We start from the raw sequence: 144,179 nt of genomic DNA on the forward strand, positions 1-144,179 counted from the left end.
AGCCTTTTGATATTACACAAGTGTTAGTGACAGATGATAGATTTTTATTTTCAAAGCACTTTGACAGGTTAGTAAGCTCAGTCGCCGCACAGTGGCGCCAGTCAGAACAAAACTGAGACAAAACTAATAAAATTGGTAAAGTAGCATGGAACTTACATATTTTGTATATAACTGTGAACCAAATTGGCTACTAAAACATAATTTTCAAATATTTAAAATCAATATATTAGGGGGTCTCTAAAAAAATTTTCTATGAAAAGTTTTATAACTACTTGCACTATTATTTTTATTTCGTGTTTTTTGTATTGGGACAATTAGGAGAAGTAGTAATGACCTTGTAACACTCAGCGATCCATAACATTGAGCCATTTTTAAAAGTAAATTTTGGATTTTAAAAATAGCACTTTCTCCAGTCAAGAATCACGTTTATGCACTAAAATTTGAATATCAAAGTGTCTTTTCTGCTCTGCTGACCTGGTACTAACCTTTAGCGTCTAAATGCTCAAAGATTTACTTTAAAAATATCTATAATAGTATTGCTAGAAGTAATTACAAAACGGAATTGCCCAAAAACAAATGGTTCTATAAAATTCAATATTTTTAGTTTTTGCGCAAATCTGCGCAAAATGCGGGTATAATTTTTGGAAAGTAGACTAAATTCTACATAAAATATGAAAAAATGACGGTTACCTTCCCTTCCCAAAAAAAGATGCTCAACTTTGAAAATGCGAAGTCACATGTGTGTTACTATTTTGAGATTTGAAGTAAATATATTTTAGAGTATACTTGATTTTCGTCATTCTGCAAAATAAGGTGCTAATCGATAACCATTTTAATACCAAATCACGTTTTCTTTATATGCGAATACCTAACAGGATACGATTAAAAGCAGTTTTTCGAAATTTGCATTGAAAGAAAAATATGGGAAGTTGTCACACAAACCTCAGATTCAAAAAATTCTCCAAAAAGCTGTATCATAGACTAATCTCAAGTTTTTAGTCTTGAAATTCGGTCATACATATATATTAATATTTTTTGAAACGATAGTTCTACAATTGATGAAGGGACGGTAGGGGAAAGAAATGAAAATTTTTGGTGAAGGAGGGGAAGAGCGGAAAGGAGAGGGGGGGATATTGGTAGCTACGCTTGACAAGTAGTCGTTTTGTCTCCTACCTTTTGTCCAACGCTGGAAGGTGCATTAAGTTACTCTACAAACAACCCCTATATATGCTGCATGTAGCATGTATCCACGAAGAATCGTATTTATACATGCATGTATACATGCTATTTTCGCTCATAGAGACTTACGTAGTCTTGCGTCACCTATGCAGGCGTATCTTGTACACAACCCCTCTGATTTTTTAGATAATTTAGTGAAATTTTTGAAACTTCTTTGAATCATATTGATTTTTTCAGACAAATCATCGACTATGGTCATATTAGTTATTTTTTTAGTTATTTAGTTATTTATTTATTTATTTATCTGATAGCGTAAGGTAAACCGTTTTTTGTTTGTTACCTCCGAAGGTCACAATGGTAAACCATTTTTAAGCAAAGCAAAGCAAAGCTTAGGTGCTACATTCCGTTTTCGAAAATTGACGTTCTGTTTTTTACGATCGACTTCGCAGCCAGCTTTTAGAGTGCAGGACAATTGCAGGGCCAGTTGCTACGATCCTATCTAACAGCCTCCCCAAGTTAAGATTCGAACATACGACGACTGGCTTATTAGGCCAGCATCATATCTCGAGGCCAACTGGAGGCCTAACTGGGAGAGGGTAAATCATTTTTTAAATTCTAAATTTATTACATACCTACTAACATTACCCGCTCAGTTCGTTTCGAGATACGATGCTGGTCTAACAAACCAGTCGTCGTATGTTCGAATCTCGGCTAGGCGGTGCTGCTAGATGGAGTCAGTAGGATTGTTGCACTAGCCCCGTAATTGTACTGTACTCTAATAGCCTGCTGTTAAGTCTGTCGATAAAGAAGAGTTAAGTCTTAGAAAGACGTAACCCTTTATAAGGCCGTGGCAATTATTTTGCCACCAACGAAAAATATTTGTATTGCGTCTATAATGACATCAATATAATTATAGAAGCAAAATAAAGTTTTGTTGGTGGCAATATAGTTGCCACTGCCTTATAAAGGGTTAAACCCAAGGCTTTGCTTTTTACATACTAACATTAACTTTAATGACGGTTCAAAAACTCTAGGCAGCCCCTCTTAAAAACATCTTCCGTTGTTGATTGTTTGACCACAGTGGGTAAAGAATTCCGAATTACAACACCTCGTACGAATAGTAAATTGGAGTAGCTGTTCGTGTTATTGCGTGAAATAATCATGCTGCGGTTACGAGCCATGGTATGCTCCATCCGTATCCGGGGGATACTATACATACGAAACTGGCTCCCCGGTCAATCTGGAATATCTACGGTTTCCACTGACTACTGCATAACTTGAACGTTTTAAAGGAATTTCCTCGTCGAATGCAAATGGTTTTTTTTTAAATATCTTATTTTGTACAAGTTATGGCCGTTTCAGTTTTGTCAAAATTTCGCCTTTCCCGATCATTTTGTTCAAACCCTGTATTCCATTACTTTTGCAGATTTTGGTTATCAAACTTGTACCAAAATTTGCGAAAATAGTGGTATAATTCGAGTTTTCACCAATATCAGTAGCTGCTCAAGTCTCGAGTCAAGCAGACGCGTTAACACAGTATCCAAGCTTAGCAAATCGATCAAAGCTTTGTTCTTTCGTTTTGCCGCGTTTATCATCGCGGAGTGTGTCCACGGGCATACTAAAGCTCTAGCGATGGCGCGCCGCGAAAATACTTTCCGCATAGATTATGCGGTAATGTCCAAAAAGCCAGACTTTGTAAAAGTCCAAACCTTCATAAAAAGTGTGCTGGGCTTGAAGCAAGGTGAAGTGACGAGAATACAGTGTAGCCGAAGCCTTGGTTGTGCCTTTGTGAAGGTTGTCGATCTGGCACTCGCACAAAAAATATGTGAAGAACACGACGGGAAACACGAAGTGGTAGTGGAAGGTGGTCAGAAGATTCCCCTGAGAATAACCATGGAAGATGGGGCAGTAGAGGTCAAATTATTCGACCTCTCTGAAGACGTATCTGATGAAGCAATAACTAAATTCTTATCCACGTACGGTGATGTAATCTCAGTACGTGAGCAGATGTGCGGTACTGATCCGAAATACGAATTTCCAAACATCTCAACCGGAGTTCGGGTTGCAAAAATGATTGTGCGATATAATATCGAGTCATGGGTGCATATTGATGGTGAATGGACTTATCTGTCTTACTTTGGTCAGCGTCAAACCTGCCGGCATTGTCGAGAATTCGTTCATATTGGCGTGTCCTGCGTGCAAAACAAGAAGTTGCTTGTGCAAAAATCTTACGCCGACGCTACAAAGCAACCAGCCGCAGTATCCGTAAAACCACTAGCTAAGCCGCAAGTTGCAAAACCAACACTATCGAGTCAATCGGATACACAGTATCCGCCCTCGAAGAAGCAAAAGCAACAACAGCATCAACCTCAACAAAAGAAACCTCCAGCATCTACAACAATATCGATCGACACACAATCGGAAAAAGAGTTTCCTTTACTCTCTGCAGCTATAAAACCTATATCAGGACAAAAATCATCATCCAGTAACAGCTGTTTCTCCAATATTTCCAGTCAACAATACACCGATAGCGCCGAAATGTTCCTCACAGTTCCTACTGTAGCAGCCACTAGTAAATCTGATGGCAATGAGACAGACCAATCAGTAATGTCAACTAGTAGCACACGCTCTCGTACACGCCGACAAACGAGAAAACGACGAGATGGCAGTGACGGTGAGGGTGATCAGGATTAACTCATGGATCAGACTGCCAGTTACAACATAGCCACTATTAATATAAACAACATCGCCAACGAAACAAAACTCAATGCTCTCCGAACTTTTTGTAGAACGATGGAACTCGACGTCATATTTCTGCAAGAAGTGGAAGATGCACAACTCTCTATTCCCGGCTACAACCTCGTCACAAACGTTGATATATCAAAGAGAGGGACGGCAATAGCCCTCAAGCAATACATTCATTTTTCCCATGTAGAAAAGAGCCTCGATAGCCGCCTTATTGCTCTCCGAGTGGGAAATACAACATTAGCGAATATATACGCACCGTCAGGCTCAGCAATGCGTGCTGAAAGAGAGCGTTTTTTCAAAAACACTATAGCCTTCTATCTTCGACACAACACCGAGAATATGCTACTAGCTGGCGACTTCAATTGTGTTATACGACTGTGTGACGCGTCAGGCAATAATAACAGCCCTGCTCTACAAGCCACCGTACATCAGTTGCAACTCAGCGATGTATGGGTAAAATTGCACCCCACAACTCCCGCACCCACATATATCACGCACAACTCCGTCTCCAGGCTTGATCGAATGTACATCAGCAACGGACTCTGCGCCCAACTGCGAAATGCAACAACCCATGTCTGCTCTTTTACAAATCACAAAGCATTGACTGTGCGAGTATGCCTTCCTAACCTCGGTCGTGAGCCTGGTCGTGGTTATTGGTCATTACGACCACAGCTTCTGACAGCAGAAAATATCGAGGAATTCCAAATTAGATGGCAATATGTGACCCGACAAAGACAATATTTTCCAAACTGGATGACGTGGTGGATATCCTACGCTAAACCAAAAATACAGTCTTTCTTCCGATGGAAATCTCGCGAGGCATATAGTACCTTTCATGCAGAACACCAACGACTATATAGTCAGCTTCAGCAGGCATACGATGGATACTTCCAAAATCCGGCGATGCTCGTCACCATTAACCGAGTAAAGGCACAAATGCTCACTCACCAGCGCCTATTCTCGCATAATTTTATGCGGATCAACGACACGTATATTGCAGGTGAAAGTATAAGTACTTTTCAGTTAGGCGAACGGCAGAAAAAGAAAAACGTTATCACAGAGCTGCGTGATGATAACAACGAGACTCTAAACACTTCTGAAGCAATCGAAAATCATCTCCTTCGATACTTCAGAGATCTATACTCAGCGACAGAGCAAAGCGACGAAGCACAGCATTCGTTCCAATGCGAGAGAGCTGTCCCCGAAAATGATGTGGCAAACTTAGCTTGTATGGATGAAATAACAACAACCGAAATACTAAGATCCATCCGCACATCGGCAAAGAGAAAGGCAGCAGGCTGCGATGGACTACCGATCGAGTTCTACCAACGTACATTCGACGTCATACACCGAGAGTTGAACCTAGTATTTAATGAGGCTTTGACATCGGATCTCCCCTCTGATTTCGCTAACGGAGTGATCGTGTTAGTGCGGAAGAGAGGAACAGAAAATACCGCACGGGGATATCGCCCGATCAGCCTTCTAAATGCTGATTTCAAAATTCTCAGCAGAATCCTTAAAGCGCGACTTGAACTTGTAATGCAGACTCATCGAGTGCTAAGTGATACGCAAAAATGTTCAAACGAAGGTCACTCAATTTTTGAAGCCACTCTTTCTCTGAAAGATCGGGTTGCACAGATGATAGCGAGGAAGCAAAAAGGGAAGCTCATAAGCTACGATCTTGATCACGCTTTCGATCGAGTGTCCCTTTCTTTCCTTCACCGAACCATGCTACAATTAGGGATAAACCCGGCTTTCGTTGGACTGCTCGGACGAATTGCAGAGCAATCGCGTTCTCGGCTGATGGTCAACGGACATCTCTCACAACATTTCTCTATCGAACGATCGGTCCGTCAGGGAGACCCTCTCTCGATGCTCCTCTTTGTGATCTACCTTCATCCGCTCCTGCAACAGTTGGAGCGACATATCGGCTCCGACCTGGTGGTAGCCTACGCAGACGATATATCAGTGGTAGCTACCAATACACAGGTAATTGAACGCATCAATGAACTTTTTGGGAATTTCGAACGGGCTGCAGGCGCTAAACTAAATCTACATAAAACGATTGCTGTAGACGTCGGTCTCATAGACGGAGACCCGTTAAACGTGCCATGGTTGCAAACAGCTCAAAATGTTAAGATTTTGGGAGTTGTTTTTACAAATTCAGTACGCGATATGGTGAAAATCAACTGGGATGCTCTGGTAACAAAATTTGCTCAACAAGTGTGGCTGCATTCACTTAGAAATCTTAACTTGCAACAAAAAGTAGTGCTTTTGAATACTTTTATCACATCCAAGATTTGGTACGTTGCATCAATTCTTCCGCCGTACGGCGTTCACACGGCAAAAATAACATCTACCATGGGCTCCTTCCTATGGCGCGGACAACCAGCGCGTGTTCCAATGGAACAAATGTCACGCAACAAAGACTCCGGCGGATTAAAACTGCAATTACCGGCGCTAAAGTGTAAAGCGTTACTAATTAATCGACACTTGCAAACTAGAAACTTCCTTCCCTATTACCAATCCTTACTAAATCAACCCTCTCCGCCCCCTACAGAACTGCCCTGTTTAAAATTACTTTCCCAACAAATTCCCCTTCTGCCTCAACTGATGCGAGAACATCCATCCAGTGATCTGATTCACCGCTTCTTTCTTGAACGGACAGAAACTCCGCGAGTTGAAAGGAAAACCCCTGGTCTGAATTGGAAACGCATTTGGACAAATATTACAACAACAAAACTATCATCGATTCATCGAAGCAACCTGTATATGCTGGTTAACGAGAAGACGGAGCACCGAAGGTTAATGAGGGTCATTCAACGATCGGGTGGAGAAAATTGTTTACACTGCAATGCTGCGACTGAAACACTTAAACATAAATTCTCGGAATGCCCTCGCACAGCACCTGCATGGGCATTCGTACAGCAGAAAATAACCACAATACTCGGCGGATGGCGAAGATTGTCCTTTGAAGAACTGCTGCGACCTACACTTGAGAATATAGGACTATCAAATCGAATTAAAATATTGAAACTATTTATTTTATATATTTCACTTGTAAAAGAAGTAAGCAATAGAATTGATATTGATGCCATTTCCTTCTATTTAAGCTGTGAATACTAAAAATTTGTAAATATTCTTTTATGTAAATAAAACCACACTAAATATTAAAAAAAAAAAAAAAAATACTGGTACTACCACAACTACTGGAACCCTAGTAAAGTAATATTGCGTTACGATAAAAATTTCATCTTTTTAACTGACTAAAGATTGTACCATTTTCGAAAACGCGATTCCAATAGAGACAACTTCTTGGATAGCATATTCCACCATTTTGGGAAGATATTTCATCTAATAAATAAATGCGAACATTGTTTTTGTCCCTAAGCAATCGTAAAACTATGTCCTTTGTCAAGTGCCGAAATCAAATTGTATTTAGGAGAAAAAGTAAATTTTCAACGCCTGTTCCGTTCTCATCCATTGTGAAAGAACAGCGTTGCAAAAATGGTTTAGTAGCAGAAATACTTCGACTGAGCCAAGGGAAAAGGTGTTTAACGCGGCGCATGAAAGCAGCAAAACCAATTGGTGAGGAAGTTCTTTTTCAGTGCTCTTGCTTTCTTTTCCGTAACCTCTTTATCATAGTCGAACCCGCCATTGCATTAAGCATGAGGTTAAGATGAAAAACAAATAACAGGCGAAGAAGCGGCAGGCTCACGAGAAAGGAAGACGACATTCAACCAAACGGTAAAACTCTGAGAATATCTAGCAATTTTCATGAGTTATCCTACGCGAGCAGCAGAGCAGCTAGTCAGGCGGATGATGAAACCATGCCGGGCTGTGCATTCCCATACATCATCACGGCATTTTGCTACAGCAGAGGACTTTTTGCTTTCTTATTAGTTGGAGAGTATAAACTCGACTCAATCTTAGAACGCAAGAGGTGGAAGTATCAGAAGTGCTATGTTTTCCAGCTGAATTTCGTTCCCGTTTATATTTTTTGCACATGAAACGCTTCACTTTGACGCTTGACGATCTCTGCCGTAGACTTTAGCATAATAAATTCACGTCCGGGAAATTGGTTGCGGGACAATCTCAAATGGAATTGGTGATGGATATTTTTCGCTAACGAACGAGAAAAAGATCGGAACGGAAGAGCAGAAATGAAAAATTATGAAGCAATTTCAAACTTTGCGGAAAATGATATACAACTTGATGGAAATTCGGTATGGTTGTTTATTGTGAGTTTCATTGAAAATTATCCACCGCACAACTCAAAAATGAAATGCTCTTTCATAGTTGCCGGGTCGATTTTGAAATTCTTGGAAGAAATTACACAGAAATCATAAAGTTTTAGTTACTTTTGACGACCCAGTTAGGTGAACAACATGCCTGTTTACAGCATTCTGGCAACAGTTCTAGCGCGGTGTTTGCTTCAAGCGCGGTGTTTCCCTTAGACCGCGTTTAACTTTGGGCAAAGCACCCAATATTATTCGCTGTTCTTCTCCGGTATTTTCTCTGCTGGCTTAACCGGCTTACAATAGGTGGGCGTGCGACGAAAGAGAAGGACATGATGTTTTTTTTTGATTTTCATTCATAATTTTAGGTCGACGAATTAGAGCTGTGGAATTTTGATGGCCCTGACGGACAGCAAAGGTTTGTTAGAGTAATTAGACATGATTCATACTTTATTTAGAGTTTCAAAGAAATTTTATCTGCAGCTTCTCGATTTTTGGCACGAGATGAATTCTACACTTCTTACCTATAGCGGTAAAGCATCTACTATCTACTTTTTCCAAAAAAATTTTTTTTCATTACAGCTACCAACGAAAAAGTTTGTCCATTTGGAAGGTATTCCTGAAAGGTGTTTGCTGTCTCACTGTTGACTACTTTCCCGTACTTGTACACCCATAAATAAATAAAATATTTTGAAGCTTATGAAACAATTTTTCAAATTCCAGGAAACAACGCCTCTTTATACATACCGTCATCCGGGGATACTTGCAACACCGGAGTTACTTGCAACACATCTGTGCATCGCGCTTTTGACAGCTGTAACGCATTTGTTTGGTAACATAACCATTTGTAATCAATGCCGTTTTAAAGGGTGTTTACCTATTGTTTAGTTAAGTTTAATCTATTATATTATTGTTTTGCTTGTTTTTATAGGATTGGAAAGTAATTTCACTTTCAGAGTAGGAAAAATGGGTTTGCAAAGTTGCGTCAGTTCATTGACATGCAATTATTTTTTATCGTTTGGTTCCTGTACACAGTTAGTGCATCTTATAAGCTAACAAATAGCAACTTTGAGCTTTGTTTATATTTTGAACATGGCGAAGAAACAAGGAATTCGTGCTGTTACTTCCAATATGTTTTTGAACTATTTATTATTGTTTGAGCTATTAGCTTTTTACAATTTTTAGAGTTATTTTGAAATAATGAACATCTTCTTCGATTTTGAAATGGAAAATTAGGTCTGGTATCGTTACCAACTATGTTAAAAGGATTTGTCTTATATCGAGGTAAAAATTGTTTTATATCGAATTATCTTACATCGAGGTTGTTTTATAACGAGGTTGGCCTCGAGGTTGTCTTGAATCCTATTATATCGTAAAAAATAATGCGATATGATAATAGGGTAATGGCACCACTTTTCGCCACCCAAGGGGTTCAAAAGTGTTTTATTGATATTTAATTTGGAATGCCATAATTAGCATAACGTATTCAACAAACATACTTATGTACTGAATTAACCCAGGTAACCAATAAGCATTTCCAATGCAATTTAAATGCGAGCCAATAAGCATTTAAGTTGCCTTAAATGCTACTTAAATGCTATTTTGGCAAAATATGCGGCTACTTTACTGCTAGCCCTCTTATAGTGCTGACAATGCTTATTTGCAGCTAGTTACCGATAAGAAGAATTTAAATAGAATTGTGGATGCCAATTTACAACAGTTGTGCAGTCAAAAGGCTGATAAACAGCAACCTGCAGTATAAAACGCCAGGGATGCTAATAAACGATTGATTTACTGCTTATATTAATGCTTATTGGTTACCTGGGCATGACCGTCAATGGTTATATAATTCAAATTGGCACTATATTTAGTTTTCTGCGACATTGCTTGTTTCTCAACGGAAATCCATTCTATTTTCACAATTCAACTGAAAATTAATTCTATTTTTCGGAAAAAATATATATATTAATGACTTTTCAGACTAGAACAAAATACAAACGATGCCTATGGGGGTGGCGAAAACTGGAGCATATAAATGGCGAAAATTGGGACTATAAGGTCGACAACTGGTGCCTCAACATGAATTACAAATTTTATAACAAAGGTATAAAGGTATATAACAAAGATTTAGAAATTGGTCGAAAAACACCAAGTTGATCCAAGGCCCGGAGGGCCGAGTCACATATAGCAATCGATAGAGCTCGAGGAAATGAACAATGTCTGTGTGTGTGTATGTGTGTGTGTGTGTGTGTGTGTGTGTGTGTGTGTGTGTGTGTGTGTGTGTGTGTGTGTGTGTGTGTGTGTGTGTGTGTGTGTGTGTGTGTGTGTGTGTGTGTGTGTGTGTGTGTGTGTGTGTGTGTGTGTGTGTGTGTGTGTGTGTGTGTGTGTGTGTGTGTGTGTGTGTGTGTGTGTGTGTGTGTGTGTGTGTGTGTGTGTGTGTGTGTGTGTGTGTGTGTGTGTGTGTGTGTGTGTGTGTGTGTGTGTGTGTGTGTGTGTGTGTGTGTGTGTGTGTGTGTGTGCGTGTGTGTGTGTGTGTGTGCGTGTGTGTGCGTGAGTGTGTGTGTGTGTGTGTGTGTGTGTGTGTGTGTGTGTGTATGCAGCTCGTTTTCTATCGCCTGTTTCTTATGCGCTATTAGTCTCATTTGAAAGGTATTGTTGCCTAGTATATCGCTATTGAATTGTTTCGTGTTTCGATGTTTCGTTTAAAAGTTATAAGCATAAAGGTGAAAACTACGTGACACGGTTTTCTCCGGAACCACACAACCGAATTCAATGATCTTAGTACCAAATGAAAGCTTTTGCTATCATAAAAAAGGAAGTTTTATTGAAAACAAACAAGTAGTTTAGAGGTTATGCTTAAAAACGTGTTTTGACAAGTTTTGGTAATAATTATCGCCTGTTTCTCAGATATGGCCAAGCCGATTTATGCGTTATCAGTCTCATTTAAAAGGTAATATAGCCGGATAGATCACTATTGAAGTGTTTTTGATTGGACTTTGAGTTTGAAAGTTATGAGCAATTGAAGTTACACAGTAAAATTTACAATATGTACTTTATAGCGATTTTAACCAAGATAATTTATCTAGTTTCAATTTTTTTTAGTATTAAACGAGAAGTCTTAACACTGAAAATGTATTTGCCAAATTTCATAAGGATTGGTTATACTGCTCAAAATATATTTAAAAATGATTGATGAAATTTATTCAAGAAAACTTTCATGACCAAACCTTTAATGGGACCAAACCTCAAAAACAGAATAATATAGGTAGTAAAATGTGTAATTTTTCAACGGGTGTTTCTTTGGAGCAGTTAATTAATAAAATATAGCACATTTTCTTACACTTTTAGGGTGACCGTGAATCCGCCTAATAGGGTGACACAAATTTTTGTTTTTTAAACGCGTCCAAAAAAATAGCGTCTTCACAAAAATTGTAGAACACACTAAAATAAGCAACTTTGCTACATATAGTAACTATCTATCTCTTACTGGTTGCGAAATTTAATGATTTGTGTAAAGAAACCACATTAAAATCAAGCAAAGCAAAGCCATGGGTGTAAACGTCCTTCAGAATTTGACCCTTCTTTATCGACAGACTTCGCAGTCGGTTATTAGAGTACAGGAAAATTACGGGGCTATTACAAAAATCCTATTAACTCTGTAGCGGCACCGATCAGTCGAGATTCGAACATACGACGACTGGCTTGTTAGACTAGCATTGTACCCCGAAGCTAACAGCTACTTTAAAATCAGTTCTGCTGAAAAGTGCTGTATACGATGTTTTCATTGCTTTCCTATGTTCTATAAAGTTATTTAGTAGCTTAAAATATACTCTGAGGATTGTTTATCGCTAGGATGCATATGGATGATAACTAGCACAGCGTTAACAAACAGTTGAATTAAGTTCCGAAGACGTGTCGATTTCTGTATGGTCATTTCCAGCTCAAAACGCTAAAAAAAGCCATTTTTTACTCGACGATTTTCGATTGGAATTGGAATTTGAAAATATTTTCTTTATAAACCTAATATTTCCAGGGTTATCTATAAGTAAATGAGTATGAAAAGTTTTGACAAAACGGGTCTTTCCTTTCAAAAAGGAGGTACTATCACTAATCGTGGGGGGTATCAATCGGCACCAAATTTAAGATTTTTTCGTTCTGACCTAAAATGCACAATTTGAACAATTTGAAGATCGATTACACGGTTATCGGATACTTGGCATGAGAGTGGCCAATACATGGCTATCAGAGTCACGATGGATAATTCTTAGATTTCACATCGAATAATTTGAGAACGGCAGGGCCTAAGAAACAGTTTATATAAGAATTTAGTTCAAAGTGATGCGAGCAGAAAAGAACAGCATCACAAATTCGTGCAAAATTGGAACTTCCGGTCACTACACGTCGAATACAACATGTTCTCTCAAGTAATGAGACCTTGGAGAGGTGTAAACGACTTGGAAATCACAAGCAGAATAGTTTCAAATTCGCAAAAAAAGCTACGAAAGATAATTCAATAGAAATAAAAAAAATGCTTGCATTCCGATGAAGCGCGACGTGCTTTTCATAATGGATGACGAAGCCGTCTTGACGCTAAAGGGTGTCCCACATCAAATTGCACCACGGAAGAAACGCTGAAGAAAATTACCCATTGGGTATTTTCTCTTAAAAATTTGAGTAGAAGTAGTTTAGAATGTATTGTTTACATTTTATTTTTATCGCGGTCAGTTTTTCGAAAATTGAAAAAAATGGCGTCACCCGAAAAGTAACGTCGCGAATTTATTTAGTGCAAGCACCTGGAAAATCCTCAACACTCTCATCATGAATGATGAGATTAGCGTCAAGTCGGCCTTCAAGGGCTACTGAACTTCACCGCCCAGCACAAGTTTGATGTTCCGGAGAAAGTAAGAAAGCAGACACTTTCATAGTTTGCCAAGAAATACATGATTTGGCCAAGAAATTCATCATGTGGAAAACGACAGAAATTCCGAGTTTCTCCATCCGATTCAACAGTATCGCATGATCAACACGATCGAAGACAGCTTTTAAATCTGTATATATAACATCTAATTGCGCATTTTCCGAGTCAAGCGTAAGGTGCGAGCATACGGTTATGGTATTGTAGTTGAATGAAACAAATATGCCAAAAGCTTACTAATGGGTTATATTTTGCTGTCTGAAAGTATGAAAGGGTCAGTCAATTAGGTAATTTTCTACAGCGTTTCTTCTGTGGTGCAATTTGATGTTGGACACCCTTATAGACGATAGCCATAAATTCGGTAGCCATCCGGACGTTTGCCAAATGTACGGATGCCTCAAAATCGATTGCCATAATGTACGTTTGCCATACTTTTTATATTCATCCAAAGAGGTTATAAAAAGTACAAATAGTGAAGTGGAACCGAAGTGGTTCGTCGGCTTATAAGGAAAATATCGTAAACACTTTTTAGATGATTCAGAGCGAGACGGCGCAATCCCCCCGCAGAACTCTCGTTAGTCCTAGTCCTCGCAATAATTTTCCCTATAGATTTTTTTAAATCTGAGTCGATTAGACCTCTTGCAAGCTGCCTGCAACGGGTAAACTCAGAGAACCTGGTCACGCTAGTTCTTCAAGCTATGAATTGATCGATTTGTAGTTCTGGGTGTAGTTCTTCGTGTCCAAAAAAATCGAATTATGGCAAACGTACATTGAAGTTATAGTACGTTATGACTTTCGTCCATTATGGCTATCGTACATTATGGCTCCCGTCTCTTATGGTAAAAATACATTATGGCATTTGTCTTTATCTATCCATCCATACGTATTTGTTGTTGTTGTTGTTATTAGTTTATTAGGACTTTTTAGGTCCATACGTATTGTAATGTTAATGTAACGTTGTGCCGAAAAAAAAATTATTTCTGTTTTAATTAAGTTAGTTCATAAATTAGATAGATAGTATTTAATTTTATAGCAAACACGTATAAAAGGTTCATGTCTTGGTTGAGTATGAGAATACTACGGTTTGAGTCCCGGCTACTATATAAGGCGGCAAAGATATATTCCTGCACTAAACGTACAAAATCTCGTGATTTAGATTGGTAGATTTAAGCGGCCATATTTTTAATTTATTTCATTTTTAAAAGATTATCCGCAAACAATTAAAAGGCAAGCCGCTTAAAAGCAAGCGAATGAGCTTGAAGCGGACATTTTAGTAACAGATCGGCTGGAATAAAGAAGTTGAATCGGTGAAAAGATTCACATTATTAATAATTGAATTGTTCACAAGAATTGAACTATTGCTTTTACAGTTAAACAAAAAGGTGTGTAAAGTGTGAATTTACTTAATTGTTTATTATATAGCTAATTGTAGTGTTTTATAGCTTTATGGTTCGGTCCGGGCAGCATTTCTGTTTGCGTTTGCCGTATTGTGAATACGGTTTTATAGTAGAAAAAGGTAATTTTTGTTTTTCTTGTTTAAATATTTATTTTGATTTTAATATACGTTCGTGTTGAACCACAGCGCTCGTCCAATGGCAATGGGCGTTTTATTCTACGTTCTACGTTTGGCTGACATTTTCTATGTTTAAGGTCGTGTGCTACGTTAAGGTCCGCCCTACGGGGTAGTCAAACAGAGGCGTTGGCAAGTTCGCTAATCTGTTGCGAAACATTCACGGCGGTCGTCAATTGCCGCCCGTGTTTTCCCGGCCCAATTTATATACGTTACAACCTTTTTTGTGGGTCGAAGTCCGTGAGTCGGTCCTTGTCTAGCGCGTCGCCAATTGCGCACCGAGGTACCGAGTCTGTAGTAAGGGTTCATTTCATTCGCGGCGGTCGGCAGCGGAATCTTAGTACGCGAGGGCCGTCAGCGAGTACGTCCAGCCCTCGCGGAGGACTGTCCCGTGAATCACACGACAATTGCGTCGTCGTGCAAACTCTCGTCGAGTAAAACAAATCGGAAGCTATCCGTCCAGCCGCGCCACCCTCCGTAACTATAATTCGACCGTTAGCACACCAACAGAAACAACGTACGCGGAGGCCCAGCAGTCGCCTGCCTCGACGAGCATCGCTACCGGCAACCGAATTCAACACCACTGAAGGTCGCGGTCGACCAATCCGTCATCAGGCCGCCAGCTTCGTTAAAAACCCTGCGCGTAGGTAGGTGGAAACGTTTTTCATGGCCATGAGTTTAGTGTACCACCCTTAAGAGTGTACAGTGCAATGCGAATGATTATAATAAAATAACGTAGATTACAATTGGAAATTGCATTCCTACTTAAATTGTCTTTCGCTACTATATCTACAGTTTCTGTTTTGCTATCAGACGGACGATAAAGTGTGATGCGGATTTCCTAACAAGCGAATAAATTAACACACACTCGATTTAACATCTTTTGAATTCAAACATTGATAAAGCCCCTTTGTGCGTTTCCGTTCGAAAATTCGTCCGTTGAGCCGTGCGAGTCGTTCCTGGAGAGTTCTCAAATTAACAGTCGGACAAACACACGAGAGGTGGTCTCCCTTTTTCGGAAGTGGCGCAAAAGCCACCGTGTTAACCAAAAACCTTTCTCCCTATCTCGTCGCGATTACAAAGTTGAAACAAATACATTCAGCTGGAAAATTTATGTAATCGTGTATTAAGGTGCGTCTAAATAAATTTGTTATGTACTACAGATCCAGTTTGGCAGATAAGCCACTTAACAGTCGGTATGAATAAAACTTTGCTTTACTTTTTTCTTGAGTTTCACGCCGAAAGAGAAAAGCAAACTACAGCCTAATATGTCTCGCATTCATCCATTCTGGTCACTTTAACATAGATTCAAAAAGAATTTTTAACAGTACTTTCAGCGAGTTAATAACTTTTATACGGGATCACAATCTAGACAGTTGCTCAAGCATATTGCGCCTGTCCTTATTTCTGGCGTAGAAACTTATTGATACTTACCTTGCACTTTTTCAATCTGAAAATTTCCAATTTAAGCATCTAGTGAATATATATATCTTTATCGCTTAAAAACTAATCACCGTGAATTATGCCCAAGTCTAACAATCTGAACCAGTAATACGGAATTGTGGTGGACTGCAAACCGTTATGTTTAAAAGTGGCCGTCATCAATCGCAAATAAAGCAAACCAGAGTTTAAAATAAGTTTAAAGTTTACTTTACATTTTTAACTGATATGGAAGAAATTATACCTAGCGATACGGTCTTTCACTTCAAAAGCAAAACTTCGCTTACGTTCCATAAAATCCTGTTTTGCACACATATTGGAAGGTGCTTGCGCGCCGGTTGATTATTGCGAATTAGTCGATATCTACTTTCCTTTGTAGTGCGCGATTAGGCACAACTAGAATTCGTTAATAAAAATGGTTATGATATGGCACTTTTCTTAACTGATTATTTCCGCCCCTTTAACTTTTTTGATTACGATTTCCGACAACAATTGAATGGCATGTTTACGATGAATTAAATCAACGAGATTCTAAAATAAGATAATATAGAACATTTAGGGAAAATATGTAATCCTACTCTCGCTCGATCTAGGGACAAAGTTTTATCATTTCAAGAGCGACGCTGAGTGACGAATAAATCTGTTTTTGACATAATCTCAGACGACCAAATTGACATTCATCTATGTATCATTCACTACTCGGCTTTCTCTTTCGCTCGGTTTTCACTACTTAGCAATAGTCTAGAATACGGTATTACACTGTTAAGTTGTCATTTACTGCGTCCAAGGAAGGATTTAAACCGTGTGACAGTAAATGTCACCGGCACTTGCATTAAACTGGAGATGTATTGCCCCTCTCCCCTTTCGTTTTCACCCAGATTACGTCAAAAAACCTTTTGCTTAAATCCACCCGAGCGGGACGAGTGATTTCATTGCATTTCGCCGAAGCTTAATATTGTCAATGATATAAATTTGTGGTGTCATTTTCACGTGGCGTCGCGTTTCGTGTGCACCAAAATTGGGGAAATTCTTCTGCTTGTCATGCCGTCACCGGGTTTCGCTGTTGCTGATGTAGTTTTTATTTTATAATATTACGTGTACCTTCTGAAAGGGGACATAAGAACGGGACCTCTAGACGAATATATACGCTGCCTCGACAGAAGAACATTTTTTCAATTGCTTGGTCGTCACACGCATCCATTTGCCTCGACACGACGGAAGAGCTAGACTGCTAAAGCGAGTAGTCCGCCCGGTGACGCCCTCACCTCGGCAGCGAAACTTTGGCTTCTTCTCCATACTCTTCTGCTCGCCAGCATCATCTTCCTGGATTGAGTTGTTGGAGATTTCGGAATCGTGCGACGAAGATGCCGATTTGTCCTCATGCAGTGCCTCCAAATCGCAGCGAACTATTACCCGGTCTCCTTCGGCCAGAGCACTGTATGTTTTGTCCTTATGACACGCCTTGGTTGCCTTGATTACCTCGAACTCTATACAATACCTGGTTGAGAGAAAAGGCAGACAGTAAGAGTCGTTAGGGTGTTGCTTAGGATAAAGTTAACTCGCGAAATGTAGTTGAAAGTGCCAGTGCAGTGATGAACCTCTACAAGAAATCCAGAAGCACCCTGATGGACGTGCAACAAACCAGATCCGCATCGTGCATATTAGTTAATGTAAGAGGAAGTTAATTAAAAAGGCTCCCAGAGGCGTCAGGGGCACGAGAAATAAAAAGTAAGGTTTTCTAAAGAAATTGCTGCGGGAAAGTGACAGGTACTCGGGGTTACAATTTATGCTTCATCGTGGCACAATCTTTGGAAATATTTTCTTTTTTCTTTTTCTGCAGCATCCAGGGTAAATGGACATAGAAATTAAAAAGGATAATGAATTATGCAGTAGCGAAAGGAAGAAAGAAACAAACAAAGAAAGAGCTAGCTGTACGGGATTGTAAAGTTTCCGTTGATAAGTGAAGCAGAAAAAGCATCTTGAATGGAAACTAACCAGGTTTCGCTTAATAAAGAAAACTATTTAATGAAAGTAAAGTATTTATGCCGGAACATCGGAAACAGGTAAAAAGCGGGAAACTATTTTAATAAAATTTTGCACTTACTCATTGCCCCGGTTGTGTTTGTACGCGTTTTTGTAACGCAACCGTAGATTCCGTCGGATATCACTTGTGTCGTTCTCATGTCTGCTCTTTGAAAGGACTGCCGGTAGCAAGAGGGCCGTTTCTGGATGGGACGAAAATTAATGAAGAATAGCGTTATTGTATTAGAAAATACTTTCATTAAAGACAAGTTGATTGAAGAGAATTCCTGCGCAAAAGCATATTCCAGCATTGCGGGACACAATGAGTAATCATTTTTGCCGTGCGAATTGCCAATTTAAGCATGTTGCTGTTTCCTATTCGTATTCCTGTTTTATTAAATTTTTGGCAAATAGCTAAACAAATATGCGACTGAAGATCAGCCACGTAGCCAGTTGGAGTGCGTGGGCCCAATTTTGGTCCCAATGGTCTTTTATGTATATTTTTTTGTTTAGAACTACAATATATTAAATGTATTGTAATATATTGTAGTTCTATGCGGCGAAATATGTATATAAAGCAATTGGAGTCGAAATAGATGTCCTTTATAGATGATAAGCTTTCCCAAGCGTGGGTTCATTAGTGGACTTGAAACTAGATTTCAAATTGGATTTGAATGTCCCATTAAATTGCACTTAAAATGGGATTTAAAATTGAACTGAAATTGGAATTGAAAGAGAACCCAATATTAGTGTTAAAATTTGACGCTAAGATAAAAAGTCAAAAACACAAAAGTCAAAAGCCTAAATCCGAAAATTAAAAGTTAAGTTTTAAAAAGAAATGAACGTTGAGACCCAAAATTACAAGTCTAATATTAAAAATCAAAAGTCAAAAACAAAATTCCAAGAGTTTAAAGTCAAGTATCCAAGAGTAAAATGCTAAAAGCCAAATTCAACAGTCAAAATTTCAAAATTAACAGTCAGAGACAAAGTTTGAAACACAAAATCCAAAAGTTTACAATTAATTACTATTAGTTGACCAATAACCAAGAGCTAGCCAAAGACTAAAAGTGAAAATTCAAGAGTCGAAAGCAAAATTGAAACTAAAATTAAACTTATAACTCAAAATTAAAACCAAGTCAAAATCTAAATGCTAAAAGTCGAAAGCCAAAAGTCATGAATCGCATAAAAAATTAAATCAAACTTTTATGTCGAAAGACATAAATATGGAAACCAAAACGTGAAAGTCAAAAGTAGAGGTCGAAGTAGAAAAAACAATAGTCAAAAGTTATAAGTCAAACCAAAAGTTCATTCAAACTTAACTCAAACGTCAACTGGAAGGTGAAAGTCGAAAGACTAAAATTAAAAATTGATGGTAAAAATTCGAAGGTCAACAGACAAAAGTAAGAAATCAAAAAAGTTGAACGACAAACATTGAAGTCAAGTCAAAAGTCAAAATTTAAAGTTCAAAGCTCCACATTTAAAAGTTAAAGTATTTAAGTTCAAAACTCGGTAGGTAACGGTTAGAGGTCAAAACTCAAAAGGCAAAAGTCAAAGCTCAGACGTTTAAAGTCTAAATTTTATTCTCAAAAGATAAAAATGGTCAATCGAAAGGTGAAAGTCAAAAGCCGAAAACTTTAAGACTTTTCAAAGTCAAATGTCAAAATTTTTAAAAGTTGAACGTCTGACTTCAAATGCCAAATTTAAAGTTTTGTTCAAAAGTCAATTGAAAATTGGAATAAAATTCAACTTGAAATGGGACTTAGGCCGGACTTGGAATAACACGAAAGTTTTCTGGAAAATAGACATGAAGTCGGTATTAAAATAAAATTTGAACGTTTACTTGAAACTGAACTTTAAATGGGATTTAAAATGAACTTCAAATTTGACTCGAAAGCGAACTTGAAATTGGTCATGAAATTGGACATGAAATCGATATAAATTGGACTTGAATTTAGATTAATTTCAGTGTGAAGTTTAAATTTCAATTTGAACTGGAAATTGGGTTTATGAGTTTAAAGTTGCAATTGTCTGAATTTGAAATTGAAATTAAGTTAGGCTTGAAATTAAAATGTAAATTGAATTAAAAATGGGCGTTAGCTCTTACTGGAATTTATACCTAAATTAGATTTAAATACCAATTGAAATTGGGCAAATTGGACTTGAATTGAATTTCGAAGCGGAGTTGCAATAAACTTAATTAACTTAAAATTTTGCTTGAAATTGAACTAAACTTGAACTAGACTTGAAATTGTACGAAATTCGATTTGAACAGGAAATTAAACACCATTAAAGTTTACTTGAAATTAGATCTAAATGATAAAATTATGAAAACGGACCTAAAATAAAATTTTATTTTTTCAGTAATTTAAAGGGAGTTATTCCATCATTTAGATTCAAATTAGGGTAAAGAACTAGTTTTAAGCAGTCTAAGCGGGTCACTGATTGTTTTACCTTATTACAAGCGATGGGTTGACTAAGTGGGGGATATCAGCATACCAATCTTCTTGCTATCTTTAGTTCTTCAAGCTGTTACCATTGGAAGACACTATTGTTGAGCTAAACTTTTGATTTTTCGCTTTAAAAGTTGGAGCGGCGGAACTAATTTTGAACAGACCGAACCCATTTTCATCCGCAAGGTGCTTTTTTAAGCAATGCTGAAATCTGAATTTTTTTACGTCTCCTTAAAAAATCCCTCGAACTTTTCCCCCTATTCAGTAAGTTCGCGTTCCTATCCGCGACCTACTAATCGGCATCTGATGCGTAATCGGCATAGCGTATCGGCATAGATGCGTAAAATGCCAACTGTCTAAATTGTTTATCGGGGCATACACTCACCGCACCGTTCGGCAAACGGTATTCGTCGTCTCTTTCATTCTCTAGAGTTCTTATGGGAAACTGCGAGTTTGACCTCTCACTCGCTGTTCATAAGGATGGTGGGAGAACAAAAGAGGCAAACATAGAAGTGCACACGGTCTAACTTTAGAACAGTGTTGTCAAAGCAAATAACATTGAAACACATCGTTGCTTTTTCCACATCACTGAGAAAATCTTCGAAAATTATTGAAAAAACTGTCTTTTGTGTTGTTTTTAATAAAGAAAAATTAATTATGAACATACATTTCTCTTGAAAGTATTGAACCACGTTTTCACCATAGGAGGTTTTAGTTAATTTCAAACTTAAAATTCTTATTTCCAGAACCGAAACAGTGTCCTGGCAATACGATAGTTCATCAGTTGTGCTGCAGCTGCTGCTAGTGGTGAACAGGTTCCGTCAATTCAGAATTTGTTTTCAGTTTTGTTAGAAAATAATAAAACTTTTGGCTAATGACAAAGCCTTAGATAATAGAAAAAAAGAGACTGAATAATATGGTATGTGACAATTGAGTGCTTGACTTTCAGAGTGGTTGTAATCAGTGCTGAAAATTTGATGAATTCGTCAAATTCGTGAATTCGCGAGGTGGCGATTGCTGAAGAGCAGCTGAAAAATGTACGTTTTTGGACAACAATTTTTAATTCATCATATTTCTTGTCGGAAACCCAGTAAATTGTGTTTGTGTGAATCAAATGTATGGTTAAGTGATTTGTGAAGATGATCCTATCAAAAGATTTTGAAAATATGAATAAAAAAGTGCATTTTCGGATCATTTATGTTCAACTGATTAAAATAGGTAACACTGCTTAACTCGTTCCTTACCCTACCATCACGAAAATATGAAAGATTTTGAACAGCTCCGCCAATTATGAACGAATTTTTAATGGATTAGATACCGATCGTCTCATAACAGATGTTGCAATTATGTGATTTCTGTTTTAATTTTCTTTTTGAATTACAAATGAGTGCAAATTAACTAAAACATTTTCTTCGTGATCTTCCTGTTTCACAGGCAGGGACGATAGTTAAACACGTTCATGTTTACACTAATTTGATATCTGAAATTTCATAGCTTGGAAAGTACACCAGAAAAAGTGATAAAATTCTCTCGTCCTAACAAAATTTCTTAGGACCACTATGAACCTAAATCAATTTAATGTCTGTGTTGAGACAGTGAGCCACAAAAAATGATAATTCTCCTCCAGTGCTCGAAAAAATTGACAGCTTAACTTAGCTTAGCTTAGCTTAGCTTAGGTAGACTGCCCGTAGTTGCACTCCGTGATTGGTCAAACCAGTAAGATTGCTCGGAGAACCAACTGAATGGTGCTTGGGAGTAGCATGACATTCTCATTGTGCAACTTCTCCTGGTTCAATACTTTGGGGATTGACCAATAACGACGCCGGCCACGACCAAAAGGCTGTACTACTGGGAACGGGAAGGAATTAGTCCGATACTTGTTGTTGCTAGAGACCGTGGGTACCACTGCGCCGCCCAGTTAGCTTCGAGGTACGATGCTGGTCTAACAAGCCAGTCGTCTTATGTTCGAATCTCGGCTAGGCGGTGCTTGCTAGTTAGAGTCAGTAGGATTGTTGCACTGGCCCCGTAATTTTCCTGTACTCTAACAGCCGGCTGCGAAGTCTGTCGATAAAGAAGGGTAATGTCTAAAGACGGTATAAACCCATGGCTTTGCTTTTGGGTACTACTGCATCTTCACAAGTATCACGGGATAAGATTTATGTTAGTAGGGAAAGGTAAGGATCAGGGTTCATCTTGGTAGATATATGATATGATCCACCGGAAAAACGCGCGCGTTTAATTATATTTTGTCCGTCACGAAAACTTTCGCGCGAGCTCCAACATAAATTCTCCTCTAGCAATCACCTGCGACGTAACTGGTCCTGAACACAGCCTGCATAAAGGCGAACATAAAACCTATTCAGCGCATACGGTTTTACCCCTGGTAGTATTTTTTTATTTGTCAGCCCATGTACATGACTACTAAGTTGCTGCCAGTGTTTATTTTTCTCAGTTGTTAACCCTTCAATACAATTCATACACGAATTACAGAGCTGACAATAGTAGCATCTCTGTCTGTACTAGAAACAGCAATAAATGAGCAGATTTCTAAGCACTGGTCTCTTCATCCTAACAAGATTTCTTAGGATCGCGATAAACCTAGTCCTGATGTCCTGAAAGTAAACAATTATAACCAAGATAAGTTTAAATTTCCTATATGCCCGTGCTCTGTATATCTGTTTCTTAGAGTTTGTAGTTCCACTAAGAGTTTCATCAAGCCACAATCAGCTACTAGTGGTAGTGGTAGTGGTAGTGGTAGTGGTAGTGGTAGTGGTAGTGGTAGTGGTAGTGGTAGTGGTAGTGGTAGTGGTAGTGGTAGTGGTAGTGGTAGTGGTAGTGGTAGTGGTAGTGGTAGTGGTAGTGGTAGTGGTAGTGGTAGTGGTAGTGGTAGTGGTAGTGGTAGTGGTAGTGGTAGTGGTAGTGGTAGTGGTAGTGGTAGTGGTAGTGGTAGTGGTAGTGGTAGTGGTAGTGGTAGTGGTAGTGGTAGTGGTAGTGGTAGTGGTAGTGGTAGTGGTAGTGGTAGTGGTAGTGGTAGTGGTAGTGGTAGTGGTAGTGGTAGTGGTAGTGGTAGTGGTAGTGGTAGTGGTAGTGGTAGTGGTAGTGGTAGTGGTAGTGGTAGTGGTAGTGGTAGTGTGGTAGTGGTAGTGGTAGTGGTAGTGGTAGTGGTAGTGGTAGTGGTAGTGGTAGTGGTAGTGGTAGTGGTAGTGGTAGTGGTAGTGGTAGTGGTAGTGGTAGTGGTAGTGGTAGTGGTAGTGGTAGTGGTAGTGGTAGTGGTAGTGGTAGTGGTAGTGGTAGTGGTAGTGGTAGTGGTAGTGGTAGTGGTAGTGGTAGTGGTAGTGGTAGTGGAGTAATCCGCCTAAAGGCCATTTAAAAAGTTGTTTCTTCCAAACAAAAATTTGTGCTAAATTTTGCAAAATAAATGTTGAAACAGTTTGCATTAGCAGTCTCCAATTTCGTCCTGTGTTATGTCTCCTTTTTTTTTTAACTATTTATTATTGTTTAAGGTAGGTATTAGTTTTTAGAATTATTTTGAAATAATATACATCGCCGCTTTTGGAATGGAGGTTAGCTCTGGTGTCGTTGAAAATTATATAAAAGGAATTTGTTTTATAACAAGGTAAAAAGTGTCTTATATCGAGTTGTTTTATATCGAGGTTGACTGATACCGAGGTATCCCTGTAATAAGTTCTCTATTGCACCTCAATATTAAAAATTTACAACATATCCTATAAAAATCAATTGATCCACAATCCGACAATTCCATCATTAGCTTATAGAAAAAGAAATTACACAATACGATAGCCAAGGTTGATTTAGATGTCGCTTTTTATTTACGTTTAATAATCAACAGCGATGAAACGCGAGAATCCGTTGCTGTAAAGAACATCAAAAGGTCACTTTTATCACGGGCCTTCACTATCTATAAACTACCACTAGCACTTAGGCTACCGCATTTCAAGAGGTCTTCTGGGTCTGATTGTTGCTGGAAATGAACCAAAACATACTAGTCCTTCAATTCTACAATAACACTTCATTGTGTGTTCCAAAACCTCAAATCGAGGACTACAAGTGCATCGCTGCGCCGGGGACGAACAGGCAGTGAACATCATCACTCATTCCTTTCAATGGTTTTCGTTTTTTTTATTCGTTTCCTCTGCATACTCGGTGGGGCTCATAATCTACTGCCTTTTCATAACAATCAGGACAGGTTTATGAATCATCAACATTCTTCTCTATTCAGAGTCGTTCAGTTTGAAACTCATTTAAATATGTAGTCCCGGTTGTCTGAAACGAAGGATTATGCATTTTTAACATTCCTTTTCTGGTTCGGATTCCCTCTGTCTGTGATGGCGCTGGCTGGTCCTGTCTGTCTGGTGGTTGACTGAGCTCAACCCTCGAATTTTGTCCATTTGTATAGTAGGTATTACTGTTTTGCACCGCTTGCAGCATTCCGGCAAATTTTAACTTTAGCACTGCTATACAAAGCCCTTTTAAATATTTTTTCATTTACTCAGGTCTGAATGTCGTTGACCTAGCTAAAGTACTTCCCAATAACAATAACTCTACAATTATTTGTTATAAAAGCACTTTTTCATAGGGCTGTAAGTAGATGATTTTGATTCATCATTTACTTAGAGTTGCTACAATTGTGTCGTAATGATCCTTTTAACAATATTAGGTACAGTATCACTTCGCTAATCCAAAGATAATTTACTCGATAATTTGGCAGTCCATTTAACATCAGTGTTGATTTGAATTTGGTCTTATTTACATGTTAATTTTCGAAAAGATTTGCAGCAAATTCGCAGCAAATTTGTTTCATAATCAATTATGCTCAATTTAATCGATAAAATACGATTGAATTCTTGGTCTGTTTCGAAATAAACGCAAGCACGTCAGTGTACTGAGAAGAGCGATGAAAAATTCAGATCCTACCAAAATTAAACGTTGTTAGAAGGAGCATCGATTTACGATTTCCATTTACTTGGAAGAAGTACCATCCTTATTCAAACGGAGATGCCCAACAGGCATTCGAAGGTGTTCGATTGAAAGAAGCTAAGTATAATGCTTTTTAATTCTGAATTTTCTGAATGAGCAAGATCCGGATTATTGCGCGTCGGATTGGCAGTAAAATACTGTACCTAGGTAAAAGGTTATCTTGTGGATTGCGAACAAAAAAACTTTAAATAATGCCTTGCTATCGCTTTGCAATGTTAAAATTCCCAAATTTTTAGTATCTCAAAACTAGGTATATAGTTATGCACCTGAGACCCACATTCCACACTCCATACTAACAGTCACGCCACCGTAACCGGATCACCGTCAGCGGATTTTGTGCAGCGTTAACATTTAATAACAAGTTAGGGCAATCAGAATTCTAGACAGGAGTTTCAGTTCGATTTGAATAGCAAGTGTGAGTACATCGTAAGCCAGGTTAAAGATAAGTGAAAATAAAATTGTTTTTTTTTATGAACGAGTAAATGCCGTTCTTATAATTGGCGCAGCCGTCCGGAGTCGGCTGAGTGTTACAAGAAAAAACAGTGGAACAGTTACGAACTAAAAACCGCAACTAAAGTGACCCCGCGAGGAACATTACAAATCTGAGCATCGGAGACAAGCAGACTGAAAAGTCGTCAAAGAGTTGAGGGTCCCCCATCTAGTAACACCTGGAGAACCAGCACCGTCAGCCCGGCCTACGCGACACGACAACAGCAAACAAAAAAACCGTAAGTAGTTTTATTTCTCCTTTCGCTTCTCGCTAGCGAGAGATTAAAAACCGCTTACGTCCCTAAGTGAATTAGGTAGGGAAGTGAATCAACACCGTCCGGTGGGCTTCCAAGAAGCGAATCAACACATTTTTGTGGGCTTCTACAAATTCTATATAAAACAATTACCTCATTTCCAATTAACTTAGCGCATACTTAATGCCAAAGGTTAAACGCATCGCGAATGCGCTGAGAGAAACGAGGAAATTATTTATATCAGTACAGACAAAAAGTGCCGATAGCTCGGATTCAGAGACATCGAGCGAAGGTAGTGCTGAATACTCCCATATCCCCATTGAAAAAACCCCAAATATAGAAAATCTTTCCCTAGACGACAGTGAAGTGTCCAATATGGAACAGCTAGTCGACAAAATAAACAGTCTTTCACAGATGTTGGAACTGATGCAAACCCAACAACTACTACAGCAACAAACGCTAGATTCTCTCTCACGAGGTCAAGCGAGTGCGCAAAGTCCCCCGAACACGACTAATGTCGAAAGTCTCTATAAAATTCCTGACCCAATAAAAGCAATACCAAAATTTGATGGCAATCGGAAACAATTATGCGCATGGATCGCTACAGCAGAGCAGACACTAAGTGTCTTCGAAGGGCTCGTCAGCGAAAACCAATATGCTATTTTTATCACGGCAGTACTTAACAAAATCGAAGGCAAAGCGAAAGACATTTTATGTCTCGCCGGAAACCCTCAAACATTCGATGAAGCTAAACAAATTCTAATTAATGCCTTGGGAGATAGGCAGGAATTAACATTCTACAAAAGCCAATTATGGCAAACAAAAATGACCGACAACATGTCGGTACACAGATATTACAACAAAATGAAAGAAATCGTACAAAATATTAAAACGTTATCGAAACAAAAGGAAAAATATAATAAAAGTTGGGATGCTATTAATGATTTCATAGAAGAGGATGCGTTAGCCGCATTCCTAGAGGGACTAAACGCACCCTACTTCGGTTATGCGCAAGCGTCCAAACCAGTTGATATGGAGGCAGCGTACGCTTTCGTGTGCAAATTTAAAACAAAAGACGCACAACCGGAAGGAACTTCGAAAAAACAGAACTATTTACCCAAAGAATCGAAATTTCAAGAAACCAAATTCAAAAAACCATTTAACGAAAACTACAAAAACCCCAAACCAACAGAGAATCCTCAAACTAAAGAACAACCAATGGAAATAGATTCCGTAAAAAGTAAACTCACACTCAATAGAAGGCAAATAAACAACAACGAAGTGGACTCGGAAAATGAAATCGGAAACGAGGAAGAAGAGGACAATATCGATTTAAATTTTTGCTGGGTTCAACCGCAAGCAAAGAATACATGAACTACCTGCCATATATAACTAGTGAAAATTCAAAAACCAAACAAATTATTAACTTACTAATAGATACAGGCGCCAATAAAAATGTTATCAAGCCAGGTATCTTAACAAACATTAAAAATACACGAAACACTAAGATTAGAAACATTTCCGGAAATCATGAAATACAGAAAAAAGGAATAGGAAATCTTATTGGTCCTGGAATGCCAACACAAGTTTACTACGAACTGAATTTTCACACCTTTTTCGATGGAATTATTGGCTCTGAATATCTCGCCAGAACAAAAGCAAAAATTGACTATGAAAAAGAAATATTATTCATCAATAACTTAAACATACCGTACAAAAAATATTTCCCAGGCAGCCGACTTTTTTCTCATGTAACAGAAATTAAAACAAACAAAAATGGTGATTGGCTAGTGCCGACCTTCCAAAAAATCAGCAAATCAGTAATCATAGAACCAGGACTCTACAATTCACTTGATAATAAATCATCTATTAAGGTTCTTTCTACCAAGAAAGATACCCCCACCATAAAAGGAAATTTTGTGTTAAAAATTAATAATTTCGAAACAATTTCGCCCATCCCCATAGAAAACAGTAATAGTATTTCTGAAGAAACGTTAAACAAAATAATAAGAACAGACCATTTATCAAAGTTCGAGGTCAAAGAACTCTTTCAAACTATTTTAAAAAACCAAGCTGTACTTCTGAAACCTGACGAAAAATTAACGGCAACATCAGCAATTAAACACAAAATTGTTACGACAGATGACCAACCTGTCTACACGAAATCGTACCGTTATCCTCATGCGTTTAAAAACGACGTTGAGCAACAAATTAAAGAACTGCTAGACAATGGTATTATCCGCCATTCGACTAGTCCATATTCATCTCCCATCTGGGTAGTTCCTAAAAAACCCGATGCATCCGGGAAGCGCAAAGTCAGAGTCGTTATCGATTACCGGAAAATAAATGAGAAGACGATTTGCGATAAATTTCCAATTCCCCAAATAGAAGAAATCTTAGACAATTTAGGGAAATCACTCTACTTCACCACGTTGGACTTGAAATCAGGATTTCATCAAATAGAGATGGATCCCAAACACCAACACAAAACAGCTTTTTCTGCAGCCCAGGGACATTTTCAATTCACCAGAATGCCTTTTGGTTTAAAAAATGCACCTGCAACATTTCAGCGGGCCATGAATAATATACTCAGCGAATTTATCGGTAAAATTTGTTTTGTATATCTCGATGATATAATAATCATCGGAAAAGACCTAAATACGCACATTCAAAATTTGGGAAAAATCCTCAAAAGACTAGTAGACTTCAACCTCAAAATTCAGTTAGATAAATGCGAGTTCATGAAACGCGAAACAGAATTTCTCGGACACATTATCACGCAAACAGGCGTTAAACCAGACCCAGGAAAAATTCAGAAAATTTTAGACTGGAAATTACCAGAAAACCAAAAACAGATCAAACAATTTCTCGGGCTTTCTGGATACTACCGAAGATTTATAAAAGATTACTCAAAAATCGTGAAACCAATGACAAAGTTTTTGAAAAAAGATGAAGTGGTAAAGACAAATGACGAAGGTTACAGAGCAGCTTTTTCGAAATTAAAACAAATCATAGCTTCCGACCAGATACTCGCCTATCCCGACTTCGATCTTCCTTTTATACTCACGACAGATGCCAGCAACTACGCATTAGGCGCTGTCCTATCCCAAATTCAAGACAAAGTTGAAAGACCGATAGCATTTGCAAGCAGAACCTTAACTAAATGTGAGACAAATTATAGCACCATAGAAAAAGAAGCTTTAGCTATAATGTGGAGTATAAATAAATTCAAACCATACCTATACGGTAATAAATTCATGCTTTTTACTGATCATAAACCACTGCAGTACATAAAAAATTGCAATAAAAACCAAAAGATTTTGAATTGGAGGATGGAACTCGAAAATTACGACTATACAATAGTATACAAAGAAGGCAAAACAAATGTAGTTGCAGACGCACTAAGCAGGAAAACTGAAGATAACTATGAAATTAATTTGAATAATACAGAATCATCCATTTCAGGAAGTAGTACAGGAAACGAATCAGCGGGTGAGGAAGAGGATGGACCAACTATGGGAAACGAACCCAACCAAGAAGACGAATCGGACGTCGATACAATACATTCAGCCGAATCATCCGATGATTACTACATCCATTGCGTGGAGCGGCCCATTAATTACTATCGCAATCAAATTATTTTCAGGCTTTCCCGGATCAACACAGACGTTTCAGAAACACCCTTTCCAAACTTTCAACGAACAGTAGTTTGCAGAGACAGTTTTGACGAAGACGTAATAACGGACACCCTAAGAAAATTCCATAACAACAAACAGACTGCAATAATGGCACCAGAAAGAGTTATCCCTATAATTCAAGAGGTCTACAGAAAACACTTTAACCAAAGAGGACATTTTGTAATCACCCAGCTACAGGTAGAAGACGTAACGACAGAACAGCGACAAGACGCTATCATAAACAAGGAACACAATAGGGCACACCGTGGTGTTACCGAAGTCGAAAATCAATTAAAACGATGCTACTTTTTTCCTAAGATGGTAGCTAAAATTAAAATGGTAAATCAAACCTGTAAAACATGCAATATGCACAAATACGAGCGTAAACCATACAATATCAAGTTATCACCCAGACCGACAACCGAGAAACCGTTTGACCGAGTACACATGGACATTTTTCAAATCAACAAACATAATTTTTTGTCACTAGTCGACTCATTTTCGAAACACGCACAAATGATCTTGATGGAGACAAAAAATCTAGCCGACGTAAAAAACGCTTTGGCCATGTATTTCAGTATGTATGGTACGCCCAGGAAAATAGTAACAGATCACGAAACGACATTTATGTCGTTACAACTAAAAGGTTTTTTAGATAACTTAAACGTCGAACTAGCCTATGCATCTTGCTCCGAATCAAATGGACAAGTAGAAAAAACTCATTCAACGATAATTGAAATTATAAATACAAACAAACACAAATTCCCAGATCTAGATACTACAACCTTAGTTTGTTTAGCCATATCTCTTTATAATACATCAATTCATTCAGCTACAAAATATTCACCTAATGAAGTTATTTTTAACAACAACAATATTTTGAACCCCAACGTAGTCGACGCAAATGCGCGAAAATTATACGACAAAGTAAAAACCAACATTGACAAAGCCAGATCCAACCAAGAAAAACGTAATGAGAATAGAGAAGAACCACCCCATTTGGACGACAAACAAGAAGTATTTTTAATTCCTAACATTAGAAAAAAATTAGACCCAAGGGCTAAACCAACAAATGCGAATGACATTACAGACAAAACATTCAAAAATAACAAAAGAATAAAACGACATAAAAATAAAATTAAAAGAATAAGGAAAAATACTTAATAAGGAGTTATACTTATACCATTTTCTTCTTCTAATTGCAGATGTACTCACTTATAGCGATTTTTGTACTGGTAACAAGGATTACATTCATAGAGCCAACATCATTAGAAATTCGCAACTTAATGAATGACCCAATATTGTTGTTAAAAACAAGTGATTGCAAATTACAGATAGGTCATATCAAAATAATTCATCCGATAAACATTACAAATTTAGAAAACAACGTTTACCTCTTTGCAACCATAGCCAGGAAAATAGATAGGAACATTCCAACTTCAAATCTTATTTTACAGAAGAGTAGGGAACTTGTTAACAACCTGCACCAGCTGAAGCCGATGAAATCTAGAAGAACCAAAAGATGGGACACATTAGGAGCCACCTGGAAGTGGATCGCCGGATCTCCAGACGCCGACGACCTGAGAATAATTAACACCACACTAAACATGCTAGTGACTCAAAACAATCAACAAACTAGAATCAACAATATCATCAACGAGAGGATCTACGAGATGACGAGTACCGTCAATAAACTCATTAAACAGCAAACCATGGAAAACAAAATTTTACTAGAGGAAATGGATGCAATAACTCTTCTACTTTACATGGACACAACGAATAAAATTTTAGAAAACCTGGAAGATACAATCCTGAGAACCCGGATAAAACTCGCAAACAGTAAGTTACTCTCGCTAAACGAAATACTTACCATAGAAACACTACTTAACGAACAAGGGATAGAAACACAATTCCCCGAAGAAGCCCTCAATTATGCCGAACCTAAGATAGTAAGCAAAGGCGACCTTTTAATGTACATTTTGCAGATTCCAAAAGTCAAAGAGAAATGCGAAATTATTCAGATTATACCATTAACGGTACAGAACGCCGTTATAATAAATCTGCCCCCATACGTCGTTCGCAGTGGAAAAGAACTTTTCAGCACTTCTAATCCCGATAATAAAATTCAAAGAGATAACTTTCTGAAGCCGCTAAGGAATGACTGTTCAGTTCACATAATTTCAGGCAAACGAAGTAATTGCAGTGCGATTTTTGATAATAGCACAAGAATTGCATTAATATCAAACAACAAAATTTTGATAAATAATGCCAGAGGGTTACACATGAAATCAACTTGTGGACCACATGACCGTACGCTTAATGGAAATTTTTTCATATCATTCTACAATTGTAGCGTACAGATTGATGAACAGACTTTCACGTCAAAAGAATTAGTTGACAATGCGAAAGAACTTCAAGGAGCCTTCCCAAGCCTAGCGATAGAATGGAATATCGCAAAGCAACATGACATTCCACGTATCCACAACGAGACCATAAGCAACAGAATTCAGCTGGAGCACGTGCAGTTGAAGATATTCGAACACAGAAATCTTCTACTTTCTACAGTCGGAGGACTATCAACAATCACGGTAATTTTAATTGTCACAACAATGACCTGTCTTTTTAGGAAGAGAATAGTTATCAAATTCGGAAATTGCGAGGAACAACCATCCCATAGGAATTAATTAAAAGTCCGAGGACGTCCTTTATTCTACCCCCGGAGGAGTTATGCACCTGAGACCCACATTCCACACTCCATACTAACAGTCACGCCACCGTAACCGGATCACCGTCAGCGGATTTTGTGCAGCGTTAACATTTAATAACAAGTTAGGGCAATCAGAATTCTAGACAGGAGTTTCAGTTCGATTTGAATAGCAAGTGTGAGTACATCGTAAGCCAGGTTAAAGATAAGTGAAAATAAAATTGTTTTTTTTTATGAACGAGTAAATGCCGTTCTTATAATTATATATCTCCAACCTTTTACAAATTCGATAAATTGCATCTGTCTTTGTCTTTGTGTCTTTGGGCAGAATAAGACTAAATGTTTCAAACGGATTTATACCCGAGCACACATTTAGTTACAGCAACCCATTTATCACTAGTTTAAGTTGTAAATAGGTTGCCGCAACGCAATAAGATGCTTGCTGCTTGAGTAGTTCAGGTCGGGCCACTTAAGTTGTCATAATCGAGCCACCATTTTTTTGAGCACAGAACGATATCTGGCAATTTCCTAGCCTTGCGTTGGTTTCATAGGTCGAATCATAGTGCCTTCTTACCCTATTAAATTGTTGCTGTTTTTAATTGTATTAGAACTTTATGAAAAAAGCAAACGACCGAACGTGGCTGAATGTCAGAAGGTGGCCGAACCCTGACGGCATTTCCCTATATTTTTAATATTGCAAAAATGAAAATTAAAAACATGAAAAATAAAACTTGAAACATTAAAGGAAATTCATTAATTTTACACTAATTCTTTAAGTAATTGTATCAGAATAGTGAGTCGATTGACGTGGAATTTTAAAATAATGTTCGCTGCAACTGGAATGTATGGTAAAACTCAACTGTAAATGTATTGTAAAATGTAGGAGATACACAACCAGAAAACAATCCCAGGAGAATATACAACGACTTGCGTACCGCGATGTACAGGTACTCTTGCCAATTTCTATATATATGTGTAATCCGCGATTACATTTAAAAAGTAGGATAAAAACTACAAGGTATACAGCCCTAAGGGTTGTATGACAGGGTGACGTAGGACTATATCAGATCATTAGATCAAAAACTAATGTTATCTACATTTATGGCATAAGTATGTTTATAAGAATCTGTGAGTGCCATTGTTTAAGCGAATGTTTAAAAGAGAAGAGCGAAATATTCAGACTCAATTCTTCATTGAACGCAATGGTGGCTTTGAAGATACGTTGACGGGGACCATTGCCACTATTGGTTTGGACATAGATTGGTTTAAAAATCACTTGTGTGCATCCCACTGCCCACCAGCTCACAGATTATTGTATTATTGTATTGCGTAGCTTGACATGTTTCAATAATCCTACTTTAACTCGCTTGTGGCCTTTAAAAGGGCCATTGGTTACAAATAACATTAAAGCCAAAGCACGTTCATCGCAAATATGACGTGCCAGGCGAATGTTCCTCTCTTTTGAAATGAATGGCAACATGCACGTAAGTTAGTGGCGTCGATTCAGTCTCTCTTGCACCGAGACGGTTTTACTAGTTTACTTTCACAGCTTACCGCTTGTTACATAGCAGAAAATATGGCATACACGCAAAACTTTCTGTTTTATTTGTATGAGAGTCCTTATCCTCCAATCACAGGGCTGAGGGGTCTCAAACCATCATAACATAAAGTCATGCCTCCAAAAACCCCCACATGCCAACTTTGGTTCCATTTGTTATCAAGTTATGAGGAAATTTGTATTTCATTTGTATGGGAGCTCCCTCCTAAAGAGGGGATAAAATTGCTCTCTTACCCTCAATAAAATTGCTGGTCATTTTATCTATACAACAACATATAAATTGTTCAATTTCGTTCAGTAGTTTAGTCGTTATTAGCATTTGAAATCTTTCATTCAAACGTTACACTTCTATTTTCGTTTTCACAAAATGCTACCCAGTCCCAGTATAGTAAACAAAGACGTAGTCCTACGTCAAAATCAACGCGCAATACCCAGAGATATGATTAAATAGAGCAAAACCGTAAACGAAAAATAATACGAAATCAGTTTAAGATCAACTAAGGACACGACATTTTTGATTGTTATAGCAAGCATTTCAAATATTTCATCAAAAGTGACATATCTACCAGTAAGCTCATCCCTCAGAATAACGGATTCTGCTCTTTTTTTTTTGGGAATTATGAAATTAAATTTGCCCAAGCCACAGCACGGCAACGATTCTATACGTCGTCACGTCGGAGACGGGAGGCATGTATATGTAATTGTGTACTCTTCTCGTTACTTACCTCGCAGTACCTTCCGGTCGTGATGATTGTGACATTTAAGTCCTTGGCAGCCCCGTTTTTGCACCAGCGATGGACAGTGTTTGCCGCCGTTTTGCGGTTTACGTTCAATTATCCTGGTCCGTGACATCATGCCGGTGCCGCAGGCTGTGTCGCACTCGCTCCACGGTTCCCATTCGCTCACGACGCAATCGATCACTGTGTAGATAGAGAGAAGCAATAACGAAAAAGGCTATCAGAATAGGATATAAAAATATTATGGGATATCCGTGGTGACCACCACGTTAATCGAAGGACATGAGTACGACGGCGGGATTTGAAGTATCGGACCAAGGAGAGTGGTATATTATTGAATTAAAAATGGATTCATCCAGTACCGATTTTTCAGGTTTTCGGTAGCGAGAAGGCCATTATTGGAAACTGGATTTAAATTTGGTTCGTTTGGTGACACTGCCGTTGGTTCCACCAAAGCTACCGGAATCTATACCTATAAAGAAGGATTTCTGTCTGTCTGTCTGTCTGTCTGTCTGTCTGTCTGTCTGTCTGTCTGTCTGTCCTGTGTTCCTTATAGAATCAAAAACTACTGAACCAATCGGCGTGAAAATTTGCATGTAGAGGTTTTTGGGGCCAGGAAAGGTTTTAGTGATGGTTAGAGACCCCTCCCCCCACTAAGAGGGGGGGCTCCCATACAAATGAAATACAAATTTCTGCATAACTCGAGAACTAATCAAGCAAATAGAACCAAATTTGGCATGTGGGTGTTTTCGGTGACAAGAATTTATTCTAGGGTAATTTGAGACCCCTCCCCTCTTTATAAGGGGAATTATAACTCCTCTCCCCTTTAAGAGGGGGGGCTTCCATACAAATTTCCTCATAACTCGAGAACTAATCAAGCAAATAGAACCAAATTTGGCATGTGAAGGTTTTCGAGGGCAAGAAAATTTTCTATGTTGAATTAGTACCCCTCCTCACTTTAAGAGGGGGGGCTCCTGTACAAATGAAATACCAATTTCCTCATAACTCGAAAACTAATCAAGCAAATGGAACCAAATTTGGCATGTGTGTGTTTTTGAAGACAAAATTTTTTTCTATGATGAATTGGGACCCCTCCCCACTTTAAGAGGGGGGGGGGGGGCTCCTATACAAACGAAATACAAATTTCCTTATAACTCGAGAGCTAATCCAGCAAATGGAACCAAATTTGGCATGTAGGTGTTTTTGGAGGCAAGAATGTTTTCTATGATGAATAAGAACCTCTCCTCACTTTAGGAGGGGGGGCTCCTATACAAATGAAATACAAATTTCCTCATAACTCGAGAACTAATCAAGTGAATTGAACCAAATTTGGCATGTGTGTGTTTTTGGAGACAATTTTTTTTTCAATTATGAATTGGGACCCCTCCCCACTTTAGGAGGGGGGGTCCTATACAAACGAAATACAAATTTCCTCATAACTCGAGAACTAATCCAGCAAATGGAACCAAATTTGGCGTGTAGGTGTTTTTGGAGGCAAGAATTTTTTCTGTGATGAATTAGGACCTCTTCCCACATTAGGAGGGGGGGCTCCAATACAAATGAAATACAAATTTCCCCATAACTCGAGAACTAATCAAGCAAATAGAACCAAATTCGGCATGTGGAGGTTTTTGGAGGCAAAAATATTTTCTACGGTGAATTAGGATCCTTCCACACTTCAAGAGGGGGGGCTTCTACACAAATGAAATACAAATTTCCTCATAATTCGAGAACTAATCAAGCAAATGGAACCATATTTGGCATGTGGGTGTTTTTGGAGGCAACCATTTTTCCCATGATGAATTAGGACTTCTTACCTTTTTAGGAGGGGGGGGCTCCCATTCAAACGAAATACAAATTTGCTCATAACTTTAGAACTAATCAAGCAAATGGGACCAAATTTGGCATGTGAGAGTTTTAGATGGCAGAATTTTTTTTCTGTGGTGTATTACGACCCCTTTCCCTTTTAAGAGGGTGGGCTCCCATACAAATGAAATACAAATTTCCTTATAATTTGAGTACTAATCAAGCAAATGGAACCAAATTTAGCATGTAGGAGATTTTTGAGTCTTGAATTTATTTTATGATAGTTAGAGACCTCTCACCCCTGTGGTAGGGGGATATGGACTCTCATACAAATAAAACAGAAATTTTTGCGAAACTCAAAAACTAATCGAACTCGAGAAATTCGAGACTCTTCCATAAAACATTAGTCAATACAAGACCACAAAAACTATCTATAGTAACACTAGATCATTCAGGACGAGACGGTCGCGAGTGTTGCCGGTGACCCGCCGTCGGAAGCGCCGCCCACTGGGGGGCTTGCAAAACTCGAGAAGTGACAAAGATCATCCGAGATTCATGATTTATGTACAACACAGGTTAATTTGTGGCAATACGAAGTTTGTCGGGTCAGCTAGTTCCCGATAATTGGATGCTGCAGAATTTTGACAGGATAGCATCAATATCGTTATATTTTATTTTTATGGTCGTTCGCCATTCGTTAGTTGAAAGAACCGTAACTGAATGGTAAAGGATATTTTTAATGATGGTTGGGGTCTTTTGGTACATTTTATCTTTTTCTATCCATTAAAGTGAACCTATAACTTACTTGATACATAAATTGGTAGAATGTTAATAGGGTGTAATAGATAAGATAAATTCATATACGCAAAAAATACAACTGCTACTAGTAGTAATGGAAAGAAATATAAATAAAAATCAGAGGGGTTGTGCTCAAGACACGACCGCATAGGTGACGTAGGAGCACGTAAGTCTTTTTGTAGCGATAGTAGGATGTATCCATGTATGTAATAATACGATTCTTCATGTATACAAGCTACATACGCAAACGTAACGTTTATCAAAGTAGAAACATTGTATACATTCAATCCTCAACCGATTTTGGAGTTATATCCAGGAATTGATTGAATATATTTTATTAAAACGAAACCAAGTCAGTAACTAAACCAGTAAATAAATAAGTAAATAATTTTTTATCTGTTTCTACGCTGAATAGTGCTTTTCCTCTAGTAATCGGTAGACGGTACGCGCGAGTTTTCAAGAAGTTGAAATTTTGCGCAACTTTTCTGCGGCTTACAAAAGAACACTGATAAATCATTTACAACCTGCAGACGTTTTGGAAGTCGCAGAAAATGTCGCCCGTGACCAGAAAACTTATTTCCGTCATTTGTTGGTCGTCCACAATGGCGAAAAATTCAACTTTTCCCTCGTTGCCTGTGTTATTATGGTATTAACTGGGCAAGAAAATATAATAAACTCTTCAATCGTTGTGTGGCCCTTAAAAGGACCGATTGTTTGATTATCATAACTCCAGCTTGCAATAAACTTGCACGCACCTAACGTAATTCTCTGTTCGGTAAATTGGAATACCGATAACCGCAAACCAGGCACGGCTTGTTGCAACGGACCAACCGGAAAGCCTCAGCAGCTATGAGATCAACGAAACCGTTCGTGTATGGTCCTGAATCACGATGAAATACCGCTCCAAGTGGCCAGCTGCAAGTGACGTGGGATGCTTCTGGTCATTTTGTTGTCGCGTGCAGCATATTTCCTGCCAATTCCAGAACGTCGGCAGCCAGATATTTCATCACGGCAGCGAAACGAGTGCTCCAGCTCCAACACACTGCACTGCACACACACTGCAAAAGTGCACGAGTCGAGCGTGACTTTCGTTTGCCCTGGCAAACGACGTTGGCAGTAACTCAGCTAGCGTTTGAATAATGCTGTTCACCGGCTTACTCCGTGTTATGTACCAGAGCAAGCGACAAGAATCGACCACACCTATTTTTCATGGTCCTTCATTCTATCATGTACATAAAATAAAATAGAACATTTCAATTTCGGTCTGAACAAAAGAGCAAAATTACGCTACGTAGCATTGGTGATGGATAAATTTGTGTTGGTAAAGAAAACCGAGTGGAAAACCCTAAGTTCCAAGTTTCCTAGGTTTCATCATTTACTGAAAACCGTTCTTTGAAGAACGAACAAATTCTTATATGAAGATGCAAAAGATGTTACTAAATCTCTTTCATTTTATTAAACCCATGGTTTCATTCATTTTGACGCTTGACCGAACACATTTACTTGGAGCTGGAATATTTGTTGGCTGCTTTGGTACCTTCCAAGACGGCCAACTCAACCAGCAACAAGCGAACAGAAGCGCGAGAGGTAATCGGTTAAAATTATTTGATAAGAAGAGAACAATTAGATCAATCTAAATTAAATAGAATTAAAATCAGTGAGTGAAAATTCCTTAAATCTCCATGAACATATGTTTCGTTCTTAAAAGAACGGCTTTTCGACATGATATGCTGGAAATTTAAGCCTTCTTTTCCGTCTTCTTGGGCAGCAACAAAACAGTTTGGATGTTCGGAGACACTTCTCATAGCAGTGGTGACACGGGACAGCAATTTGTTCAACTCTTCGTTGTTGCGGATGGCCAGCTGCAAGTGACGATAATTCTGATCATTTCGTTGTCGCGAGCAGCATATGTCCTCCCAATTCCAGAACTTCAGCAGCCAGATATTCCTTCACGGCAGCGAAACGAGTGCTCCAGCTCCAACACCTCGCTTGGTGAATTTGCATGTCTTCGTTGCCTTATCCGTGGGAAGCAGCAACAGCTGAAGCTCAACAATTTTCGATCGGATTCTATAGGGCGTAAACTAAATACAATCATAAGGAAGCTTAACCCATAGCTTATATCGTATATATTTCTGTCATCCGTGCTAGGGAAGCACTGACGAGGGAAGGCAAAAATATGAAAATAATTCAAATTTTCAAAATCAATTCAAAAACAACAATTTTTCAAATTCAATTCATATTGACTGAATTAAAAGCCGAAGCGTGAAAACGCTTTTCTACTTTGATGACGTCATTTCCAACAACCAATCACGAAGCGAGAATTCTGCTAGGTTCATAGGTTCATTATTTTCAATTTTTCAATAGTTCAACATCAAGAATCCACACTTTTCTTTATTTGGGTCAATTCTTAGAAGATTTTTCAAACGATTGGTGTAAGAATATTGAAAATCGATCGGAAAACCACTGAGCTATTAGCGCTCAAAACCTTTCATTTTTCGTGACGCTCGCATTATACGATTTTTTGGAATGAACCCTATCTCAAAACTTGCCGTAAGACGTAGTCCTACGTCAAAATTGACTATTTCAATGGCAGCCATGTTTTTGCAGCCAACATCTAACCATTTGCGTAAATGAAACAGCATGACACCGCTATACGTTCTGTTCGTTTCACTCTGCAAAGCCGGTGTGCAGGCAGATGGGCAGATGGGTTAAATCTTAGCCAGATTTTTGCAAAAAATACCCACGCCGGCAGTAGATGTTGGCTAATGTCAAACACATTGAGTAGGGATAGGGTTGCCAGTCCCTTGATTTCAATAGATAATCGATTAGTTCGATTAATCGAGAAGTAATCGAACTTCACTATTTCGGCTGTTCTTAATTTTTATTAGCGAAAAGTGGAAAAGGGCTTGTCGCTCGTTGATACTAAACTTTACTTTCAGGACATCAACTTGGTTAAGGTTGAGTGAAACGGAGCCTTGGGCTTGGGGTGGGTTGAACCTGGGTTGAACCATCTTCCCAAAAGTCAGAAAATTCCTTTCTTACGATTTTTTCCACTGATAATTTTTTTTGGTGCAGTATTATTTTTTGTATGTTATGCTTTTCAATATTTAGGTATTATAAACGTTTTGAAGTAGGACTACTTTGATTTCTATATTGGGGTGCACTTTAGAAAAACGAAAAGGGAACATGTAACGAAAAGTGGTAATAGTTTGCAGGCTTATAACTCAGTCATCCGTCAACTAGGGATGGGAAAACTATCATTAATTACTGATAGTTATCAGTAAGCAATAATATCACTAAGTATCAGTAAGGTTTCGCAGTTATTGATGCTTACTGATACAGTTACGTCGTCTCGTTAGAAAAATCAGTTGGATTAAAGTTAATGGTAGGTAGTTGCGTACGATATACGAGAGTGACACAATATATCGTCGTCGTCAGCAGCCTAGAGCCGGGATGGCTCGTTCTGTTTGAAGCAGTCGTCTCTATTTAACTCGATCTTGGGCCATTCGTCGCAAGTTTCCCAGTCGTCTCAAAAGTCACAAATCACTTTCGACTTGGTCAAGCCATCTTGCATGTTGAGTCTTCGTGTTTCCGGTGCTGGTGGGATTGTTGAAAAGAACTGTTGTCGTTGCTCTGTCGTTCGGCATCCTTACGACGTGCCCGGTCCACCGTAGCCTACCGACTTTCGTCAGATGTAGATGGGAGTCTCTGGGATTCTCAAGCAGTGAAAGTATGTCGTAATTCATATACTTCTACCCTTGATGAAAATCATGCCTCTCGTTTCGATACTCGCTGATCGGAACACCGCCTCAAGAGTAATGTTGAACAGCATACTGGATAACCTGTCACCTTGTCCCAACCCTCGGCGAGTCTCGAAGGGACTCGAGTGTATCCCGCGGACGTGCGAAGCACATCACTCTTTCCAATGTAGCTCTGATTAGTCGGGTCAGTTTATCCGGCAAACCGGTTTCGTGCATTATGTACCATAGCTGGTCACGATGGACTGTATCGTATGTTGCTTTGAAATCAATAAAGATGTGATCCGAGGACACGATGTACCCTCAACATTTCTGCAAGAGCTGTCGGATGGAAAAAATCTGATCGGTAGTTGCGCGAGCCCCACGAAGTCTACAATGTCGTGAATGGTAAAATTACTGATATTTACTGATAGTTGTCAGTAACGTACTGAAACTACTGATAGTTATCAATAACGATTTTTAATGATAGTTCCCATCCCTACCGTCAACAGATTCTAGAGATATTGGTATCAATCGACTGGAAATTTTTCAAAAAATCCATTACAATACAGTAGATTACATGTTTCCCTAACAGACGTTTAATAATTGAGAAAATATAAGTCGAATATTTTATATTTCATTATTTGCATTTTTCGCCTTCCCACGTCAGTGCTTCCCTAGCACGGATGACAGAAATATACACGAGATGAGCTATGGGTTAAACTTCCTTACCTTCTCCGGTCACCGGCTTTCGTTGGAAACACATCGGCAAGCAGCTAGCTTGCGGCTCGATAACATCATAAACATAAAAGTCTACCTTGATTACAGATCATACCAGTAGCGTTTGTCCCATAAACAGTATTCCCATCATCAATCCACACACAAATAACCTATCTGATGGACGAAAGTAGACAATGGACACCACGAGTCAGAAATTTGAGAATTCGAGATTAGCAAACGGACCTTTTCATGTCCACCATTTATATTAACTGAAGAGTTGAAATTATGAATTTCGCACATGTAAGAACACAATCCTTTACCTTTCGTTACTCGCGTCAACTTCGATTTATAAGCATGCTAAAACATAACAGAATTCACTCGAATACTAATGCCACTTAGCTTAGCTTAGCTTAGCTTAGACTGATTGCACATATCAATGGTTGCACTCAGCGATTGATCCGAATCAGTGAAATTGCACAATGAATCAAACGAATGTGGTTGGGAGTGACCGGTCATTCTCACTGTGCAAAATTCAGTGACTCGATATATGAAGGATCAATAACTGCGCCGGCCACGTCCTTGCAATCAGGTGGGATTGGGGAAGGAGTGTTAATGTAATCTTTGTTGTTTTAGGGACCGTGTTAACCTCTGCATCCCAGCAAAGATTACAGGAAGGAGTTGAATTTTGTTAGTAAGGTAGGCTTCGTTGGATCGGGATTCACCTTGATAAGTGATGTGATCGGTTGTTTTGTTATAAAGATATTATGTAATTTTTATTATTTATTTTTTTAGCGTTATTCTTATACTCGACTTTTATTGAGCCGGCTGTTTCGAGAATCTTGTTTAAGATAATTTAGTTATGTGAACAGATTTATGTTTGGAGATAGTTTAAACCAACAGTCGAAATATTGTTGGGTCCGATATATATTGTCATTATTAGTAGCAAATTAAACTCCAAACAGCCGGCCGTAGAGAGTTTTGCTATATTTTCATATCCACGATATAAAAACCCTGCAATAAGCTTTCGAAAGTACAATAAATGGGCGAAAGGAGGGATCAAGGGGCCTCCAACAGCCCCGACTACTACGCACCTTCAAAGAAGCCACCCTTGATTACCCCTGAATACTTTTGAATACTATTTGAATACATCAAAAATTAACAATAACTACCAATGATTACCCAAGACCAACATTGATAATCACACTGGTTACCATTGATTACTCAACTAAGACGTAAAAGGTTACAGAAGCAGTCCCCGGTTATACGCACGCACTTATACGCCTTGCTAAAAACCCCTCGGAGGCAAGGCCTTGAATTCAGGAGCTTTGCTATTTTTCCCGATGCATAGAATATACCCACGTAAAGCACGCGCACGACCTTAAGGCCTTTCAAAAATAATAATTTCAGATCATCTTCGGCCTGTGGCAGTCGGCAACCGTATTACTGTCTTTGGAAGGGAATTAAATGAATGGTAATTATTTAATCAACCCGGTTTGTTGTTAAGGCCGATTTGGCAATGTTCCATTTATGTATCACAATCAAATTCATATACTATAAAATATGAGAACTGTTGGAAAAATATGTCATTTTGTATCAATGTATATCCGGAGTGATTCGCGACTGGGGCCCAACCGGCAAACTGTAAACAAATCGGTCCACTACACCATCAGCCTTAAAAACACTGATAATATCCTTGGCAAGAATTCTTTCTTCTGTTTTAATCGTTAGAATTATTTAAAACAAGTTTTCAGTGATGGGCGATAGAAGTGTTTAATCAAAACAAAAGACAATCCGCAGTTTGGCCCCTTGCACCGTTATGAAGTGACAGGCCTACTTGCAAATCGCCCTGCAAACAGGCGACAGTAAAGAGCGAAACTGCGTTGCTCTCAAAACACAGCGCATTGTAAACAGGCGAAACTAAGTAAAAAAATTAAAACAGGGCTGGGCGAATCTAATTGTCTAAATGCCCTGAGGCTCATTCCAAAGGGTTCAACTAGAAAACCCAGATTTTGAGCCCGAATGCACAAATTCTATGCAGTAATGTTGTGAAATTAGAAGATTGATCTATTCTACACCAATTTATGTCTTTAAACCTGATGTCTGTAACTTTTATTTAAAATAAGACTTGAAAATGTACTGGCAAACCATCACAGTGATATTCCTCATTGTTTACACCTCGCCAGCTGCGCCCCTATCGCGAATCACTCCGGGTATGAAAATAAAAAGTTCTTTCATCACATATAATTTCCAATTAGAATCGCGCTACAGTCGGATTGCTCCAAAACGAAAACCAACGAGCACCAGTAAACATAATGCTGACAGCAGCAAAAGCAGCCAAACTCACCCACACAACAACAATAAAGGTTGTCATACGAATGCAAACATGTCGAAATCAACACTTATTGACCGGAAAAGTCAAACCAAGCACTGACGCTGATTTGGGCGAATGCAACTACGCTGATCGCACCTGAATGTCTATATGTTTTGAGATACAAGGATCCAAGTGTACTTAGCTGAACCGTTCTGGTAGCTGTCCTCTCTAATCCATTGGTCTGCACTCCCAACAGTCCACGTCGCGAAGCGAAACAGAGCATCAACATGCACAAGTGTGTGTAACACCCTGTGAGCTATACAAGCATAACACAGCAAATAGGAGCCACGAAGCAAAATCTTCCAATTTCATTTTCACCGTTTGATTTCACTTTTTCGGACAAAAATTCATTCTCCTCTCATTCATCACACTTAATCAAAATGTTTTCCGCTACTTTCAGCCACAATTACACTGAAATTACACTTTAAAAGTAATAAAATGACGGACACCAGAATCGTACACAGACAGCTAGCCGTGCTGCCACTTTCTCACCTCTTCACTCGAATACTAATGCCACTTGGTGAAAAACTTACGGAACTTAAACCTAGACCATTTTGATGTCCTTGCTTGGGAAGTATGCCAGAAAGAGTGACAAAACTCCCTCGTACCAACAGATTTCTTACGAACGCGATTAAGCCTAGTCCAATTTGATGTCTGTGTTAGAGAAGTGTGCCAGAAAAAATAACACAAGTTCATTATCCCAACAGATCGCAAATTCTTTACTGCGAGACGATTAAACCTCGGCGAATTTGATATCTGTGTTGGTAAAATGTGCTACAGCTGTAGTGTTCGGTTATAATACGACTCTGTATGGATACGCATGCTTGCCGTTTCATTAGAAGTGTAGTGAAAAGATGTGCTGTTGATAAAATAGGATTGAATTGGTAAAATCCCTTCAACGTGGGGAACCATGGGTAATAAAAACAATCTTTAATTTCAGTAAGCTAACAGGAAAGCAATAGTTTGTGTTCTTGATTTTGTTAAATTGTTTTCAAATGCACAATCTTTTGAGTATTGAACGTATGCAATGTTACTACTTTGATAAATGTTACATACAACGCATGTAGCATGTATATATGTTGCATATAGCATGTATACATGAGGAATCGAATGGTTACAAGCTTGGATACATGCTACTATCACTACAAAGAGACTTACGTAGTCCTGCGTCACCTATATATGCGGTCGTGTCTTGTACACAACCCCTGATTTTTTTTTCGTAGATTTTTGCTTGGAAAATAATCACGAATATATTACAAGCAAGAATAGATTTGGTTTTCACGTTTAAACTTTAAATAAAAATGCCTAAGATCCATATTTTTTTTGCTTGATTAAAAAATTCTCTTTGTTTTTTTTTCGCCCCCCTCCCCCTTCAGTGGTCCAACACTAGAGGGACAAAAACTTTTCAAAATATTTGTAATGGCCTTATTGCTTTGTTATTCAAATAACACAAAGGAGCAAAATTTTGATATTATTTTTTGTTATTTTACGAACTAAGTCAGCTAAAACAAGATCAAATTTTGATATGAGTTATTCGATTTCCATAACACATTTTGATATTATTTTGCTCTTTGCTCGTTTAGGCGCTCAAATCAGATTTCTCTACATACTAAAACCCAAGTTTACAACTCTAATGTTAAATCCGCATTGCTGTACCTCCGCGAAACGTGGTGCGTCTTAGCGGAGACAACGCAAAAACTGCAGGTATTTTTTAATCAGTGCCTGCGATATATCATTCTTGCCTGGTGGCTTGACAACTGGATACGTAATGAGGCACTCTATTGTCGATGTTATTAACGGCTGATAGCAATAGAAATACGAGAACGAGATCGAACAGACCTTGAGGAAAAGAGCGTCCGAGATCTGCCGAGAAGCACTCGACTGGAATTCACAAGGACAACGAAGAAGTGGCAGAAAATTTGTTCGGAATATTACATCTGTTAATCTGTGTTTTCAAATGAAGATTTTCTAATGAAAAGCTCAATATTTCAACATGCTACCTAATAATACAATATTAAATTGAATACGCGAATTTTCGAAGAATGTGAAGCTATATTGAAAATTCCTTAGCTTGTATTGTCCGATTGTAGGGAATCAAATGGCTACTATCATATCAATTTCATTTGGTCAAATGTCGTCGTATAATATGCTCTAAATTAATCAAACGCTCCCTGTGCATAGAATTTGACTACGCGAATACAATAGCGCAATCACATGAGCCTTCAAATTGCCAGAGGGATAAACTCCATTTCATTTACGATAATTGTCTAGATTATTATGCCAGCATATTTCATATTATCCTCCCTTCCGCAAGCTGTTATAGGAAAAGTTACCCATATAGGTTTAACATTATTTCCTCCATCTACATACACATGTTGTATGCATTCGACTTAATGAAATTCTATGTGTTGAAAATTTCCACAAGCACCCAACTTTCAACCTGGTTATGAAAGGTGCGGCAAAATCATAGCTAAACCAGGCAGCGACGATGAGCCGTGACTAAACGTAAAATGAGCGTACAATCGAGTCTTCTTCGGTTTCACCCGGCCCGGTTAGATGGAGCAGGGTGGTATTTTACGGTGGCTTATGTATCGAAAGCTCCCACAGACTTTAAAGACGTGTATTCATGTACGAGCTTATCTGGGCTACCCCATCCTAGCCGTCGAGTTGGTGCTGAACCGGAAAGAAATAAGCTCTAACAATAACAACATTGTATGCCTCATTTATTGCCGGTAGGTTCCCACACACTTCCGTGCACTGAATGTTTCCGCCTAGTTTTATTAACAGGGTATTATTTTGGCATTTTAACGAACTTAGCATCGAGAATAGATGTATGGACTACAAACACGGTGCGGTTCTATCAATAAACCTTAAAAGAAGCTCGTGCCGTAGGTTTATTTGTTGTTGCTGCTCTCCGACGCAACCAAATTTTCCGGAACGAATTAAATCAATAGAGTATTAAAACATCAGAGCTGCTTTGTATCGCAACCGGAACAATATGTAATCTAACATAACGTCGTTACTTTTTATAGATTTTGGAATATTCGGCATCTACAGCCAGGCTTCTAATTCTGTACAAATGAACACGCGTTCAAGTTCTTTTTCCAAAAGGACTATAAATTCAACATGTTAAAACGATTTGCTAGAACTGTGAATACCAAGTGGAAATTCTGACAATTCCATGGCACCATTCGGCAATTTACAGTTTTTCTTAAAAGCGCCTAAAATGCTTATCAGATAATAATTTTTCATTCAATGCCAATTTAATTCCGATCATAAAAAGCTATGTTGTGGTACAGCCACCTTTTAGTTTGGTTCGAGTGATAAATTTTCTGCCTGTCTAACCAGAAGTTTTTTTTTATCCCAGGTGTAAAGTGCTCTAGTTGTGACACTGCCTAGGTTCAAGATAAACTTATTTTTGCCGCCCGTTAATCAATTTTACAGCAAGCTCTACTTTTAAAGCCGAAGACTAGCGTATCTGCCAAAACCGGGAGGTACTAAATGCACAATTTTTTGTAAACTTGATTATTTTTTGCATAAATTATTTAGTCTCATCACCACCGGCCAAAATGCGCGCTTTGCTTTGCTTCGACTTGCGCTATTTATGTAGGGAACTGCTGAAAAAACCATGGAATGCAATAAATATTCTCTGTCGGCTGAGGACAATATATTGCTCAAAGAGGGTATTTTTTCCCTATAGATGTCTAACGTTACTACCTGCAATCAAATCGGCGCTTGGGAAAATGGTTCAGTTATGAATTATTCACAACGCAACGAAATTTATGAGACTACTGGGTAAACCCGGAGTTTCTTTGCATATATTTATTCAAATTAATGCTCTATGGCTGGATGATGCACTAAAAATTAAGCTCTCAGATCCTCGCAATTAAGCTGCCAGTTTATGAAAAGAAATGTACTAGAACTCTGTAAAACGTTACATTGATAATAATTCAGCTTAATCTAATGTTCTGCTTGTTGCCATTCATGTATTGTGCTACCCTATGGATACTATTCACACCATTAATTAAATTACTTTCTTCTACCGTTGCCTTCTTTTATTATGCGAACGTAAAAAATTACACATTGTGTTGTAACAGAAGTCTTTTATTATAAGTTCGAGAGAAGTAAAAAATTAAAAGTACTTGCTCCGAGGGATAAACGGATCCTCTTCATCATACTCAAAATAGGTAAACAAATCAAGAAGTAAAACAGTAGTTTTCGTCGATAATGAGTAATATCAGTAAAAGTTTAAATGCAATTCGCCTCAAAGTTTGTTCTAATGCAGTTTATTTGTCTCCATGGTAGGAACGTAGACGAAGACATGCCGTAGACGACGACATCCAGGATCCAAAAACAAATGTAATGGTTTAATTCCTAACCAAATGCTTTCTGCCACTGCTGGCGAATGAAAGAACTTAGCCCTTCTTCCGAACAAAATGTGCACTCAAAAAGGCATTGCCATCGAAGGCACTCAATGGTTGTTTTATTGTCGAATCGCGTTATAGATTCCTATCACGAGATATGCCCGGGCAGCACGTAGGAAATCGCAACTATGCTAACTTTCCCCAGGTTAGTGGCACCATTCTGCCTGATGCTCCTGTTTGGAACGTATATGTGCATATTAAGAAGTTTGTAAAATGACTAGTTTACTGGCGAGATTATTAATAGGTAGAACGTGTTGTTCGCACCAGTTTGTTCAGGGCAAAACATATCCTTACTATGGCACTACGAGTTGCAAACAATATGTGTGAATTGCTCATAAGTAGTTGCTGTTTCTTCCGTTCGCTCCAACGAGGGGTTTACCGGAAGTGAATAATGACTGAAATCAAATCGGATCGGATAGAAATTTATAGGCATTTTTCGTAGTAAACTGCCCATTTTTTCAGCACATATATAGTTGTTTCAATGTTTTTGAAATACTAGCCTATGAGAGAGAACGATTGCTTGTGCAATTCGCATACCAAGTTTCATTCACTCATCCTTCTACTTCTCCTCAAACCTTATGCTGATGGATTATGCAAATAGTAATACGTTCTCACTCTGCGAAACAAGTCTTCCGCAAACTAAAACCATTTTACGGTCGTCATAATAAAACACCAGACGAAGACGAAGTGATTCTACTGCTATGGTGGCTGGTAGTTATATTAAAATTTCACACTGATCTTTGCTTACATGCCTAAAAAATGATCGCTAAAAACTTATAAATTTGTTGTACCGTAATTATCTTATGCTTGTTTTTCATAACTTTCGCGTAATTTCGATGAAAAACAATCTTTTCCTATACCTCTCCATTGCTTGCGACTTTGGCGGGAGTCTGGGAAGATGATTTTGAGACCTTCCATGCACAGTTTCTAATTGGAAATTTTAAAATTGTGCAGGATAACCAACCTATTTTGGAACGCATCTGTAGCTGTACATAATTTGGAGACTCCCATTTGATTTTGCTGTCAGTGTCCAAATTATGCACAGCTACAGATGGGCTCTAAAATAGGTTATTTGCATGAATTGTCGTCCTCTCATCCGTATAATAAACCGTAATAAACACGGTGTATTATTGATTGTACTCAGGCTTGCCATTTCCTCACTCATTGTGCAAAAAGTGCAGAGAAGAGCAGAAATGCTGCAACAAATGAGAAATTCATCCAGGCAAAGCGAAACAGACCAAGCCAGCGCACTAGAGAGAAAAAAAAGAGGAAGCAAAACTTTCAATGAGAGTGCGATTTTATTAGATGGTTTTGAATACTCAACTGTAGTGGCATATCATATCAGATACAGATTTTACACACAATGATGTATTCGAAAAACTATTTTGTAGCGTTATTTAAGAAATATTCAAGATTTTCTCATTGCTATCTTTCCTTTTCGCACCAATGCTGTTTGATGCTAGCACTGCCTCGGCCATGAACAAACTTGAGTTTCTCATTGAACGAAAAAGAAACTGCACGGGAATTCCAATGTTGCCATATCTATCAACCACTATCGTCATATGCAACATTTTTTGCACTGTTGCCGCTGCGAGAAATCTAAACAGTTTTTTTTTGTGTCCCACATCATGGGCAGCCAAAAAGTGTATTAATATTTTGTTGCTCAGTTCACTCCTCAATGAATAGAAGGTAGAACATCAGTGTGCAGGTTGCTAAGCAATCGCAGCCAGTAAAACAGAGAAAAGTTGAAACAAAACGGGGCACAATAATTCGCGACTGAATAGAGTGTGAATTTTACTCTTCTCTTTTTTATTCTGAGGAGGAATCATCCCTGCTTGTACGGATTCTATCTTCGAAGGGTGTCGTGTGCCGATAGTTTAATTGATAAAACACTTGGGCGCAAATCGAGAGATTTGCAGAACATACTGTCCTGTATGTTATTCAATATCGCTCTTGAAGCTATCACTGTGTTCCCGTGAGCGGGCATCGAAACGAAAGGTACGCTCTTCAGCAAGAGTTGCCAACTCCTAGCCTTTGCAGACGACCTTGACATTTTTTCCATGTGTGGACTCATTACTGCGACCAGTATAGTTGATCTATTGTAATATCGCCCGGGTGTTTGCTGTATGACCTGCACTGCATTTCTTTTTGCTATAATCGCTATTGAGTGAGCAATATGCTTATTAAATTTATGCGTGCTTGCGTGTATTGGGGTTCACCGTTTCTTCAAAGCTTGATCTACTTTACCCACTTATTCTTCGCTGCCAGCACTATCCCATAGTATAGCCGTCCCTGGCGAGGACTCATTCGTACCTCTGACCAGTACACTTAACTATAGGGGGACATTTGCACTGTCAGGAGGCTTCAGTGGGTAAATATATAGAATTCAGCATGAAGGGGCCTGAGAATAAACCCATGCTAAAGTCACTTGACATTGAATGGCTTGATTCTACTAAGATTCGAACCCACGACCACTCATTATTACCTTGACCATTACCATTACGACCTTGACATTATTACTAGAAACTTTGGGACGGCGGAGGCAATCTACGCCAGACTAAAAACGGAAGCTATAAGGTTAGGGTTACAAATCAATGCGTCGAAAACCAAATATATAGAAGGAAGAGGCTCCAGAGAAATCTACGTTTGCCTTCAACGGACAGTGACTATTGCCAACAATAATACGAGTAAGGAGATTCAACGACGCATTCAAGCTGAAAATCGAGCCTGCGTTTTCCTCTACAAGACGCTTCGATCAAGGAGCCCACACCGCCGCACAAAGTTGGCGATGTACAAAACGCTAATTAGACTGGTAGTCCTCTACGGACTTGGGACAGTCACCTTTATTCTGCGTGTCACGTGACTCTATACGACAATTGTCACTTGCCGTGACTCGCCACGGCGAGTCGAGTCACCTGGGTGACAACGGTGTCACCTACGCTCGGCGTAAGTGTATGAACCACGAATTGCAGCCGCTACCTGGTGAGATTCCCATCGTACACCTAGCGAAAGTTGAGAGACTACGGTGGGCCGTAGGAAGTATGCCGGACGACTGTACAGTGAAATCTGTTCTCTTCAAGAACTTCACTGGCACCAGGAATCGGGGGCCCAACGTGCTAGATGGCTCGACCAGGTTGAAGCCAACTTGCGTGTGTCAAGAGGCGCAACGAATTGGCGACGGGTAGCCTAGGACCGAGTACAAAGGCAAGGAATTCTTGATACGGCTAGAACCACCCCGGCTCTCTGCTGGTATAGTAAGTAAGTGAGGGATATGCGTAAAATTTCATCATTTTTTCACTTAGTAATTTCAGTGCCAAGTATACTGCCCATAAATGGAAGACAGTCCCATCTGCAAAAACGTGCAACTTGGAAAAACGCTGTTGAAACCGCGACAATTTTTTTAATAATATTGAATCGATTTTGAAAACAAATCGTCCAAATCGTCATAAAATCACTTGAATGTACATAACAGAATACTTTTACAAGCAATTTGTTCACATGTGACTTAAAATTTGTTCCAAAACTTAGAAAAACTGCCGAAGTTACTGATATGCGTTTATTTGTGCTTGAATAAGCAAGAATAAACGCATAACAGTAACAGCATGCCTTGATCCTTGCGTTGCCGGTGATTCGGCAGTATCGAAGACCACGTGTCGTTGTTATTTTAATAATTCACGTGCTCGTTCAATGTAATTGTTCAAAATGTCTTTTTTGACTCAAATCCCTTTCTGGTCTTTTCTCATTTTATTTGTAATACGTTATCTTGAGTTTATAATGGGGTCGCATGATGGGGTTTGTTCGACTCAGAAGCTGGTTGCTTTCCTGTGTATCCGGAACACTCCCAGAACGTGTCCGAGTATGACCAGTGTGATCTTGGACACTATATATGACAACAAATGAACTATTTCGAACTAGTTTTGCAATTTCCAGTACCGACTTAGAGATGTCACATGTTGTATTTAGTTAAATTCAGAAACTGATTCCCTTAGAGGTATCCGGAACCTTCACGGACATGTCTAGATGTGGCCAATGACGGCTTGAATACTTTATACGACTACCAATAGTCTAGATTTGCAAATCCGTGTACTTATAGGTGTCACATGATGGGTTTGTTGTGATCCAAGGTGCTTCTATGTTAAAGTTCCATATACTCCGGAAATTGTTCCCACTGTATCTTCGGAACCGTACATTCGACCCAAATTCTCCTCAATAGTGTTCTTCTAGGCCATAAAATTTTCCGTTTGGTAGTTGTTGCAGTCGAATCGGTCAAGGCATTTCCAAAAAACAGATGCTTATTGATATATTTTTACTGCTGTGACTGTTATGCGTTTATTTGTAATATGGGACTGACATAGTTTGATATTTTTTTCAACATTTTGGGAACAAACATAACTTTTTTGTTTGAAATATTGAAAGAATAGTTAATTTAAAGATGATTCCCAGGTTTATCTCAAAAGTGGTGAAAAGTCAGATGGGACTGTTATGCGTTTATGGGCAGTATAAGTATATTCAGTTGCTTGATTGTCCTGCCGAAACTATCTGGTAAATGTTTTACATGGAATGAAATAAAAAGAAAACTTATCCAATTTAATTCTATTCTGTATATTTATTCTTAACAGATACGTATTCAGTGTCTGTTTTCGAACTAAACTTTTAGTTTAGTTTTCTACTAAGACGCTCCAAAGACTTCAGTTCAGTAAATGTTTTACAGCTGGTGCACATAAGCTATTATGCAATATGTACCTTTCCTCAAAAAATTGAGGAGCTCCTGGCGGCGACATACGCCGACAACCACGGAGTCGAAGATTCTTCCCTGCTATATAATTCGTGTTCCTTCCAACCTGACAGCAGGATGGCAGCAAATTCACAAACCTCACTGTACTGATGGAACGGCCAAGAGAACATTTTGCAAATGAATGCCGGTGAGATCGTTTCGTATTTTAATTATTTATTGATTACGCTGGTTTATTGATCAATTATTTTGCTATTTTTATATCTTGTTCTAATCTAACACTACGGTAGCTGGTGCGTCTTATCTATTTTCAGAGAGCGAAATAAGGCGCTATAACCTTGGCCTATAACCTTATGGTTGAAATGATATAAGTTCATCCCCGAGGGTCCGGAGTATTATTTAATCTTTACTAGTTGAATACTCCCAACGAACATTAAAACTAAACAATAACAATTGAACAGAGTTCGAGAGTTGAGACAAGATGACTGATATCATAGCTAGGAACCTTGCGATGGTGGAGGCAACCTACGCCAGGTTGAAAGCAGTAGTCTAGGAAGATCAGATTAATAATAAATACGTCAAAGATCACATACATGAAAGGAAGAGGCTCCAAGGAACCAAACGCGTGCCTCTCACGGAGGGTAACCCTTGACGGCGACGAACTGGAAGTGGCAGATGAATTCGTTTATTTTGGATTGCTGGTCACCGTGGACAACATTAGTAAGGCAATCCAGCGGCGCATTCAAGCGGGAAAACGAGCCTACTTTGCCCTTCGCTATACGCTACGATCAAGAAGCATACGCTACCGTACGAAGCTGTTAATGCACAAATCTTTTATTAGGTCAGTAGTTCTCGCTCACGGAGGATATACGCGTCTTTACCGTGTCCGAACGAAAAGGTACTGCGGATATTTGGCGGAATACAAACTGAAAGCGAAGAGTGGTGGAGACGTATGAATCACGAGCTACGGGCATTGTTTGCAGAGAATCCCATCGTACAGTTGGCGAAAGTCAGTAGGCTACCGTGGGCCAGATGCGTCGTATGAATGCCGGACGATAGTGCGACGGAAACAGTTGTCTTCAACAACCTTACTGGCACCAAGAACAGGGGGCTCAATGTGCAATATGGCACGATCACGTTGAAAGTGATTTGTGACTTTTGAGACGACTGAAAAATTTACGACGAGTGGCCAAAGTTCGAGTTAAATGGACTTCTTGAAACAGCACGAGCTACCCCGGTTTTAGACTACTGACGATGACTACAATATACTGTGTCATCCACGTTTATCGTACGCAACTACCGACCAATGAGTTTAATCTAACTAATTTCTCTAACGGGACAACGTAACTGTATCAGTAAATATCAATAATAGCGAAGCCTTACTAATACTTGGTGATATCATTGCTTACTGACAACTATCAGTAGTAAATGATAGTTTTCCCGTCCCTATTTCCCAGTCATTGTGTTCGTTGATGGTCATCGGTCACTTCGGTCGTTGATGTCATCTACGAAATAGTTTAGTTCTGCAAATAAAAGGCAGTTCATAGGCGTTGGATCGTTGACTTGTTTAAGCGAAATCCTATAATGATCTAGGATGAAGTTAAACAACGATTTCGACTTGCATTTTTTTGTTACTATTAGTGTGACTTCTATATGCCGTACCTTGCACGCAGTAGGACTTACATATAAAACTCTAGAGCGTAGAGCAATTTAACTTCATGGGAATGATGTTGTCCGGTGTTCTCTTTCTTTAAAAGAGGGATCTTCATATGGTTCAGTTCTTAGAAGAAGTCTCTTGTGATAATGAAAGCCAGTTGCTAGACAAAGATTGCGAGCAGTTGGAAAACGAATGATTTTTCGTGGAGAATTTTATCGCCAGCTGCGCATTTTTATTTTATCGTTTTCTGGAAAAACTGGACTTCCCGACTGATTCTTCATAGAGCGCACTTTCAATCGTAAACGCTTCTTCGAGTGTTGTCGATCATTTGCAAAATCAAGTTAGGTATACCTAACCAGAGATATCCCGATGAGCATTTAGTGTGGATTTTAGACGGGGAAAGTGTAGATATCATGCAGGTGGACTGTTTGAAATATGATGAACATGGGTATTGAAGAAGATTAAAAAAATAACTCGTAAATATATATAATCAGACTTCAGACAGTAAAAATGAATCTATATTTAGGTGGTAGTAACCAAGTATTCCTCCACAAAAAAGTTCTGAATGATCAACATCAATAGCCGATGAACTTGAAATCCTGTTAGTAAAGTGACCAGATCGACATCCTAGTCGTGGTACTAAAATGTTCATGGGCCTCTAACGGAAACTAAGAAACAATTCACAAATTACGTAACGTGCAATTCAATGTATTGCACGCCGGCAACCCACTATACAACATAGCGTTACGCAATGAACGTTCACTGAGCTACTAATGAGCTACTAGCATCGTGGCACCGTAACGACAAAAGATACAGCAAAACTTTATTTAACGAAATTGTAGATAATAACTAGTTCTATAATTGTCCCAAATATAACTTGGCTAAATCTTGGCTGAGACGGTATTGTCAAATAAATCAAAATTGTGTCAAAGTGAACCATCGCTGCTAGATAGTACTGAAAAATCGTTAGTTCCGGTTGTTACAATCTGCTCCCTAGCGTCAACCTTAAGCAACCAAAACGACAAACAATCCTGCACGGGAACAGTTATTGGCCATTTCCTTCTCGCTAGTCGTTTTTGATGTTCCAGTAAAAGATAATGCTCACTATCATGTTTTTATCTCCGACCGATTACTTACAGTACCGCCCAAATCTGCTACGGTTTACAACCTAAACATAATGAACCCATCACGGTCAACACCAGCCGGCTTTGACCACGATAAACGCTTTTATTAGCTTCCACTCTCTGCGACAGGAAGCAAGCTTCCGAAAATATTTGTCCTTACACTTCCCTCTAGCAGTCGCTTAACTTTATCTCGCAGGCCACAGCGACTGGCGCACGACCGGTGGTGGTGCCTTTACATGCTTACGAATAATCTGATGAAATTCGCTAACTGGCTGCATACTTTGGTAAAGTTTCTTATTGTTCTTGCGAGAAAATTCGCAAAGTTTAAATTTGCCTGTATATCTACATTGTGTTGGTAGCCGGAAGAGAGCAGCTTATCCCAGCCGGATTTATGAGAGCAGTTACGCGTTGTTAATTTTAAAAAGCTTGCCGCAACAATTTACACAAATAAGTGTCGCAAGTGTTGTTGCGTTTACCGTGTCTGTTTGCTCCTTGTTAACATAACCAAAGCATGCAGCTGCTAAATAAATATGTTTAATACATACATAGTTAATTGTTCTTCAAATGCTTTCGACCAGCACGAGCCAAGCTAGAACTTTTTGCATTCTAGTTTGCAATCCCTTGGCAAGTGGCAGAGTGGCAAACATTCCAAACGTATTTGCACACAAACCGACTCATTTCGGTCTATTGGAATCCCATTGTGGGACACAATACAGCCGAACTGCCGAGCAAACTGGTTTAGTGCAGTTTTTGCGAACAACAGCGTCGGTTTCCCGTTGGCATGCAGTTTGTTCATTCAAATATTTAATGGACATACATTATTGCGACGGTTTTCCCATGGTTTGGTATACGGGAATTGTTTTAGCTCACAGAACCAGAGTGCAGCTTAGTTTGGTTGTTCGAAAGACATGTTGCCGGTGTCCATATATTTGACAGGAATTAGCAACAAAATCCTGAATGTGATACAAATGTAGATGTAAGCTTCTCATTTTAATGGAAAAAGTATGTTATTGCAGGTAAAGTTTTCTGTGAAGTACTCATGCTAACAGATGCGAACATTGAAATAAGCTTTTGATTTAAAGGAAGTGTTTTTTTACTCTCGGAACTTGTATAGTCCAGTATTACATAATACTGCTGGTGTTTCGATAAAATAACAATCCGAAAATTCCTAACACTTCCAAACTTCCGGTGCCAGTGGGGTCCACGATGGGAACATATTTCACAACGCTGTTTCCGCTGTTAACGGGATGACGCACCCGACCCATTGTAAAGTCTTCGGACCTTTTATCGAGTACCCAGCGAAAATCTCGTCATTTTATCCCTGTACGGAACCAAAAATAATTCATAAAAACTTTCACTCAAAAACGACAAATGTAGGTATGTTATAAATTTTGTCTTAACTTTCTTGTCTTGCCTTTGTCTTTGTATTAACCGCCCAGCTAGCTTCGAGGTACGATGCTGGTCTAACAAGCCAGTCGTCGTATGTTCGAATCTCGGCTAGGCGGTGCTTGCTAGTTAGAGTCAGTAGGATTGTTGCACTGGCCCCGTAATTTTCCTGTACTCTAACAGCCGGCTGCGAAGTCTGTCGATAAAGAAGGGTAATGTCTAAAGACGGTATAAACCCATGGCTTTGCTTTGCTTTGTCTTTGTATTAACAATTGATCCCAACTGATTTGCGCCAACCTGAACATTTAATCTGGTGATATCACCCGTCGCAAAGTTCGTTGAACCACCTATAATATCGAACCAAATCATATGCGTGCTCAGAATAGCCCATAAACAGCAGTGGGCCTCGGCGGCTACCCTGAGGCACTCCCGATTCTCAAACGAAAAAAAAATCGTTTCATCTATGCGTAGGTACGTACATAATACGCCCTGGAACCAACGGGAATGTTCATCGTGTTAGCCATACGAGAAATTTCATTTTCCCTGATTTGGTCACTACAATAAAACGTGCGGTGCTTTACCGTTTACAGTTGCAATAGTGTTGGTCGACTGCTACAAATGGTGACAGGGATTCCAGTAGTTATACGTAACTGTTGTCACTAACGAAAGCTAAATAGATACAGAAGCCTGCAGTTTACATTAATCAAAATAATAATTTCAAATATAGGTACTACTAAGTAGTCATAAAAAATAAATCAAAATGGGTTCTTGCTCGGACGAAGCATTATGGGCAGAAAATAATTCAAATTTTTATTTGGTTTCCAATGAAAATTGCAATCACCAACGACCAAAGCCACGTTGCAGTGCACCAGTTTGATCTCTAATCTTCTGCACATATATCGCATGCTGCTCATACAGAGCAGGCTCGCCTTTAGTATATAGCAAAACGTTCTATCAAAATTTGGCAATGAGATTTCGAGCAATAATCCCGTTCCAACCTATCAAAGCCGGGAACACATAAAGCAGCACTATGAAGCACCATTCTTAACAGGTATCAATAAGCCGCGACTATTGCTTTTCAACGGTTTGTTTGGACCTTCCTATCGGAACGTTATAGCGTGAAATAGAATAACTATGAATTTCGAATAGCTAGATTTCTGTAAAATTAATTACGTTATAATCAGATCGAGGAAACGCTAACGAAAAATGTTTGTTTTTGAGGTTCCAAACGCTTCGATAGTAAAACGTAAATGCATTGTGCCCCTTCGTAGGAACACTGTGTTATGATTAAAATTTGGTCGACTCAACCCTCTGGTTTCAAATAACGCCGTGTGGCTGGCTTCAGGAGCATCTTCTTAAATCTTTGATATTTCTTTTTTAATCTAACCTACACTTATATTTCGTTTAATCTTTAATGAAACTGATACAGAAGCGGAGCAGAACTGATACACAGCCGAAGAACCGACGCGACGTACAGCCGATACGCAAAACTGGCCGGTACGGAACTTGCACAATCAACGTAGAACTGATACAGAACAGTTGCACCCGACGCGGAAATGAGGCCGTGCTGGCGTAGAGCCAATACAGAACCGGTCACAGTCGATACGAAACTGATGCAGAACTGGTGTAAAACGGATACACAGCAATTGCAAAACTGACACTGATACAGAACTGAAACAGAACTAATGCAGAATTGATGTAGAACTGATACAGAACTGTTGCAGGACTGATGCAGAGCCGATATACAGTACTGATGTAGAACCGATCCAAGAGAGAAATTCAATAAATAATGAACTGAGAACTTTATTTTGCCTATCAGGGTAAAATCAGAAACATCCCAACAAGAAGACTGATATTCCTTTAAGCAACAGTACGCCTCTTTCGATAAAAGTGAAAGCTATATTTAAATGCACATATGTTCATCATTATCCTATTATTTTCCACCAATCAATCTAATTTTTGTACGTTGTTCGCACACTTTTTTCACGCATTATTTTTTACAATGATGATCAACCTAAAATCAAGTAACCCTATGTAGAGAAATTTACGTGAATTTTTACGTAGCAAAGACATGTGAATTATTTTGAGTGTAGTAAGTAACGTAGCTGTGTACGTACGCGGTAATGCATTGCATACAAGTTTGTGTGCATTGATTTTTTTAAAACACACACTTGCGTACGTTAGTTCTACTTTCACTCGGAAGAGGGTATTGTTGTTACTGCCTCTCAATGTTGGTTAAGTTGCCAATCTTTATGCTGGAACGTTTTTTGTGAAATCGAATCATTTTCGATTCAACCCAAAAGCTGATGTCTTTGCATGCAATAGTTGATGTTTCGTCTCTTTATGTTAGAAAACTAAACAAAGCAGTAATTATGTGTCCGACGAATCGGTGACGGTGACAAATTGTATTATAGAATACTAAAAAACAGCTGCCGCATTGGCTATGAAAATCCTATGCCAATTTTCGCAATAGTTAACAGCGACAGTGCCAACATTCTACCTTCGTAATCCCCATTGGCAATGGTACTGTGCACTCAAAGCATCTGTTTTTCGGCACCTTCTCAACACTGATATTCGAAACGTTCAAAATCCGGACCGTTCCGGACCCATGCTAGGAGCAGCCAGCGGTGCTATGAATCTGACCAAATTCCTCTGCTGCCGCCGCACTTGATACATATTGAAAAGTGCTTTATTTCCAGTCGAGTGATGTTCGTTTTGTGTTTGCGCGCGACTCTGGAATGACGAGAAAGCATGAATATTTTATTGCGCTTTTTGCCGATGAAGGACGAATCCATCCGTCTCTCGGCTGCCTGGATGGCTCCACGCCACGGTCGCCCGCGAGTCTCGCATGAACGAGCATTCATCGCAATAGGCACGAGTGGCTTTTGAAAATATTTTGTACGCCTCCTTAGCGGCGAAACGAAGGCGTAGGGTGAATTTGCCTAAACAGACTGCGGTAAATGGAATGATCAACGCTGAGGAGGAGTGTAACGATCCCGTGAAAGGTACTTACGTCTGTATATAATCCTGTGTATGTTCAATGAAATGAAATCAATTCATGTGATTTGGCCTACTGTGAATCACTAATCTACATAAAATGTAAGCGGAGATTACAGAATACTCTATCCGCTGACATTGGAAGCGCGCCCGCATACTGATTTTATAGCAAATTAGCAAACATTCGATTGGATTACAAATTAATAAGACATCAATTATCCTGTGAACTGTGTAATAAGTACTGGTACTCTAGGTACTGAAAGGCAACAGGCATTGGCGTACCGGAGCACACTGGGGCCAAGTGCCCCAAATTAATTTGCTGTAAACATTATCCGATTTTTAACTACTTTAAGGCGAAACTGAAAGTGGCTAGAAAATAGTTGCGAAAACCGCTACCGGCTTGGCTTTTCATTTATATTGTCTGTTCATTTATCGATAAATTAGCAATTTATATTTACTATTGGAATATGAATTCAATTTATCATTTCGATCACAACGTGCTCTTGAAATCGGATTTTATATAATCTGGAACTGGTTAATAAATATTTCGTTGCACTGGTCATCTTCAAAACACAGTAACACGGTATCAAAGTTGCGCTAGATCAATGAGCTTTCAGCAAGCTTATAGTGAAGTAAACAAACAATATATAGCTATAACGGACCTATAATTTAATCGGATTAATTTAACATCTTGTGCTCAATATGGAGGCACTCATGTTTCCGCGAAGTGTCGCAACCCTACTAGCACAATTGTTAGAAACCAGTTGTAGCAACCGATTTACGACTAATATTAGTTATAAATAAGTTTCTGCAAACATAAGTGCGAAAAATGTACTGCTTGGGAAAAGGAATAGCCCTGAAACTTTGGAAGTGGTCGACAAATTTGTTTGTATTGGTACGTCCAACTCCGTACGAAACTAGCGCTTTATAAGATTTTCCCTTTGCCGGCGTGACACTTCGTGGCCGTAGAAGCGTGGACGTTGAAGGAGAGCGAATGGCGAGCTCTTGGCGTTTTTGAGTGTCAGTTTCCACGGCAGGTTATAGTGGGCTGGCCACGTAACAAAGATACCGGAGAGAGAACCCGATAGAGACCGACGACGTCAAAGCAGACCCCGTACCCGTTGGATAAACGCATTGATTCGATAAACGGATTGTTGCCGAAAAAGTAAAGTAAGTAAGCATTATGCGCTTCCCTTATCTTTGAGAAATACAGTTCGTGTAATCTTACATTTAATGGTTACTTTCGGTTTTCTATTTTGCCGCTTAGAATTACAATACTTTGTAATACATTTAATGATCTGTAGTTCTAAACGAAACAGTATGCTTATAGAAAAAAATTTCAGCAAGTAAACCCAGAATTACAAGTCAGCAACACGGTTTCTTTGAAAGCCGCTCTACTGCCTCAAATATTCTGGAATTTGTAACTTTTACTCTGAATGCAATAGACAATGGCAACCACGTAGAAGCTATTTACACGGACTTTAGTAAGGCATTTGACAGAATAGACTTACCATTACTAATTTATTTTCAAATTAGCAAAAATTGGAATAGATCCGAAACTTTTGAAATGGCTTCAGTCATATTTAACGGAACGCAAACAAATTGTTCGCTTTCATAATGACCTTTCGGCTCCTATTCAAGTCACCTCTGGAGTTCCCCAAGGTTCCCACTTAGGGCCACTTCTTTTCATTTTACACGTAAATGATAAAAAAATGTAACTCAATAGCATTTAGCAGGAAAATTCGGACTCCCTCTATTGACATTGTTTGGACACGCCGCCCGTACTGCGGTCGGTATCACTGTCGTCACTCGTGAGTGACCTACATGAAAGCCGCGTTATGTATTTCCGCTTCTAGTATAAGAATAAGTCTTTGTTGCGCCTCACGCTATTGTTACTAAAATCTATATAAACCAGCTCAGATGCTGGTCAGCAATTATTATCAGTTCTTAGTATCGTTAGTATTATCATTCGTTATTATTATCATTCGCATCTATCATTATCAGTATTCAGTAGCCCAGTTGCTACTTGTCTCTGTTGCCACCACTGTTACGTGGCTAGATTAGTACGAAATGTAGTTGACTTAGTACCACTGTCGGCCTGCCTACCAGTCGCCGCCAGTATTGCATAATTGTTACCCCGTTTGTGATATAAGTGAATATAACTCGTATAGTAAACCAGTGTACTATTCAGTAACCGAACATAAAGAAACCCGTGATTCCCTGAGTCAGTGATCCAAGTTCACCAGGCCTTAATTGCCCGGTACAGTTTACTACGATTGGCAGAGGCTAGGAAGGAAAATTAGAAAACACAACGTAGGGCCTTCCACAACGGACGAACATAGTTTTGGTGCCGTGACCAGGATTGGTCACCTGCTGCCGGCTTTCGTTATTTGCCACCGGTTGTTGGAATGCTACCGGTTTTTGTTATTTGTCGCCGGCTATCGTTCTTTCTATTTCGCCTTTGCTATCGCGGTGAACTGTACCCGCCCGTGATCGAGAACAACCAAGCCCAACTTACTTTATTGAACATGTGAACAATTGAAATGGTACATCCGAGAATGTATACTAAAGTGTGAACATTAACTGTATGTGAAGAGAAAAATCAATCCACAGTGAATTATCAGTTTTCCGATGCCAAACGAACAATCATAGAACGTTCACTTCCTTCCAGTGTGATACACTGCCGCAATTAAGTGCGCTGTTTACTCGCGGGACTTCAGCTCCCATGACTGCGATGCAGGAACGTGCAGCAAGGTTCAGTTTTTGTACGATTTTACGAGTTACCACGTTGCTCCCGCAATGTTAAATAATGCGTATCTATATCCCCGGCCGAAGTCGCCATTTTTTCTTTCTTGCTGGTGTATCAGCAACAGTTTCGGCGTCACCTGCCGCCATTTTGCATTATCAGTGCGTTAATACCGTTGCAGTTCCTGTTAAAATTTATCTCGTCATGGAGAAACTCCGTGAATGTGCTGAAAAACACCGGCTGACCGGTAGTTTACCGGTTGAGCGCAAGGAATCTGATCCTTTGTTGTAAGGCTATTGTCGTGCTGAAACGCACATTCGACTACGCAACCATTGTATCATTGTCATCGATTGGAGCCACAATAGGGCTATTGTCTAACGTTGTTCCTGCTTTCAAACCGCTGCATGCGGTATCGGATTTGTTCATGTAAATTGTGCTATGGATATTCTGGAGTTTGGCAAGCAGTTCGTACTATATAGTACCATCGTTCCTGATACAAAATGCCATCAGTCCTACTAAAAGGTGAATTCGACAATGAGTTGTAGTATCGTCTTGCTGTGGCGTGCCAAGCCGCAGCAATTTTCTGTTTCACCTCTGCGTGATAAGTCTCGAAGTTTCAGGGGAGTTTTCTGGTTCAGCCGGTGCTGGAGTGCCTCCAGCCACGATGATTTCCATAGTTTATCGTCTCGCTGTGGTAACAAGACCGCAGTGACTGTGCTGTGCTATTTCTGCTAATTTATCGTCATGCTGTATGCCGTAGAGATCGGCCTCTACATTTCGGGAGCTTAGTCCTCCAAACCACCGGTCGGAGTGCAACGTCCACCGGTTAGTGGAATTCGCCGGAGCGGCCATCCGGGGATTCATTATCTGCAGCGTTTACCGTCGACTTGATTGTCTTTCAAGGACAGCCAGTCCTTTGGCGTGAACCGCCAGTTTCGTGTCAAGTGTCGTGGAACCCAGTTTCCACATTTCAGGAGCGTAGCCCTCCAAACCGCCGGTCGGAGCGTAGCGTCCGCCGGCAAGCTGAGTAGAGTCGACGGAACGCATTCTACAAGTTCATCGCCAGCACAGTTTTCCAGTCGTTGCTTCGTCATCGTGGATTACACAGCAGTGTAGTGCATTCATCGAGTTAGCCACATGTCTTACGTGGCAAGGCGTGTTCCAGCACAAAGGCATTCAGGGGTAGCGCGTTTCTGGTCAACAGTGGCGACCGAAACTGCTGCCCCACCAACGTTATGAGTTAAGTATTTTTGTATTTCGATCCCAGTTCAGTCGATTTACGCCAAGACGAATTCTAGATTCCAATGCAACCCGCCACCGTTCGGACAGGATCATCCAGCGGTATTCATTCAACGTTCGTAGCAGCCGTGCCTGCTGTTTCGGACCTTCGTGTCATCGGTGCGGTATCATATCTCGGCCGCACTTCGTAGCTGTGCCTACAAGTTTGGATTTCTTCGCAAATTATTGTTAGTTGTTGCCTCCAGCCATTGGAGTCTCGCTTCCTGTAGCAGTATATAGCGTACTGTCCACGCTATCCACAACCTTGTTTTCCGGATTTGGAACACCGGACTACATTCGTCGAGCATCAGTCGCGACGTTTTCATTTGGACCTTTGTCGCTGTGGCCTCACAAGCCGCGGCAATATGCTGAGCAGTTTTTCTTCGTTGTCGTGAGCCGTTTCTGCAGCGTCATCCATCGGCTCGAGTTTCTTCAGGGATTCAGGATCCCTCGGCATCCGCCACTTTGTCTTCGAGTAGAGTCGATGGAGCGCATTCACCTGCCAGCACAGTTTTCCGGTCGCCAATCATCGTCGTGGATCGCTCATCGTAGATCAACCAGGTACCATCGTATAAATCATCCGCCACACGTTTGAAGTGGCATCCTGGTTCCAGCAACAAGGCCTTAAGGGGTGACGCGTTTCTGGTCAACCGAGGCGACCGAAACTGTCCCCCAAAACCATTCAAAGCTAAGTAGTTTACCTTCGAAGGCTAAATGCAACCCATTTACGCCAATCTTGTTTCAGTTCAACATTTCCGGTCAGAATGTTCATCGACTTATCTTCTGGCCACCTTTCGTTTTCCTGTTTCTGCACCGATTCAGCGCAGATTTCATCGCAGCTTACAACACTGAAGCAGCTAAGTCCATCGTTGCCTACCGCTACTAGGCCAGGTAGCAGGCGATTTCCAGTGCATCATCGCTCGTCTATTCGGATGCATTTGGCTTGCATCCCACGCTGATATCAACGTTGCCTGTCGTCACGTATGCAGCTTAGTTCATCGCTGCTTGGTCATCACCAAGGCAGCCTAGTTCATCGGTGCCTGCCCTTCGTCAATGCAGACAGCATCGATGCTGCTCATCTGTTTGCGCAGCTTGCACATCCATTGCCGTTCAGCTGCATAAGTGCATCCAGCCAGTCCTCAGCGCTATCATCTGCATCAACTTGTTCAACGTTATTTGGTTGGTGCCGCAGATATCTTGCTTTCATCGACGCTGCCATCAGCCTGTGCAGCAAGTACACAACATAGCCAACCTCTTCCCCGCCTCCCCCGGATGAATGTTGAAACCAGGTGGTTTCAAGGGGGGGAGTATGTTTGGACACGCCGCCCGTACTGCGGTCGGTATCACTGTCGTCACTCGTGAGTGACCTACATGAAAGCCGCGTTATGTATTTCCGCTTCTAGTATAAGAATAAGTCTTTGTTGCGCCTCACGCTATTGTTACTAAAATCTATATAAACCAGCTCAGATGCTGGTCAGCAATTATTATCAGTTCTTAGTATCGTTAGTATTATCATTCGTTATTATTATCATTCGCATCTATCATTATCAGTATTCAGTAGCCCAGTTGCTACTTGTCTCTGTTGCCACCACTGTTACGTGGCTAGATTAGTACGAAATGTAGTTGACTTAGTACCACTGTCGGCCTGCCTACCAGTCGCCGCCAGTATTGCATAATTGTTACCCCGTTTGTGATATAAGTGAATATAACTCGTATAGTAAACCAGTGTACTATTCAGTAACCGAACATAAAGAAACCCGTGATTCCCTGAGTCAGTGATCCAAGTTCACCAGGCCTTAATTGCCCGGTACAGTTTACTACGATTGGCAGAGGCCAGGAAGGAAAATTAGAAAACACAACGTAGGGCCTTCCACAACGGACGAACAGACATATATTTATTTTATTTTATTTTATTTTATTCAACTTCAACGGACTGAGTCTTCTTGAAGTGTATCTATTTAGAAAACAATATTGAACCAAAATGTAAAATTGTAAGGGATCTAGGAATAATCTTAGTCTCAAAATTAATATTCATAAAAGGCAACGGAACAAGGACGACGAATGGAGACTCGGGACTTGGAACTGCAGATCGCTAAATTTCGCAGGTTGCGAGCTGATTGAACAGCTGGAACCCCGCAAACTCGGCATCGTAGCTCTGCAGGAAATCTGTCGCAAAGGAGAGAGAGTATGGAAGATCCGTGGCGGAAAAGCCCAGTTTTACCAGAGCGGTGGCGCTACCAACGAACTGGGAACGGGCTTTGTAGTGCTGGGCGGAATGCAGGATCGCGTGATAGATTGGAAGGCGATCAGCGAGGGAATGTGTGTATTGAGGATAAAGGGCCGTTTCTTCACTATAGCATCATTAACGTGCACTGCCCGCACGAAGGTAGACCCGATGATGAGAAAGAAGCGTTCTACGCGAGGCTGGAGGCAACGTACGACAGCTGCTCGTCACGGGACACCAAGATCGTCATCGGGGATATGAACGCCCAGGTCGGTAGGGAAGAAATGTATAGACCGGTGGTAGGACCCCATAGCCTGCATACCGACACAAACGATAATGGACAACGATGTATAAACTTCGCAGCTTCTCGAGGCCTGGTGATCCGAAGCACCTCGCAAGGATATCCACAAAGCCACCTGGAGATCACCTGACCAACGTACAATGAACCAAATTGACCACGTTATTATAGAGGGCCGGTTTTTCTCTAACTTCACGAACGTACGCTCCCGTCGCGGTGCGGATATTGATTCTGATCATTACCTAGCAGCAGTACATGTGCGGTCAAAGCTGTCCACCGTTTGCCGGACACGTCAAAGCCGCCCTCCTCGGCTGAACATCAGGCGGCTAGATAACCCACAAGCTGCCGAGAACTACGCGCGACTACTGAACGAGGCACTGCCTTCTTCCGAGGAGTTAGGTGCTTCAAACCTCGAAGACGGTTGGGGCAGAATACGCTCGGTCATCGGAGAGGCCGCTACCGCGGCACCAGGTATTGAGTCTCGGAGTACACAAAACGATTGGTTTGATGGGGAATGCCAACAAGCGGTGGAGGAGAAAAAAAATGCTTGGAAAAATTATCTAAGTATTGCCACTAGAGAGAACCTGGCCAAATACCGACGAGCTAGGAACCAGTTGACCACGATCCTGAGTAGAAAAAACGCCAAAAGGAGGACAGAGATCGTGAAGAATTAGAGGAACTATTCCGAGCTAATGACACGCGCAAGTTTTATGAGAAGGTGAACCAAACTCGGAAGGGCTACACACGAAACCTGACATGTGTAGGGACGAGGGAGGGAATCTAATTACAAACGAGCGCGAGGTGGTCTACAGGTGGAAGCAGTTCTTCGATGAACACCTCAATGGCGAAGTCGCAGAAGGAGGCGGAACGGAAATTAAGCTCCTAGGTTAAGCCCATGGAAGATAGTGATGTCCTAGCACCTGATATCCAAGAAGTCAAACGAGGAATCAGGCTTCTGAAGACCAATAAAGCCGCTGGGAAGGACCGCCTACCGGCAGAGCTTTATAAACATGGCGGAGAAACGTTAGCAAAGGCTCTACACTGGGTTATTTCGAGGATTTGGGAGGAGGAAAAGCTACCGGAGGAATGGATGGAAGGAGTGGTTTGTCCCATCTACAAAAAGGGTGATAGGCTAGACTGCTGCAACTATCGTGGTATTACGCTGGTAAACGCCGCCTACAAGGTACTCTCCCAGATCCTGTTACGCCGGCTGTCACCGATAGCACAAGGTTTCGTAGAGAATTATCAGGCGGGTTTCATGGGGGCTCGCGCAACTACGGACCAAATTTTTACTATCCGACAGATCTTGCAGAAATGTCGGGAGTACAACGTGCCCACGCATCACATCTTTATTGATTTCAAAGCAGCATACGATACAGTCGATCGAGACAAGCTATGGCAGATAATGCACGAATACGGTTTTCCGGACAAACTGACGCGACTGATCAGAGCTACATTGGATCGAGTGATGTGTTTCGTACGTATCTCTGGGACACTCTCGAGTCCTTTCGAGACGCGACGAGGGTTGAGACAAGGTGACGGTCTATCCTGCATGCTGTTCAACATCGCTCTTGAGGGGGAGATCCGACGAGCGGGCATCGAAACGAGAGGCACGATTTTTACCAAGAGTAGCCAACTTCTAGGCTTTGCAGATGACTTCGATATCATTGCCAGGAACTTTGCGACTAAAAATAAATGCGTCGAAGACCAAATCCATGAAAGGAAGAGGCTCAAAGGAAACAAATGTGCGCCTCCCACGGACGGTAACCGTTGACGGCGACGAACTAGAAGTGGTAGAGGAGTTCGTGTATTTGGGATCGCTGGTGACCGCGGACAACAACACTAGTAAGGAGATCCAGCGGCGCATCCAAGCGGGAAATCGGGCCTAGTTTGCCCTTCGTAAAACGCTACGATCAGGAAGCATACGCCGCCGCACGAAGCTAACAATGTACAAAACCATTATTAGACCGGTAGTTCTTTATGTACTTGAAGCCGTGACGCTGCTTACGGAGGACATACGCGCCCTTGCCGTGTTTGAGCGCAAAGTGCTGCGGGCGATATTTGGCGGAGTACAAACTGAAAGCGGAGAGTGGCGGAGGCGTATGAATCACGAGCTACAGGCACTGCTTGGGGAGACTCCCATCGTACATCTAGCGAAAGTTAGCAGGCTACGGTGGACCGGACACGTCGTAAGGATGCCGGACGGCAGTGCGACGAAAATAGTCCTCTTCAACAACCCCACCGGCACCAGGGATAGAGGGGCCCAACGTGCACGATGGCTCGACCAGGTCGAAAGCGATTTGCGACTTCTGAGACGACTAGGAAATTGGCTACGAGTGGCCCAAGACCGAGTTGAATGGAGACGAGTGCTTGAAACAGCACGAGCCACCCCGGCTCTATGCTGAAGAAGAAGAAGAAGTGACAGGTGACGACCGATCCCGTGAAGGCAAGGAAAGTGAGGGATTACTTCAAGCACAATCCGAACTTTTCTATTGGGGACGTGGTCGTCAATTCTTCCGTCTAGTTCGTGCAGCAGACAATGAAGCGGGCTGAACCTCATGTCTTCAAGGTAAGGAAGGCGCCTAACCGAACCGATAAACAGAATACGATGGCCAAAACCCGCACCCGGATGCTGTACCGCGAGTGGTTCGTGCTGCCGAAATGCATCGTAATGGACGGTAGATCCTCGGCCTGAAGGTTTTCGTCAGCAAGTCCCGTTTGGATGATCCGGAGAAGTTCCGGAAGTAGAAGATCGACAAATTTGCCAAGATGTATTTGGTGTGGCAGGTGATCTGCGGGTGCGGCAAATTCAGCAAGCCGTACATAACGACCGACGCCATCAACGGCCAAAAATATAAAGAAGAATGTCTCCAGAAGCGCCTTCTGCCCTTCCTCCGGTCCCACGAAGGTGACACTCTGTTTCGGCTGAATCTGGCATCGTGCCATTGCACAAAACCGGTGATGGAGTGATTCGAAACTAACAATGATGCTTTTGTGCCGAAGGCGGCAAATCCACCAAACTCGCCAGAACTTTGCCCAATAGGAAAATTCTGGGCGATTATGAAGGGTAAGCTCCGAAAAACAGGAGAGGTCTTTGAAAAAAGAGTGGATGGAAGGAAAGATGGCGAAAATATTGCACAGAATTGAATGGATAGCGTTAGGTCCAAGGTGCAGCCATTTATCCTAAGAGAGAAGATTGAATAAACCAACTTTGCAAAAACATAGCTTATAAATAATAATAATTTTGTCCAGATGAGAAAGCTACTTGAATTATTCTGTGCAATGTTATTTTTAGGTGATTCTGAAGTCTTTTCTCAGTTGAATTTTTAAAACGCTCGCTATTAAAGAAATATAAAAGTCAGAAATATATAATTACCCATAATATAACGAACAGAATTTTTTCATTGCTTTTCATGTAGTAGCATGAAGAATGAAACAGAAACAGGGAACAAGGAAAAAGGAATCGCTCTTTGATTTAAATTACATCACCTGCAGTGCAACGAATAATGGAATTGCGCTGTTTATAAATGGCAAGCACTGCATTGAATTGGAAATGAAATGTAAATCTTCTTTCCTGTTGACGGGAAAATAAACTCACGCGAACAAATGCAATGCTGGAGCTGTGAAATCAGAACTAATTACCACCATCGGAGAAGCGATGTTTAATTACACCAGTCCACAAAATTAGATTTTTTTCTCACAGTTAAGCATTTTTAGCTCTTTAAGCATTTTTGTGGATCAATAAAACCTCAACGCCTAAATAACCCATTTTGCGTTCTTTTTAATTCGCGCGTCTTGTTTATTACGGTAATAAACCTCTTTCTTTATTTCAAATCGATAGAAGCGCCATATTTACCACACCAACAATTGTTAGCTTACCTTAAATTTAAAGGAAAAAGAGATATAGGCAATACCCATAGGAGTGATGCAGAAAACCAAGACACTTAATAAAATCAGAAAGATAATGTTTCGTCTTTCCAAATTCGGTCCAATTTGAAGACCCCTCGTTGACCAGTGCCACGCTATCGTTTCTTCGTTGGTACTCCGGTACATGGTGCCAGAATTTCATCGTTGCATAATATGTCAGTGATACTCACAAAAAAATTCATTCCAAACATTTATACAGCCAACGAACTGTGAGATGTAAACCGTTTTTGGTCAATATATTTAAGCTCATAAATATGCCAGTTGGCTTCATTGTAGGGGGAATTCCAGTGCAAAATACATTTGAATCTTGTGAAATGTTAAGCCGTACCGAGTTTGTGTGGCTAAAGCATAAAATAAATACTTTTTGTGCTCAGCTAGGGTATACTTAGAATTGTATAAAGAAGAGCCAATTCAAAAAGAGGAATGTGCTCTTGTTTCTTTACCTATTCATGTTTGTTTCTATTTTTTTTCATTTCGTCCAATGGGATATGTAAATCTTATTGGAATTTAATTTCCTCAATGCGGATAAGGTAACACTTTTGAATTATAAAAATAACTGCAATGTCTGAAGGGAATTCATCATTCAATCATTATTTTTATGCGGCGGAATTGCTCGCTCGACATTCGACGATCAGTTGAAATTCCTTTCCGCATACGCGCGTGCGACAAAGTGAAACCTCGCCGGGTTAAATCCTTTTCGGAGCACATAAATTTTCCCAGCCACAAAATTGCCATTTTGTGACATGTATGTATGTATAGATATGGGCGGCAGCCTAAGCATGTTTAGTTCACTGCCAAAAATTTGTTATTGAATTTCAACGGAGATGGGTACTTTGACCGCCGAAGGGCACCCGGTACATGCGTGCGGGTGTGATACGGCTCGGCTATAAATAATGGCAATCAATAACAGTGCTATTCGAATTCCATCAGTCATGCTTCAGTTTTTATTGGCAGTTGGAAAATTGGGTTATCCACTCATGTTTCGCGGAAGGAGCCTCTCAAGCACAAAGCTAGATATCTCAATCTCAATCATGCAGGCACTTGCGATGTAATAAGGGAACTGCTGAGAATAGGTTTTGAGCAGTTAGATATGTACCAGCACCAGCAAATTGTGTTTTGGTGAACGAAACGAACACACAGAGGGAGATTGGCTAGATTTGCAAACAGTTTGTACACGGTAAAAAATCGTCACGTCCATTTTAAGTGTTCTTGCATTTAAATCAATTTGTTGTGCAGCACTACAATTCGAAGTGATTTAGTATTGATTTTGGAGAGTTTTCAAATTTTTAAACAAGAAACTAGCTATTGAAAACTATTCAATGGATATAACCATCGAATTGTAATGCATATCTATAGAATTTGCAATTATTTTTTTCGTAATTTACAAATGTCAAAAAATCGCGAAACATGAAAGCAGCAATCGGAAGCAAAATTAGAAACCCAAATGGAGAAAATACGTTTTCGTTCTAAATTATTGCTCTTCTTGAGTGTAAGTATGGCGAAATTATACCTGTGATCATAATTAATAAATTACTAACTGTTTTCAGGTTATAGAATTGATCACACGGGCCCCGAATTGATAGCAGCAATCAACCCGAGCTCAACTTTGTTTCGACATCAGAGTATTAAGCACAGGAATCTGGTTACTATCAGCGATTGAGGTTTTATTTGCATTATGTTTTGTATGTAGGGGGATTAGGGGCATAATGAGCACACGGGGCGAAATGGGCATCCCTCTTTTCTTCGAAAGTACGCATTTTGTAACATCATATGGCATGCGAAACACTGCTGTACGTACTACAGTATCTATTTATCAAAAAATGAGTGACCTCTACTTTTAAAACACGAAGTTATATTAAAAAATTCAACTTGGTTCTCAGACGCTGAAAAAATTATAATTTTGGTGCACTACCAAATAAGCTTTTACGATCATTTAAATATCTTAAACTATCAAGTGCACACTACAACATGATGTATACATTGTATCTCAAATTTCACCTTCATTGAAGTTTTGATTTTATACTATAATTAGTGTAAAAAACCATTTTTACTTTAACCACTTGACTGGGGGCGAAATGGGCACCCTTAGGTGGGGTAAAACGAGCACTACGTCACGTTAACTAACCTGTCAGTTTCTTTGTTTATCGCGTCAATGCTTGTTTACAGTGATGGTATGAATATGCCAAGAGAATCCGGAAGACATAATTGGTCAAAAAAGGCCTTGCAAGTGGCCTTGACTACTCTAAGGCGAGACGGAATACTCACAAAACAAGTCGCCAAGTACCACAGCATTCTGCGGCAGACGTTAGCTCGGTATGTGAGGCCATACGAAAGGGCAATCTCGGGGCAGGAGGTGGACCAAATTGATTCCTTCAAAACTGTTTCCACTCCCGCTGCAGAACAAGAGCTGGTGGTCCATATTTTGTATATGGAAATTCGATGCTACGGTATTACTACTCGTGAAACCAGAACCCAATACCAGCTGGTAGAGGGAAACGGAAAAGCATATGTCTTCAACACTAAAACACAGCTAGCTTAAGCGTCATCCGAAACTTTCCTTGTGTGTTCCAGAGGCAACCTCCACGGCTTAATTGCCTTTAAGTGGCTTGCGGTCAATAGTTTTATCGGCGTTTTTACACGTTTTATGTTTGTTTATGTATGGGTGTGTATGTGTATGTGTACATGTGTATGTATGTGTTTATGTATGTGTATATGTATGTGTGTGAGTGTGTGTGTATGTGTGTGTGGTTGTTGTTCTTATATACACCCTTCAAGCATGTGTTTATAAGGGTGCTCATTATGCCCCAGGGGGTGCTCATTGTGCCCCACACACTGACCGATTTTTAGTTTTTGAAGCATAAGTTTAAATTGCAATTTTCGTCATCATATCAATTATTTTTCTATTTGTTAACAGTATGCCTTTAATTATCGATAGTGAATGTATGTTTTGCAATAAAGACACTTTAAAAATTCTGTCATTTTGGGTGCTTAAATCAGCCAACAAGTTAGGGTGCTCATTATGCCCCTAATGCCCCTAATTATGTAATTGTTCAATTATGAGTAATAAATAAAGCAGCTTTACGAAAAATCAACATACAATCCTTTCTATCCATTTGACAGTTCAAAAGTTTAAAAGAAAGCACATTCGAAATTAAAGTGATTTTCTGTTGATTTCATCATACTTTGTGTTGATTCATTTTCAATAAATTTTCATTTCGAATCGTAATGTTTGGCAAGTAGTGCGAATTCAACGGTAAATCACTTCGCTTCAACGTGACAATTTTTTACCGTGTAAGGTCTTTGAAACATACAGGGTGCGGCAGAAAAAAAATGCGAAAATGTTTAAACTTTTTTATTGGGTAAACTTACGCAAGTAACTAACGACTTATTTCTGTGGACAGTGATTTGATTAAGTTGTTCAAGTGCTGCATCATAATATCGGAACTGTTTTATTGCAAGTTTGTGAAAATGTACGCCAAAGAAATGATTACGAGTTTACTGCTCGTCCAAAAGACACCGAAGAAGATTGCCAGAGGTGGTAGGATGTCATTTGGCTACAGTTGATCGCATCATATCGTCTCTACAGGATGATCCTTAGCAATGGAAGCCTGGAAGTGAAGATCCGCGGTTTGCATCTTCCTTGAGAAGGATCATCAAAGAAGACTTTACGCATCTTCCAGAGCTAGAGTGAAACGCCCCTTGATTACGGGACGGGTATAGAAACTATGAGTTACTCATGTTAAGAGATTGCTTTCTTTGTTGTAGAAGGAAAAAGTGATAATCTTGTTCTCCGACGAAAAGCTGTTTATCATCGATGCTGCAGTGTCCAACAGCCGTCGTCGTCAGCAGTATAGAGCCGGCGTGGCTCGTACTGATTCAAGAAGTTGGTTCCATTCAACTCGATCGACATTTGACCGTAGAAATATGAGCATGCTTCGGAGAGACCAAGCCAAGCATCCGGCTGGTGTCATGATGATAGGGCTTGGTGGTGTTCAACGGTTTGAAAATGCCGCCTGTTTTCATTGATGCTAGTGTTAAAATCAATGTATGTATTCCGGAATTTTGAAGCACCAACTGCTTTTCTGGTTGAAGGTCAACTTTTCTGAGGATACGTTATCCTACAACTGAGTGGAGTGTCATGTCACACATTAAATCGGGGTAGGCGCTAGAGAGACTAAGCCCCCCCTCCCTAGAACAGATTTAGCGCCCCTAGAAAAATTGACTTACTTTTTGTGTACAATGCTTCCACGCATCATATATTCGTGATATGAGGGGCACACACTCCCTACGGGGTGTGAATATCAACTCGGTTCATTATCTAGTAGCAGTACATGTGCGCTCAAAACTATAGATGGTATATCAAAGCCGTCTTCCGCGGTTAAACATTCGGGAATTAGATTACCGAGAACTACGCACGCCTACAGGTTAAAGTTCAACCTTCCCCTGTGGAGCTAGTTGCTTCGACCCTCGAAGAGGAGCAGGATAAGCTTGGTCGTGGTACGAAATGACTGGTTAGACGGGGAATACTAAGTAATGGAGAAAAAAAGGCTTGGAAAAATTATCAAAGCATTGGTACGAAGTAGAATTGCGCTAACTATCGATGAGGGCGAAACCAGTTGACCACGCTGGAAGGAGGACTGAGATCATGAGGAGCTAGAGCAACTATTCCGGATTACTGTTTTACCGTTCGTCGGTAATTTTGATTATTGTGTGAAAATGTAGGTCCTAGTTATGTACAGATAGCTTAAAATCGAATCGCATGGGGTTGTGAATACGGTTGACGTTCGGCATTTCGACATGCAGAGGGCGCGGCTTTGAACCATTCCACTGAAGTGGCTAATTGAACCAGGAAGTCGGCTGTGTGGAGAGTTTTCCCCAAGAGCCGATCTTGAGCCGATCTTCGAAACATTGAAGCGAACGAACCTTTTTCGCTTGGACGAGACGTTATAAAGTGATAGGCTCGGCCACGTCAAAACGAGCTTTTGCTCTTCAAGTTTCTTCGGCGAGCAGGAACGTCATCCCTGTACCTTCTGGAGTGTACCATTCCCCCTCGGGGACCCTATCTGCACAGCGTATTACCAGTCCGTTAAAATGGGACCGCGGTGAGTTTTCAGTTTTCAGCTTTAAACATAACCTCACCGAACCTCAGCGAAGCGTCGAGTGGTCCGCTAGACTGACCCACTAGACGTCACCAGATCGTCAAAAAATCTGGCTGCGCCGAACACGAACTCACGGTTCACGGTTCATGTGCACCATACCGGACGACCAGCTAATACTCACCCGATGGTAACCACCCCGTCCCACAGTGGTCCCATTGGTATCAGAACACGCGTTTTTTAATTGCGCCGAAATGGTTGATTATACTGGTTAAGTATGTTCAGAGAAATTTCTCAGCGTTAAAAGCTCTTTCATATGGTATGAACGATTATTTGATTAATCCCCCTAAAAGTTAGATAAAATATTTATTTTTTGAACAGTAAGAGATACAGCAAAACAAAGTTCTACAAAATTTTTGAAAAGATTATTATAAAGAACTTTGCCAAAGAAAGTAACCTCCTAGCTATTATATTTTTAGAGATGAAGAACAATTTTTATGGAGACTTTACGAAAATCAATTTTTTGACCACAGTTCTTTCTACAGTATTTATACGCATTTGACATGTTGGGCAAAGATTTTCTAACAATCAAATTACATACTTTTGTAGAATATAGTAACTTGCTATCGTCAATATTTGCGGAGAAAATTAAAGCTTTTGTTTAAAAATTAACCAATTTTCAACAGCAATAACTCCCAAACATGCAAATATATTCAAACCATTTATTACCCATGTGAAAGTACAAGTAAAATACTACAAAATGCAAAACAAATTAGCTTGACCCTGGCTATCCCTCTAACAAAACACTCGCATTGAAAATTGTTACTCGGTTGAATTTAATATGGCGTAGTGTAAAAACCGTGTTATCCCGATCAAGTAAGTGTACAAAATAAATAATGAAAATGTGTAATCCAAGCAGCATGGATTATTTGTAGGGAAAAAGATTTTCAAAATTCGTTTTCGGATGAAATTTGATTACTGCAGTTCGAGGTGTACGAATTTCGAAATGTATTTGAAGATTCTTCATCCTCACTATCGCTATTATTGTGCATATCATAGTACTGACCAACAGTTGCAGTAGGTACATCTTCAGAGGACATGGCGTTTTTGTTATTTGGTAGTTCCCTCATGCTAGAAATTACCGGATCAGAAGATTCTAATAGACGGCAGAAGATCCGTATTTGTAGCCATTCTGGAGATCTTCCCTGTGTGATGAGTTCGGAACTGTTGTATGTCCTTGTCCACCATTGTCATCATCAGCTCGTTCTACCTTCTACCGTTCTACCTTCACATTCAATGGATGTAGGATGAATTTTTGCGATTTGCTGGTCTATGTTAATTTTTTCTTGCAGCATTGGTGCAGTCGTTTCCTTTGCAAACTGGAGATGCAACGGCCGGCAATACTTGGTCGAAGACGATCTAATTAGGCTAATTCAAAGAAACATATCTGGTCGAAGATGGATGTGGATTTAGGAATATATTCTTTCCATTTGTTACTGCTTCCATGGGAACAATTGATGTGACACAAAGGCTTGAGTTGGACTTCGTGCCATCATCATCAATGAATGTTTGCTAATACTCGCTAAGATCTGCGGTTCCATCTTCCATCGCAACCGTACTTTACGAAAAAAGTTACTGTCTTCAGTTCTTCATCAGAAAACGTGTTTAGTGATGCAGCTTTCGAGCTGATAATACTTGACGAGGTCTGATATGCACAGTAACAGCGATAGTGAGGATGAAGTATCTTCAAATACACTTCGAAATTTGTACACCTCGAACTGCAGTAATTAAATTTCATCCGAAAACGAATTTTGAAAATCTTAATAATCCATGCTGCTTGGATTACACATTTTCATAATTTATTTTGCACACTTTACTTGATCGGGATAACACGGTTTTTACACTACGCCATATTAAATTCAACCGAGTAACAATTTTCAATGCGAGTGTTTTGGTAGAGGGATAGGCAGGGTCAAGCTAATTTGTTTTGCATTTTGTAGTATTTTTCTTGTACTTTCACATGGGTAATAAATAGCTTGAATATATTTGCATGTTTGGGAGTCATTGCTGTTGAAAATTGGTTAATTTTTAAATGAAAACTTTAATTTTCTCTGTAAATATTGACGATAGCAAGTTACTATATTCTACAAAAGTATGTAATTTGACTGTTAGAAAATCTTTGCCGAACATGTCAAATGCGTGGCAAAGTTCTTTATAATAATCTTTTCAAAAATTTTGTAAAACTTTGTTTTGCTGTATCTCTTACTGTTCAAAAAATAAATATTTTATCTAACTTTTAGGAGGATTAATCAAATAATCGTTCATACCATATAAAAGAGCTTTTAATGCTGAGAAATTTCTCTGAACATACTTAACCAGTATAATCAACCATTTCGGCGCAATTAAAAAAACGCGTGTTCTGATACCAATGGGACCACTGTGCGTCCAACGGACGCGTCCGTTCACGTCGAATAAACTAACCAAAAAGGTACGTTTTGTGTATAGGTCCAGCAACGCGCTGGAACTCGGAAACAAAATAGGCCTACTCCACGACTCCCAGATCAGGAGTCGGAGTAGCTTCCCTTTCTGGGTTGCTGCGCCTTGTTGAGACAAGAGCTTATAAATGACATGCACAAATTTTATGAGAAAGTGAACCAATCTCGTAAAGGATGCACTCCAAAGCCTGATATGTGTAGGGACGAGGAGTGAAACTTGGTCACAAACGAGTGCGAGGTGGTCGATAGCTGGAAACACCTAGGAGTTAACCTAGGAGTGACTACAAACGATTACAGCGTGCCAGCTCCTGACCTCAATGAGATTCGACGCGAAATTGGCAGCTGACTGCCGGTAGTACACTACCAAAATGGCAGAGAACCACTATTAACAGCACTTCACTGGATAATTTCAAGGGTCTGCGAGAAGGAGAAACTACCGGAGGAGTAGATAAAAAGTGTGCTTTGTCCCATCCAGAGCTGCCACAAATACAGATATTTGTGCATGCATAAATTTGGTTGCTGTGATTTCTGGCTCTACAAATGTTCCTGAATTTTAAAGTACTTCATAAACTATTTATTCAAAGATTAGACCTAGAAAATAAAATACTCCGGAGAAAACGGCAGGGCCCCATATTAAAGCACGCACAAATATCTGTATTTGTGGCAGGTCTGGTCCCATCTATTAAAAGGGCGATCGGTTCGATCTCTGTACGCTAATCAACGCCACCCACAAGGTGCTCTTTCAGATCTCGTTACGTCGTCAATCCCCAATGGCAATAGAAATCGTAGGGCAGTATCAGGCGGGCCTTATGGGTGCCCGAGCTACTACGGATCAAACTTTGACTCTCCGCTAAATCCTTCGGAAATATCGGAAGTACAAAGCGCCCAACCATAATATTATCGTAGATCTCAGGGCAGCATATGATACACTCGAGATATGGCAGATAATGCACGAGAACGCTTTTCCGGACAAACTGACGCAGCTGATCAAAACTACCCTTGAGCGAGTGATGTGCTGTGTATTTCGGGGACACTCTCGAATCCCTTAAAGCACGCAGCACGTTGCGCCAAAGGGATGGACTATCCTGTATGTTATTCAACATCGCTATTAAAGGTGTAATCCGGCGAGCGGGCATAGAAACGAAAGCAGCGATCTTCGGCAAAAGTAACCAACACCTAGCTTTCGCAGACGACCTCGAAATTATGATGTAGTAATGACTAGGAATCTTGGGATGGCAATCTACGCCAGATTAAAAACTGAGGTTAGGAAAATTGGGTTATGTATCAATGCATCGAGAACCAAATATACATATAGCAGAGGTTACCACGGCGAGTCGAATTGAGGGCTGTCACCTAGGTGACAATCGTGTCACCTAGGTAACAAACCCCTGTCACCTAAGTGACAAACCGTGTCACCTAGGTGACAAAGCGAGTCACCTGGTTCGCGGCGAATCCAAAATAGTCACGTCACTCGCCTCGCAGAATCCCAAGCAACACAGCTTGTTATAGAATAGTATAACATTACATACATCAGTACTTCTCTATTACCAGAAAAGCGCAAAAAATTGAAGTCTAATGAAACAACAATTGAAAGAAGTTTGTATCAAGTTATTTCATACCATTTTAAAACGTTATTATAGCATAAGCTACATCTTGTTCTTCCAGTAGTTTAAATTTAGTAATGGAGACATAATAAAAACTTCGTATTGACATGTTGACAAAAACAAACATTATTCATTTGATATGAGCTGTCAAATAAATTCATGTTATCACAAAACATCTCAAAACCTTAATAATAACGACACATGTTTTCAAAGTACGTTTATAGTACTCTTAAACGACTAATTTCCATGAAGATTATTTTCTAACTTGTTTTGTGTGTTACTTGGGATAAGGGTGATTCTCTAAGTTAGTAAGGGACTTTGTATTGCAAGGTACTGAGTCTGCTTTGGCCAGCGAATGGTCATGGGCTCGAGTCGTAGTAGTATCAGGCCATTCTATGTTCAGTGACTTTGACGTGAGTTCATTCTCAGACCCCTTATTACCTTTCCTTCGTGATGAGTTCTAATTACCCCTTTAAAGCCTCTTGATAGTGTAAAAGCCACTCTTACACTTTAAATGTGACCAAACTCGTGATTTTAGTCATGACCTTGAAATGCAGTCAGGCATATATTAATATTTTTTTGAAACGATGGTTCTACAATTGATGAAGGGACGGTAAGGGAAAGTAATGAAGAAGGATTTTTTAGGGAATGAAGGGGAAAGAGTGGAAAGGAAGGGGGGGGGGGGGGTAATAGGTAGCTATGCTTAACAAGTTGTCGTTGTGACTCCTATCGTTTGTCCAATGCTGGTAGGTGCATGGGTCGAATCAAGCTATAATCAGAGATTATAACCGGATTTGAACCCACAACACCTGCCAGGGCGTGTGGCTCGCTGGTACCCGTGTACCTTTGAACCATAAAGGCGCTGGACAAAAGAAGTCTGCACAGCCCCCCTTATTAACCCATGTCGCTATGGTTAATAAGGGGGTTGTGCAGACTTCTTTTGTCCAGCGCCTCTATGGTTCAAAGGTACACGGGTACCAGCGAGCCACACGCCCTGGCAGGTGTTGTGGGTTCAAATCCGGTTATAATCTCTGATTATAGCTTGGTTCGACCCATGCACCTTCCAGCATTGGACAAAAGATAGGAGTCACAACGACAACTTGTTAAGCATAGCTACCTATTACCCCCCCCCCCCTTCCTTTCCACTCTTTCCCCTTCATCTCCCAAGTTACAGAGTCTCTTCAATTATGGTTGCAAAACGCTCGCTGGTTATCGCTGCTGGTTATGAAAACAAATTCATATGCTTTAGTATGCATTCGTGTGATTTTGGTGGAAAAGTCCCTCGCTACCAGCCGGTTCATCAGTATCCACTTCTGTTCTGTGGTAAAATCCAAATACACACAAGCACATGGATTGATGATAAAAACATGTCGCTCGTTCAATAGCGATTACAGCAAAAAGAAATTCAGTGCAGATTGCAGCAAACACCCGGACGATATCATAATAGATCACTAATACTGCTCGCAGAGATGAGTCCACAAACGGAAAAAACGTAATCATCGAATTTCTTGCTAACAAAATCAGCTTTTTCAAAAAAGGTTATTATTATGTCCTCGAAAAACTATTGTATTCGAATAATAATCTAGCTTACTTTAGCTGAACACTTTCGACATTCAAGCACCAAACAACAGCATCACAAGTTAAGGCACCAGTGACGATGGCTTCCGACCGGACAGTAAACAGAATATCCGTGTGAGCTGATTAAATCCATCCTTGCCTCGCCAAGTGGACCCTTGTTTGTTAGCATTGCAGGCACGTCTCGACAAACGCTGCATTGATGCGCCTGATTTGCATAAGCACTTTATTCCAATTATATTTTCTATGCAAAACTTACACCAGCCACTCCTACCGGCCAGTATGCTAGATAATGCAGCTAAGCTGGGAGAAACATAAACAGGCCCGACACGTGCATTCTAGCGATAGCGATTATTGTCCAGCGATGCATAAACCATTTGCGAGATTTTTTTCTATACAGTTTCAAAGCTTAAGGAGTGCGCTTTAAAATTGAAATTTTCCAAGCTTAATCACACAAGTGTAATTGAAGATGAAAAAAGCAAAGCCTTGGTTGGTAATTTGGTATCGTTTCGCTTTCGGATTTTCGGATGATTTTTATTCCACCGAGCAGCCAGCTGTTAGAGTACACGACAATTGCAGGTCTATAGTGCTACGAACTATTTGACTGTAGCAGCCTCTCTCAGCTGTACCTCCAGGTCAACTGCGAGGTTTGTAATTGGAGATAATAAGTGTTATATTCTCCTATCAATTATGTTTTCGTAAATCAAAACGTGACTTCAGTATTACTGATAATGATATAAGCTTCAGTGAAAGAAGCTGTATTGTAAAATTTTAACCTGACTACATTCCTTTTATAAGTAAAAGCTACTTTAAATAATTTTCTCTGATTGAATAACAAACTTGAAACCAACTTACAGTACAAAATCTGAGCATAAAAGAACGGCAAGAAAAATGTGTAAAACCGAAGAAAAATATAAATAAAGCCCAGGAAACCCATGTTAAAAAGGACTAAATGTATAGGGTTACTCACGTTCCGTCAAGTAAAAACGTTCCGAGAAAGGCACGTCGGTTTTTGCTGGCGCCATGGGAAGTGCAGCATCGACCGACAAAGGTCTAGATGCAATTTTTGACGTGCCATTGCTAGTTCTAGCACGCGTCTCGTGCAGTTGCTGTCGGGAGACCGGAAATGGAAATTGATGAGGGTAGAAATTCTTTCCTTGTGTCTTCACTTCAGCAACTTTATAGAAAGGCTCTTCGGTGGAGCATTCATTCTAAGAAACTGCGAAAAGTAAAGTACTCCACTGGATGGAGTTGGCAACTGAAATGCACTAGCGCTGAACAACCCAGAACTGAACAGAATGAAGTGATACAATGTTACTAAATGCAGTGAACCAATTTGTAGTAAACTCAAGTTTAGCTGGTGTTTGAAATTATGATTTTTTTTGGTTAGAAGATATATAACCAATATATCGTCAAATCAAATATAGTCGTAAATTGATTTTATATTTAGTTAGTATGTCCTACTTGTCGGGTTACAATTCTGGAATGAGTGTTGAATATTAAATGATTTGTTCCTAGTACAAAACAGTTGAGACAAAAAAGTTGGTAAGAAATTCCTTCAACTATTAATTTTCAATATTGATCGAATAAGAAAACACGGGAGACGTAGAAAGAAATTTGCATCAGTTGTGTAAAAACAACCTTGAGGGAGTGATTACAATTCATCAGAGTTATTTACTTATGCCAATTGCATTTTATTACTTCAAAATCATTATGTTTGTGGAAAACATTGAAAATGTCGCATCGCACTAAATTTACAACCGTAGTACAAGGCGCTATAATTTACAATTATTATTACAACAACCTAGGTTGTTACATCCCAGATAACACAAAATCGTAATAGAAAGTTCACATTAAATCGTTTTCATGTCAATTTCACATTGGAATTGTATAATAATTAGAGTACCGTCATCCGGGGATACTTGCAACACTTTTGAACTTTGACTTAGTATAACTTTCGAAGTATACCGTTTAGGTCCAAGTGTAAGTAGCCAAAACTTGTATAGTGGTGAGTACTTTTGATTTATGGTTATGAGAAAAAATATAAACTAAATGAATCTGCAGAATGAACCGAAAATAGGGCTGTTGCAAGTTACCCAGTAAACGGGGTTACTTGCAACACTTTTCTGATTTTGCGTTTCTTATGATTTTATATCTGATTTTAAACCGCGAATGACTATTTTGAGATATTTTGAATGTATTTGTAGTAAAACAAGAGATACTGGAGGCGTTTTTTGTGTCCCAATTTCGTCTATCGCTTTTTTAAAGATATTCGGTGAAAATGCAGCATGTCGGCGAACTCCAAATTGCCGTTTCAAGGCACGTGGAATTTTTCACAATTTTAATTTTTCTGGAGATGGTGGTAGACAAAATAACATCGTACAGAAGCTAACTTGCTTTGTACATACTGTTTATTACGATAATTTTCATTTTTACAAGTGCTGCAAGCCGCGCCATATTGGAAGTAACAACACGAATTCATCGTTTCTTCTCCAAGTTCAAAATATAAACAAAACTCAAAGTTGCTATTCGTTAGCTTATATCATGCACTTATTGTGTACAGGAACCAAACAATAAATAATAATTCCATGTCAATGAACTGACGCAACTTTGCACATCCATTTTTCCTACTCTGAAAGTGACATTACTTTCCAATCGTATAAAAACAAGCAAAACAATGATGTAATGGATTAAACTTAACTAAACAATAGGTAAACATCCCTTCTTTAAAATGGCATTGGGTACAAATGGTTATGTTAACAAACAAATGGGTTAGAGCTGTCAAAAGCGCGATGCGCCAAAGTGTTGCAAGTAACCCCGGTGTTGCAAGTATCCCCGGATGACGGTATGTCAAATCGAAGTGAACAATAAGTTGTTTTGCAGTCGTGCGTGCCTTCATATACAATTCATGACTGTGAATTATAAAGCAGTATAGACGATTGCAATATTTGATTATATCTTAATCATATATTCAGGAGTATTTAGTGACGTGTTATAAAAACTACGCAAAAAAGAATTACAAATAATTGTCAAAGCTTTCGCACGTATATCGCCTCCACTTTGGTACATATATGTTCTTATATGGCGTGAAATATAACTTTTTTGTTCAGATATGATTTCGTATATCTCAGTTGCAATCGAGATATACAAACCAAATGGTTTACTGGGATGTAGACAGGGAATAGGGAACAGCGACTTCAATCCACATTTAAATTGGAAGCGGGATAAGGTTCTTAGGATAACAATCTACTACACCCGAAAACACCATAAGTTACAGAAAAGGAAAGATGAAGTCGATCAAGATTAGTGGCAACGCCCATCAGCATGAAAACACAGAATTGAATCGAAACATGGAGTATAGTGACTCTTGTCCAGCACAGTAAGCTGGCTCAAGTCACAGGGGAAACTACCCACCTGTAGTTTGAACAGTGGCGACTCGTGGGGGTTTAGCTTACCTGTTCAACCAGCGAAAAATACAAATTAATACGCAGCTTTTTTTTTATCGCATTTCTATATTTTAATCATAAAACAAACATTAGGGGTTTTCACCGTAGCGCTTGCCATTCTGCGTAAATGGTGTATTTCGTGTATATACTGCCGCAATTCGCATTGCAGTTCCAGTTTCTATGGAGATGGAACTGTTATGCGAGTAGCGGTATAAGTATGCAATACTCCGCATTCGCAACATAGCAAGCGCTACGTGAATATCCCTATTTATTTAAATAGCAACGGAATACGACGGTTTACTTTACCAGCAAACTCGTCTCTGAATTTTAATTACGAACCGAAAATTTTTCGTTCAATTTACCTATTGAACCACATTCAATAATTACCACCTTACTGCGATGCGCGCACGTCACACGCACCACAAGCAATATGCGTAAGTTGTGCAATGCTAAAAATGAACGAGTTAATGAGAAAATTTTGCGAATAATGCATGCCAAATCGCCAACCGCGCTATATTTTCAAATCCCCTTCGTACCAACACATTGTTCCTGGTGCTAATCTCTAAAGCAACGTTCAAACGTTCGTGTTGAACGGTTTGTTCATTAGCTTCCTAACTAAATAAAATATGAATCAAAGCGCATGCCATTGCCATAGGGATATGTGGTAGTAAGTTGTTCAATGCTGAAGATGAACGAGACAATAACCAACACATTTTTCCTGATACTAATTCAGTATCAAGAATCAATACCAGGAATAATGCGTTGGTATGCTTGTGCATTGAGATGTCTAAAGCAACGTTCAAATGTCGTGTTGAACGGTTTGCTCATCAGCTTCGTAACTAAACTAAATTCGTATTGCATTGCATACGCGTCGGTGCAGACGAAATTTTGTCGGGCTGAATTTTGTTTGCCTGTCCTATGAACAGGTTGAACATGCGGACGAGTCGCCACTGAGTTTGAAATCCTGAGGCTGAACGAGTTCTGTTGACCTGATACCGACGAACACAAGACTTCGTCCCTGGCAAGTCTTGCCCCACTCTAGCATACGAGGTGAAAATACTACTCGGTAAAGAGGAGTTGGATTCCTACTGAGCCCAGGGACACATGCGTCCCTGATGAAGTAGGAACCAATAAACGAAAGAAGAATCGTGGCCAGATATAGAACACGTGTTAGAAACTTTTCAGTAATTCAATGTGATGTGTTAATAGACAGAGCCGATCTATAGAGAAAGAGAGTTGCTACAGCTAGCACCGTGGTTGAGAAAATCCCGAAGGGGAACATCCAGATCCACTTGGACGGATTCAACGCGAAGATTAACTCAAACAATGCGGACCTTGAATGCGTCATGGGACACCATTACGACTGAAATTGGTTTTAAATTAGTTTATGACAACTGTGTTTGTGGGGACATAAAGTCACGTGGGTGTCCGGCGACGGCCGAACAAAAAACCCAATTAACCACACCTGCTTTAGTCGAAAGTGGAGAAGGAGCCTTCATGAAGTGCACAACAAGCGCAACGCCAATATTTATCATCTTGTTATTACTTAGATATGCTCGCGCGTCACACGAGTCCAATGACGGGAGAAAAAACTTGAGTATCATTACGACGTCCGCCGATTGGGGAATCCTGAGGTGAAGAGGGCCTTTATCGAACAACTTGAATCTCGAGCTTTGGGGTTACCATCTGTTGGAACCGTGGAAGAACAATAGATCAGCGCACCATCCAGAAGGTCTTCATCGTGACCAGTGACGGGGCCCCTGCCAAAGTACGCAGCCGGCGGAGGGAATGCAGTGCCGGTGAATCTTGGACGATCGACGACTATCAACGGCTAAGACAACTACCCGTCAATGATACGCCGAATTGAAAAGGGCTGTTCAACAAGCTTGTAGGCGAGACTAGAGAGCCTGGACTAACTCCCCTGGACTAACAGCCTGGACTGGCTGAAGAAGGAGATGCCGCTAAAGGACATAGTTGGTCAGTTACCGGCTGACCGCACAGAACAGCTTAAGCGATGGACTGCACAGTTTGAACAACTCTTTCGAGTTTCAAATGTCAGAGACCAGCAAGACCAGCAGTGCCTGACGCTGAAAGTTCGTCGCATTAATCGAGTCAACTCTAAAGCACCATCACTGGGTGAAATACAGGTAGCAGTCAAAAGTATTAAACTCAACAGAATGGCAGGGATAACGTTTCGTATCGGAGTGAAGAAAATCCTCACGCTATTGTCAAAACACAGTTACATCCTGAAAATGTCACTGTTTGGTAAACTTTATCTGTCGGTGGAACAAGCGCTTGATAAGCTGTTATGTTATGTATTATGTAACTGTATTTAACAGTTAAGGATGACCGCTACAGTGCCAGAATCATCGGCTTTTTTGTACCAGAATTGAGTGCCAGTAATGTGGAGTAGTTACGATTTCAACAAGACTGTGCAGCATACCACATCTCTACCTGTGATCCACAGAGCCTGGAAGGAGAAGTGGGTTCGAATCCGGTTATAATTGGTTCCATTACGGAAGATAAATTTTTAGATGAAACTATTGCATTCAACGGGCCAATTGTTCTAGTTTTTCCGAAATATTTCGAGATTTACTAACTAACTCCCAACACCGGAGATATTTCTGGCAATTCGGCGGTATGACAAAAACTAATTTTTTTTCGCTTGTGTCTTTTTCTATCATAAAAATTTATATAACATTCGTATTTTGTCTCAAAACTAGGCTTCATTCGATTCGTGAAAAGAGAAACCACCAACATACGGCCATTTCCGCGAAATCAGTGCCAACTACATTTATCGCTCTGAATATTTTAGGACATGTCTCAAACCTTATTAATAAAAGTATCAAACTCTAAAGTTTTATGATCCACTGGCACTGAAAGCTTTTCTGTATCTTGTCATGGAGACCCTGTAGCATATTCTAGGTCATAACCAGATATATACAACAAAAACGAAGAGCGATAAACCAGTTATTCTCTGCCTATAAAACAAACACATCAGAATGTATCACGACAACAAAATAAAGGGACAAATGAATGTCGCCTCGCGGGGTTGGGTAAGATAACTTTCGGTGAGAATATATTTTGATACACATTTGCTCTCACAAATGCTTTGTTTGGTGTTACAGGTATAAAATAACGGGTGGCAACTAAAATTTAGGAATTGTTTTCTCAAGCTGTCAAAAAAGACAAAGATACATGAAGAAGATCTGATTTACCGAAATTAAAGATACATTATCCATTGTTGAAAAAAAATTAGTGTACATTTGAAAACGGTCCGTAAGCGGCTGTTCGGCGAAGCTTCCGTTTGACGTCGAAACAGGAGCGCTGTACGGCTCATGTCAACTTTGCGAATGCTTCTCTTGATTCTACCAATCAAATGTTTGCAGTTCGTGGCTCTCCAGTTATTTTTGTACACCAAGGAACTCAAAATCCCGAAGAAATCTTCGATTGGGCGCACAGAGACAGATTTTTCGAGTCGTGGTTTTTGGGTACAAATGGGATCGAATGGGTATTCAGGAACGATTGTGTTTTTTGGCGTAATGCGATGATGCTCTATACGGCCAAAACACGTATTGTCCATCGCCATGATGTTTTTATAGAAACGGGATCAAAATTTTCTTCAAACATTCGTCTGGTGCATCTTAATTGATAGCCAAACCAGAGGGCTAGTTGTTTAAGAAACGAGAAAGAGAACGATGTCCTTGTGCGTCCATAATTTTGGCTGATGTTTCACTACCTTGCTTGCGAATAGTTTTTGGGCATCTTAGGATATGGTAAACAGTCGAAGGCGCAACATATTTGCTTTTTAAATGTTGTATCGTATACTTTTTGCCGAGATTTCTATTGCAGTTCGTAGAAGTGTAATCCCGCACTTAAACCGCAAGATATAATTCGGAATCGGTTGTTTAGTAAACTTAAAGATCCCGTTCCACCAGGAAAGCAGAGAAATGTTGTATACTCGATACCATGTGGAACGGACGATGGAAAAGTCTACATCGGACAAATGGGAAGGAAGCTAGAAACCAGGGTAGCAGAACACAAAAATGATGCTAAAAAAGGCGAGGCGAAATCGGGACTTTTGCAGCATACAGTGGAGGAAGGACACATCTTTGATTTCGCCAAAACTCGGGGTTTAGAACGGATAGAGAACCAGGAGACCAGAACAATAGCGGAAATGTTCCACATCAAAATCCTAGGTGATAGAAAAACCGTAAATCTACAGAGAGAATGCGGAACATTCAATGCTGCATACAACGGTCTAGTCCTGAAGCTTCGTCAGAGTAATAACAACAAGCCAGTTGGACGGAACGAAAACCAGCCCACTGGTGAAGGCTGAATAATTGATATGAATGTGGCGTAAATACTAGAAGAATGTAAAAGTTTTGTAATGTGTGTTTTTTGTACCGTTTAAAAAATTGTAATTCGCGAATTTGATTGTTGACAAATACCTAAATAGCACAATTTAATGGTAATAAATATTTACAGGCGTCAGACGATAGCTGAAGAGTAGTAGGCTGAAATGTTACGCGATATATTCATCAGTTTCATTATTTCACCAAAAAATTTCAACTAAACCTGAAGATAGTGATTTTGCGGTGACTTAAAATCAAAGAATAATTTTCATGTTTTTTCTTTTAAAGTTGTTTAAAAAACCTATAAAACGATATCCTTCTCTTTTTTGTACGTTATTTCTGTCCTGAGAAATAACCTACTTTATGCGACTAAATTCTAACTGAAACAAGCTTTATCTTGTTGTTGCATGCAATAGTGACAAACTTGCATCATATATTGTCCCAACATTTTGAAATAGAGACAATATCATTGTCTGTTGTGTATTCGTGATTTTTGATTCCCTGATCGCAGGTGCCTACGTCGGAAAGTTAGGCGAAGACCTGCCGTAGACGAAGCCATCCAGTCATCCCTATCTAACAACTTTGAAAGCTTCAGGGAGTCAAATTCTTTAAATTTCAATGTAATGAGACATAAAAACAAATATATAGCATTTAACCTTGTCGAAGCATTTCACTAAAACCGAAACGATGACAACATGAAGACATTTACGAATTTTCCAATATATTCCGATGACTGGCAGAGTAGCTATAAAGAAAGGGTAGGCAATCCGAAGAATGTCAAACATTGTTTTCTGAAAATGTATGAAAAATCCGTCGGAAGATTACGCTCCAAAAGTAACCAGAATGGAAGAAAAATGTAAGGAATGTCGAAGCCTGTTGGTTGCCTAGCAGATTAATGTGCTTCCTTACACAATGAGCCGGCTGGCAGCGCGTTCAACTGTTATAGAGTTTTCCATGTAAAAGATAACCTTACGTTCGTACAAATCGCGCCAATTCCAGCCTCTTGGTGCAGACGGCGCTGCAAACGGAAAAGATATAGCGTGATTTCTAACATCTCACAGTCGGTTCCTATTACAGAAAGTAGTCCAATCATGTAGTTGCACTAATGTGAGTGGTTTTTCTTGTGAACGGAAGTGGTGATAAACGGAAAGTCAAGATAATTCATGCGGGTGGCAAGAAGGTGGCCAAAACAAGGCGACAAATGCGGAGCTAATATTGGTGTAGCAACTGGAACGTGTTGACCAGATTTCGTCCGGAAAACAGAGTGCCAACGTTGCGCTCTATATATTTCAAATGGGATTAGAAAGTTCGTGGTGAATATGAATGGCATGATGAGCGTCAGTTATTGTGAATTCATTGATTTAATAGTAAAGTTTTTGCAGTCAAAGAACGGATTACTCAAGCGGAATTAAACTGAAATTGCTTCAATAGGAATGGCACGGACGATAATCAACAATCGAAAAGGATTTGCTATTGATTTGTAGTTTGCTTGTGATGTAATGTATACTCTTATACCGCTACCAGTATTTCAAATTTTCTCGTCGCCATTCAAAAGCGAACAACAATGGGTTTTACGGAAATCGCGTACCTTCCGTGGAGGTCCCCATTTGTATCGTTACAAAGCGCTTGTATTACATGTTCATGCCGCATTATTATCTCGCCGTATACTTACCACCGCAATGTGCTTTAAAATCGTCACAGCAATCCCCAAGCCGCAAACAGGCATGATCGCAGTAGCACGGTTTATCATTCAAATCCTCGATAATCGCATTTACGGGAGCTTTCTGCACCACACAGGATGAATCGCGCCCATTGCAGCAGAGCGAAGCTTCCCGGCACGATCCCCCGCGGACTCCCGTCACTCCCACTGCTAGTAACAGCAGCGTCGTAAATGCCCAATAATCTGCTCGCATTCTGAGGGATTTCATTTTTTGATTACACATTGCACTGTTTACACTGGTACACACTGAACTTTGAATTAATTTACCAAAACAAAATCGGGAAAAACCTTCATTCACTGTGAGTGATATGAATGAAAATAAAAGAAAAACAGGATTGATGCAATCTTCTTTTGTCAGAGCAGGATGTATACTTTTTCACTTTATCCTCGAGTCGTGACGATAGATGTGATGGAAAAACTCAGAATACTGGAACCAAATTATACATCCACTGGAAATGTAAGCAACACATTTGGTTGGAGCACGGAAGGGTTGTCTGGTATCGTCTGTTGGGCTCTAGGTGAGTTCTCTGTCTTTAACTGTCGAATGCGGCCGAGTTTATATCTTCATGCTGCGTTTTTTTTGCGCGTTCTGCAACAGCAACTGGAATTTTGTTAGCATGAATCATGAAATTTGTGCACTGTTCGCGTGTATTGTATTCTAGCACCACCGCAGCTGTTCGCCAATTTCATTAAATCTGAAATGGAAAGCAATAAAACGTAGAAATGAAAATCAACGTATTTTATTATATGGTACGAATGAAATATGTGACATGTTTTTATGTTCTCACTCCCTGGGACAGCGAAAAAGGTACATACATAAATCGGTACAGCGCGGCTGCCTACGTGAGAACCGAAAGGAGTGCGGAGATTGTCTCCACATGAGCCTTATGGACGTTTCGTGCCATATGCTTCAAGGTAGTCTATTTGCGCTCGCAATCTGAGTCGGAGTCATATATTATCCAAAGGTATGAAGAAGGCATACGATTGTTCAACGGCTCGAAAGAATGTCAGTGTTTTACATCTTAATTTCTTGGCATAAAGAATGGAATACGTAGTTTAATAACGAGAAAAATTTATTGCTATAATATATAGCATGATGAATTAAGTTTAGTTTGAATGGCGAAACCGGGATGTTTGAGGCATAACCGTAGCTTGATTGATTTAATGAATGTTGCTGATCCATGATCACCAACCATTTATTTGGAATGCTTTAGGTGGCGCCCTAATGTGTTTTCCTGAAACTTCCTGAATTATTTAAAAATTTCACCTAACCTATTCTACGGTCTTAATGGATAAGGGATCCACTGCGTTTAGTCATTTCGCAATTTTTAAAAACTTTGAAAATCAGTCCTTTTCAATCTACATAAATTTTAGCTAAACAGTTAAACAGATACTGTCTAAAACAACCATGCCCTGACAGAATATGTGTCAGGTGGAAAGTTGACTTCGCCGTGGCGCATGTTGACCTACTCGGATAGTTCCGGGATAAGTCTATGTGTCCATCGGCCCGCTGCTCGCTGCCATGTGGTCGACGAGGCCAATCTTGTGGTACTCCGTATGTCCCTAGTTCCACGTTGGTTGAAGCACTCTACGTCCTTGCTGATGATAATGCCAATAGGCATCATACCCGCATGTGAAACAGGCTAATAGCCTTCGCTTGCTGCCATATACCGCAGAGCTATTAAACATCATACGAGATAATGCCGAAATAGCTGTGGCAGCCTTCTTGCAGGCATAGTCGACGTGGCTCCCGAACTTGAGCTTGTCGTCGACCGTGACTACTAGGAGCTTTAAGAACCGCGTTGACGAAATAGTGCAGTCCCCGACGCTGATATTTGCTTGCTGCACCGACTTGCGGTTGTTCGCCCCGATAACCTCCGTTTTATAATGCGCTAACTCCAGTTTCCTGGAGCCCATCCAATCTTCAACAATGCTTATAGAGTGGGCAGCCCTCAACTCAACCTCTCTGATAGATTCACCGCAGACTTCCAAGGTGATGTCGTCCGCAAAGCCGACAATCACAACCCCTACTGGAAACTTTAGCTTCAACATCTCGTCATACATGACGTTCCACAACACCGGGCCCATGGAACCTTGCGGAACTCCTACGGTGATTGTAACGCACTTCTGACCCACCTCCGTGTTGTAGCATAGCACACGGTTCTGGAAATAATTTAAGGATAACCTTCTCCAGCACCTTGCCGGCAGTATCAAGCAGACAGATCGGCCTATATGACGAGGGGACACCCGGAGGGTTTCCAGGCTTGGGCAATAGGACCAGGTTTTGTCGCTTCCATCTGTCCGGAAAGTGGCCATCTTCCAGGCATCTACTCATTGCTGCCCCGAATAATTCGGGAGCCTCTAGAATAGCCGCTTTAATGGTCATTTTCAGAATTCCGTTTGGCCCCGGTGCCTTGCTCACCTTCTCAATGATCTCAATGAGTTCCTCGTTCGTCACCGTCGCTTCCTCCCCAAACTCTAATCCGCCGTCGTCCACATTACTTTGGATGTTCGGCATGGAGGCTGACCATCCTATGCTATGGTCTGAGATACTGGAACATCGGCCGTGGGACGACTCAGCGACCTGAGGCCAGAGCCTTGGCTCGTGACGCGGAAAGAGGCCCTCGATGATCCCCTCCAGCATCTCTGATGATCGCTCTGCGGGCGTCATCACACAATTGGTCTTTGCCATTACGACCCTGTAGACATCACCCCACGGGTTCACATTGGCACTAGCACTTGACCTTTCAAAGCAGGCTCGCTTGCTAGCTTTTATCCCACTCTTAAGCGCTGCGCGTGCAGCAACAAGTGCTACTCGACACTCTGCCTTGCCTTCGTCCGAACGAGCTCTTTGCATAATTCTCCTGATCGACCTCATAGCGGAATGCCTGATGGTCACTGTGAGTGTAGCCATTGTCTACCCTCCAGTATCCTATCAGACCAGTACTGCCGAATGTCACGTCGATGATAGACTCTGCACCATTCCTACTGAAGGTACTTGTGGTGCCGACGTTGGCCAGGTCTACGTTGAGTTTTGCCAGAGCCTCAAGCAGAATCCGACCCCTATGGTTCGTGCGTCGACTTCCCCACTCTACCGCCCAAGCGTTAAAGTCGCCCGCGCTGGCCTGAGACCAGTCAGCACAACTGATACTCGGTCTACCATCCGCGTAAACTGCTCGATAGACCAACTCAGCCGAGCATAGCAGCTGCAGTAGACCACTCCACCCACTTTGGCATTCACAAATCCCTCGTCTGCGGTTGACACAACCTCTTGAACCGAGAACCTGCCTGTCGTCCATACAGCCGCCGTCCCGGACCTATCCGAGACACAGTTACCGTTTCCGGCAGGAATGCAACATAGGTCCGAGATGATGGCAATGTCCGTCAACGACTCGATAACGATAACTGCTTGGTACAACAGTTGCTGGGCCGCGTAGCAGTGATTCAAGTTTAGTTGCGTTACCTGCACTATGCCCGTGTTTTACTCGCCGGCAGGCCTGCCGGGTACTTTGAGTCTCTTGTTGTGTACTTAGCGTCCCGTTTGCCGGTACCTATCAGCGCTTGGGCGGCGTAGTACAGTCCCTCGCTATATGACCCGCACCGTCCCATCTTCTACACAGGTGGCTTCTGTATGGCCCCTTACAGCTCCAGGACTTGTGCTCTCGCTCAAAGCACCGGAAGCAGACCTGCTGGAACACGCTCAGTGGGTATACGGACCATCCCACCTTCAGCTTAGCTACTTTCAGGCCTGAATTTCCGTCTACCAGTGGAAGTCTTATAGTTGCTACTTGAGCACCCACCGGTCCCTTGCGCAGACGAACTACCTCGGTAGTCGCCACCGCGTTACATTGGTCCTTGAGATCTCGTGCTCGTTCGCCCGCTTCAGTGATATCGCCCAGGTTTTCAAGCTGGGTAGTCATCTCGGGCGTTAGTGCGCGGATCTGTACGCTATCGTCGAGGACCTTTTCTGTCAGCACTTTGTAGGCAGCACCCTTCTCAGTAGGATTCTTTTTGAGCTCAAGGATCATTTCGCCCGTGCGAAAGCGGCGGATACTCCGCACATCCGCGCCAAGACCCTTCAACTGATCGTCCCCGCTCATGGCCTTCAAAACTTCCGAATATTTCGGTCCCTTAGTTTTGAGGATAAGGGCATCGCCATTACTCCTCTTTTTTCTGACCACTTTCGGTGGTGCTCGATCCTCCTCTTTCTTCCTGGCCTTCTTCTTTTTTACTAATTCCTACTGATTGTCGAACGCTAACTGCGTCCAACCGAAGACCCTCAGTGGGTTCTTCGGTTGGCTTGCGATCCTTTGCGATTAGGCGCTTCTTCGGACCCGTGGGTGTTTCTTCCCCTGGGGATGGGGACTGCCTTGCACGTTTGGTGGATACCTTGTTCTCGTTGAACTGCTCCGTAGTCGCGAGGGCCACGGTGTGGTGAGTCATTGACGGGCAGCCATCCGTTTGTGCAGACGCCTTCTCGGTCTCTTTCTCCGCCACTTTTACTCGCGCTTCGAGTTCGCTGTGCTCCTTCGTCGCAGCACGCATGGAGTTCCGAAGCATGAGCAGACTTTGTTTCAGATCCTTGCTGTGAACTGCCAGGAACTCGATAATGGCATCGAGCTGATGAGACGCCGCTACAACTCTTGGTAGCATGTCTCTTTTTCCTTCCACTGCTTTTATTAGCGACGCCGACGGGCCGTTTACCGCTGTGCCCGGCGTAGATGCAGTTGGAGCGACAGGTGTGCTGCTTTCCTTTCCGCTTACGTTTGCGCTTCTACTCGTATCCCACCGTCGGTGACCACACTATTGCCGATCGTGCTTGGTTCTTCCTGCTAACAGCTACTTGGTTTTAGACATATGTCCAACCTTCTCTGTTTCCCGTTTCAGCTTAGTATACGTCGTCAACGAAACAAATAAACTGGCTGGAGTTCTTGAAGATCGTGCCCCGCAAACCAGTACGTTTTAGCGCGACGTTGAACAGGAGGCAGGAAATACACTTTGTCGAAGTTCCCTGCGTGTTTCAAACGATTCAAACGTGTTTTAAACGAACACCCGATATCCTCACACTGTAGTGACTGTACACCGTCCATCATTTTGCATAGCTTTATCTGCTCTAGCTTTAGTCCAGCGGGTTTCGCCCATCATTTTGCATAGCTCTATCTGCTTCACCTATTGTGGGATTCGGTACATCATCATCATCCGCCGTACTGATGTAGTCATTCCCACCGCTGTCTTGGTCTTCTGCCTCCGCGACATCTTTCGATCAACTCACGTTCATTCGACAAAAGGCTTCGCGAAATACGTTCAGTTTCTTGTAGTTTCTGGTAGCGCTGAATCAAGACTTTGCGCATTCTCAGTAGTGATTTCAGGTAACTTGAGTCGAATCACGCCTACAAATGGTGGATCTCTGTAGAGGCATGTTCGAACGAACCTGAAGCTACTGGGAACCATAGCAGAGGGTCCAAAGCCCCTAAAAGGAGGATGGTTTTAATAGCTGTTATCCATGGCTCCCAGTAAACATTTTCACATGCATATCAGAGTAACAAATGAGTTATACATACTTATATATACCCTAAAAAATCGTATCTAATGCACAAAACTAGCATATGCGTACTAATTTGGAGGCCATATGCGTACTACAAAATATACGTTAACAATTCCACTTTATGAGTCTTTGTATGCGATAAGATCCGACTCAAAGCGATTTATTGTAAAATGATATACAATTCTGTACTGGAAGTCGTAAGTCAATCACTTGTTATCGTCAAATACGACAGAATATAAACTTGTGTGCGTTTCATTAGGCTATTTTTACGATCCTGAATTTATTAAAAGTCAATAACGATAATTTTCGTACATTGATATACGAGTTGGTGTTTGCTGGGCTATTACGTAAAGACTTGAATGGATGAACCCCTAATCCAAGGTGTGACGCGACCCGTGCCGAGGGATGAATGGTGGAAGGGGCTCAATGAATACTCAACCGCAACGGAGCCAGTGGAGTACCAGGGCGCCCTCCAATAGGCGAGGAACAAGACCTGAATGATGCGCTAGTAGAAGTTCAGTCCTGTCGCTCATCTATCCTCAACACGCCGACTTGTAGTGAGTCGACTGAAACAATGGGAAACAAACAAACGCCGAACATCATCCAGCACCCTAATTGGTTCTAGAGATTTTTCAGTTAATATAAATGACTAGCTGATTGCCCGATTGCCCAATGACAAGAACACCTGTTAGCATACGATTTTAGATTCTACTGGGGTTACACAATTTCTAATAAGGTTGTACCATTGCTCGTATCCTGGCTGATATCACGAGGGGATATTGCTCTCTCTATCCTATGCTGGAAAAGAGGCTGACAATTACTATGGGGTTTATTTTACGCCTATTCGTACACAAAGCATCGGCGGTTTGCATTATCCAGCCGTTTACCAATCACTGGCACTGAAAAGGATCGTTTTACTTTTTTGTTGCTAGTTTATGCCACACCGTCCCCGGAGAGAGATAAAATATCTCCGTTCTGCAATTGCCTTTGATTGTATCTTCAACTGCTGCGCCATTCTCGGCCGATTTCAATTTCAACGACAGCAAGAAGAAGAAGCGTTGGTTACCGAGCGTTTGCACTTTTTTTTCAAATATTTTGTAGCAGGCCAGTAACTTGAGTAACCGTTTCTTAATGTAGTCGACATCGACAAATCGTTGCCGACTTTGAATAGTATACTTAAAATAATTAACATTGTTAATTGAAGCTTGCTTGAAATGTTTTGTTCAATAAATGAAATAAGTATAAAGCGAAGGTAAGAGAGAAAAAGCTTAATATTTTGTTTCGACGGGCCCTGTTTGCAATAGCTGGATGAGATAGATTTGAATGTATTCCCAGCAAATTGGCGTGTGTTAGTCTTAGAAGACTAAGCTGATTCAACTGTATTTTTCACCAGTCGCAGGCTGAAAGTCTCTGAAACAAAGAACCACTATGGTCTCAGCCCTGTCTGTCAAAGACAAAACATCAAGAAATAAAAAAAATAAAAACACAGAAGCAAATCCTATAAATAAACTGGCGTAGGGTAAATGCTCCAGTATTTGTGGTAGTACCAGTAGTGGTAAAAACTCGAATTATTCCATTATTTTTGCAGATTTTTGTATATGTATGATAAGTATCGAACTATCGGTACCAATATCATTTGCCAAATATCAAACTTGTACCAAAATCTGCAAAAATAATGGAATATCTCAAGTTTCCACCACTACTGGTACTATCACAACTACTGGAGCATCTACCATCTAGCATCGTTGTACCTATTAAATCGTTATTTCAAATTTGGGCTTAGTTGGGAATGTCTCCGTTTTGGTCAAAGTGGCGCTTTTTGACGAAAGAAGGGGAATTCCCCATAAAAAATACTTGCTACTTCGAGGGACATCCATGTTGCTATTTGATATTTGGGAATGTCGATCATAGATGGTGCTAGTGTTCAGACTAAATGTGAGGTACGATAATTTTTGTTGATTTTTTTTTCCAAGAGTCATGTCTGTTTGTCTGTGCTTCAGTAGTGGTGATGCTAGCATATAAGGTGATATTAATTTGAAATTTTATCCAAGAATTCCCGAAAAATTTGTTCCTGAATGGATGTTTGTAATCAGTAGTATTATGTACATATTAGGAAACTCCATATCTTAATGTATCTTTCAAACTCAAGTACAATCATCATAAAATTTAAAAGTAAGCGGCTTTAGAGGCCTGGATATCACTTGCAATCAGTTTCACTTGAATTTAAATAACTCTTGTTTTTGCTTCGATATATAACGTAACGAAAATAAAAATAAAGTTGTTGGATATCGAGATACTACTGCACCTTATAATGCCGTTGCGATAAACGCGATTTGTTATAAATGTAGAAAATTTTATTCGATAAAACTTATTCGGGACTTGCAATTTTATTCCATTTCACTAAACGTTCACAATAAGTGTGCTTATTCGAAACAAATTCTGAAAAATTTAGACATGATTATTGTCAGTCATGAACAAATGGAGCTAGATTAATCTACAGATTTTTACGCCAACCATTTTCGATCAACACCGACACCGAGTGATGGAGCTTTCATTTGCCACGCTTGAGATGTGCAAACGCTAACAGATGGTTCATTTCGGTTAGCAGGGGAGCTGTTTGTCAGCTATTTAGAATCTAGTGAAGACGGAAGAAAGCTTTTGTGAGCAGGCGATTCATCAACATTTTTGACAAGGGATTCAAACCAACGCAAATTGTTAATCATCTGACACCCATAAATGGTTTCGCAATTGATGAATGGTTTGTTTGGAGAAGATAGGTATTCGGTAACGAAGCATAGAGTTGGGAAAGGTATTTTCCATAATCTAGGGAAAAATAACGTTTTTGTTTGATTGCTGTGAATGTTGAATGGAACGGCTGAAAAAAGACAATATTTGTATCGTAATTATTGACATTGTCTTTATATAGACATAACGAGTCATTGACTAGACCTAAACCACAACATTTTCATAACTGATTGGGGATATGATAGTTGAGGATGAAATAATCAGCACAAAAACTATGATTCGAGCGAAGGCATAATGGAAGGAGATAAAGCATAAAATGAATAAATCATTTTTACACCAAATGGGCTTTCCACAAAAGGCTAAATTTATGAATTACTTCAATATTAAAATAAAGCCGACGTTTTAATAGCATGCTAATTGAGAGCTTTAAATATTTTATAGCTTCGAAATAATTTGAGTTTGAGCTTTGGGTGGCCAAAAAGGTTATCATTCATCATAAGCTTACAAATTTATGCGAACCACCACCAACGTTACCTGCCGAGCGCTATACCTACATTGATGAACGTCTGCAATCCACGTTTCATGCCTTCGTACTTTTCTTATTTACAATGATTCGACAATTGAATCAAATATAATGTCGTATCATACACAAAGTAATTGCCATTTTTCAAATGAAATCGACACACATCACATTTATTTTTGCAAAAATACTTCAAAAAATCGTCGGCTATGGAACATATGTCGTTTAGTATGGATCTTTGTCTCACATTTGTTGTCGTTTAATTAGCTCGCGAAAAAAATGTTTTTTTTTAAGTTACAAACATATCCAAACGTTGAAATTTATTTTGTACGCTGCCTGTTTCACGGTTTTAGGGAATTTTTGTATTTGTTCGTTAAACGCTAATATAGTTTCTGCAAACTGTTGTTGTTTATTTGCTACCGGTTCAGAGTAGTGAACCAAGGGAATGAAAATCTCATTCCAGGCCGTAAAATGAGCATATTAAAATTGTATCAGATTTAACTGATTTCTCTTAAGTCTTCTAACTACAGGTCGGACTCGATTATCCGGGTGAAAAAAATATTAAATAGATTTTTTGAAATGTGCTTACGTTCAAAACGTGCTTAAGATTATAAAAAAAATTTTTCACCCGGATAATCGAGTCCGACCTGTATATCAAGAGGAATAGTAATCAGCATCAACACAACAGGAAAGATTTATAGATATTTTTTTAAATAATTTTTTATGACAGTTAGAAGTGATAATTGCATCTAAGTTCAATGAATATTTCGTCGATCAGTCAATCCATTGAATTAGTCGATGAACCTGATGAAATAAAACAGCCAAGTATAATAATAATTGTGGATTTGACAGTTTTGCAAGCAATCCCGGGCATATTCAGAACGGTGCTGCAGAACCCTCTAAAGAACGGTCCCTTCCCGGACATGTGGAAGATCCAGAGGCTTATATCACTACCGAATGTAGGAAAACCTCCGGAAAATTCAACATCGTATAGATCAATCTGTCTGCTGGATACACTCATAAAATGGTTGCAAAGGTTTATGAAATTTACGGAGAGCGCACACGGGCTGCCGAAGATGCAATTCGGATTTCGGAAAGGGAAGTCATTGGTTGCCACTATTCGGACAGTAGTCGAGAAAGCCGAAAATCGGCGTAAGCAACAGAAGCGAAGTGATAACAATAGTCTCAAAAACACCTACAATAGCGTCCGCTGGGAGGCTATTACCGCGTCACTACGCAGGCAGAAGAAGTGTCCCTGACTAGCTATACAGGATTCTAACGAGTAACTTCCAGAACTGAGTGCTGGTCTATAAGACGGCTAGGGGCAGCATTCCACAAGGCTCTATTCTCGATTCAACGCTTTGGAACAGGATGTACAACGGTGTGTTGATTCTAAAACTGCCCTAAGAAGGTCGGTAGCAGGTGAAGCGCTGGAAGAGGTAGAAATGCTGACTCCGGAGGCAATCAGTATGCAAATCGGAACTGTTGCTGGTCATTAAGTGCAAAGCGGCGGCGGCGGTAATCACTGTTGGAGAGTACGTTGTGGCTTCGAAGTGAATACTGAAGTGAATTTCAGTAGCCACGTGGACTGCGTGTGTCTGCGAGAAGGCGACGAAGGTTAACAATGCGGTGGCCAAAATTATGCTACAAAATTATTGCAGCGTTGATGACCAAACGAATCCTAGCAAAGCTGAAAAGCACGTTTCGGTTCATGGCTATGTTAGTGGTGTGGTGAGTGCATATAGAACAATTTTATCTGAGGCACAATGCGCCATCGCCCCGCAATGATCACCATCGGCGTCACACCGATGAAAGACAGGGAGTGTTATATATGAAAGGAAACCAAAGGAATCCGGAAAATTGCCAGACATGCCAAAAGAGCACTCTGTTTGCTACTATGGAAAACTTTCTTCAACAATATTGTAGATAATAATTAACTTGGCTTTATCTATAAAATTGCCAAAAACTTTACGGATCCGCACTACCTGAAGTCGTTGTACAGTACCCTCGTTGACCAATCCTTGAAATCGCCGAATCGCTTTAGAAATATGGACTGAGCGAGACCAAAAAAGATTCATACGGCTCGCTCTCAGGAATCTACCGTGGTATGATCTTTCGAATCTTTCGGCGTAACCAGATCAGTGCACAAAAAATGTGTACACACGAAGAGGTAATTTGGCTACGTTTTCTGCTTCATGGCCTAGATCCGTGCAGGTTTATGCCGTATCAGGAACTCGTCCCCATTTCCTGAGCTCGGTCCTGAGCTACTCGTCGCCAATCGCCTGGGTGTTTCGACACCTTCTACGGACCGCTTCAATCTTGTCGAGCCATCTCCCGTTGGGACTTTATTCGTGAATTTATTTGGTGAAGCGAACACATCTTACCGGTTGCCGCATGTTGTCCAGCATCCTCACAAATAAAACTTTTGTTTGTACTATTCATGAGAAAATAAATGAATTAGTGCAATGTTACATACACCATTAGAGACCATATAATTATCATTGTCCCTATCATTCAATGTGAATCGTTTGTTTCCGAAAAACCATAATAATACTATATATGTAACAGTTTTAGTACAATTTCACTGACTATATGTCCACCATACCAAGTATGGTATCGCCAAAAAATTATTCGCGAAAATCAGCATTTTTGTATGGTAACCAAACCTAACCACTAAATCATACAATGGTTATTTCTCAGTTTACCATTTGGCACATAGTCAAAACCATTGCTGGGTATAGTCTGCATATGGTTATATGATTATACAGCAAATGGTTAGAAAACTATACGGAAAATCGTTGGCGCCCCGAAACTTATCCAGATATAACCAATATGGTACTAGGTAGTTGATCTGACTTTGATTGATCTAGTTTTTAAATTCTGGCGTGCATGATAAGTTTTTGTTCATGTTCAGCGATAACTTAATCCGGAACATTTGCGGTTAGTCCCAATACAGCATAAAACTCCTAAAATGGTCGTCAATTGGCATATGTTACATAAAAAATCAATTCCGGCTGTGATTTACGTTAATTTTGGAAGTGTCATTGACGATTTTTATTTACTTTATATGAGTAATCTGCTCTTTAAAATTTCAAAAGGACGTAACTCAAAATTTCATCGAACGATTTTTTTTTAAATTGGCTCAGAGGTACATATAGGATGGCAATACAAACTAACTGGCATTTGCCATTTAAATGGCCTATTTTATTGTTTAATAACGGTATTTTAAATAACGTGATTCGCTCGAATCGCTGTTTTCGGGATAGCAATACTGAATTCATTTCATCTGTATGAGCAGTATTTTGACAATGTGCATTATATTGCGTCAATTCAGGCGTACCTATTTCATAAATTAAATATGAGATTTCTAAGCACTGATTATGGATTTATTACATTATATTACACGAAATACGCTCGAAATTAAAATTTACGCAAGCGTCTTATTTTTGTGACCATTTACTTTACTGACAGTTATTAATTCTCACACTGTAGAAGCATGTCGCATCCAGGGTAGATGACGGTCAGTGAAGTAACCGATGTTTGATTATAACCAAAAATAAATATTAAAAGATGTGGCTTTTCGGTCTCGGGTTTCTTACGAAAATTTTATTTTACTTTTTCGGCTGACGTTTCGAAGGTCTATGCCTTCATCCTCGGAGCAACTATTGTTATAAAACATTACAATTATTTAAACAATCTTCGTCATTACACATACAATTACTTACAAAGTTAACAAATGTTTTCTTAGTCAAGTGTTTACATTTAAACGTGAGAATGTTGATTTTGTTTAACCCTCTATACTGAAAGTATAACAAAATGAACGGAAACGGACTTTTTACAACTAACTATTGTATAAGATAATTTAAAAATTCTAACTTACACTATAACCTTCCACGCACATCACAACCAGACCGATTAATCCAATGTGAACTTTCTAATATGCTGCTGTAAACGAAGCTTATACTGTATTTAATTTGAGAGACGGAGAGAAAGAGAGCAAAAATTAGACGGTTACTGAGCAAGTGAATACAAAATACCCGAATATGCCACATTTAAATTGTTCGTATCAGTTCTAAAATTAATTGTAAGTTGGTCTGTAAATATATGGCACATTTCAAGTATTTGCAGTGCTTGAACTCGATTATCTTGATTTAAAATCGTTACTTTAGATAGATCAAAATTATGATCATTATCTATCATGTGTACCATCAGCGCCGTCTTTTTAAACTCATCTTTTTTGTTACTCTCCGCATTGCCCGACGCATTAAACTCTTGATATCGTTTCATAAGTGAACGATGACCAGACAAACGTTGTTTGAGTTGTTGTGTTGTTAACCCAATGTATGCACTGTCGCAGTCTATGCAAGGTATGCGATAGATTACATTGCGCTTAAAAAGTTTTGGAGTCGGATCTTTTAATTTTGAAAACAAAATTGAATTTGTTTTCGAACACTTAAAACCCAATTTAACGTTTTTGAAGTTTCTGCGTATTATTCTTGCAAGTGCGGGAGTTAGAGAGTCAAGAGTCAATTCAACCGCTTGATGAACAGAGTGGCAAATGGAAATGGAAATAGTGTTACCACTGAGAATACACCGCAAGTTTATCGATCTCTTCATCACGTTGACTCTCTAATTCCCGCACTTGCAAGAATAATACGCAGAAACTTCAAAAACGTTAAATTGGGTTTTAAGTGTTCGAAAACAAATTCAATTTTGTTTTCAAAATTAAAAGATCCGACTCCAAAACTTTTTAAGCGCAATGTAATCTATCGCATACCTTGCATAGACTGCGACAGTGCATACATTGGGTTAACAACACAACAACTCAAACAACGTTTGTCTGGTCATCGTTCACTTATGAAACGATATCAAGAGTTTAATGCGTCGGGCAATGCGGAGAGTAACAAAAAAGATGAGTTTAAAAAGACGGCGCTGATGGTACACATGATAGATAATGATCATAATTTTGATCTATCTAAAGTAACGATTTTAAATCAAGATAATCGAGTTCAAGCACTGCAAATACTTGAAATGTGCCATATATTTACAGACCAACTTACAATTAATTTTAGAACTGATACGAACAATTTAAATGTGGCATATTCGGGTATTTTGTATTCACTTGCTCAGTAACCGTCTAATTTTTGCTCTCTTTCTCTCCGTCTCTCAAATTAAATACAGTATAAGCTTCGTTTACAGCAGCATATTAGAAAATTCACATTGGATTAATCGGTCTGGTTGTGATGTGCGTGGAAGGTTATAGTGTAAGTTAGAATTTTTAAATTATCTTATACAATAGTTAGTTGTAAAAAGTCCGTTTCCGTTCATTTTGTTATACTTTCAGTATAGAGGGTTAAACAAAATCAACATTCTCACGTTTAAATGTAAACACTTGACTAAGAAAACATTTGTTAACTTTGTAAGTAATTGTATGTGTAATGACGAAGATTGTTTAAATAATTGTAATGTTTTATAACAATAGTTGCTCCGAGGATGAAGGCATAGACCTTCGAAACGTCAGCCGAAAACGTAAAATAAAGTTTTCGTAAGAAACCCGAGACCGAAAAGCCACATCTTTTAATACAAATACAACGGTCTATTATAATTATCAAAAATAAATAGTCACGCTGCTGTTTTTGTTTTTGTTTCTAATTTCATAATATTTGACGTGGTTATCGACTGTATTCAATAATTCTTTAGACTTGGGTTTTATCGGCTCATCAGTCAGTCGGCAGTCTGACTGATGAGCCGATAAAACCCAAGTCTATCTAATTTCATACTTTAGATGTTTGACACCATTTGACCATTTGTTCAAAATAGGGTGTTTGACGCTAGATAGCTTGAATAATATGTTGTTGAGCATAATTAAACTTCTTGTTTTGAAGTTTGTATGATATATATATATATTATATATATGTATATATAGATTTGTAACTTGAAGTCATCTTTTTAAAATGGTTCTAAGTTATTAAAAAATTTGTCAAACGAGTAATGGTACTGGCTTTTCTATTTTCATTTGTGAAATAAAGTAGGTACTAAAGCGTTTAACTTGTGTTCGATACGGACTGAACATTAGTTCAAAATTACTCCTGAACTGGAAATGGCACGTATCCTTACTTTGATCTCCGAAAGCAGCAGTTAGCTGAGCGCAATAACCAACACTCCTTACGCTTCACTAGTTACTGATATCGTTGATATTATAGTAGAGCAAATAATGCTCTGTGGGTTGTAAAAACAGTGTTTGTTAGTTTTGCTAACCAGGGGTTGAACAGCCAGTCAATATTTGCTTTTGTTTGACATAGGAAAAGATGAACCGATGTCAGCTTCATCTATGTGCAAACATCCAAAGAACGTGTGGCGGAATAAAAGCAAAAAATCAACCTATTTCTATGCATCATAAAAAATCATTGATTTCGTTACAACTTCATATCTATACGAGTCAATATATGATTAGCAGCTTCTAGCAACAAACGTTTGTATAAATTCTAAATAATCGATTATTTTATTTTATGCAGCTATTTCAAATAAACGTATTCAATTTCCGTTAAATCCTAAATTCATAAATTTGAACTCAGTATTTTTTAAGGTGCATGAGTGGTAGCAATTCATGTTTTTTTTAAACTCTCTGAACCGTATAGAGTACAAGAATATGGTCACTATGTCTAACCACAAATGGATGAATGAAATGGGACATGTCAATTCGAGCTTTCGCGAGATTAGGTCACTGTAATCTAGATAATAACAACACTATTTATACAGCTTGAACACTACGGTTACGACTTCAGCAAAGACACGCTCATAACTTAACGAGTCGCGGAGATGGATATCTACACTAATATTGGGCATACTTTTCAAAGCTAACATCTGTCCAATAATCAATCGATGTCACACATGGACACCGTCTATCAGCTTTTAAAATTATGATCAATAAGTTTTAGAAGCGTTTAAAAATTTTCAAAACCGTACAGTCCGCGATGTTGCGCCTATAAATGGTCCATTAGTAGATCATATATCATATGTTCGATGCCATCATTTAATCCCAGAGTTAACCTAAGCTCAAGCCATTCGCACGTGCATCGCTGCAGAAGGAAGCAGAAAGCACCTTCTGGTCCATCAACCACAAACAACACTCAGAGCCCACACACCCGCCAGTAGTGGGTTGGTTGGCATCTTGATTAATGTAGCTATCCACCTCACATTAAGTGCGCTCTCCTTGCCAGCATGTTGGCTGCAGCAAATCAAGTTTTCTTTCATTAATTCCATGTCGCATTCGGAACCACACCGGTGGTGGGATCGTACTGAACCATCCCTTTGCAGGGCATCTCTTAATCCAATTGCATTCTGTCAACTTATAAATTAGCTGCCACTCTTAATGGTACTGCATTCACTGAGCTTTGTTTCCCAGCTCTCGATAAACTTCATGTAAACCACATTGACATTCGTGTTTCAAGGCAAATGAGAGATCATGCTACAATAACCACTGATCAGTAGAACTATAAAACAATATTATGAACACCCTTCGGTGCGTCATTTTTACTCGCATGGCAACGCACTAATGTGGACCAATCCGACATGCAGGTTAGCTTCGATGTCGTTCCGATTTCTGTTGCTCATCTTGTATTTTCTTTTTTTTCTGCCACCCACGCATAGTGACCACGGGCATTTCGATGGCGGTTTGGGCTCTACATCATACCGAACTTGCTAGCCTTTCCGTATCCCACTTTTTTTTGCGGCGATGCAGTCCATTTCGCCAGATTGCGGTCTCGTGTGTGCAACGACTGTGCACGGGACCAACGCGTATAAATCAAAGGACGTTTTCAAAAACGTCAAAATCATGATTGGCTTTTAGTTTACTGGCAAATCCAACAGCCAAATCAAGGCCAATCGAGCACACTATTCCGGGGAATGAATGATTCGAGCAATTTCTTCATGTGTTCCACCACAGGCGCAGCTGCTATGCATCCAGTAGGGTCTGTTTTAGCATGCACTAACACGCAGTGATGGACCGAAATCATTCGATCCGACAAGTCAAAATAGGACATAGATTGGTTTTACAGTTGGATTGATTAGATATTGGATTTCCGATTACCGAAGGCAATCATGAGGAAATATGAAACCGCACTCGAAGGGTGCCCACTTCTTGGCGGTATAAACCATTTTGCGGTGCTACTGGATGCGATAGGCTGAGCACGATGCTACTTGAACGTAGCGGTTGTAGAATTTGATGATGGAATTTGGGTCACAGTCTATGCGTACAGAGAGAAAATTTCATAATCGAAACCCAAAATCTATCGCAACAGCTGATTTAGAGAAAAATAAAAATAAAAAACGAAATATAATCATTGTAATATTATTTGAAAACCTCATACAAAGGTAAGGCATTGGTATTGAATAACAACATATATTTCCTTTTTGAAACTAGAATTGTCTTCCTTTAGTCTATTAAGAGTTACGAATGAAAATTATATCAGTGCTGTTTCCTTTGGAAAATTCTCTAGGCTTTATAAAGTACATTTCACATTACAAGGTAAGCATAGTATATTTGTTAAGAATTTGACTCTTAATCTTGGGCGTGGTGGAAAAAATATCGGATGAGCTAATGAAAGGAAATACATTGGCAGGTGGGACTCCAACCCACACTCTCTCGGTTGGTACCGGAGTGTTTTGGTGTGGATATTATCACTACGACCAGCATTTGGATCTATTGTGATCTTATACAGGTGTTGTTCCGCACTTCGTTGTTATTGCAGTATCGCTATAGAGTGTGCAAATGCTTATTATCCGTGCTTAAAGTGTCGGTGTGTTTTCACCCTTTTTTCCACGCTTCTTACTACTTTTCAACCAATCTAGCTCTAGAACCAGGAAGTGCGGAGACTAGTTATAATTTGTCCTTGGACAAGAGGCTTCATTCGCACCTCGAGCAAGTATCATTATTATAACCAGCCCCGGCTAGAGGCTTCATTGTCGGTAAAGCAGAGTTAAGCACAGAGAGAGGGTGTGTATGTGTGTATGTATGTGTTCCTAACTATTTTGGCATTACCAATCTCGTTCCTAGAACCAGGAAGCGGAATAAGTTATAAAATTTTTTTGAATTGACAATATGCAAAATGTGTTCAGAATAGATTTCTTGACATTTTGATATTAATATCACAACATTCTGACTATGCATTCAAAAGTTATCATCTTTCAAAAACAAAAATTCCCAAAAATTTCGAAAATAATTAATGTCGCCCGTGACTCTTCGTTGTTGCGGATGGCCAGCTGCAAGTTACGATAATTCTGGTAGTTTCGTTGTCGCGAGCAGCATATTTCCTGCCAATTCCAGAACTTCGGCAGCCAGATATTCCATCACGGCAGCGAAACGAGTGCTCCAGCTCTAACACACGCTCAGCATACTTTCCTTTCCTCAGCAACCGATGAATACGACCAATCGGGAACTGCAGACGTACACGACTGCGTCACCGCTCGTATTGCCGTTGGTGGTACATCTCAATAAGGAATTTTCAAGCCAATTAGCAATCAACGAGAAAGGATAGGATTCCTTTTAGTTCTCTTGTAACTTTGTTATAGTAGAATTAAATGGAACTTTCCATCAACTTTCTCGGTGATTCCTGAATTATACCAAGACTTGTTCGATAATAATTGGAAATTATTCCAACCAATCACAAAGCGACAATTTCTAGTACGACCGAGTTAGAGTTATTTTCAATTTTTCAATAACGCGCATTGATTTTTAACAATAGTTTTCCATAAAATCAAAGTTTTTCAAATTGATTTTTCGATCAATTAGTGTAAATATCTTGGAAATCTATTGAAAATTGACTGAATTATAAGCCGAAGCGTAAAAACGCGTTTCTACTTTGATGACGTCATTTCCAACAACCAATCACGAAGCGAGAATTCTAGTAAAACATAGGTTCATTATTTCCATACATTACATTTGGGTCAATTCTTAGAAGATTTTCCGATCGATTGGTGTAAGAATATTGAAAATCGATCGGAAAACCGCTGAGCTATTAGCGCTCAAAACCTCATTTTTCGTGACGCTCGCATTTTTCGATTTTTTGGTATTCCTGCGTCGTAACGGGACAGAAAGAACGGAGACGAAAAATGGGACAGGAAATGATGAGAAAAGCAACAGAGCAAAAGGAATTAGCGGGCAGAAAAAAAATGAACGAAAGAGAAAAGGAAAAGGGTAGAAAGAAAAAGGTAAAACAGGATATAAAAGAAGAAATATGGGACAAAACACGCGAGAATTGAACAGAAAAAAACAAGCAAAGAAAAACACGAAAAACAGAAAATACGGACGAGAAACGGAAGAGGAAAAAGTAAATGGGACAAACAAAAAAGAAAAACAGGAAAGCGGACTAAATAAAGCACTAAAACGGAAGAAAAAAAGACGAAACACAGGAGATAAAAAACCGAGAGGAAAGAGAAAAAAGGAGCTAATAACAGCATAAAAAGACAGACGTAAAAAAGTAAAACCGCACAGACGGAGACGAAAAACGAGAAAAAAAGAAAAAATCTAGAAAAATACAAAAATTTGATATATAAAATAGGGAAAAAGGAGGCGAAAGAGAAAAGGCTGAAAACGGGGAAAAAATAACAAAAAATCAATGAAAAGCATGACGAAAAAAAGACCTGAAAAGAAGAAAAAATGGAGCAAGTAACGAAAAAATGAAACAATCAAGCAAGTAGGAAAACGAGAGCAAAACAGGAAAAACGGATGGAAAGTTGAGAAATCAAGTAAACGGTACAGAATCGGAGAAAAAAAGGAATTAAAAGTTAAAAAATAGTGATGGAAAAAAGAAAAAGCAGAACAGGGAAGAGGTAAAACGTCTGGAAGAATAAGACGAAAAATGTCAATTTGAAATTCAAGTAAAACTTCGTGTCTAACGTCGTGTCCTTGTTCGGTTACAGGAAAATTTCAAGCAAAAATTAGTCCAGTTTCACGTCTAATTTAATGTCTGATGTCAAATTCAAATACATGTCCGATTTAAAACCCATTTTCAAGTCTAAATGGAACATCCTAGGTGCTACATTCCGTCTTGGAAACATGACCTTCTGTTTTTAATCGACATCAGAGGATCAGACATTGACAAGCCTCACAGCTCGAGACCATCTAAGAGGATTTGAATTTCAAGTACAATTTAATTTCAATTCTAGGATTAATTTCGATAATTCAATTTTAATTCTGAATAAAGTTTCTAATACAATTTCAAATAAAAACCTAAAATTCTGTTTTAAGTTCGATTCCAGTCTAATGCCAAGTAAAACTTCTAGTGCATATTACTTCAAGTTTAAACCTAATTCCAAATCCAATTTTAGTACAAGAAGCAATTCAAGTTTAATCAAAGTCCCATCTCAACTCAAATTTTTAGTTCAGTTCCAAGCCTAATTTTAAGTTCAATTTCAACTTTAATTTTAAATCAAGTTGCACCCGGAAATCCAGAGTTTCCAACCCAATTGATTGGTATTTTTGTGATAAGTAATACAGGGATACCTCGATATAAGACAAGTTATAATTTCAAAAAGTTGTCTTCTATTGAAATTGTCTTATATCGAAACATGATTTCTTAAAAAAATTACATTAGCGATCGCCAATTGTGTTGTGTGTTTACGTTTTTTGCTCTATTTATTATTATTTGAGCTATTAGTTTTGAACAATTATTAGGATTATTTTAAGATAATGAATATCTTCATGGCACCGCTTTTGGAATGGAGAATTAGCTCTGGTATCGTTACCAACTATGTCTTGTCTTATATCGAGGTAAAAATTGTATTATATCGAATTGTCTTATATTGAGGTTGCTTGAAAGCGAGGTTGTCTTATATCGAGGTATCCCTGTAATAGAATTGCCATCCTAGATTTCTATTCATAATAAATTTCTAGTTAAAAAAATCTTGACCTCTGCTTTGTGAAAAAATTACTATTACTATCGACACACCTATTTTTTTTATTTTATTATTTGATCAGGATGTAGGTATGTTTCTAGCGTAACATTCATAGTGTTACAAACAATGGACCACTCTCAATGATTGAAAGCTGCTAAAAGATGTAAATCAACTAAACAATGTGGAGGTCGTCAAATACCTTCAGAAAGTCACTTGGTTGGTTAAGTTACCATCTACGCCAGCGCACCTAAATAAAGCCTATTATTAGGACTGAAAACACCTTCCTGTTTGCCCAACTAATAATCATCGGGTAGGTGGATATTTGGTGTAGCCCACCATAAATTAGCACGAAACGAGCTGACTTCGAAAGAAACATTGAACATAAATCAATATCCAAACAGACGAAAATCCCTACAATAATGGTTCGGACGTTCAACTAGAGAACACAATGAAACAGAAAACCACAGGTCATCAAATCAGCAAGTAAAGGAAAAAATCATTCAAACTGATTGCTTGCTCATTTATATGGAGCGGAAGATTTTGTTATGGCAGAACAGACAGTTCGCCATCCAAAACCAATAAACCAACAAGTTGCAGCAGTACAGATCAGAAGAAGACAGGGAAAAAAGCAACGGTTAAGACCAAAGCAAATAAGATACTTGAAACGAAAAATGTTCGTTTAAAGCCAGATTAAATCGAATTTGTGGCGGTGTTGTAATTTTGATACCTTTTCGATTCGTTTCAGTTGGGCTCCTTTTCTTTTCCCTATCCAAGCGTGGTTGAAGCCGATGAAAGCAAAAAAAATACTCTTGCTCATTTGTGAGTGCATTTTTTTCTCAATTTCATTCGATCCATTTATCATACGCTCCGAACCCGGAATCGAATCCAAAAAATCCTTGGGAGGATTATACGAAATCAGTGAAACGTAATGTGTTTGAACTCGGCGGTTGCACAGCACCATCATCGGCATCCAATACGCTCGGCTTGTTCCAGAGCCAGGGTCAAGTACCAGACGGACAAATTCCGTTTTCATCTCTTCATGGCTCATGTATTTTAGTTTTTGCGCCCTCTTTCGTGATCGGTGTGTCTCTGTTCGGGTTATTTTTGTTTCTCGGAATTGACGATTCAACCCGACAGGCATGCAAAATCGCTTTCCAAAGAATGAGTGTTGTTAAGAACCTGAGATGATTTTCTTTGCCTTCTTCTGAACATTCCAATGAAATACACGGTTCGGGATTGGTAAAATTTTGACGCCTTCTGCCATTGGAGTTATTCAAGGCGGACATCCTATTTTGACTAGCCTATATATTATATTCTGACATGTTTGCTTTTTTATGGTTTGTAATTTTTCACTCTCATGATCTTAAAATGGGAAAGAATGCATTATGAATAGGTGTTAGTCGGAAAAAATAACATCTGACATTCCACTACCATGTACTCCAGCTAACTCGAAACTTGTCGGTGCGTGGAACGAATTCTATGGTGACTGCAGGACAACAATTCCACTACGTTGATACTGATTATTCACAGTGGCGGATTGCAAACTAGAGATTTCATCTACAGACGGTGTTACGTTTATACGTGCAGACAAGTGTAATTCATTAACATTTGAAAAACTATTCTGACAACCAGGCAGAATTGATATTATATTTCGTATCACTCTTTATACACACTAGATAGTTTAATTCGGCTAGAATAGTGTGTGGCAAGAAACTACATGAATTACGAAGCACATCTTGTATCTTGCATAAGCCAATTTCAATTTGTAAATCACTATACTCAATTAAGGGTGAATAATGCAAACTACTAATACAATAAAGACAATTTAATGGTAGAAGCATTAATGACGCACCTACTGAGGACCGAACTTCGACACGTAAGTATCCTACTAGCACGGTTATGGTAACCGAAATGTGACTAATTTCAGTCGTACTCCGGTTGTTTCAGCTAAATGGACCCAAAATGTGCTGCTTGGGTAGCGGTATGTATCCCGGATTCCCGGACGCTTGCACAAGCTGGTGGCATGAATTCCAGGAAGAAATGAAAAGTCCGAAATTTAACAGAGCACCAGGGATAGACTGTAATTCAGCCGAGATGCTCAAAACTGATCCATATCTGTCAGCTTAGATGGTGCAACAACTATTCAGTAATATATGGGCCACCGCAACTTTTTTGATGGACTGGATGCGAGGCTTATATGTCAAAACCCCTAAAAAAGAGGACTTGACCGGATGCGGTAACGGGCGCGGCATCAAGTTGCTTTGTATTACTCTTAAAATCCTCTGTAAAGAAATCCTTAACCGCAACATCTACGCTATTTTCGGCAGCAAGCTGGATTGCGTACTGGACGATCATGTATAGACTATATCACATTTCTTCGCATTATATTAGAGTAGCTCATCGAATTCCAGGACTCTCTCCTGCTGACGTTCGTTGACTTTAAAAAAGCGTTTGACTGTTTCAATCACAAAAGTATCTTAGGCGCACTTAGGCGTAGAGGAGTTCCAGATAAGCTAGTCGATAAAATCGAGGCTTCTCGTTCTCTTGCAAGGTGTTGCACAATGGCTTTTTATCCGACCTTATAAGGGTTGCAGCTGGTGTGGACAGGGCTGCATATTATCAACGCGCCTGTTGAGTACTTTTGCTGAAGATCAGGAGCTGGGTACTTTCGCTGAAGATCATTCCTCTTGTTTTGACACCGGCACACACCTTCAATAGCGATGTTAAATAGCATACGAGACTGTCTATCAAGCTTTTCGATAGAACTCGAGAGTGCTACAGAAACACGCGCGTAGAACATCACTCGCTTCAAGGTAGCTATGATCAGCCTAGTTAGTTTGTCCGGATAACCGTTTTTGTGCATCATCTGTCATAACTCTTCGCTCTCAACTGTATCCTATGCTGCCTTGGAATACACGCAAATATTCATTAAGACATTCCTGTCGGATGAAGTTCTCAATAATAAATAAATAAATCTATACCTATAAAGAAGGATTTCTGTCTGTCTGTCTGTCTGTCTGTCTGTCTGTCTGTCTGTCTGTCTGTCTCTGTCTGTCTGTCTGTCTGTCTGTCTGTCTGTCTCTGTCTGTCTGTCTGTCTGTCTGTCTGTCTGTCTGTCTGTCTGTCTGTCTGTCTGTCTGTCTGTCTGTCTGTCTGTCTGTCTGTCTGTCTGTCTGTCTGTCTGTCTGTCTGTCTGTCTGTCTGTCTGTCTGTCTGTCTGTCTGTCTGTCTGTCTGTCTGTCTGTCTGTCTGTCTGTCTGTCTGTCTGTCTGTCTGTCTGTCTGTCTGTCTGTCTGTCTGTCTGTCTGTCTGTCTGTCTGTCTGTCTGTCTGTCTGTCTGTCTGTCTGTCTGTCTGTCTGTCTGTCTGTCTGTCTGTCTGTCTGTCTGTCTGTCTGTCTGTCTGTCTGTCTGTCTGTCTGTCTGTCTGTCTGTCTGTCTGTCTGTCTGTCTGTCTGTCTGTCTGTCTGTCTGTCTGTCTGTCTGTCTGTCTGTCTGTCTGTCTGTCTGTCTGTCTGTCTGTCTGTCTGTCTGTCTGTCTGTCTGTCTGTCTGTCTGTCTGTCTGTCTGTCTGTCTGTCTGTCTGTCTGTCTGTCTGTCTGTCTGTCTGTCTGTCTGTCTGTCTGTCTGTCTGTCTGTCTGTCTGTCTGTCTGTCTGTCTGTCTGTCTGTCTGTCTGTCTGTCTGTCTGTCTGTCTGTCTGTCTGTCTGTCTGTCTGTCTGTCTGTCTGTCTGTCTGTCTGTCTGTCTGTCTGTCTGTCTGTCTGTCTGTCTGTCTGTCTGTCTGTCTGTCTGTCTGTCTGTCTGTCTGTCTGTCTGTCTGTCTGTCTGTCTGTCTGTCTGTCTGTCTGTCTGTCTGTCTGTCTGTCTGTCTGTCTGTCTGTCTGTCTGTCTGTCTGTCTGTCTGTCTGTCTGTCTGTCTGTCTGTCTGTCTGTCTGTCTGTCTGTCTGTCTGTCTGTCTGTCTGTCTGTCTGTCTGTCTGTCTGTCTGTCTGTCTGTCTGTCTGTCTGTCTGTCTGTCTGTCTGTCTGTCTGTCTGTCTGTCTGTCTGTCTGTCTGTCTGTCTGTCTGTCTGTCTGTCTGTCTGTCTGTCTGTCTGTCTGTCTGTCTGTCTGTCTGTCTGTCTGTCTGTCTGTCTGTCTGTCTGTCTGTCTGTCTGTCTGTCTGTCTGTCTGTCTGTCTGTCTGTCTGTCTGTCTGTCTGTCTGTCTGTCTGTCTGTCTGTCTGTCTGTCTGTCTGTCTGTCTGTCTGTCTGTCTGTCTGTCTGTCTGTCTGTCTGTCTGTCTGTCTGTCTGTCTGTCTGTCTGTCTGTCTGTCTGTCTGTCTGTCTGTCTGTCTGTCTGTCTGTCTGTCTGTCTGTCTGTCTGTCTGTCTGTCTGTCTGTCTGTCTGTCTGTCTGTCTGTCTGTCTGTCTGTCTGTCTGTCTGTCTGTCTGTCTGTCTGTCTGTCTGTCTGTCTGTCTGTCTGTCTGTCTGTCTGTCTGTCTGTCTGTCTGTCTGTCTGTCTGTCTGTCTGTCTGTCTGTCTGTCTGTCTGTCTGTCTGTCTGTCTGTCTGTCTGTCTGTCTGTCTGTCTGTCTGTCTGTCTGTCTGTCTGTCTGTCTGTCTGTCTGTCTGTCTGTCTGTCTGTCTGTCTGTCTGTCTGTCTGTCTGTCTGTCTGTCTGTCTGTCTGTCTGTCTGTCTGTCTGTCTGTCTGTCTGTCTGTCTGTCTGTCTGTCTGTCTGTCTGTCTGTCTGTCTGTCTGTCTGTCTGTCTGTCTGTCTGTCTGTCTGTCTGTCTGTCTGTCTGTCTGTCTGTCTGTCTGTCTGTCTGTCTGTCTGTCTGTCTGTCTGTCTGTCTGTCTGTCTGTCTGTCTGTCTGTCTGTCTGTCTGTCTGTCTGTCTGTCTGTCTGTCTGTCTGTCTGTCTGTCTGTCTGTCTGTCTGTCTGTCTGTCTGTCTGTCTGTCTGTCTGTCTGTCTGTCTGTCTGTCTGTCTGTCTGTCTGTCTGTCTGTCTGTCTGTCTGTCTGTCTGTCTGTCTGTCTGTCTGTCTGTCTGTCTGTCTGTCTGTCTGTCTGTCTGTCTGTCTGTCTGTCTGTCTGTCTGTCTGTCTGTCTGTCTGTCTGTCTGTCTGTCTGTCTGTCTGTCTGTCTGTCTGTCTGTCTGTCTGTCTGTCTGTCTGTCTGTCTGTCTGTCTGTCTGTCTGTCTGTCTGTCTGTCTGTCTGTCTGTCTGTCTGTCTGTCTGTCTGTCTGTCTGTCTGTCTGTCTGTCTGTCTGTCTGTCTGTCTGTCTGTCTGTCTGTCTGTCTGTCTGTCTGTCTGTCTGTCTGTCTGTCTGTCTGTCTGTCTGTCTGTCTGTCTGTCTGTCTGTCTGTCTGTCTGTCTGTCTGTCTGTCTGTCTGTCTGTCTGTCTGTCTGTCTGTCTGTCTGTCTGTCTGTCTGTCTGTCTGTCTGTCTGTCTGTCTGTCTGTCTGTCTGTCTGTCTGTCTGTCTGTCTGTCTGTCTGTCTGTCTGTCTGTCTGTCTGTCTGTCTGTCTGTCTGTCTGTCTGTCTGTCTGTCTGTCTGTCTGTCTGTCTGTCTGTCTGTCTGTCTGTCTGTCTGTCTGTCTGTCTGTCTGTCTGTCTGTCTGTCTGTCTGTCTGTCTGTCTGTCTGTCTGTCTGTCTGTCTGTCTGTCTGTCTGTCTGTCTGTCTGTCTGTCTGTCTGTCTGTCTGTCTGTCTGTCTGTCTGTCTGTCTGTCTGTCTGTCTGTCTGTCTGTCTGTCTGTCTGTCTGTCTGTCTGTCTGTCTGTCTGTCTGTCTGTCTGTCTGTCTGTCTGTCTGTCTGTCTGTCTGTCTGTCTGTCTGTCTGTCTGTCTGTCTGTCTGTCTGTCTGTCTGTCTGTCTGTCTGTCTGTCTGTCTGTCTGTCTGTCTGTCTGTCTGTCTGTCTGTCTGTCTGTCTGTCTGTCTGTCTGTCTGTCTGTCTGTCTGTCTGTCTGTCTGTCTGTCTGTCTGTCTGTCTGTCTGTCTGTCTGTCTGTCTGTCTGTCTGTCTGTCTGTCTGTCTGTCTGTCTGTCTGTCTGTCTGTCTGTCTGTCTGTCTGTCTGTCTGTCTGTCTGTCTGTCTGTCTGTCTGTCTGTCTGTCTGTCTGTCTGTCTGTCTGTCTGTCTGTCTGTCTGTCTGTCTGTCTGTCTGTCTGTCTGTCTGTCTGTCTGTCTGTCTGTCTGTCTGTCTGTCTGTCTGTCTGTCTGTCTGTCTGTCTGTCTGTCTGTCTGTCTGTCTGTCTGTCTGTCTGTCTGTCTGTCTGTCTGTCTGTCTGTCTGTCTGTCTGTCTGTCTGTCTGTCTGTCTGTCTGTCTGTCTGTCTGTCTGTCTGTCTGTCTGTCTGTCTGTCTGTCTGTCTGTCTGTCTGTCTGTCTGTCTGTCTGTCTGTCTGTCTGTCTGTCTGTCTGTCTGTCTGTCTGTCTGTCTGTCTGTCTGTCTGTCTGTCTGTCTGTCTGTCTGTCTGTCTGTCTGTCTGTCTGTCTGTCTGTCTGTCTGTCTGTCTGTCTGTCTGTCTGTCTGTCTGTCTGTCTGTCTGTCTGTCTGTCTGTCTGTCTGTCTGTCTGTCTGTCTGTCTGTCTGTCTGTCTGTCTGTCTGTCTGTCTGTCTGTCTGTCTGTCTGTCTGTCTGTCTGTCTGTCTGTCTGTCTGTCTGTCTGTCTGTCTGTCTGTCTGTCTGTCTGTCTGTCTGTCTGTCTGTCTGTCTGTCTGTCTGTCTGTCTGTCTGTCTGTCTGTCTGTCTGTCTGTCTGTCTGTCTGTCTGTCTGTCTGTCTGTCTGTCTGTCTGTCTGTCTGTCTGTCTGTCTGTCTGTCTGTCTGTCTGTCTGTCTGTCTGTCTGTCTGTCTGTCTGTCTGTCTGTCTGTCTGTCTGTCTGTCTGTCTGTCTGTCTGTCTGTCTGTCTGTCTGTCTGTCTGTCTGTCTGTCTGTCTGTCTGTCTGTCTGTCTGTCTGTCTGTCTGTCTGTCTGTCTGTCTGTCTGTCTGTCTGTCTGTCTGTCTGTCTGTCTGTCTGTCTGTCTGTCTGTCTGTCTGTCTGTCTGTCTGTCTGTCTGTCTGTCTGTCTGTCTGTCTGTCTGTCTGTCTGTCTGTCTGTCTGTCTGTCTGTCTGTCTGTCTGTCTGTCTGTCTGTCTGTCTGTCTGTCTGTCTGTCTGTCTGTCTGTCTGTCTGTCTGTCTGTCTGTCTGTCTGTCTGTCTGTCTGTCTGTCTGTCTGTCTGTCTGTCTGTCTGTCTGTCTGTCTGTCTGTCTGTCTGTCTGTCTGTCTGTCTGTCTGTCTGTCTGTCTGTCCTGTGTTCCTTATAGAATCAAAAACTACTGAACCAATCGGCGTAACAATTTGCATGTAGAGGTTTTTGGGGCCAGGAAAGGTTTTAGTGATGGTTAGAGACCCCTCCCCCCACTAAGAGGGGGGGCTCCCATACAAATGAAACACAAATTTCTGCATAACTCGAGAACTAATCAAGCAAATAGAACCAAATTTGGCATGTGGGTGTTTTCGGTGACAAGAATTTATTCTAGGGTAATTTGAGACCCCTCCCCTCTTTATAAGGGGAATTATAACTCCTCTCCCCATTAAGAGGGGGGGTTTCCATACAAATTTCCTCATAACTCGAGAACTAATCAAGCAAATGGAACCAAATTTGGCATGTGAAAGTTTTCGAGGGCAAGAAAATTTTCTATGTTGAATTAGGACCCCTCCTCACTTTAAGAGGGGGGGCTCCTGTACAAATGAAATACCAATTTCCTCATAACTCGAGAACTAATCAAGCAAATGGAACCAAATTTGGCATGTGTGTGTTTTTGGAGACAAAATTTTTTTCTATGATGAATTGGGACCCCTCCCCACTTTAAGTGGGGGGGGGGCTCCTATACAAACGAAATACAAATTTCCTTATAACTCGAGAGCTAATCAAGCAAATGAAACCAAATTTGGCATGTAGGTGTTTTTGGAGGCAAGAATTTTTTCTATGATGAATAAGAACCTCTCCCCACTTTAGGAGGGGGGGGGGCTCCTATACAAATGAAATACAAATTTCCTCATAACTCGAGAACTAATCAAGCAAATAGAACCAAATTTGGCATGTGGGTGTTTTCGGTGACAAGAATTTATTCTATGGTAAATTGAGACCCCTCCCTCTTTATAAGGGGAATTGTAACTCCTCTCCCCTTTAAGAGGGGGGGCTTCCATACAAATTTCCTCATAACTCGAGAACTAATCAAGCAAATGGAACCAAATTTGGCATGTGAAGGTTTTCGAGGGCAGGAAAATTTTCTACGGTGAATTAGGACCCCTCCCCACTCTAAGAGGGGGGCTCCTGTACAAATGAAATACAAATTTCCTCATAACTCGAGAACTAATCAAGCGAATTGAACCAAATTTGGCATATGTGTGTTTTTGGAGACAATTTTTTTTTCAATGATGAATTGGGACCCCTCCCCACTTTAGGTGGGGGGTCCTATACAAACGAAATACAAATTTCCTCATAACTCGAGAACTAATCCAGCAAATGGAACCAAATTTGGCGTGTAGGTGTTTTTGGAGGCAAGAATTTTTTCTGTGATGAATTAGGACCTCTTCCCACATTAGGAGGGGGGGCTCCAATACAAATGAAATACAAATTTCCCCATAACTCGAGAACTAATCAAGCAAATAGAACCAAATTCGGCATGTGGAGGTTTTTGGAGGCAAAAATATTTTCTACTGTGAATTAGGATCCTTCCACACTTCAAGAGGGGGGGCTTCTACACAAATGAAATACAAATTTCCTCATAATTCGAGAACTAATCAAGCAAATGGAACCATATTTGGCATGTGGGTGTTTTTGGAGGCAACCATTTTTCCCATTATGAATTAGGACTTCTTACCTTTTTAGGAGGGGAGGGGGCTCCCATTCAAACGAAATACAAATTTGCTCATAACTTTAGAACTAATCAAGCAAATGGAACCAAATTTGGCATGTGAGAGTTTTAGATGGCAGAATTTTTTTAATAAATATGATACATGGGTATATTGTACTCTCCCTACATATCAGAAGGAATTGTCTGAGTGTGAAAATTTGATCCGTAGTAGCATGGGTTCCCATAAAACCCGCCTGATACAATCTTACGAATTCTCTGGCTATTAGGGATAGGCGACGCAGCCAAATTCTGCCAGGAATCGTTCCTTTCTGGGTACTCTCAGGAGACCTTCCATTTTGCTTGCTTCACTTATATCGCCATTGAGCTGCTCATTGACTACTTGAACCTGTCGACCACCTCGCGCTAGTTTGTGATTAGGTTTTTCTCTTAGTCCCCACTTATGTCAGCTGTTGGCATGTATCCTTCACAACATTGGCTTAGTTTCTCATAGAACTTGCGTGTCTCGTTAGCTCGAATAGTTGCTCTAGTTCTTCATGTCCCCTTTTCTGCTCCTGATCGTTTTTTCTCAGGATCATGATCAACTCACTCCGCTCTCGTCGATACTTGGCCAAGTCCTTTTTTTCATCTGTATCGCAGGTATGATCACATCACTTTTCAAGGTGAATCCCGATCGTAGCTAAGCTAAGCTAAGTTCTTGTTTCCTCTACATCCTATGCTGACATTCCTCGTCAAACCAGTCATTTCGTGCACTCGAGGTTTCTTCACCAAGCACCGCGGTTGAGGCTTAATCGATGATTAATCGTATTCCTTCCCATCCGTCTTCGGGTGTGGAATCACCTAGCTCCACAAAGGAAGGTAGAGCCTCGTTCAGCAGGCGCGCTCTACTTGCGGGTTGTCTAATTGTTTAATCGACGAGGACCGTTGGTAGTTTTGATCGCACATGTAGTGGTGCTGGGTAATGATACAAGCCGTTATCCGCACCCCGTAAAAAAACAAATATTGATATTTGACAAAAACCAGTGATGAGTATTTGATAGATTTGGTTCAATACAGGTGATCGCCAGGTGGCCTTGTGGATAACTTTGCAAGAAAAGAAAATGATTCTGATCACCAGGCCTCGGGAAGCTCTAAAGTTATCGGTTGTGTTGGTGTGCAGGTTATGGGCCCGATCACCGGTCTATACATCGCTTTCCTACCGACCTAGACTTTCATATCCCTGATGATCATCTTGATGTCCCGTGGTGAACAACTTGTACGTCACCTCCAGCTGTATATCGGGCATCGAGATATCTGTTAAGGCAGGATGACCTGTTTCATGAGGGACTGACGTCATACGAAAATAGGTCTTAAAAATCATTTGTATTTCAATTTCTTCAGAAAAGCGGGATTACATTTTGAAAACCAAAACCGTAAATTAGGACACCAGGACAACGCATGAGAGAACAGGACATGTCCTGGTAAATCAGGACGTGTGCTCACCCTACTGTTAGTGGTACTAAGACTGGTATAGCACATTGGTCAAAGGGAACGCTGAGAACATTGTGCTAGGCGCTATCTAGGGAACGTTGTCTTACACAGTTCACCTCGTAGATCACAATAGCCGTATATTCATTGCACAATTTGTTGCACACTGTGGCACTCAAGTGGTAGTTTTTTCATATCCAAACTCTGCCAATTTTTGGCATTGTCAAACTGAATAAATGAGCACAAGTTTGACGTGATCGACATCTTGCCGGCACACAATAAACAAAATTGAGACGAACAAGGTGCATAGAGTGTTCTAAGCGACTTACCCTTGGTATTAATTATTTTTCACGATGGTATGCTCGAAATGGCAGGCAAGCTTACGTCATGAAATGATACGTCAAATCCTTCACTCTACGTGAGCCTCTGCGAAACGAGTACATTATCGAACAGTACAAACCATTAAGAACTTGGACGTTACGAGTGCTGTGTATTAGCATGCGGGGCTGAACAAGGAAAATTGTTGAAGTATATGTTGTACCCAGCTAGCACCAACTCGTATATCAATGTACGAAAACTATCGTAAATATCTCCTAACAAACTCTAAATCGTAACTAAAGCTGGATAAAGCGGAGTCAAGTTGATTTTCTGTCGTATATAATGATAATGACTGACATACATACGATTTTCAGCACAAAATCGTAGAGTAGTACGGAGCGACTCGCGCTTAATCGGATATTATCGTATATAAATACTTATATAGTCGTAACGCTCAAAATTATTCGTAATCACGTATATCGCCTCCAAAATAGTCCGGATATGCCAATTTTGCGCATGAAATACGATTTATTTAACATGTATATCTGTACGTAACGCTGATTTTTACCTTTTTTATACATATGAAAATGCTAGCTGGGTATATTTGTATATTTTTTTCTAGTTTCTAATCAACACCTACACTCTATTTCAACTGTTGCTGTGTAATTTTCTTTCAAGGGAGTATCCAAAGCACTAATATGCGCAAGTAAGGAATAAAATCAGCAACATCTCAAAGAGCAGGTGTGGAATACCAATCGCTTAAGCAACCAACGAAATGCGTGTCGAATGGACAGTCGCATTGCTAAGCACAAGTGTGGATTAAGAGTGGAAAGAACGTTGCGCAAATGCAAATAGCAGCATTGCTGAGATGAAGTGCGGAATAAGAGTCGAAAAATCGTCGCACAAACGTATAAACAGCACTACTCAGATACTCAGAGCAGGTGCGGAATAAAAACCGCCAATAACACCAATAACTTAAATAACACCTTATGAAATAATTATTATAGCCACTTTATCTCACACTAACTGACCCGACAAACTTCATATTGCCAAAAATTAAACTGTGCTGTACTTAAATCCTGGGGCTACTCCCCGCCGGCGCTTCCGACGGCAGGTCGGCAACAACACTCGCGGCCTGCGGCCGTCTCGTCCTGAATCATCTAATGTTACTATAGGTAGTTTCTGGTGGTCTTGTTATTGACTAATGTTTTATGGAAGAGTCCAAAATTTCTTGAATTCGATTAGTTTTTAAGTTACGCAAAAATTTCTGTTTCATTTGTATGAGAGTCCGCCCCCACTACCACAGGGCCCAAGTAAAATTTTGGGTTTTATTGCACTCTTATGATGGCATTCAAGACCAAAATTAGTCTTGAAGACCGCCATAAGAGTACAATAAAACTCACATTGTTACTTGGGGGGTGAGGGGCCTAAAACCATGCTTCTAAAATCCCTCATATGCCAAATTTGGTTTCATTTACTTGATTAGTTCTTGACTTGTACTTTATTTGTATGGGAGCTTTCCCTATTATAGATGGGAGGAGTCATAATTCCCCTCCTAAAGAGGGGAGGAGTCTCAACTCACCATAGAAAAAAATTCTTGCCTCCAAAAACCCCCACATGCCAAATTTGATTCCATTTGCGCGATTAGTTCTCTAGTTATGCAGAAATTTTTGTTTCATTTGTATGGCATCCCCCCCCTCTTAGGGGGGAGAGGTGTCTCTTACCATTATAAGAACCTTCCCCGGCCCCAAAAACCCCTACATGAAAATTTTCACGCCGATCGGTTCAGTAGTTTTCGATTCTATAAGGAACATACGGACAGACAGACAGACACACAGACAGAAATCCATTTTTATAGGTATAGATTATACCGACGACATTCCGATGAATTTTCATCAAAACATGCTCTAAAGCATGGTTATATCTGGCAGTTCGACAGTTATGATTCTAATCAATGAGATATGCTCAGGTGCATTACTAATGCATGAATACTTATCTTATAGCGAATTTGTTTCTTCAACCCGGTTTGGAATTGGATAAATTTAATCTATTAATAGGAGTAAATGATTATCAAAAATTCATTTAGATCCAACCCGGGTTGAATAAGTAAATTCGCTATTACTGAAACCTATCTTCATCCTCACCTTTTCTCTCTCGTTGAGTAAAGTAACTACCAATCTTTCAAAATACGAAATGGTTCGCATTATAAAGTGAAATAACTATCAAGCTGTCAAATTCTAACTAAAAAATTAAAAATTTCGCAAAATGGTTCACAGCCTATAGGCTTATTAAGTAAGTTACGAAATCTACTATCTGCTATCTGCTAAAATGGGAGACATATGAAGGCAATAAGGGTCAGATTCATTTCGTGTGAAAAACTTGAGTACTTTCGGTGAAATTCTTTTAAAAACTCGAAATAAATCATGGATCGTGTTTACGTATGACGAAGGGGGTCCGTCACCCTATTGGAAAAATAACAGTGAAAAAACAATCGGAATATAGATTGAAAGCTTGTTGTAAATTATACTCAAAGAGCATTTTTAATTTGAATATGATATACTTTCTAGAAATCAAAAAGCTTGTTGAGTATGCGCTACTTTTTGCCTTCTTTGTAACGAAAAAGTATGAAAAAGCAGTGTCTAATAATACCTAAAATGCATTCCAAATAAAAAGAAAACATTTCAAAAAACATTAGAAAGGCGGAATCACAGCTCTAGAAGAATTGAAGCAGTTGGTTTTTGTTTCAAGATTCGGGTCACTGCGTTTAATGAACGTTCCAACGCTATTTGTTTTTTATACAAGATCTCATTCCACAGCAACGTTCCAGCAACTTCATCTATTATAGATCAGATGTTATACCTGTGCTGTGTGGATCTCTACGCTATGGATTAAAATCTTCTAGAGGGAAGAGCTACGCAAACTATTCATAGCCACAATAAATCTTCGTGGTTAATCCAGCTCTGAAGCTACTGTTAATATTTCGCTTGCTAGTTGAGCGTTGCTAGCTGGCCTAGACTTTTCACTAGCGTAGCCAGATTTGAAATGTGGGGTGTATGGGACTTTACATTTTTCCTCGAATCTGACGTTAGCTATTTTCACGAGTGCGTGCAAATTCCGGATTTATGAAAACTTCATCGCAACAATTTTTCGCAATACATTTCTTAGATATACAAAGCACGTGTCTCATCCTAGCCACTCTAATGAAGTTGACATTCTTGTGTCTTGTCTGCAGACAACGCGCGATTCACTTTTGCAGTCTCGGCAAAATAAATGATTCACCAGTGCAAGAAAACCCAAAATGAGGAGACAACCGACACGGTTTCCTAGCGAGACGCTGCGCTGCTGGTTGAAAAGAAAAACACTTTTGGTTGCTTCAAATTTGTCGTCGTCGCCGTTGTCGTCACATGGCGGTTGAGGCACGACACGGCACGGGGAGGACAGCCAAAAAACCATCATGCCAAACGACAACGACGAATGACTGTATCTAAATCACTCTTAAAAGGGCCTCTTAAAAAGATAAAGAGACGGCAGTTAAAAATCATTGCTCCCTAGCCGCAGAACGTGCTGAAATTAATTAAAGAAAAGGAGATCTCTCGTTTCCTTTATTTGGGTTGGATTTATTGTACCGAAAAAGGTGCAGACCAAAATGAAGAGTTCGCCGCGAAACGGTCGGTGGAAAAGGGGTTTGCCAGGCGAAAATGTGTGATGATCGTTTTTTATGATAATCCGGATTATGCTGTGCTACTCATTGCCGTACAAAACTCGCGCCTTCGGTAGTCCAATCCAAGCCATAAGTAAGTCATCTGAGAGCTGTGTTAAATTACGTAAAAATAATGCTGATTGATGACACTGGAATGAATGATGTTTATGCAAGAGGCAACACATCCACACCTACTGCCTTTAATGGAAAAGACATAAGATTTTATTGCTGGAGGTTTTATTAGGCAAGGTGTAGGTAACGCAAAGCAAAACGTATATACTCTGTCGAGTGCAGCAACACTGACAAGTACAATAAACATTGTTGATTGCGTTTTACGAGTTTGTCGAATTGTGATCGTTTTCAATGATCTACGTATTAAAAAATCTTCATTCATTCATCTAGAAGTGTAGCCAATTTATTTTTGAGTAACTATATGTTACCGGACTCATGCACATACTGAAGTAATGTTGTAGTTGTTGTTTATTATCAATACTTTACAATTTAGTAGTACTATTGAAGTAATAGTAAACTATTAGGGTTTGAATAAAAAAAATCCTTCATATTTTTAAGTGTTTGAAAATTTTTAAAGTTGATTTTTTTGTAAGTACAACTTTGGTACAAACATGAACAGATTGTAATAGTACAATTTTAGTAACTTCAAGTTTTGCAACAAAAATAGTTACCCGTGAATAGTGAAATTTCATAAAAATTGGAAAGAAACGAATGTTGCTATTAGCTATGCTCCGTTTTTACCAACGAAATCATTTGCATCTAGTTCATTTTCATTTCCTACAGAAGTTGAGACTAGTTCCATTGAAAGAAATGTTGATCTTGGGTGAAAGTGATGACCAGAAAAAATAACCACGCTTTTTATCCTACTTTAAGTTAAATAGTAGCGTTGGATAGTCTTGAAACATTTAGATGCTAGATAGTGACTCAGGCAGTAACACGCATTTATCCACCCGCGATTTGACATGCACCGGATGGTAAAAAAATTGTAATTTCCGAATATTCACGCTTGAAAATTTTCCATGTTTGCCGAAATTATCTAGCTAGTAGGTAGGTACTATGTGATAATTGTAATGCTGCGTAGTTACGCAAAAGGAGGCGAGGCTGAATGTACCGAGTTTGTACTATTCCAGAAAGGATAATCAGAACCAACAATAAGCGAAAAGCAATTAATAATAGATTTAAAGTTTGCAGACTATTTCCATTCGATGATAATGCCGTGGATTATAAAAAAAGTTTAACGTTACATCTGAGACACTATCTCCGTGTTAACGTAGGACCACGCAAAGTTGGTTTTTATATAATTAGGAACCGGCGTATTCACATTATTTGTATGAAAATAAAAAATATCGCAATTTTATTCAAGAAAATTAATAAATTTATCTGAATTTTATTCTTGTGTAGTTTCTAGTTTTGAACAACAAGAAAATATTATTGATTTAATAATTTGTTTCAATATTCAGCATTTTTATATTAAAAATTTGTTCGTTTCGTTTTTCAACACAGATATGAAATTGGCCTAACGTTAATCGTCGTCTGTTAAAAAATTTCGTCCTGTTGGTCCGAGGAGAATTTGTCGCATTTTCTAGCATACAATACAATCAAGCACAGACATCAAATTGATCTAGGTTTAATCGTCGTAAAGCATCTTCCACCGGCAGGGACGAGGAGACTCTGTTACTTTTTTTCTAAAACGAAAGTAATCGGAATCACAGTAAATAGATAGTGTATACGACTACCGTCTCTTCCTGTGAAACAAGGCGATCATGAAGTATGAGAAAATTTGACCCTGAAACTTTTTGTTAATTTTCACTATATACCTAGAAAATAAATAAATTATGGAATGTCACCCTGCGGTCGGACGTAGTCCTACGTCAAAACGTTAAACGAATTTTTTATCACGGTGGATTTGTAAAATAATCAAACCAGCTTCGGTCGCGCATAGAAGCAATTTCGCAATTCTACTGTTGAAAGCGGTAAAGCATAAATTGTTGAGCACAAACTCGAATTGAATTCTGCCAGAGAAGCAGCATTCGTTAATAGTGTTGAAAAAGTTGTTGCAATTGTTAATCGAACAGTAGTGACTCTGCACTGTGAACGACAGATTGGATTAAATAGCAATTTTCTTCGCATCACTAGTCATTAGAGTTATTCGGAGGAATTTTTTTGGCTCGTAACAGGTTTTGCCATTTAGAAAATGTATTATGCAATTTTTTTCATCACAATCATTTTACCTTTTCCATATTTCGAATAGATGAACAGTAGCGTTTAAGATAATGATTTGAAAAATGTTATAAAACAGTCTATAAAAACTATGTGGGAAAACACTTGAGATTCTTTGGTATTCCAATCATATCGAGCACGGTTGCAAAGTTAAGCAAACGATGCGTTTGTATGTGCAATCTTTAACCAAAATGTTGATGCGTGTGCTTAAAAATTTATAAAAGCGCGCTGAAACAGGACGAATATCATTAAAAACACATGCATAACAAACTTTGTAATTTAAAATTTAACAAATTTAGGTTGTTGTAACTGGGAGCTTTGTATGGATCAGAGGAAATGGGTTTGACTTTCCATGCATGCTAGCAACTCATTATGCCACAAGAATCAAATAGAAGGGATAACGAACAGGAGAGAAAAAAAACCAGGTATGTATCATCTAACGAACACTCCACACCCAGCAACAAAATTGTGGCGCTTTCGTCCAGGAATAGGAACGAATTAAGTTGGTGCAATGCACAAACTATGAGCGGCACCTCACGGATAGTGCCAATGTTTTCACGAGAAAAAAATACTATTCATGTTTTTAGGATTGTACTATCTCACTACATATACGATTTCTAATTTCATCTACAATAGCGATGTAAAAAAAATCAACGCTAATAAATCTATTAAACCTACTTTTCTCATATAACATCAAGTATTTAAAATATTTTTATGCAATAACTGTTACAACGAATATCAAAATGAAGAATTTAGTCGTATTACTCGAATCATAAAAACTTGTTTTAGAACAATTTCACTTACTTAAAGCATCTCACGTTTAGAGCTAAAGTGGAGGTTCGAACTTTCCAACAAACATGTGTCGGTTTACCTACGAATGGCCGAAACACAAATGGCCTAATGCCATATTCGGCCGAAACTATTCGCGGTCTTCAACCTAGACAAATGTTGGGTATATGCTGCCCTTACTCGTTGCCGCTCATTCGGACCCAACTAAGACACAATCCCTTCTCAACTAAAGTTTACTATTCAGTAAACCTAGAAAAATGCATGAAGCTAAAGAAAAGTGGTTTATGCGGAAGGACATCACCTGCTGGTAATACCTAAGGACAAATACCCTCCTAACACGCCAAAGCTTCAAACTATTAAGAAATATTTGGTCGTCGTCAAGCCAAATCTAAAGAAGCCCCAAAAAAATGGTTGGAAACGAGAAACAGTTTAACCTATTTTGTTCCAGCGAAAATGCAGCGCGCTTTTCTCTCGATTCAAGGGAAGACTAGGTTTGAGTTATCAATTTGGACTCCAAAAAAGAAAGAAAGAAGGTGTAGAGACAAAGCTCTTCGAATCGTAGTCTGACAAATAATAAATTTTATTTTCAGAAGCTTTCCTGTACATAGGGTACGGGAGAGTATTTCTAGCCCATTAAGCGGTAGCCTGAACAATATTCAGGAATTACGTTGAAGCAATATTTATTCGAGGCAAGATTTTTATACCAGTTGATAGAATATTATTTACTGAATATCGGCGTGTATTTTGGTTTTAATGAAACGCTACTGAATTTCAGTTATAGTCGCGAGAAATGATGAAGTCGCTGCGGCTAAATTGAGCCCATTTTCTATAGTAGTGTCTGTGTTTTTTAAATCCGACCGGCCGAAATAGCCTGCACAGGGATTAGATGCTTTGCAAAAACAGATCAAAAGACAGACCGCTGGATAACGTGTCGCTAGTGCCTACATTCTGGGCTCATTGAAGATAATTAGCTTTGCAGTGACAACAGCTTGCTGCTAGCGCTAGTGTATCATTAAATCGTTCCTTTACAATAGCGCCAGAAGCAAGTGGTTGTCACTCAAATACTAGCTATTTCAACACGATAGAAGCGTTTCAGACCTCATATATTGGTAGTAGTGTAAATAATGCACCATATGCTGGAATTAAAAACAAAATGCTGCTAATGGCTAGTGAATGAAAATTGATTTATATTTTGATATCAGTGGGAAATTTTTGTGTCCTTCCGTGATAAAAAAGAAGTAGAATTGTTCTGTGATAGCATATTCACAGCAGTTTAGTTTCTGGAATAAGTAAAAGTGATCATAATTGTGTGTTTTCCAAACCATCATCAAGAACAGATACGCGTAAGCGATTGCTGCTGGTTTTTTTCAGCCTGGTTACGTGCTAGTAGAAAAACAGTTGTTTTGATGTTTATTGAATAAAATTTAGCAAATTACTTACATTTTTATGAAAATAGTTATAACACATTAAAGCTTATGAGTGCTACATTCGTTTCAGTATTGTTATATAGCGGCAAATTTTTTATTTGGGAAAGTGTAGCCAAAAAAGGTAATGTATGTCGAAATTAGTAGCGTGCTGGGCATACCCTCCCGTACCCTACAATACCATGGCATACCAAAATCACTACATCCTTCTCTTCTTCTATTATTAGTCTCTATAAATATTAATTTATAACGCATTTATGTAGGTATTAAGCCGTATGAATAAAAGAGTTAAGGCCCAGACACAATGCATCCGCATTTTACTACGTTGCGGAAATTTGACAAAAAAAAACCATTGAAAAACTGTCAAATTGCCGCAACGTAGTAAAATCCGTAAGCATTATGTCTGGGCCTTTAGAGAAAATGCTCCCGGTGGTGATTTTCTGACACGCTTAGTTTTCCTCTAGATAATTTCTTCTAAACCTTTTCCACGTTTGAGGTTTTTGGTTGTCATATTTCCTGTTTTTTGTTAGGTTAGGTATCATTTGAAGAAACTTCAGACGGTCGAACGTTTTCAAAACTCGAGTATGAAACATTCGCACAATAGTTCGATTGCCGCATGGTAACGATTATCCAGAATATAATGTTGACTTAGTTCTGCTTTATTACCTTTCTTTCATCAGGGCCTCCGAAAAGCATTCAATTTTTATAGTTTTGCTCGTTGTCTTCAATTCCTTTCCATGCTAAAAAAGCATCGAACTGTTCTCTCCACTTTTCTCAACGGATAGAAAGAGAACCACCAACATCCTCGATTATTGTAGGAATAAGTTGATTGACTTGTGTATTATAAACCATGTTTATTCAGCGAAGATCGTCCTTAATTTCGCAACTAATTGAAAATCATCTTATTAATGAATTGTATGTTTTTTCCATTTTTCTAATTTCATTTTTTAGTAACTCAAGACTATTTTGTTTTATAACAATAGGTATCAAGATAATGGATTTTCTGATTGTTTTGCCGAATTCCAGGTTGCACGAATTGTGAATCTCATCCCTGAGAATTAGGAAAGCAAAATATTTTAACCATTGTAGCCATGACGTGTAACCAATTTATTTCGACAATACTATTTGCCTTTGCACTCGGGAGTCACTTAGTATTCTGGGTCCTACAAATTGTAGATTTCACCCCTAAGAATCAATCCAAGGATATTCATCCCTAAAGTGCAAATCACTTGTTTGTCTTCCAGTTGGGAAATTATTTTTTCCGTTTTTTTTCGACTCAAGAAACATCCCATTCGCCGGGTCTTAATAACTATCTGTATGAGGTTCAACCTGCGACTATTCATTAGTAATTCCGGGTTTACGATGAAAAGGTCATCCTTTTTTCTTAAGCTTTTCAGACGTAAATTCATCCCTAAGAACTACGTGCTGCCTGTTTTTTTCTCACACCAGTTCATAACTTATGAGATCGAACCTAATTGACGTGCTTACCATAGGCCAAGCCATAATTGGTAGTTCTTGCTGAATCCCATCCTCATCGCCAAATGTAGAGGCAAACCTCTTCGAATCGTAGTCTGAATTTTATTTCTAGAAGCTTTCCTGTACATACAATGTCATGGCATACTGAAATCTCTACAGCAGCTGAGTTTAGATAGGTGATCTAGTTTTCACAGTTTGTAGAACAGCAGTGCGCGGAGCGAATGGTTAGCGACCATGGAATTTGTTTATACACATTCAACAGTTTCCTCTTTCCGGTCCGAGAAAAATTCATTCGCGAATGTTAGGATTACAAAGTTTTGTGCGGTGAAAGGGCAGTAAAATGGATTCTCTGCAAAGAAGAACGTTAAGAAAATCGTGATCTTGCTGTTTCAAGGGAATGCGAGAGTAACTAGTGGAAAAAAACGGAATATCTTCCTATACTGTTTGTTAACAAAGTCGGTGATTGTTAAGGGTTCTACTCTGCACGGGTAATAAAGAAATCTGAAAATCAAGAAACCTCTTTTGACCAACCTTGGCCGGATGGAACGCGGCGGCCTGAGGGCGACTGTGATAATTGACTGCAGACTGATCTCCACCACAGGTTATCGCCCGGATGGCGTTCGATGACAACTCACTGGGTCGCGGGCAGCGTCGTAATTTCCGCGATTGCATGACATTTTTCGGGACCTTGTTTCGACGAAATCAATACTCACCGTGCTGAATGGGGACTCGCGATGGAAGATCCCACTGGGCGCCAATTTGTCGCCCGCCGGTGACGGCGGAAGTTTTCCGGGACCTCGTTTGACCGAGATTAAGGTTCACTGTGCTGACTGGGTATTTGCAATGAAGGATCGCACTTTTGCTTCCGTCCATGGGCGTAGCCAGGAATGTTTCCTGGGAGGGTTTTACAAAAAAAATCTGACATAGCCTAACCGTAAGGAGTTTATTCAGGAAATGGGGAATTATTTTCAGTTAAAAGCTATTTTGGTTGAAATTGAGTGTTCTTTTGGCTAAAAAGATGATATTGAAATAATAGAAACCAAATGTTAAAATTTTGCCCCCAGTTGGCATTGAGATACGTCGTATGTTCGAATCTCGGCTGGAAGAGGCTGTTAGAGTCCATCCAGTCCAGCTGGAAGAGGCTGATCGAGTCTCTTCGAGACGCAGTGAAAGTGCTGCTAACAACTTATCTTGCAAGATTGTAAACTTCGCTCTTGAAGTGATCCGCCGAGCAGATTTCGAAACCTGTGGTTTGATTTTCAGAAAAGGCAGCAAACTTCTTGGCTACGCAGGTGACTTTGATATTAAAACCAGAAACTTTGCCACTGCAGAGGCCATTTGCGCTAAACTGAAAGCGGTGGCTAGGAGGATTCGGCCTAAAATAAACGCGTCGAAGATTAAATACATGAATGACAGAAGCTTAAACGAAACGAACGAACCAAAAGTGGTAGATGAGTTCGCGTATGTGGGATGGCTGATAGCCGTGGTCAACACAAATAAGAAGATCCAGCGATGTTGCTGGTCACCAATTACGGACAGCACAAATCCGCAGACGAAAGTACGATACCCACTATCTTTGAACTTATCCTGTGGGCCATAAGACGAATAGTATCATCTTTCAATGGACAGCGAAACAGGACAAATTTTCGGCAGAATAAAACACCGCATGATCGTACTTGACCATCTATATTACGCAACTAAACTTTCTCGGACAACAGTATTCTATTTATACGGACGTTACATTGTTCTAATCTTCTTACATTTAACAAAGCTATTTGTCTCGCAGAGAATCCAGTAATAGATTCCGTCGCACTCAATCTCAGACAAAACAAGCGGCGTTTTCAAACAGGACATTGGAACTGCTTTGCCCTTCGCAAAACGCTACGATCAAAAGGCATAAGCTGCCGTACGAACCCCCTACTAGACCGATAGTTTTTATAGATTTAACAATACTGATGCAGGGCATACGCACCTTTGCGGACGACATTTGGAGGAGTACAAGCTGAAAGCTAAGAGCAGCGGAGGTGCATGAATCAAGGCTAATAGATACTGCTTTTGGGGCGGACCAACCACTGGTTGAAAGCCTCATTGAAAAAAGTTAATAAATAAATAGATACTGCTTGGGGAGACGTGCATTTGGCGAAAATCGGTAAGCCACGGTGTACCGGGCAGGTCGTAAGGAAAACAGTTTTTCACAACCACCCCACCGGCACCCAGAACAGAGGGACTGAACGTGCGAGATGGCTCGTTGAGTTCTAAAGTGACATTTTTTATTTTTTAAATAAAATAAACTGCGACTTCAGAGACGCCTGGGAAATGAGCGACGAGTAACCCAAGATCGAGTTGAATAGAGCCTAAAACAGTAAGAACCAACCCGGCTCTAAGCTGCTGCTGACGAGGATCGTACAACATGACCCGTAAATATTCCTGTGCTCTAAACAGCTGGCTATGAAATTTCAAGCTAAAAAGTATAAAACAAATTTTCGTCTGGGGGGGTTTGAACCCCCAGCACGCAGATTTCAGCACGCAGTGGGATAACTATCGCACCTCGTGTGACTAACTGTAGTCGTTCGTCTCCTAGATGACAAACGATCTATCCACTATTGTGGCTCGATCAGCACTCTCTATCTACCTATCCGTTCGGCACCTCGGGATCGGCCCTCTCTTCATCGGGATAACTTTCCAGACAACCGACTTCCTGGCTTAATCAGCCGGTTCAATGGAATGGCCTACAGCCAAGCCCTCCGCATGTAAAAAGGCAAACGTCGACCATTTTTTTTAAATGGGCTTATCACTTTGACCACAACATTATTGATCTATTGTAATGTTTCCCGGGTGTATGCTGTATTCTGCATTGCATTTCTGTGCTTTATCGTTATTGGGTTAACTATAAGCTTATATTTTTTATGCATGCTTATGTGTTGAGGGTTTTACCCATGCTTTGATGCATGTCCTACTATACCAAACCTGTTTCGCCTCATTATAGTTAGCACTGGTGAGTCCTCATGAGGTTCAAAACCATTACCTCAATAGGTCCTCATACTATACTAACCATAAGAAGCGTCTTCGGGATAATGTAGAACTCAGCATGAAGGAAGGGTGATGAGGGGCCAGAGAATAAACCCATGCTAAAGTCACTTTGACATCGAAAGGCCTGATTCTACTAAGATTCGAACCCACGACCATTCGCTTGTCAAAGCAGACTCGGTAACCTTGCGGCTACAGAGCCCCCGACGTCGGCCATATTCACCACCCCGCTATCTGTAACCCCGTTTGCAATACGAATTAAGCAACCTACACATAATTCGGGCCCTACATTGCAACACAAAATAAAGTTACCGACGAACGGTATCAAAACTAAACTCGTATACCGACAGGCTTCTTTCCTGTGCGCATTGTGTTGTCTCGGTACTATAAGATAGCAATCCCCATCACAAGACTCGGTAGCGTGACCATAGTAAGGCAGTCTACCCAAAACCTTAAACTGCTACGAAAAAACAAGAAATTCGACTCGGAATATTCGGCATGGACAAAGGCGACGAAATAAGGATATGGAGCATCCATGCTTGATACCTGGAATTATAGATCGCCAAATTTCGTGGGTGGTGACAGGGTGCTGCTCGACCAGGTAGAACCGAGAAAGACGAGAAAGGAAACCTGGTCACAATTGAGAACGAGGTGGTCGACAGGTGGGAGTAGTTCTTCGATTAGCATCTCAACAGCAACAGGAGACGAAACGGAAGTTAACCGCGGAATGCCTTCAAACGATTACAGCGTGCCGGCTCCCGATCTCGAAGAGATCCGGCGAGAAATCGGTCAGCTGAAGAAAAATAGTACTACCGGATAGGTCCGAGTCCCGGCAGAACTCTACAAAAATGACCAAGAACTTTACTGGGTAATTTCAAGGAATTGCAAGAAGGAGAAACTACCGGAGGAGTCGATGGAAAGATGTGGTTTGTCCCATCTACAAATAGGGCGATCGGCTAGATTGCTGTTATTACCTCGACATGACGCAGGTCAACGCCGCCTACAAGGTGTTCTCCCAAATTTTGTTACGTCGTCTATCCACAATAGCAAGAGAATGCATAACAGTAACAATAACAGGCGGATTCTTGGGGGCCCTCGCTAATATCGATCATAGTTTTACTCTGTGGCAAATCCTCCCAAAATGGCGGGAGTGCACAAGAACGGTTCTCTGTACAAACTGACAAGGTTGTTCAAAGCTACCTTGAAGCGAGTAATGTGCTGCATGTGCGTATCGAGGGCACTCTCGAGTCCCTTTGAATCGCGCAGAGGGCTGCGGTAAGGGGATGGACTGTTTTGTATGTTATTCAACACCGTAATTGAAAGTGTGATCCAGCGAGCGGGTATCGACACGAGAGGAACGATCTTTAGCAGAAGTAACTAACCGCTAGCCTTCGCAGATGACCTCAACATCATTATTAGAAACCTTGGGAAGTCGGAGGAAATCTACACCAAACTGAATACGGAGGCTAGGAACTTTGGGTTGCAAATCAATGCGTCGAAAAACGAATATGTGGTAGGAAGTGGCTCCAGAGAAAATAACGAACAGTGTCTGTTGACAGCAATGAACTGGACGTGGTTGATGGGTTCGTATGTTTGGGATCTATGGTCACCGTCGATAATCATACGAGTAAAGAGATTCAATGACGCATTCAAGTTGAAGGTCGAGCCTAGTTTTCCCTTGACAGGACGCTTCGATCAAAGAGCATACGCCGCCGCACAAGGCTGACAATGCACAAAACGCTAATCAGACTGGTAGTCCTCTACGGATTTGAGACAGTAAATTTGATTACAGAAGAAATATGTGCACTCGCCGTATTTGAACGAAAGGTGTTGCGAATTATTTTTGGTGAATTAAAGCGGATAGTGTCGTAGGCGCATGAGCCACGAACAGCAGGTACTACTTGGAGAGATTCTCATCATACACCTATAAAGTTGGGAGATTACGGTGGGCCGGCCACGTCGCAGGAATGCCGAACGACTATGCAGTGAAATCCGTTCTCTTCCAAAACCGCACCAGTACCAGAAATAGAGGGGCCCAACGTGCTAATGGCTCGACTAGATTGAAGGCGACTTCCGTGTGTCGAAATGCTCAATGCATTGGCGACGATACGTCCAGGACTGAGGAGAGGAGTTCTTTATACGGCAAAAGCCACCCCGGCTTTATGCTGCTAGAACTGAACCAGGTGGATCTATTTTTACACAACCTTCTAAACTTCTGAGTTATAACACCATTTTTTTATATTGAATATGATCGAGATGGTGTGGTCGAATTTGAGATTGGACATAAAATTAGACTTGAACTTAAGTTAATATTGTGACTTGAATTTGAAGTTTATTTGAAATTAGACTTAAAATTTAATTAAAAGATGCACTAAAAAATAGACAAGAATTAAGATTTCAAATGGATTTAAAATATTGTTGATTAAGTATTGTTGATTTAAAATACTTATAATTGAACAGAAATTTAAATTATACTTGAAAGTTGAAATTTAGATAAAAAAAATTGAAAAAGAATACGAGCGTCAAAAATCAAAAGCCAAAATTGAAAATGTAATGGCATAAATTGAAAATCAAAGAGCCAAAGATTGATAACCAAAATCAAGAGCTAAATGTAAAAAATCAACAGTTAGAGTCAAAGTTTGCAAGCTAAAAATAAAAAATCGGAAGTAAAATGTCATAAGTCATGACTAAAAGTTAAAAGTAAAGTCAAAGCAAAAGTTAAAGTAAACAAAAGTTAAATGCTGAAAGTCGACTGCCAAAAATCAATAACCAAATGTCAAAAGTGAATTATACTCAAATGTCAAAAATCAAAATGTGAAAGTCAAAAATCGCAGACTAAAACTCAAAAGACAACATTCAAGAGTTAAAAGTTAACTTTAAAGTTAAAGTTACAAGTTAACTTAAAAGTTAATGGTCAAAAATAAAAAGTTAAATGACAAATCTCACAAGTAAAGTCGAATTTCAAAGCTCAAACCCCTGAAGGCGCAAGTTAAAAGTTAAATATCGAAAGTCAAAACCCGTCAAAACTCAAAAGTAATGTGTCAAAATTTGAAATTCAAAAATCAAAAGTAAAACATTAAGAGTCAAATGTCGAAAGTTAGACATTGAATCGACATTAATTTTACATGAAACGGGACTTAAAATTAGAGTTGCAATTTACACGCAATTGGATTTAGAGGTAGACTTGACATTGGTCCTAAAGCTGGAACTTTTTTTACGCAATTATTTGTTTATCTCATAAATGCCGGGCGAATAAATTAAATTTTGCAGACTTTTGGGTTTCACCTTCGACTTATTGTTTGTTTTGAAATAAATCGGTGTGCACCACCTTGGTTGGGCACGGCAATGCTTGCAAATTGAATTGGTTTTTCTCAAACAGCAGTTTTATAAACAATACTACAATACTTATGTACATAAGAATAATGGCTTGTCAAATTTAATCACTTTTTTTACTTTGTTTCAGTAAATGCATACCTTACACGTACAAGATAAAAGTTTTAAAATTGCAAAACGTAATGAAAACGAAAAAAATATTAATGGGAATTGAAAAGAACACGATGATGAACCTATTTAATAAGTACGTGATCTTACCCTATTACCAGCTTTAACGAACATGTTATTTCCAAGTGTTCAAAGTTTGCATTGAAACGATAGTTTTCGACTCTGCTACATCACACAAAGCGGTCACTGCAGACAAATTGATCACCGCTCAAAAAAAACTATGAAAGTCCCCCTTGCTTGCGCTGAAATCTACTCGAAGAAGCACCCGTCATAAAATACACCATAATGCATTAACATAAACATAAAAGTAACTCATCCCAAGTTGACACTTACCCGGAAGGTGAAATCAGCAGCGGTAAATCTCCCGACTTTCAGCAGTGTCAACGGCAGCTCGCAGGTCTCGAAAGCCAGACCGAATTATACGAGTCACTTCTGTTGAATGAGTAGCGGCGTGAAATACTCAAAATAATATTTGTTTGTATTTTCACCGACAGCAAACAGTGCGAGCAATAAAACTCTTCCTTTGCGTTTGCTTTATATGTACGCGCGAACAGAAAAACACACTTTTCACCGTTTCAACACACCCTGCTTTTTAATTTTCCGGCCGCGATTTTTTTCTGCTTGTTGATACTGCCACTTCACCGCCTGTCGAACAGATTAGAACGAATCTGGCATACGTACTGTAGCTAACTACCGAAGAACATGCACCGAAAATCCGTATCTGACTAATTCACTGCCTGAATTCTTTACACGCCTTGCGAACTGACGGGAAAGTTTGTTCTCCCTTCTTGGACTTGGTTACTGATCATTTGGTGTGCAAATCAAGTTTTCACTACCTCCCACGCAACACACTGGAGGAATTCTTTCGCGAGGTTTGTTGCTCCGCAATCTGGCCAACAGCGGTCAAGAGCATTGAACTCTTATGCTGAGGATTCGATGACGTTAACCACAATCCAGTTTAATATTCCCACTTCGTTAATGTGGCACCAGCTCTAGCTGGAAACCTTAGGAGCAAGTGCGTACGATGCTAGCAACGAATGGCTAGATTCAATCGCGAAAACATTAACCTACCAATGCTGCTGGGCACGCAAGGGAAGGTAGGTTCTTACCATTAACCCGAAACACAAAACACAACCGAGCACCGCAACGTACAGAGGAACAATGATGCGAGTCTTCCAGAACTGCAGCATACAAATCATATCACCGCCCGCTGCTGGGCTCTGCTCGTTGAGAAGCATTAAACATAGAAAGCTCCATGCTCACCTGCGCTTAGCTCATGCCGTTTACGGATGGATATTACGTAGAGCATAAATACAAGTTTCTCTCACTCTCACTTGGCACACACAAGTTTCAATTCAAAGCCATAGCGTAACAGATGAGGGTTTGGACATTACACCATTTTTATTTACACCGTCTTCAGCGTATTCTCGGCATTGACCATCTAGACCAGACATAAACAGAGAAAGAGTAAGGAATTTAAAAAACAAGAGCGTAGAAGCTCGCAGTCTATTGTACATCCATGATGGACCAGTTTGATGATGTATGATATTTCTTTCCAGCTGTTGTCTGTCCCAACTGGTCAGTAACAGCAGCATCGCTATAAAAGATAGCATAGAACATTATTCAATGGAACATGATTTGCCCGGCTGGAGGCTGGCCAAGCTATCGTACGTAACAGCATGGAGCGGCGATGCAACAAATCCTAAGCCAGGTTGTGGGTGGTCAGGATCGAAAGAGGCCGCGTTTCTGTGCACGATAGGGAATATAATGCTGATTTTGAGCACATCATCCATCATTTTGACAAATAGAGCTATTATTCGAGTTTTATTTTCCTTTATGTGGTAGTGGCGTGACAGTTACGGCTATTTAACGATGTGTATCAGTTTCATTATGCTGTATTTCATTGTAAACGAGTCCTTTGCAATGGTGAAAACATTTCCAAATAGTTGTACATATTGAGGAAACAATGAAAAGCCAACTTGCTTCTCTGGTTACCAAGTTCTATTCATTGTTTGCTCCTGTTGTTCATAACTTGTATAAAAAAGGGTATAATTTCACTCCAGAAGTGAACTTTGTAGTTAAGACTCACGTAATAATGTCACACAAACCGAACTAGCATCGTAACCAAATTCCGAAAGTGAAAGAATGTACACACGTAGGAAAATGTCGCTTAAGATGAATCCTATGGGAAAGACCGGCCGTTTGTGGGTTGATCTTTGGAAAAGAACTTTATAACTGTTAAATTTTGTTATTATAGGTTGCGAAAAAAATAATGGTGAAACAGAAACAGAAACAGACCTTCTATCAACGCATATATGCAGTGATATCGCGCCGCACGCTAAGCAGTTGAGAAATAGCCAAAAAAAATATAAAATACTCGTAAACCAAAGTACTATATGCATTCAGAAAACCATTCCAACGGTTTGATTTGTTTAATTTTGCCATGTCGCTAATGACGGTTCTCAAACACGGATTTAATAATGAATTAAATATGAAATTTATACAAAGACTTTAGTTTCAGTATTGATTAGGAGACAAATTTCTTTACGTTCGTAGTCCTAGTTTCAGCGTTGCCAAACTTTGCCGAAGAAAAATCCGCAGTTTTATCGTCAGTATTTTTGTCATCGAACAAAGGGTTATAATATCGTTTTAAAATTAAGATAGAACAAATTTTAATCAAAATTTAACATAAATGAAACTTTGTTCTTCATTGTCTTTGGACACTACTTTTTTGTTCTTACAAAGTATAAAAATTACCTTTTTTGCCGACCGGTTTCGGGTAAGTAGTTACCCATCGACGGGGCCGAGTCCAACTAATTATGTTGATGAGAGCAGCTACAGACTTAACTTTGTTAAGCCGAAGAGCGGCGATACTATTGGAGCATCATCCTCGTTCATCAGTGGCCGCTCAGCTGTGAGGATGTGTAATGACTCCCACGCATTCAAATGTGATGATTTTCGTACATTTTTTAAAAGTTTAGCACTATTCCAGTTTATCACATGTTCACTGCTAATGGCATGCATTGCATTGCATTGATATGATTTCTTCGGGACCGTATATAGAATACGTTTACAAGAACGGTAAGCCTAAAGATCCGCTTAACGCTATGATTGAAGGGGCAAATAGCACTCGCCAGAAAGTAGCTCACTTAATGGGTGAAATAAAGTTGGAAAAACGGTTACTAACTTCAAATCCAAAAGTGGCGTCGCTATATTGCTTACCCAAAATTCATAAAAATCCGCTTGCTATGAGACCTATCTCATCGAATATCTCCACCCCCATGGAAAAACTGGCAGCGTGGTTGGTGGATGAAATGAAGAAATATCCCATTAATCACGGTGCAACTGTGAAAAATTCGATTGAACTAGTTGAACAACTTAAAGATGTAACGGTTCGACGAGGAGAGATTATGGTTTCGTTTGACGTTAGCGCTTTATTTCCAAGTGTACCAGTTCCTGAAGCAGTACGAAGTTTGCGAGAACATTTAGAAAGAAGCCGAGCTTCACATACCCATATCGAAGCCTATGTTTCAATAGTTGAGCAATGCATGAACCAGAATTTCTTTACGTTCAGACAAAAATTTTACAAACAAACATTTGGCCTTAGTATGGGTAATAAAATCTCCCCACTCTTGGCGGAATCATTTATGAGTGACTTTGAGGCGGCATTACAAAAAGAAAAATACTTTCCGAGAGTATGGAAGCGTTATGTAGATGATGTTTTCGCTATCGTGAAAGAACGACACCTTTCACAAACGCTCGAATTATTAAATTCCCGACATCCTACAATAAAGTTCACGGTCGAAAAAGAAGTGGATGGAAAAATACCCTTCCTGGATCTGCTAATAACTAAAAAAGAGGACAATTCGCTGAAGTTTGGCATATACCGAAAACCCACATCCACGGACCGCTACATAACGTCGGATTCAAACCATTACGGCGCGCAACAACAAGCGGCTTTCCATGCAATGGCACACCGCCTTGTCAGCATACCGATGGAGAAAGAGGACTTTGTAACGGAAAGGGATAAAATATACGAAGCTGCTAGAATCAACGGTTTCGATAATAATTTTGTCGATAAAATAATTCGTCTGCATGAGCGCAAGAGACACAGGAAAAATGTCACTACGTTACAACCGCAGAAAGATGATGTACAACGAATCAGCATGCCATTCTACCCGAAAGCCACCAATCCGATTAAGCAACGCCTTAAACGACATGGGTATCACGTAGTGTACAAAAGCAATAATACACTACGGGATTTGCTTTGTAACACGAAAGATAAAGTCCCCGCCGAAGAAAAATCGGGAATTTATCAAATCGAGTGTCAAGATTGCCCGGCGATATATATTGGCCAAACTCGTCGAAAAATTAAAGTCCGCGTGAAAGAACATAAAGCTGCAACCGAAAATAAACGTACTAATGACTCCAGTGTGGCAATGCATGCCATTAGCAGTGAACATGTGATAAACTGGAATAGTGCTAAACTTTTAAAAAATGTACGAAAATCATCACATTTGAATGCGTGGGAGTCATTACACATCCTCACAGCTGAGCGGCCACTGATGAACGAGGATGATGCTCCAATAGTATCGCCGCTCTTCGGCTTAACAAAGTTAAGTCTGTAGCTGCTCTCATCAACATAATTAGTTGGACTCGGCCCCGTCGATGGGTAACTACTTACCCGAAACCGGTCGGCAAAAAAGGTAATTTTTATACTTTGTAAGAACAAAAAAGTAGTGTCCAAAGACATTTAAGAGTCATTCTAGTTCTTACGTTAGCACGACTACGTAATTTGAAGTTTGTTCTTCATCTTTCATCATTCGCGTTTCGTTCTTGTTTTGCTGTCTTTCATCTTTCATTTTTCGTGATTTTTCGTTTTTTTTTTGTTATGTGCACTTTGTCGCCTTTTGCTGTAGTCTACTTGCCATTTTTCTGCTGTCTTTTAACGTCTGCTAGTCGTTGTTTGCCTTTTTAAAAGTAGGCTTTTTGGCATCTTTACATCGTCTTTGTGTTTTGTCTCTTTCCCGGAATTTATCTTTTATTATCGTCTATAATGACGCTTTTAGTTTGATATCATCTGTTTGTCCTCATTTATAGATTTTTTGGCACTTCTTGTCGCTGTTTTTCTAGCTTTTTATTGTTTCTTCATCACATTTTCTATATCTATTTATAGTCTTTTAGTCGTTTTGACGTAG

General features: G+C 40.1%; 1 protein-coding gene across 1 annotated transcript; it reads right to left on the reverse strand.

Moving 5' to 3' along the window:
* Nucleotides 1–17,221: 17,221 nt before the first annotated feature.
* Nucleotides 17,222–91,740, reverse strand: LOC128734772 (somatomedin-B and thrombospondin type-1 domain-containing protein-like). The gene is made up of 4 exons (XM_053829115.1): nt 91,448–91,740; nt 34,968–35,162; nt 18,195–18,315; nt 17,222–17,588 (listed from the first exon to the last, which is right to left on the reverse strand). Exons 1-4 carry the CDS (start codon nt 91,716–91,718, stop codon nt 17,222–17,224), a joined length of 954 nt encoding a protein of 317 aa, XP_053685090.1. The 5' UTR covers nt 91,719–91,740.
* Nucleotides 91,741–144,179: the final 52,439 nt, after the last annotated feature.

This window comes from Sabethes cyaneus, chromosome 2, assembly GCF_943734655.1.
Source record: "Sabethes cyaneus chromosome 2, idSabCyanKW18_F2, whole genome shotgun sequence".
NCBI classification, from domain to species: Eukaryota; Metazoa; Arthropoda; class Insecta; order Diptera; family Culicidae; genus Sabethes; species Sabethes cyaneus.

Bases quoted from the DNA above. Each gene is read 5' to 3' on its own strand.
- LOC128734772 (XM_053829115.1), bottom strand. From the start codon at position 91,718: ATGTGTAATCAAAAAATGAAATCCCTCAGAATGCGAGCAGATTATTGG. The intron at 18,316-34,967 runs GTAAGTAACGAG...CGTCCCATCCAG, and splicing joins CGACCGGAAGGTACTGCGAG to AAACGGCCCTCTTGCTACCG. The intron at 17,589-18,194 runs GTAAGTGCAAAA...TCTCTCAACCAG, and splicing joins AAACACAACCGGGGCAATGA to GTATTGTATAGAGTTCGAGG.